The sequence below is a fragment of the Kogia breviceps genome, chromosome 6 (assembly GCF_026419965.1).
Source record: "Kogia breviceps isolate mKogBre1 chromosome 6, mKogBre1 haplotype 1, whole genome shotgun sequence".
Classification (NCBI taxonomy): domain Eukaryota; kingdom Metazoa; phylum Chordata; class Mammalia; order Artiodactyla; family Physeteridae; genus Kogia; species Kogia breviceps.
Genome location: NC_081315.1, coordinates 146763683 through 146888002, shown reverse-complemented (window position 1 = coordinate 146888002; position 124320 = coordinate 146763683). Strand labels below are relative to the sequence as shown.

Genomic DNA, 124320 nt, shown 5'->3' with positions numbered 1-124320 from the left:
AGCGTGCGGACGGATACGTGCGCAGCGCCAGTGAGCGAAGTCCCTTCTAGCCCAGCCGCTGTCGGGGGAGCTGGGCGTCGCGGCTCTGGTCGCCATCCCACTCTCCGCCGACGCGCGCGGGAAGGGGTTTCCCGGCGCGGCCGGTGACAGCGGTCCCGACCGGGCCGAGGGCCCCTGAGCGCTGTCTTGGCCCCCGACCCCCGCCGTTCCCGGGCCCCCCGCCCCGCTGGGCGTGAGAAGGGAGCCCCCAGACGCCAGAAAACCCATCCAACCGTTGGAGGAGAGCAGCCCGCAGACCGACCGGGACCTATTTTTCTGCGTAATAGAGTCGCAGAGATGGAGCCACGCCGTTTCATTTTAGTGGGACAGAGGCCGAGAGGCCCTCGCCCCCTCGGCCGGCGGCCCCACGCCGGGCAGGGACAAGCAGAGGTCACTGCGGACCGGCCGCTCCGCTCCGTGTCCCGCAGCCCCGCCCCCGCCGCGGCCGCCCCCTCCCCCGGGCCTCCGGGATTTCCCCTGCGGCGTTAACCGCGCTGCGGGGAGACAGAGGTCTCTGCAAGGTCGGCGGCTCGGCCTCCAGTCCCGCCCCCCTCCTGGGGTCGCAAGAGTGCTGTGGGAGGGGTCTGGGTCTCCGCTGGCCTCCTGGTTGGTGGGCGGACCCCCCTCCCCCCGTGGCCGCTGCATTAGCTTTCACCCTCCCCTCTCAGCTGAGGCATCAGGACTCCCTTGGCCTGGGTGGAAGGGGCAGACACTGGAAACCCCACCCCGGGGGGAGCACTCCTCACGCCGCTCCCCAAGGACAGTCCGCCTGAACTCCAGAGGGCGTGCCTGTTTCCCCCCATCGGCCTAGAGCCTGGGCTCCCAGGGCCCACCCCTCTCTGGCCGTCTGCAGGCCCAACTGTGCGCATCGGTGGCCCGCAGGGCCCCCCAGCCGGCAGGAGTGAGGAAGGGGAGGGGGTGGAGGAGGCCCACACAGCTTTCTGGGGGTTGGCAGGGGCACCGCCACTCTGCAGCTACTCTTGGCCAGCGAGGGCCCTGCTGGCCCTGGGCGAGGCTCACATCCCAGGACACACGGAGCTGCAGCCTCCCTGGACGCAAGGGCCGTGGGAGCTGGACTCAGCTCTGTCCATTCCTCCTGCCGATAGCTCCTGTCACCCGGATCTGGGCAAGGAGGTGCGAGGTGGGTGCAGTGGGGCTGCTCAGAAGGGTGGGCGTGGCGGCCGAACACGGTGCTAACGCTGAGGCTGCAGGGAGCGCCTCTTGCTAGCCTGCACTGGCTGACCCCTAGGTACGTGAGAAGCACATGTTCATTTCACCTCTACTGCCACCCTTCACGTGACGTGGGTCGAAGCCCCAGGCCTTTTGCAGGTCTGGGGACAGGTGCTGTGTGGAGGGAGTGGTTGCCTGTTTCCAGGTGTCTGGGGGTCTGAGGCTCCAGCCTGAGCCCTCAGGGTCTGCTCAGCCTGGCCCTTTCGTGTCCTCAGAACCTGGGTGTGGGCGCCGGAGGGAGAGTGTGGGTCCGGGAAAGAGAAGCCCCTTCTCCCCACTGGGGCCTCTGCCCTCCGCCCCTACCACACGTGGACCTAGGGGATGACCCACAGCTGAGTCCAGAGCAGCCCCACGACCCATGAGCCCAGCTGCCCTTACAAGCCACGGAGACACCCCGTTGACCTTGAGGCGTCCAGGCTGGTGCGTCTGGGTGTGCGCATCACCAAGACAGCAGTGTAGGGGTCCGCGTTCGGCCCACAGTTTCCATGACCCCACTGACCCTGTGACCCAGGCCTGTGCCATGTCGGAGGACAGAGGACAGAGGCCCTCCGCTGGCCCCGCTGCCTGGCCCTCCACCCCTCTTTCTCTTTCTCCTCTCCTCCTTCTCCCTCCCTGTGGGGTCAGGGGTCACCATTCAGAGGTCACCTGTGGGGTCATCACCTATCTTTCTGTCTCTGTCTCTGTTTTTACCCCTTTTAGAGCCACCACACACATAGCTGCCTCTTCAGTTCTCACATTTGCCCAGGCCCTGGGCTGGGGTTGGGGGACCCAGCAGGGTCTCAGACCCTCCTATGGGGAAATAGACAAGGTTGGTGACAGCCCCAGGTCAGGATGACCGGCGCTCGGGGAGAGGGAGGCCGGGCGGCTGTGGGACTTGAGGACTGGAGGCCGGGGGACATCTCTGGGCAGGCGATGAGGGGAATGGCCTGGAACCGCCCACCAGCCGGGCCAGCCCCCATGGCAGGGAGGCAGGGAGGCTCACGGCCTCCGCCTGGCCTCGGCGCCCCCCCCCAGGTGGGCGCTCACGGCCCCGTGAGCACCCAGAAGAGGACCTGGGTTCTGGTGACCAGTGCCCAAGCCTGCAGCGGCCAGAGAGGCAGGAGCTGAGCGGGAGACGTCTGTAACAGCAAGAAAGGCCAAGCCAAGGGCACCCGTCAGCGTCAGCGGGCTGAAGACCCAGGAGGGTGTCGGGGTGGAGGAGCTGGGCGGCAGGAGGCCAGGCTGGTCAGCAGGTGCAGGGAGCTAGAGAGGGGGAGGAGTCGCGACCAAGGGTTTAGCTTTGGGGTCGTGTGTGTTTGGCCACGGCCACGTCTGGCTATGGGACCCTGGCTGGCCGGCAGGACAGGGATAGAGCCCTGAGCTCAGTGCTCTGCGGGCTCTTCCAATGCAGAAACCAGCCCCTGAAGGCTAGGAACCCCTGACCCAAAGCAGGGTTATGCTCAAGACCAGGAGCACGTGGTGCTGGGTTTGAGACGCCACACCACCACCTAGAGTCCCCTCTGCAGCCCCCCACGGGGTCTCTCCAGGTGTCAGGAAGGGGAGGCGGCCGCCTTGCTCCAGCAACTCCCCCCCAACCACCCCCCAGCGTCCTGGAAGCCCCTGCCTGGCTCCCTGCACTCCCTCCAGGGGGGCCTGGTGCCTGCTGGTCCCCTCTGTCCCGGGAGGGCCCAGGGTCACTTGAAGTCCTTCCTCAATCCTGGCATGGGGTCTGGCAAGGGGATCGCAGACCCCGCAGCAAGGGCTGGGACGGGCTCTCGGCACACATGGGCTCACCAGCAACTTCAAACACAAACTTAATAATTTAACACGCTGAGTAATTCAGTCCCCAGCACCAGCACCATCTGTGTTGCCCTCTTCCTGCCGGATTTCATCATCACTTGCCAGGTAACATAACACGTGAAAAGCAGAAGCAAAGCAAGCTGGAACCATCATCACTGCTGTCGCTCAGAGCTGGGCCGGAACGTCTCGGCTGTGTGTGCAGGAGACCCTGCGTGCTCCTCGACTCCGAGGCCCCTCCCCTGGCCACACGGGCACCTGACGGGTGGAGCTGCAGGCGCTGGCCCGGCCTGGGGTGGCCTGCTTGTCCCTCGGGCTCCCGCCCCATCCCGGGTCAGGGTTGTGTGTCGAGATGCACTCTTCCTCATCCCCACAGACGCTGCTCCTCGAGTTCCAGAGACAAGGGGGCCCCTCGGTTACCAGCCGGGAGCCCTGAGGGCCCCCCACTTCCCGAGGAGCTGGCCCAGGATCTGGGCTCAGAGCACAGTGGTGGCTCCTGCCCCCTCAATTTGCCCCTGCTCACCCCAGACCCCAGGCGCCCGATCCTTCCACCCCTCCGCACGGGGAGAGAGTGTTGGAAAGGGGCAGCTGTGACTTCCAGAGATGCTCGGAGAAGGCGGCAGCCACGAGGGGCTGTGGCTCCCATGCCCCCCTCTCCTTCCTGGCTGCTGCCTGGAGCCCCGCCCCGTCCCGTGCTCCCAGAGTTCACAGGCCTGCAAGTGGGATTCTCCTTCTCACCACTCTGCTGGGGCGGCGGCAGCCATGGCGGTGCAGGGCTGCACAGAAGCACCAGGTGGCCCGAGCACGCGGAGGGCCTCGGTCACCAACAGGAGGCACAGGGGACGGACGACGCGGGAGAGGCCATGCTTCGGAAGGCCTCCGCCTGGTGGGAGCCCAGGCCACCGGATGCCCTTGCCCCAGCCCCGGGGTTGGCTCGCCCAAGCCTCCCATCGGGGTCTCCACAGGTGAAAGGAAAGGGGTGTCCAGCGGAATAAGCGTCCATACCCGGGCTCTGGGCCCCTGACTCTCTGTCCAGCCGTCACTCCCTCTAATGCGTCGTGTGACCCTCCGGGGGTGAGTTCCCTGAGCTGCAGACCGGGTGTCCCTGCTCTGTGAATGCCCCCCACCCATCAGCTCTGCCATCACCCCCATCCTACTCCAGAGGCCTCCTCCACCCGCCATGGGCTGCCCGGACCAGCCTCGGGGACCTTTCACGGGACACACTGTCAGAGGCCTGGCTCAGGGCCTGGACAGAGGGCGGCTGGCCTGTGCAGCTACAGGACCGAGGGAGGGTCTGGGGCCCCCGGGGTGTGCACAGGGCTCCTGCTCTGGCCGAGTGAGGTCTGGGCTGTGCCATCAGGCAGCTTCAGGTGGACGCAGTGCTCAGAGCTTCCTGCACCCTGTGTCCCTCGAGGCCCCGAGTTGGCTGCACTCTGTGTGGGTCAGGCCTGGACTCCCTCAGTCAGTGACCCGGATCCAGCAAGGACTGAGTTGGTGGACAACAGAGCTGGCCCTTGGGGGGAGTGGGCTTCAGGCTCAAGAAACCCTTCCCAGAAAGGCAGGCCATAGAGAGAAGCCACCACCCAGGAGCACCACGCCCCCCCGGCCCCCTCCTCCCTCCGGTGGCACGAAGAGCGAGGCCAGGCCTGTGCGGGTCCCGCTGGAGGGTTTCATACCCAGGAGGCACGGGGAGATGCCTGTCTGCTCAGGTGGGGAAGGGTCTTCCTTTGGTCCCGGCTCGTGGCCCTCTCTGGGCTGTGCTTGTGTCTGGGGGGCCTGGCAGCCCTGGTCAAGCATCGAGGGGTTGCGGGGAGGGGCGGGCGGCTGGATCCAGGCCCCGTTCCCAGGCCCGGCATAGGGTGGGGCCCCAGGCCTGCCCCAGGGGCAGGGAGGCCGCAGCAGCCAGGCCTGTGCAGGCCGGGGGACTGTCCAGCCGACGAGGGCAGCATCCAGTGACCACAGCAGCAGCCTGGAGTGTCAGAAGCACCCCATCGGGCTCTCTTTTCTCTCTCCTCAGGAAGCCTGCTGCTAGCTCACCAGCGCACCTGGAGCGGTCAGCCTGCAGCCCCGGGAGGGGAGACGAGCCCGGGCCCGGGCCGGCTTCTCTGGATCACGTCCACCACCTCGGAGGGGCCGACGAGGTGATGCGGGACGGCGACCCCTCATCCACTGCAGAGTCCGAGCCCCTGTTGCCCCCGCCACCCACCGGTCCACCGCCGGCCAGGGGCCTGTCCTGGCGCCGCGGGGGCTGCTGAGGAAGGCAGGCGAGGCGGCGCCTCTCAGAGCTTTTGCTCTCAGACGCCACTGGGTAAGCGCCACGCAGAGAATCAAAGAATCAAAACAGCGGGGCCGGAGAGACCTGCAGCCTGTTAGTGCGGGTGGCCACGCCGGGCCTCGGGCTGAGTGACCCAGTGTCCCACGCTCCAGGCAGCAGCCCTGCAGGCGGGAAGGGGGGCTCAAGCCAGGTGGGGGAGGGCTCGATCGCGCCTCCCAGGGCCAGGCTGCCCCCGACCCGGCTCCGTACCCAGGGCTTCAGAAGGGCCTGCGTCCCACGCCGCCTCTTGGGGGTGACAAAGCCCCGGAAGGCGTGATTTCCACACCTGTGCTATAGGTGCGGATGGCATGGCCCAGATGTAAGGTGGCCCTGTGTCCGCCTTACGCGGGCGGGAGCCCCGGAGGCCCCGGGGGCCTCCCCCTCAAGGCCCAGGAGAAGGAAGAGGCTGGGTAAAAGGTTCCATCCCCGAAGGACGAGGTAGCGCCAGGCACCACGTCGGAATTACAGCATCGCTGCAGAAAAGGAAAAATGAGAGAAATGGAAGGCGTCTCAGACCACAGGGAGGAGTTCCCCGCCCCCTGCCCCCAGAGGAGCCCAGGCAGTTGCTGAATAAAGACAACTGTCAGCCGGGGAGCCGGGCGGCGCCGTTCCAGGCTGGCGCTTCTCGGGCCAGAGAAGCAGGGGCACCGGGGCGGACCGCACATTCGGGGGTATGGGCTGCTCCCCCAGATGCCGTGGAAAAGGCGAAGTGGGGGGGGTCTCCCTTGACCCGGGTTGTGCCATAGATGGTCGGCGCCTTGTCTTGGCCAGTGGGATGGCTGGCAGCCTTGGGGCCGGCTCTGGTGCGGGCCGGGAGGCTCTCAAGGCCCTGGACCTGGTGCCCGGCCTGCTGTCTGCCCAGGCCTGGCTGAAGCTCTGGAACCACCTCCTCCCCTCCCCCAGGCATCAGGGAGCCAGCCCTCCTACCCCTTCTCTCTGTCCTGGAGGCCTGGGTGTGGGAGATTCTCTGACCCAGGCCCTGCCCGAACCCGAGGTGGCCAGTAGCCACAATCCCAGTTCAGGGCCAGGTGCCAGGTGCCCTCCATGAGAAGCAGGACCCTCCTCCAGTGGCCCTTTAGCTGCCCAGTGCCCTACCCTGTGTCCGGGCTCTGCCCTCCACACCTACGTACCCTCCTCCTGATGAGACTCCTGGAGGACCCCAGCCCAAGTCCCCCCAAATCTACCTGTCCCCCCCCACGCTCACCCACAAGCAACACACCTGCTGGCCTCATCACGCCACCCAAGGGCCCCTCCTGCCGTCCCCTTCCTGTCCCCCCCCCTGCCGTCCCCTTCCTGTCCCCCCCTCCTACCCCTCTCCTGATGTCGCTTTCTCCTCCTAACACTCCCCGCCAGGTTGCCCATGGGGGACCCCCAGGGGTGTCCCCAGACTCTGCTGGTTGGAGCACGTCTATAAATGTCCACAGCTGCATCCTTGCCCTCAGGCCAGCTGCTCCCCAGTCTGGCAGAGCCAGGCCCGCCTCTCCCTGGTAGCCGTGTTCTAAAGGCTCCTGGGAAAGTCAAGGCTGGCCCCCGGGAGCCGGGGGAGGTTCTGACCCCAAAATTGGCCCGTGGGGTCTGAGGAGCGCTTCCTGGTCCTGAAACGTCGCTCTCGGGGACGAGGGTGCGTCCTGGGGGCACGAGGGCAGGTGGGGGGGAGTGGGCAGCACATCCACGGCAGCCATAGAGACACAGATGTTTCTCCAAACTGTGGATGTCACCCAGCGAGTCCTGAGGCAGCTCTGCATGGATGAGCCTTGAAAACCTCCTGCCAAATGAAAGCAGCACCCGCCCCCCCCCCCGCAAACCTCTCCTTCCTCTAGGGACCCCGCACGCCCCGCCCAGTGGGTGCTGTCCTGCCCTCACACCAGGCCAGGAAGGGCCCTGCCCAGCGCGAGCAGGCAGGGCGACGTCAGGCCCCGGGGCTCCCTTCCCATGAGACACTGTGCCCAGGTCTCATCCACCGCCCGGCAGGTATTCCGGCTGGACGGGGCCATGTCTGTAACAGAGAGAACAGCGGATGTGCGTGTCTGTCTGTCTGTCCTCTCTGTGCCCTCCTGGCAGCCAAGGGCCCCCACTCCCACAGCCCGTCACTCTGGCACAGAAGCCGCCACACTGGGGAGGGATCTGTCACAGCGCCACAGCCCACACAGCCACCACCACCAAGACGGGCCCGGGCCGGACCACTGCGCACAGGGCGGGGCTTGGCTGGCTCCCAGCAGGGCCCAGAGCACCTGGGGGCCGGGGGTCTGCCCAACCCCTCTGGGGGTCTGAGCCGGCTTCATACCGGACAGAGGGTCTCTCTTGGGCCAGATTCCCACCCCCGCACTCCACCTTGGTCCCCCCTCCCCCCACCCCCATGGGCAGAGGCGCGTCTCCCAGGATCGTTCACAGGCCTGGTGACCCAGAGCTGGCCCGAGTCCCCTACACTCCCCCCAGGGTGCTGGGACGGGGTGATTCCTGAGGGTCCCTGTGGGACCTGCACCTGCCAGGCTGCCTGGGGCTTGGCCCCGAAGGGAGTGGGCTTGGCCCCAAACTGGGCAGGAAGGGAGGCCTGGCGGCGGAGCAAGGGTCCCACATCACGCCGGTGCCCCGCGGGGCCTGAGGGCGTCTAACCCTGGGTCCCCCCAGGCAGAGCCTGGACTAGGGCCCGGAGCAGCATTTGTTTCTAAGGACTCGGGAGGAGTGACCCGGGCCGGCGGGGAAGCCCGTGGGGGTTCGAGGCCAAGCTGGCTGCTCCCCGGGAGTCCTCCGGGGCCTGCTCTGGGCGCCGGGAAATACTCACTGAGCAGGTGGGTCCTTCCCACAAAGGGGCCTTTGCCGGGAACCCGGCGGGGGCGGGAGTCCAGTCCATCTCCAGTGCTGGAGCCAGGCGCACGGGCCTCCTGCGCTTCCCACACTGCCCGAGGACCCCCAGCCCACAAAGGGGCCCCTGTGGCAGGGAGACACGGAAGGTTCCTCAGACCCGCGCTGCCCTGGGGGGAGGGGACCGCCCCCGGGAGCGGCGAGAACCACGCGGCAGGAACACAGCAAGGACCCGCCATCCGAGTGCTTCCTGATCACAAGGACACGGCTGGATGGGCGAGGGCTCGTGGAGACACAGGACTCGATGCCCTGGCCAGGACTCCAGGGAGGGGCGCACCCACTGCCTCTGGGAGCAGGAGGGGATGGGCGGGGGTCCAAGGGAGGTGGGCTGGAGGGATGTACTGCTGGGGCCAGGGTCATGTCCCTTGGTGACACCAGTCACCCTGGCTGTCCGGCACGTGCTGGGTGGGGTCCTCTACAGAACAGGGGGCAGCCGGACTAGGGGGTCCTGGGGTAACTGATGGGGGGGCAGCACACCGGGAGGCACGTACTGTGCTGGGTCCCTGATCTGAGCCCGTCTCCAGACCCGACCTCTGCTGAGGAGCAGAGCCCCCGGCACCACGCCCGCTTCGGGTGGGGATGGGGCCAGCAGCTGCCCAGCGCGGGGTCAGGGTCAGGGTCATTCCCTGGGCCCCGAGGGGCTCACTGGAGGGGACACGCGTGGTCCTTAGAGCAGCTCTGCTTGGGGTCTGTGGCCACCGGGGCGATCAGCTCACCAAGACAGTAAATCAGAGGCGGCAGGGACGGCAGAGGGACTGCCACACCAGAAACCCAGGGGCGGGCGGGCCCTGCAGGACCTGAGGGGGCTTCTGGCCAGTGCCCCGGAGCCACCTGGCCCTGAGCCGGGATCCAGAGAAACTCTGATGTGCAATCTTGGGCCTATTTAGGTTGTTCGTTGTTTTGAAATAAGTTTATTTATTTATTTACTTTTGACTGCATTGGATCTAAGCTGCTGCGCGTGGGCTTTCTCTAGTTGCAGCGAGCAGGGGCTACTCTCTGTTGTGGTGCGCAGGCTTCTCATCGCAGTGGCTCCTCTTGTTGCGGAGCCCGGGCTCCAGGCGTGTGGGCTCAGCAGCTGCGGCACGCGGGCTCGGTAGTTGCGGCGCACGGGCCCAGATGCTCCGTGGCATGTGGGATCCTCCCGGACCAGGGCTCGAACCCGCGTCCCCTGCATTGGCAGGCGGATTCTTAACGACTGCGCCACCAGGGAAGTCCCACTGTTACTTAAAGGAGTGAGTACTCTTTTAAAAGAGGCCTCAGCCTGGAAAGAGCCGGATTTAACCCTCCCGCCCCCCCGCAGCAGCAGCCCCAACCCAGGTGGGTGGGTCACCTCAGTGAGGGGACAGCGCAGAGGTCCAGGCGGCCCTCGGCCTCCTCTCCTGCTCTCTGCTCAGACCCCCGGCTGGGGAGGGGTTGGAGAGCAGCCCTGGCTAGGGGCAGAGGCTGGAGGGTCCGGGGGCCTCAGGAAACAGAGCCAGAGCCCCTTCCTCCTCTGAAATGTCAGGAGGTGCAGGCCCACCCTCTGCCAGACCAACGAGGTCACCGGAGGTGGAAGGCGGGGCTCCGAGCTTCAGGTCAGAGTGTTCAGCTAACCTCGGCCCCGCCTCCCGGGCGAGGCCTTGATGCGTGGATGGGCGCCTAGGAGCCCGGCACAGGGAGGGTCCTGACGCGGGTGACCCAACTTGCAAGCCCACCTGGGGGGCAGCTGGCGCCCTCTTGGGTCCCCGACTTGGCGTCACATCTGACTCAATAACTCCCACTTCGGCTAAAGCAGAGACCGCACAGAGTCCTCAGAGGCCGGCCCACAGTGTGACTAGGCTGAGGGGCAGCTTCGGCCGGGCCTGGCCAAGCCTGCTGTCACCACGGGGGTGAGGGTCGAGGTCCGCCCCGTCTCCAGGGCCCGGCCAGCAGTGCCAGGCAGCCAGCAGTAGGACAAGCCCAGGGGACGGTGGACAGACCCGCAGGAGGCCGGGAACGTCACTTCCCACCAAAACCTCGAGTCACGTAACTGCTGTCGTTTGTCCTGACATGTTGTCCCCCAGAGCATGGGGTGGCTGGGGCTTCTCTAACAGGCCGTGACTCAAGGCCATTGCTTTTGCGTTGAATTCCCGGAACAAGAAAATCCAAAGCCCCCCACACCCTCCCGCTGTGAGGAGGAGGGACCCGGGGGACCCAGGGGGAGGGCCGTGGCCAGCACCCGACGAGGGCCAGCCCCCAGCCCCCAGCCCAAAGCCGCAGCTCATCGGATCACTCCCCACACCTCCCGGCCTTCCTGCCCTCCTGCCATGCCTGACCTGGGTGGTCAGCAGCTTGGGCTGCTGGCCGAGGCCAGACCGGGGGCCCGCAGGGGCTCAGACCAGCAGTGGTGAGGAGCCCAACTTCGCCGGGCGGGGGTCCCTGCGATTCATCTTCACGGTCAGAGCCAAGGTCAAGCAGGTGACGGCAAAAGTGCAGGGACGTGGTGTGCAGCCCCGGCGACGAGGGTCGTCAGAAAATAGTTTAATCGTGTACAGGCGGCCACCAGGCTGCTTACGAGGGGAGACGTGCACGTTCACGAACGGGTTCTGCAGGGCAGCTGGGCAACGCGATCTGCCCAGTGGACACGCCACGGATAAAACAAACCACAGACTGTGACACGTGTGGGAGGAGTGCAAATCGTCACCTTTCCTTCGCGACCAGAAGAGAGAAAGAAAGAACTCGGAGGCTTTGGAATGCTTTCTCTTCCTGCGAAGGGAGTGGCACTGGCCCTGGATCCGCCGAGCGCAGCGGGCGCGACGCGATGCCAGCTGCAGCCGCGCCAGCCCGTGCCGCCCCGGCCCCCGCGCAACCCTCCAGGCCAGCCAGCAGCTTCCAGCTCCACGAGCCGCACGTGCAGCCACGACCCGTGGGCTCAGAAGAGCGGCCGGGAGCCCTGGCTCTCGAACTCGGCCCAGGCGTCGTTGAGCTCCATGAAGATCATCCGCGCGTACTGCTCGTAGGGCTGCCCTCGGGCCTGCGGGCAGGCAGGACGGCGGTGGTGAGGGCCCGGCCCGCTCCCAGGACCGCGCCCCAACCCCGGCCCGGAGCCCACACCCCATGCCCACCTTGTCCGGGTGGACCACCAGCACGGCGCGGCGGTAGTGCTTCTTCACCTGCGTGGGTGTCACCAGGTCGGCCATGCCCACGGGTGTCCAGCGGCTCTCGTCGTCCCACAGCGCCGTGTGCAGCGTGGACAGCAGGGCGCGGATGTTCCTCTCCTTGCCCTCCGTCCAGTCCAGGAGCTGAAGGAGACGCCGTGCTGCTGGGGGCGTGCCAGGCCCCGGCCCCCACCCACCGAGCAGCCAGCGGTCGCCCCACGGAGCCGGGATCTGTGAGACGTGTGGCCCCGGCGTGGACCCCTACCCCGGTTTCTGCACTGACCCCACCCAGGCGTGGCCGATTCCATTCCCTAGGTCTGGCCGGACAGGACACAGACTAGATGGTGCGTGGAACCCAGGGACCCTTTCCTCAGCGGGACATTCACAGATGACCCGTCACAGCCTTGCCCTGTCCATCCCGGGGTCCAGGCACACGGATGTTCTTGCCACCCCCGGGGTCTCTGCGGCCCACGCCCCCCGACCGGGGTCACGCCTGGCTGGTCTCCAGAGGAGCAGAGAGCTTAACGAGCATGAAGCCATTGTCCCAGCCGCGTGGGGACAGTGGATCTTTCACCCCGAAGCTTTCAGCAGAGCAAATAAGCGCAGATGGAAGCCGCTGTCCCCGCAAGAATGTGGGCCAGAGGTCCTCGTGTGTGAGAGTCGGGGCCGCGTCGGCTGTGTCCCTCGCCCCCTGCCCCGGCCCAAGCGCCCTGCACCTTCAGCTTGAGCGGGTCTGAGTCCCGCGCCTGGTCCTGCCGCCTCATCTCGGCGATCGTCCTCGGCCCCTTCCTGTCGGCTCGGGAGGAGAAGCCCTGGTTGGACAAGAGGTCTTCGAAATCGTTCTCCGACACCCTTGGCTTTGGACCTGGAGGGGAGCGGAGGCTTCAGGGGCCGCGCCAAGTGCCCGCCCAACAGCCTGCCTGCTGCCCCTGTGCTGCACGGCCAGCTCGAGTACCCTCGGGGACGGCAGGACGGCCGAGAAGATGGGAAACGTCCAGAAGAGCTGCCCAAGGCATGAGCGCGCGAGTGCGGGCGGGGTCACGGCAGGTGTCGGGACCACCCCTCCCCCCACCCGCCGTGGCAAGCGAGGCAGCCGGGCCTGGGCTGACCACCCAGCTGCCCGGCCAGCAGAGGCCGAGAAGGTTCCCAGACAGTGTGGCCCGGCCCACTGGGGGCAAGAGGGTCACCCACAGACATGTATCTGAAATCATTAACTTCCATCCAAAGGAGCTCCCGCCGGGTGGAAACAGACTCTGGGTCTCTTTACACACCCTTTCTCGGGACTGGGCTCTGAGCCGAACAAGACAAAACGGGATTTCATGGTAACCACTTCACAGCAAGCTCGAAAAACCACACACGCGGCGAGAGAGGAAGGACTCACCAAAGCTGGGGGCACGGACCCCCCTCTCCTCCCGGCTGCCGATCACACTGAAGCTGGAGTTGTAGCTTGGCCGTGGCTGTACACTGGCTCTGGGGGTTGGCTTGGCCTGGGGGGGCCACGGGGTGCCCTGGGCTGGGGGCCGACTCATCTGCCAGGAGCCGCTGGCCTTGGGAGGGGGGACTGTTTTGGGACCGAAGCCCCCAGGAGCAGGTGCAGCGGGCGAGCCTGGGGAGACAGTTCGCGTGGGGAGTGTCACTGACGGCCTAAGGACTGGGGGCCGCCCCGGCGGGTACTCGGCCCTCGCAGGCAGAGGACACACCCTCGCAAAATGGACGCTTCAGGTCAGCCGCCAGGATGGGCGGCCTCCAGGTAGCCCCACAGCTGGCCCGTCTGCAGGGGCTGGGCCGGGTGGGCTCCCCCCGGCACTCGCTCATAGGCAGGGCTGAGTCCAGGAAGCTCAACGCCAGCACCGTGCGGGCTGCTGCTCCGCGAGCACAGGCGTGTGCTGTGTCACGTGTGCGTGGTTCCGTGCCACTTCACATGCGCACAGGTTCACGCGAGCACTGGGGCAAGACGCCCCCGTTCTCCGTCCTGTGACCTTCACCTCGACAACATCCTAGGCGTGGAATCACAGGGCAGGCGGCCTTTGCGATGGGCCCTTCTCACTCAGGACCCACCCACCTGCCCACCTGTCGCCAGCAGCCTGGCAGGCGGACGCGCCACAGAAGGACTCCGGTGGTTCCAGTCTGTGGCCATTACCAACAGGGTCGCCCTGAGCACAGCCGCGGAGACTCCCTGCTCAGCCCACGTGCGCCTCTGGGATGGACGGCGGCTGCGGGTTCAGTTTCGTGAGAACCGACGCCCGCCTCGAGCAGCCGTCCTGCACGCCCGCCAGCTCTGCGCCCAGCACTGCACCCCATCGAGGCCCCCCGCGCTCCGGGGCCGCCAGTGACACTAGACCTCTCCCCAGGCTGCCGTTCTCTTCACCGCTCAACCGTTTTCAAGTTGGATGTGTTCTGCTCTGTTTTTACTGTTCTTACATATCCTAGATAGTTGTCAGATACGTGGTTCAAAGATATTTTTCCCACCCTGTAGCTTTTCATCCTGTTGAGTCTTTAGCAGGGCAAAAGATTTCTTTCTGATCAAGTCCAATTTATCCATTTTTTGCTGACGGATCATGGTCCAGGCGACACTAAAGGCTACGTCCCCACAATTTTCTCTTTTCTTCCGAAGGCTTTATATATCTACGGCCGATTCTGAGTAATGGTCACCTACCTGCTGTTTAAGGTGTGAAGTTCAGGGTGAGGCCACTTTCTTGCTGCCCCAGCACAGTCATGAATGGCTTTGCACCTCTGGCAAAAGTCAGTTGGTCTTACTGGTGTGGGGTTACTTCCAGGTCGGTGATCTACGTGTCTGTCCTGCCCACAGCACTCAGGCACGGGGGAGGCCGGAGGCCTGGTGGGCTGAGTCTTAACCATCCCGCTTCCCCTGACTCTCCAAGTAAAGTCTACAATAAGCTCGTCTGTGTCTGCAGGAGCCCTCCCTGGCATTTCTGGTGAGGACTGACCACCGCAAGAGAGCTGGGTCACCGGGCTGTGAGCTCATCTGTCTACTGAGGTCTTCCCCGACTTCCTTCCCCATTTGGATTTGTAACTTCACGAGTCCTGTATGTGCTTTGTAAGAGTAAAATGTTATATGTTTCTTTTTTTCTTCTTTTGCAGGGATTGTAAACGGCGCTGTTCTAAATTTGGGGCTCCTTGTGTGTGTTGCCAGTAAACAGAAATACCCTTGTGGTGTCTGATTGTTGATCCTGTGTCCTGCGACGCTCCTGAACTCACTCTGGGACCTGAAATGCTTTCACAGACCCCCTGGGATTTCCCACACGGACAGCACGTCGTCCGCACACGACAACACTGCCTGTGTCCCTTCTGCCCCCTTCCTGCCTGCCTGCACCGCCTGGGCTGACCCTGGGGAGAGTGTGGGCTTCTGAATCCAGTGCAAGCCTGGCGGCAGGACTCTGCAGACACTCCCCATCAAGTCCACGGGCTTCGCATCACTGGTCTGTTGAGCGTTTATCACACATAGGTGTTGAACTTGGGGGAATGCCTCTTCTGCACCATCGATGTGATCACACGACTCCCCTTCCTAGGCCAGTTAACGCTGTGTATACGTATATATATATATACACATATATATACATGTAATTTAAAAAATATATATATTTATTTTGACTGCATCGTGTCTTAGTTGCAGCACGCAGAATCTTCTCTAGCTGTGGCGCGTGGGCTCCAGAGCACGTGCTGGCTCAGCAGTTGTGGTGAGCGGGCTTAGTTGCCCCACGGCACGTGGGATCTTAGTTCCCTGACCAGGGATTGAACCCACGTCCCCTGCATTGGAAGGCAGATTCTTAACCACTGGGCCACCAGGGAAGTCCCAATGTGTTGCATTCTGTTCATAGGTTTGGGGATGTTGAACCTTGCCTTGCTTCCTGGAATAAACCCTACTTGGTTGTGGTGTGTGATTTTTTTAATGATTTTTTTTTTGATGTGAACCATTTTTAAAGTCTCTATTGAAAATAAAAAAACAAAATAAAAAAAAAAGAAGATAAAAAAAAAAAAGTCTCTATTGAATATGTTACAATATTGCTTCTTTGGCCGCGAGGCCTGTGGGATCTTAGCTCCCTGATCAGGGATCGAACCCGCACCGCCTGCACTGGAAGGCAAAGTCTTAACCACTGGACCGCCAGGGAAGTCCCCTGTGTGATTCTTTTTATACACTGATGAGCTCTCTGTGCTGATGACTAGCTTTGATTTTTGTGTCTGTGTTCATGAGGGATGCTGCCCTGTGGTCTGTAGTTTCCTTTTGTATCGTCTCCATCTGGTTTTGGTATCAGAGTAATACCAGATTCATAAAATCAACTGGAAAATATTCCCTCCTCTTCCTACTTCTTGGAAAAAACCATGTGGAATTGGTATGAATTCTTTAAACATTTGGTAAAATTCTCCAGTGAACCCAGATGGGACTGGAGATTTCCTTTATGGGAGGTTTCTAACTATGAATTCATTTTCTTTATGATTACACACCCACTCAAATGCCCTACCTTACACGGGGCACACCTGAAGAACTTGTCCACCTCACCTCAGTCCCAGGACTGGTGCTGAAGCCGTAAGTCCATTTCCCTTCAGGGCCTCTGGGGTCTGTGGACATCTTGGGTTAACCTCTCTTTTTTAATCCATCTTAGCAGAGATTTGTCAACTTTACTGATCTTCTCAGAGAACTAACTTTTTGATCAACCCATTTTCTCTAGTTTTCATTTTCTATTTCATTGATTTGGGCTCTTTATCATTTCCTTCTATTTGCTTTGAGCTTATTTTGCTTTTCTTTTTAAATGTCTTCAGGTGATAACTCACAATACTGACGAGACGTTTCCTTTTTTCCAAACTACACGCTTAATGCTATGTGTTTGCCTCTTGGCACTGCTTTAGCTGCATAACCCAAGTTTAGATATGTCGTGTTTTCATTTTCATTCTCTTCAATACTCTGTTTTATTTTCCTTGAGACTTCCTAAATAACCTGGGTTATTTAAAACTGTGTCATTCAGGACTTCCCTGGTGGCCCAGTAGTTAAGAATCTGCCTGCCAATGCAGGGGACACGAGTTCAAGCCCTGGTCCAGGAAGATCCCACATGCCGCAGAGCAACTAAGCCCATGTGCCACAACTACTGAGCCTGTGCTCTAGAGCCCGCGTGCCACAACTACTGAAGTCCGTGCGCCTAGAGCCTGTGCTCCACAACAAGAGAAGCCACCTCAGTGAGAAGCCTGCGCACCGCAACGAAGGGTAGCCCCCGCTCGCCGCAACCAGAGAAAAGCCCATGTGCAGCCATGAAGACCTAATGCAGCCAAAAATAAATTTTTAAAAAAATTTAAAAACATAAAAAATAAAAGTGTATCAATTTCCACGAGTTTGAAGACTTTTCAGTTATCTCGCTGTTACCAATTTCTAGTATGATTCCATTTGGTCACGGAATGATATGGTCTGTATGATTTCAGTTCTTTTAAGTTTGTTGATGACCATTTATGGCCCAATACATGGCCTTTCTTGGTGGTTGCTTGGGTGCAGGAGGACGTGTGTCCTGCTGCTGTCAGGCACGGTGTCCTGTGAATGTCGCACAGCTTTGCTGACTTTCTGTCTGGTGGCTCTATCTTTGCTGACAGAGGGATGCTGAGGTCTCCAACTAGAATGTGAGTTTGTCTGTTTCTCCTTTCGGCTCCATCAGCTTCATGCAGGACTCTGTTTTCTGAGGGGATATGATGGAGGTCTGGGGTCACAGTGCAGAGCTGAGGGCTGGGCTCCATCCTGAGAACAGGCGCCCCAGATCCCGAGAATTCCTTTTCACCACAGGCAGTCCCCGAGAGGCTTCGAGTGACCCAGCCCTGTGCTCAGACAGCCCAAGATAGAGGCAGAAAGCCCAGGGCAAACCCAAACTTCCAGGAATGCTCTCAGGGAGACACCAAAACCTGAAATGCCAGGAAGCGTCTGGGGAGATGTTATTTTCACCTAAACTTCCACATGCCTCCCGACTGCCAAGGGACGAGAGACACTCCTGGCCTCCGAACAATTAACGTCCCTAAAAGTTTTCTCAGAAAAGTTACTGGCAGTGAATTCTGCTCCCTGGGGAGCGGGGCAGGCACTCTCCATGCTCTTGTGCTGAGACCGTTCCCAGATGGCCCCCCAAACACCGCTACACCCGTGGAAGGCCAGACCCCAGCATCAGTTTTGGCAATTCCTGGTGTTATCTCGGTAACAAGCTCCTGGGATGAAGCAGATTGGGCCTTTCCTGGTGTCGCTGTGCCCTGGGCCTTGGTGGACAGGGTGAGGCCCCACCTCGGGTAGGTGGACACGACACCCCAAAGCCTGGTGCTTTCCACGTGCCCGACACGGCCCTCAGGTTACCTTGGAGGCCGGAACTGAGGTCGCCGAGGTCCGCAAATGGGTCCTGGCTCTGAGACTTGGTCTGGCTGGCTGGGGGGCCAGGAGGGGCCGGCTGGCCTCCAGGAGAGACGAAGGGGCCTGGAGGAGGGCAGGGGCATTAGATCCAGCACGCTGGAGTAGATGCGGCCTCTGCCCTCCCATCTCACGCTCCTAAAGGCCTCGCTCAGCGTTGTCACTGCACCTGGGACATGGCCACACTTGCAGCCCGAGCTGCCCACATGGCTCCGTGTGGGAGGTCACCTGACAGCTTGTATAAACTGTCCTGGGTTTGTCCTACTACCTCCCGGAATCCATCTAAAGTGTGAGTGTGCTCTACGACATTCGTTCATTCTAAGTACAAGGTACTGAAACGTCTAAGTAAATCACTGTCCTGTTCCTAAGTCCCGTGTCGTTCAAGAGTCAACTGTGAGGTCATTACAAATGATGGCAACTCGTATATAAAGAACTCTTACGAGTTAATACAAAAAAACGTAAATTTCCCGTGCAAAAAAAAATGATTAGAAAATGTGAAACAGTTCTCAAAAGAAATATAACCGAAAACATACAAAATAATAAACAACCTCACGCATAATGAAGAAAAGCAAATTGAAAGAACTGACAGCCTATCAAACTGGCATAGTATGTTTACAGTTAGAGCCCATAAATGAACAAACAGGACTTAAGAGAGAAACATGTCACAGGCGTCACAAACACTACTGCCTTTGAAAACAACTCACTACCGGAAACTTCCCCACGGGACAGAATCCCGACGTACGGAAAGAAGGACAGACATGACGAAAGTGAGACGTCAGAAGCACTCTTGTCCCCACAGAGAGGGGACAGACCAGGATAGCCTGCAGCCTCTCAAGGGCCCTGCAGGACACAAGGAAGAGCTAAGGAACATTCTGGATGAAAACTTCAGAACAAGCTGAATGAGCGCCCACAGGAGCCGCACGGAGGGACTCGGGACAGTGGCAGGAGGCCCGGCCAGAGTGCCCCTGGGGCACTGCTCCTGCTTCCTCCTCTTCTGGGGCCGGGGTCACAGTTACGCCACGTGCCGTACCTTCTGCAGCTGACGCAGGGGCCGGGGCCTCAGCCCAGGCGTCCCATCCTCCCAGCAGGTCTGGGTGGCTGGTGGAGGCTGTCATCTTGCTGGGCTCCGCTGGCAGGTCACCTGGGAAGACAGCAGCGCTACCAGGTGTGTCCCCGGTGGGGGTGGGCACATGGCCTTCACATGGCCTCCTGGGGGCCCTTGGGGACAGGCTGGCCGCAAGCCCCATCTGCGGCAGCCTCGGGGACCGCCCTCCGTACCCCCCTCCACATGTGGGCAGGAGGCAGACCTGACGGCCGCCCGTGCTGGAGGTCGGGGGCCGAGGTGCTGGGCAGCAGCCCCTGCGGCGCTCCTGGCCGAGCGAGGCCCCAGGCAGGGCTGTGCTCACGCACCTCTGGGGCCTCCAACCGGCCTCCCTCCGCATGGGCGGAGGACACATCACACGGTCACCGCACTGACCAAGCGGATGCAGGGGGGCAGCAAGAGGAGAAGCCCACGGGGCGATGCTGAGACTAGCGTCCGCGGTCCCTCACCTGAAAGGGTCTTCCGAGGCCTCCTCCCGCCATGGCTGGCCACACGCTGGGGCCCCAGAGCCTGCCTTCCCACCCCCCCTGAAACCCAGCAGGGCATACAGAGTGGACAACGGCTGCGTCCCCTTTCTGGGGGAGGGAGGATCGCCCTGCTCATCTCCCCGTCCCCGGTGTGGAGATCGCACTTACCCAGATGCAGGAAGTCGGTGCCGCGGGCCAGGGGTGGAGCGCTGTGGGTGGCAGGGAAGGATGCAGGCAGGGCGGCTGGAGAGTCTGAATTAAGAAATTCGCCGAAGAGGTCGGGCTGGGAGTGGGGCTGGGCATCTGGGTCAGATGGCAGCAGGAGAGGGTCAAACGGGTCTGCTGTGGCAGGACACCAGGAAGCAGGTGGACGTGAGCGCGGGCACCCCAGAGCACGCCCTCAGCCCAGAGGATTGGCTCCGGGACGGCCGCCCACGACCCCATGGCCCCGAGAGGGAGGGTCAAGGCGCTGACCCCCGCCTGTCTCAGGGTCCTGTGGGGGCTCGCAGGCTCCCTGAACGGCAGACTGCTGTGACCTCTGGGCCCACTGCTGTCGGCGGCACCTACCAGCCGGGACCGTGGTCCGTGTGCTCGGGGCAGAGGCCGGGCTGGTGAAGAGCAGGGCCGCGTCCCCGCCAAGCAGACCGCCGGCAGCATCCTCTGGAGCAGCCGCCGGGGCCCCCAGGAGGCGGCTAAGCAAGTCCGCGTTGCTGGGGGGGCCCCCGCGGGCCTGCGTGGGGGGCACCGGCCCTGCCTCGGAGTGCAGCCCCAGGAGGTCCACGGCGTCCTCTTGCGGCAGGTCCGGGGCCGGCGTGTCCTCGTCGGCCACGTCCCCGCTCTCAGCCGAGAGCGTGGGGGCTTCCTCATCGGATGGCTCGCTCACACGTCTGTCCTCGGCCGCGGCAGACGGACCCTCCTCGGCAAGGTGACCCTCTGGGCCTGTCGCACAGTCCCCGTCCTCTGAAAAGGAGACACGGTGGGCCGGCTGCGGCTCAGTGCGAGCACCCGGCACCGGGAGGCCCACGGGGGCAGCGCCAGGCCCGCCTACCCACCCCGCCAGTCCAGCGTGTGCAGAAAGTGGTCGGTGTCCCCGCTGCTGTGCGGCGAGTCCAACTCCGGGGGCTCGGCTTCCGCAGGCGCGGCCTCGGCGTCATACTGCGCGGAGGAGCCCGGCTGCCTGGGGAGCTCTGGTTTTCCTGCGGGAAGGGGGATGTCAGGCCACCCGGCCCAGGGCAGCAGCCGGTGTGGGTGTGGGGCTCCGGGGCCCAGGCCCAGAGCCAGGAAGGGCTCACCACCACCAGAAACCCACACGACAACCAAACATCAGTGAATGGACCCCAGCGTCGCCCAGATGCTGCCCCAGGACACGTGTGCACATGCGTACACCGGAAAGCATACATGCACGCACACACGTGCACACACGCGATTTAGGGACACTCGGCTGTCCTCATGTAAGAAAACAGAAAAAAATGCAAACCAGGAACGTGAAGAAAATTGTTATGTGGCCAAGGAAGTCCCAAGTCCCACCCACCAGCACGCTTCTGAGGCTCCCCTCAGTAAATGCGACGAAAGAAGCTGACACAACCTGCGGAGTTGCGGGGGGCGGGGTGGGGTGGGGGTTTGGCCAGGAACAAACTCTGCTGTGGGGCAGCCCCGCCAGCCGGTCCCAATCGAAGCCTCGACTTCTTCCAGGTCACGTTCAAAGTTGACACGTGTACAGAAAACGCACCCCCGAGCCAAAACGGCAAGTGACTCAAACCTGACCCTCGCGGGGGTCCCCGCCCCACCCCATGGCAGCCCCGGCAGGGGCTCGGGATCCAACCACAGACCCTGGGCCGCCTGCAGGCGCGTCCAGACAACCAGGGCCTCACCGAATTTAGACAGAATGTCTTGCCGCTCCTCCCGGCTGGAGAACAGGATCTTGGGGTTCAGCCCCCGCCCGCTTGCACTCTCCCAGGGTGGGGCCTCGTGGCCCGGCCTGTCTCTGGGCTCCACCTCCACCTCCAGGTTCACTTGGAATAAATCGGGATATTTCTCCTGAATGTCACAAGCGTCCAGGTCATACCTGCATTCGGGGGGCGAGAAGCAGGTTAGGCTCGACCGTGGGCACGGCAGGTATCACCGCGACGTTCACCGGGAAACGCGTGTGGGGCAGGGCACCGCTCCACAGCCCCCCGGCCCCTGCACTTCACGCTCGGACGTTCAAGCCACCCCGAGCAAAGCGTCAGAGGGACGTGCAGGGGTCTGTGCGCAGTGGGGCCCGTCCACACCCGCAGAGCAGGACCCCCGCTCCTCTGTCAGGGGAGCGCTCAGCCCTCACTCCTCAGGCCCTGGAGTTCAACTCAGGTCCTCAGAGCTTAAATGCACGTTCCCATAAAAACAACGCCATCCACGCTGGCAAAATCCCCCAACTATTAACAGATGCCCATAAACCAGTGCCTCTGGAATCTGGCTGCAGGAGTGGAGATGCACCAAGCTGTTCCCACTGGGTGGGACGGGGAGGGAGGCTCCCTGGGGTGGCGGCCGGGGGGGCCCGGGCATGGGCGGGAGACTGGGAATAGGGCAGCCTGGCAGCGGTGACTGTGGCTGCCACGTCACTGAACCACCCTCGTCCTGTGGCTCCGCATCTTTTGAGGGAATTCCTAAGATCACCTCTGGTGACAATATTCATAAACCCGAGATCCTCAGCTAGACAACAGGCTCCCAACTGCTCTTATTTTACACTAACGTCTGTTTGCATTACTTACTGCTTTGTACCTATAAGAAAGGTAAAGCAACAAAAAGAGAAACACAAAAAAGAACGCGGGGTCCCTGAAGGTCTGAGGAGTCGAGGGAGGGGCCCTGCCGTCCTGTGCAATGTCCAAGAACGGCCTCTGGGCAGAGGAGGGGCCGCAGGAGAGGTCAGGGGTGGTGGTGAGGCCGCAGCAAATTTTAGTTCTTACTTCCCTGGACTCAACAAAATGGGACGAGCGAGCACGCGTGGCCCCAGATCCTTCCCACTCCTCATGGACACGGCCGCCTCTGCGCACGGAGGGGAATGCGGGGTCTCTGCAGGGGCGAGGCCGGGCCCGCGTGGGCGCGGGGACAGTGGCCGCACTGCCATGTGGCCCTCTCGGGCTCCCGGCCCAGAGGCCGCCACAGGCTTCCTTCCTGTCCAGGCCAGGCGCCCACAAGAAGAAGACCACAAGGCCGACGGCTCAGCCGGGCAGGAACAGCTGGCACGGGGACCGCAGATGGAAAGCCCGGGCAGCAATGTTGGCAAAGGGGATCCGGTGGCGAGCGAGGGCCCAGGGAGGGGCCCGTCCACGAGGAGCGGAGGCCAAGAAGCAAAGCAGGGAGAAGGTGTGCGGCCTCTACGAGCTCAGCTCCAGGGCAGGAGGGCCTCAGGGGCCACTCTGGGCACCATGCTGGTGGCTACCCACCCCCGCCTCCCTGCCCGGCCCAGCCCCAGAGACAGCCCCCCAGGCCGGGGTCTGCCCACCCGCCCAGCAGGCCAGCGAGGAAACAATGAGGTCTGTGAGCAGAGGCACAGCCCCGCTGCCCCCAAGGGCCTGGGGTCTCAGAGGGCAGAGGGCCAGGCCCCGCTGGACAGGCCCCGAAGGGGAGCCCGCCATGCTCGGCCAGGAAACAGATGCATCGGCTTTCGTCCTGGACTGCCACCCTGCCCACGCACACCCGCTCGGCACCCCCTCCGCACTCACAGGAGGCACCCGAGGAACTTCAGAATTCTTCTGCAAAGTGTCCTCTTTCAACCGCCCACGGGGCACCCCTTGCCTTTCTCCCGCTAAGCCGACGAGTCCACTTCTGGAGGCACGACGTGCACAGCCAAGCGCAAGCCCACGCACGCGCCTCAGTAGAGCTCGTCCTCGCGCCAAGAGTCCATTCAGAATAAAACACTGTCTCTTTCCAGACCCCACGACGGGCCACGCCCCCAGAGGTGGCCACTCCTCGGGCCTCCGGACGGGGCCCCGCGGGAGGCCCGAGCGGACGTTCACAGGGTCACGGACACGATCTCACGGCTCACCCTCCAACCGACTGCCGACGCCGCGGGGGCCTCTTCTCAGTCTGGAGTCATCAAGCCTGAGGCCCTGGGTACGTGGCTAATGACGCCACGTGCACGTGGGAAGCGCTGAGGCAGGAGATCTTCAAAGCTCTCATCACAGGAAAACATCTAAGTCCGCGTGGCTCCCAGGGGGCTCCCCCCCGCCCGCTTCCCTGCCCTCGCGGCTCTCATCTGCTTCCCTGGTGACGAGGGACGCGCCGACTGGCTCAGGCGCTTGCTGGCCGTGTGACTCCGCCAGTCAAGTCTCCTGCCTGCTTTTCATAGGTGTCTTTCTCGTTTCGTTCTGTGCTTCTCTATGTGTCCACGTCTGACACACACGCTGCAAACACCTTGTCTGCCTGAAAACGTCTTTGATTGGCTTTTGCTTCTGAAGGGTGACTTCACAGGAGACAGAATTTCAAGTTGGCCAACGTTCTCCTCAGGCACTTCCTGAAGACGCCCCCGATGCCGGCTCCCACCCCTTGGTTAAAAGGCAGCTGCCGATCTCCTTACTTTGGAGGTCCGTCCCCTGGGGGCTCTGAAATGGTCGTCTTTGCTTTTCAGCAATTTGCAACATGCTGAGGAAGGGGTTTCCTTCCTTCTTTTATACGAACTCCGGTTTGCTATTTTCAGAGTTTTTGATTCTATGGTTTGACGTTTCTCATCAGTGTAAGGAAATTTCTGGCCAGTGATTTTTCCAACATTGTTTCTGTTGTGTCCTCTTCTCCTTGGACTCCAAACGAAGGCACGCCTGACCGTTTCCCAGCCCCCATCACGCCTGCGGCCCCCCTGTATCCATCTCCTCTCTCACCATTGTCCCTGTGTCTACTCTGCTACCGGGCTCACGGCTCGATCCTCGGTTCCCGCCGTGATGCTTCTCCCTCCGGGAGTCGCACCTGCCTCCTTTTCACGCGTCCCAGCTCTGCGGTGGAAACCCCTTGTACCTCTCTGAACACGCGGCAGGCGTTAATGCCGTCTCCCAGCCCCGAGCGTCAGGTTCGCCTACGGGCCTCTCGCCCGGCCCTTCCACTGGGTCTTCAGTCATCTGGTCTCTGAAGAGAAATGTCTGAGGACACAAGGACGCCCGAGCTCTGGGACTGCCTTCCACCAAAGGAGGAAAAAACCCGGAACCTTAAAGTGCGGCCTTCCTCGTCTTTGCCACGCCGGCACGTTAAAAGAAAAGCATGAGGTGCCAACGTGGAAAACACACTAAAAGACAAGAACACGGAGACTCTTAAAGGAGCAACGACGGGCAGAAACACAGACGTGCCCACAGCCCACGACGCTGACGCTGACGCTGACGCTGGAGGGCGGCTGGGCGGCTCTCCCTGAGCCCTCGGCACGGGCGGCCCTGGCGCGGCACTGCCCTGAGCCCTCCCGGGCCCCGGGCGTCAGAGCTCAGCGCTCCCGGGACCCTTGCCGGTATCAATCACGCTGCACTTGTCTCCACACCAGCCACGGCCCCTCTCGTCCGCCCCCCTCAGTGTGACGCCAACATACTTTGCAAATTTCACAGTAGCTGCATTCCGAGGCACAAACCCTGTGTGGAACTGGATCTGGAACATCTTCATGGACGCCATCTGCAGGGAGAAAGCGAACAGGAGGCCCTCAGGCCGGGAGGGCGACGCCAGGCCCTTCACGGGTGACCAGCTGAGAGCCCCACGCGGGGCTACAGGGCCGGGGACACACAGAGGCGGGGGCAGCGCCCTGGCCAACAAGCGGCTCCTTGGGCCCGTGGGGAGGCCCCAGGGCCACAGCCGGGCAGGCTCAGGTTGCAGTCCCTTCTGCCTCTGCCACACTGGGGGGGACACAGAGCTCTCACTGCGCTTATTAGAGAACCAAGCTTGCCCACGAGCCAGCGGCCGCCCGGCGCCCGCTCACCTTAGCCTGCAGCCTTCCTCCCAGGGTGGACCTCGCGTGATAGATGACGATGAGCACGTCTCCCTGGACCGTTATGCCCAGGGGAATGACCGCTTTGCCATCCTCAATTTTAAAATCCCTGGAGAACAGAACCAAGAAAAGCAGTGCACTTAGGTACGAGGTGAACCGTCCTGGTGAACTGCGACCCACAGCACCAGTTTCTTCTTGCCTCGCGGGTTTTTCTGCCAAATTATGTCAGGCGTTGGGGGTGGACGGTCCAGGAGAGGACTTCCAAGGAGCCACGCGGCACGAAGACCCCGAGGACTCCCCCACAGGCCCCGCCGGCCCCGCCTCCACGCCCACCGCCCAGCCGCAGCCGCAGAGCACGACTCCCCCCTCGACAGCCCGCAGAGGCTGAGGCCGCGGGGCGGGGAAGGGCCTGAGCCCCGAGCCCACCTCATCTTGTCGTACTCCTGGGACGTGGTGGCCACGCGCTCGTCCCCCACGTAGACCTCGCAGAAGGGCCGGCAGCCGCTCCGCTGCTTGCCGAACTGGGGCACGGGCGTCATGACCACGGCCTTCACCAGGATGGGCTTGCTGTGGGGCGTGACGGGCTCCTCTGCCACCATGTCGCACACGTACTCGATGTACCTGGAGGGCAGGAGGCACAGCACGTCACACGCGTGTTCTGTGCAGGAAACGGGCCACGTCACACGCGTGCTCCGTGCTCAGCCCACGCACCGCGTCAAACACACGCTCCGTGCGGCCCCCACACCGCACGTGTGCTCCCGTGCCACTGTGCACCCGTGCTCCGTGTCTCTGGAGCCCATCAGGTCGTCAGTCTTTTCTCAGTCACACGTAAGCATCTCATGCTATAAATTTCACTAAAAGCAACGTTCCGGTGTCATCTCGTGAATCTTACGTTGCAATTTTCATTCAGTTCAAAATATCTTCAAATTTCCCTTGAGACTTCCTCTCTGACTCACGGGCTACTCATAGGGAATTGTTTTCACTTTGAAATATTTAAGGCTTTCCAAAGCCACCTTGCTGTCACTGATTTCTGGGTCAAGTCCACGATGGCCTGGGAACATATCTGGCATGATTTCTATTCTTCCCAATCTGTCGCGGTGTAAGAGCCCGGAACACGACCCTTCTTCCCAAGGGCTCTGCGTGCACGTTTCTGTCGTGGGCACGCTCCGTGGCTCTGAGCCGGCCTGCCGACTTGTTCCACTGGTCACTGAGAGGGCCGATGTAGCCATCCACATGCCACTCTGCGGACTTGGAATCCGCTCCTCCAGCTCCCTTCGGTGGTTCGCGGCTCCTCTTTGTGGCGCCGCCGCAGGGCGTCCGTCTCCTGCACTGGTCTAACCCGTCTCCCGGGGAGGGGCAGGAGCCGTGACTGGCTTCAAACTGACAGCAGGCGACACTCTGTCTCGCCACAGCGCTCTGGCCGCTCCCGAGGTCCGCGGTGGAGACGGCCGCGTGGCAGGAGACCCGGGTGCCTCTCGCCGACAGCAAGAAGGCCGGGACACCACAACCCACGTCCACAGCCCACAACCTGAGTGAGCTTGGAAGCAGGTTCAAAACCGAAGGAGAAGGAGACTGCCCCTGAGTCAAGGCTGAGCTGAGAAGGCAGCCAGCGCTGGACGCCTGACCGCAGGGACGGGTGTTTCAGCAGCGGAGCCTGGCGCACGTGCCCCGCACACAACCCTCCTCCGCCCCCGCCGCCAGTGCTATGGTGCCGGCCCGCGGCAGCGCGTGCTCGGCGAGGGGCCCGACCCACAGGTGACGCTGAACCGGCTTCCCAGCCAGCCGGCCGCCCGCCTGCCTCTCCAGCCTCGGCTTCTCCTTCCTCATCTCCTGGGCCACCGGAGCACGCCCCAGGCTGCCACTCGCATCCGCTGCTGACGTCGTGACGGCCCGTGAGAAGAACCTTCGCCTGTACCTCCACCCCGCCGCCCGCCTTCCAGAGCGCCTGTGCGTGGCTCTCGGCAGCGAGAACGCCGGAAGCCCAGGTGGGTTTTCCGCGTGCGTGTGTTGTTCTGCATCCCACTGGGTGTCCTCTGAGCTTCCTGGGTTCAACGTCTGCCGTCAGCTTGGGGACATCCTCAGCAGCGCCTCCTCCGCGCTCCCCCTTCCCGCGCCGTCCCCGAGGCCCCAGGGGTGCGTCTGTCACTCCGTCTGAGAAGGCCTGACGGGCGTCTCGGTGAATGACGCCCACAGACCCCGGAGGTCGCGGCCCCTCCCTTGGCCCCTCCCTGCTCCCTCCCACCCCACCCCCGTCAGCAGAGTCTAGAGCGCACAGACCGGCGACCAGCAACGCCTAACGTCCGTCACGGTTCCGAGTCTCATACGAAGGCTGCTTCGCCGTCTGTCCCCAGGAGACGACCTCGTGCCCCCTGAGCAGCGGCCTCCCTCTCTGACCTGTCCTGCGGGGCACAGACCACCCCCCGCCGAGCGCCCTGGGGCTGGGTGCCTGTCCTCCCTTGGACTGGGGGTGAGCCAACGGCTCCAGGATGGCTCTTCTCCAACAGGTTTGACAAAGTCATGCACCTGAAGCAGGCACCGCTCTCTTTTCAGCTGTTGGGCCGGGCGGGGGATTATGCTCTCTACATCTGCACGTCTCCAAGGAAGCAGCCTGGGGTCTGCTGGGGGCCCCGGGGCCAGGTTCACACTGGCAACAACGATACTCTGCTGGCTCTGACCCCCAACTCTGAGCGCTCCCCAAGCGGCACCCCAAGCTGCAGGCACAGTTCGGGAATCCCGGATGTGCCCAGATTACGGAAGGCGACACGCTGAAAGGGTCGGCAGCCTGTCACCCACGCTCGGCGGCGCAGCCCTTGCTCCGCCACACCTTCTGCACTATGGACAGGCCCACCCCGCCCACCCCGCCAAGCCACACGGAAGACACGAGCGCGTGCCGGCCATCTCGGGGTACGCCCTGGCCCCAGGCGGCGAGCCACTGGGCCGGGCCTCACAAGCAGGAGAGGTCAACCACCCCACGCCGCCAGCGAGGCAGTGAAGCCGCCCCGAGCGGCAGGAATGACCACAACGGCCCCTCACTGGCCTGGACGCCTTCCCGATCTCCCTGCCAGGGCAGGCGAGGGAAGCGGCAGGGCCCCGGGCGGCCCCGGCCCTCCCCACTCTGGGGCCCTGTGTTGTTCACGCCAAGGCCCGCCCCACAGAGGAAGGAGATGCTCCCCATGCACCCGAGGGGAGTGAGCAACCCTCAGGCCTGAGCGTGAGGCTCCCTTCTCGCTGCATGGCGGATGGAAGCGGGGAAGGCGGTCTGGGAGCAGCCAGTGGCCCCAGGGGGCAGGGGGCGGGCGGCGGCCAGCAGAAGCCCCGGGAAACCATCTCCTGTAAGTCGGCAGCAGAGGCAGCCTAGAAGCTGTGTGTCTCACGGACCCTGACGTGGAGGACGCACCGCGGGGGCGGTGCTGCCACACAGCTCCCAGATGCCACTTGCCCTGCCGAATGGAGCCACCGGGCCACGTGTGCAGAGGTGGCGGCTGCCCCATCGCCAGCGAGCAAGTGGCCTCTCGCGCTGGGAAAGCTGGCGCCCGGGCCCCGGGCAGAGGCGCAGCCCCGCTGCTCGGGAGCCCAGACAGGGCAGAGACGCGGCTGCCCCGAACGCGCACGCAGGCCCACGCCCCACCCAACACCGAGGTCCACGCTCGCGAGAAACCCTGCCATCTCCCAGCGCCCACAGCTACGACCTGGCCACGGCGACGCGGCACCCAGGCCCCACGGCGGATACCATACCTTTTGTGGGACGGCCAGATGCCCGGCGGGCAGCGCTTCATACTGAACATGTACACGGCGGCCTCTGCGGTGCTGAAGAGCCGGCAGAAGCACAGGAAGGCGCAGACAGCCACGGCCGACGCGGCCCCCCCGTCCTAGGACAGACGCACGGGCGGCTCAGGCGGCGCTCACTGCCCAGGGTGGCCCGGGCCCGCGCCGGCGCTCACCAGGGAGCTTAGGACGGCCCGCCTGACGGGGTGGGGGTTCAGGGAGCGGAGAGGATACAGGCTCCGCGGCAGAAGGCGCGAGGCGGCCGGGCATGCGCTGCGCTGTCAGGGTCCTCACCCGACCTCCGCGCTCGGCACGTCCACGCTCACCCTCGTGAGCCCTCTGCAGCACCACCCCTGGCGTGACGGTCACCCACACCCGGACGGCAGTACTGACCTTCGAGGGCGGGTTCTGGCAGGTGCCCCACTGGGTGTGATACCCACAAACCCTCAGCCCCAGGATGGGCTCACAGACGGGGTCCCAGGAGGCAGGCTGGCCTCCGTACGTGGGTGCTGCCACGAGGGAGCCCGCACCTTCCATAAAAGGGGTGGGGGGGACCCTCAGTGAGGGCAGTCTTCTGCCAGAAGTCCCTGCTGCCAGGGACCCGGCTGTGACCCACAGAAGGTGCCAGGAGCCGCCTGGGGGCACCGGGCCTGGGCAGCCAGCCACAGACCCCAGGGCAGAACTGCTGCTCCCGGGAGTGGTGGGCGCCGGCGTCACCACTTGGGACACCCGGCCGCCCCCGCCTGACCCTCTGGATGTCCCCTCTGTCCCTTGAGTGTCCCAGGGCGGGGCAGCTTGCTCACCACGCAGTGCACCACGCAGACGTTCCCGGGGTCCTGGCGCAGCCAGGCGTGCATGCTCCTGCAGAGGCTGTACAGGCTACGGAGGCTCGGGGCCCGTCGGGCTGCCCAGCCACACTCGGAGACCTGCAGGGAGGGCAGCTCGCCAGCCGGGGTGCAGACACACGGGCCCACCCAAAGCACCCCCCACACACACACATCAAGCGCCGCCCCCCAGCCCCAGGCGCGCCACAGGACTCGGGAGACAGGCTCTGGCGGATGTGGCAGAAGGAACGCAGCACCTGCCCCAGCTGCGCTCAGGGTCAGTATAAATACTGTAAAAAGTGTCCACGTCCCGAGCGTTTATCCGCCCAGAAGACTGCGTGGTCTCGTGTTCCCTCTGGAGGCACCTCAGGCTCGCAATCCTCGGGGACCCCTGAGAAGACCCCACCCCTTCCATGCAGCGTCAAGGGGGGACCAGCGCCACACTAGGCTGAGCGTCAGCCAGAGCCCGTGCTCACCCGGTTGTGGAACTTGGAGGCCCGGTACGTCCTCGGGGACACGTTGTAGACAGCGTAGCGGCCCGGATGCTTCGAGTCCAGAAACAACCGCACGTCTTCGATGTTGTTCTTGATGGCTGACTCCACGCCTTCCGCCGGGAATGACATCACTGCAAGAGAGGAGCCCCTGCCGCTTGGACAACCACAGGCCGGCCGGACGGCCGGGCACACACGGGGGCCTGCTCCTCGTGCCCGCTGACCCGAAGGTACGGCGAGTCCTGAGAAGGGGCGGAGCAGCATCCTACAAGCCCCGCCCCAGCGCCCGTCAGATCCTCCGGGATCCCCAGATGGTGTCCCGGGACCCTCCTGAGACGCAGCTTCTGCCATAGGGCCTGAAGCGCCACACGGTCTCCCCAAGCATCTGGATTGTGGTTTTTGCCTGGAGACCCACATTTTAATATGTGTGGCCTCGCATTATTTCACTCATGACCTCAGCGTTTCAGAAGGTTCCAGACCAGGGGGAGAAGCTGGGTTGACACTGGCATTATCCACCGCAAGGCCTAGAGGCACACTGGATGCAGGGATGGACACCCTAGGCCACATCTCAGGCAAGTGAGTGGCTGCCCGAGAGGCCAGAATCCCACATGCCATCCTCAGACAGGAAAGAACCAGAAGTTCATCCTTATGGTTAAAGCTGGCAAACGTACCCGCAATTCTGGATGTGATGTAAGAAATATCCAAATCTCCCTTTGCATAACTGGAATTAAAAAACAAAAAGGCACTTGGTTACTGTAGGAAATTTCTACGGTTAACTCACAAGAGCTTAAACTGAAGCAAGTCCCTGAGAGGCCGGGGTGGGTGGGGGTGGTCCTCACCGTTCAGGCTGCAGTTCCCGGGGACACTGTATGTGCACGTGTCAGTGTGCACGTGTGTACCCGGGTGATTGCATGCACGTGTGTGTGGGCATGTGTGGAGCTGACATCTACCTAAGAGGTGGATGAGAAATTATAAACTGCAAGGGGTGGAGAGGCGGGGGTCCTGACAGGAAGGGTCTTTAATTCCCTTACTAGCAGAAGATGGGACATAAGGAGCTGGTTTGGGAGAGAGCTGACAACAAAAATGGAAGACAGAGTTTTCTGACCCAGTACAAAATGTCTGGCTAATGAGAAAAAATGACAAGGCACATGGAATGGCAAAAAGCAGAATCTGAAGAGACCGAACACGCATCAGAACCAGACGCGTCGGGATGCTGGGATTCTCAGACCGAGACTTAAGACAACTGTGGTCAAAGTGCTGAGGGCTCTAATGGATAAAGTAGAGAACATGCAGGACATATGGGGAATGTGAGCAGAGAGGTGGAAAGCCTAAGGAAGAACCAAAATGAAATGCCAGAGATCAGAGCCCTGCAGCAGAAAGGAAGGTTGCCCTTGATGGGCTGATTAGACTGGACACGGCTGAGGAAGGAACCTCTGAGCGAGAGGACATCTCGACAGAGTCCCTGAAAAACCCAAAAGCAAAGAGAAAAGGCTGAAAAGAACAGAACATCTAACGCCTGTGGGGCGAAGGTGTAACATAATGGGGAATCCAAAAGGAAAAGGCAGAGAAGAACAGAAGAAATATGACACATTTTAACGGAGAATTTCCCCAAATCAATGTCAGACACCAAACCACAGATCCAGGAAGCCCAGAGAACACCCAGCAGGAAAAATACCGGAATAACTACACCTGGGCATGTTGGTTTCAACTTAGAGAAGATCAAAGATAAAGAAAAAAATCCCAAAGGAGCTGGGGGGGTAGGAGGGGAGAGGGACACTTTACCTACAGGGGAACTAAGATAAGAATTACATCTGACCTCTCCTTAGAAACCATGCAAGCAAAGAGTGAAGCGAGATATTTACAGCACTGAGAGAAAAACCAGCAGCCCAGGATTCCGTACGCTGAGAAATTATCCTCCAGAAGTGAGGAGAAGTAAAGACTTTCTCAGACAGAAATTGGGGGAACTTGTTGCCAGTAGATCTGCCTTCTAGAAATGTTAAAAAAAAAAAAGTTCCTTAGAAAGAAGGAAAGTGATAAAGGTCAGAAACTCAGATCTACTAAAGAAAGGAAGAGCATCGAAGAAGAAATAAGCGAAAGTAAAATAAAGCTGTTTACTCTTCTTATTTTTAATTTATCTGTCAAGTGTGTTCAAAATAATAATGGCAACAGTACACCCGACAGCTATGCCTATGTACATATTTCAAATATAGACACACATACTCAAACACGCCTGTGTACAAGTGAAACGAACAACAACGATGCAAGAGCCAGGAGGGAGGAGTTAGGATTTCTGTGGCATTATGAAGCACACCCACTGCCTGGGAAGTGATAATATGCTATCTGAAAGCAAACCTGGGTTAGCTGGTAAATGGGCACACTCTAGGGCGACCACTGAGAACAGCAGAAAAAAGAAGTATAACTGATAAGGTCGAAAGGAGAGAAAAGGGATCATGTAAAATGCTCAATTAAAACCACAGAAGATAGGAAAAGAGCGGAAGACAAAAAAGCACCCAAGAACAACAGCGAAGACTAGAAAACGGTAACAAATAGGGTGGCTATTAATCCAACCCCAGGTGCCATGGAGACACTGCGGGCTCGGCTGCAGCCCCATGCAGTGAAGCAAAGGGGCCACGCGGACGGACGTTTTGGTTCCCAGCGCGTCTAAACATTACGTTTAAGCAACAGTGTGGTCTATTAATGTGCAACAGTGTTAGGCCCAAAAGACAGTGCCCATCCCTCTAATTAAAAATGCTTTATTGCGAAGAAATGCTACCCATTGTCTGCGCCTTCAGTGAGTCTCAACAGTAACATCAAAGACCACTGATTACAGATACCGTAACAAATACAATAATGAGGAAATGTTAGAAGTACTTCAAGAATTACCGAAACGGGACACAGAGACCCAAAGCGAGCAGATGCTGTCGGAAAAAGGCGCCGACAGGCTCGCTTGACGCGGGGCGGCCACAGACCCTCACCGCGTTCCAAGGGCAGTGAAGTGGGCTTGGCCTGTGCACCAAGAAACACTTTCAACACCAATGGTCTAAATACACCAATCAACACGGAGCTTGTCGGAGTGGATCAAAATATATGACCCAACTACGCTACCTACAAAGTAACATGAAGCTGAGCATCTCCCTGTAGTTTATTCATAGTGTGTCCTCTGTTAATTTCCTTTACGCATTTTTTCATTTTCCTATTAATTTTCATGATCCACTGTAGATAATGGATACTATTCGTTTGTGAGTTACATAGTTTGAACGTACTTACTCCCAATCAGTGCCACATCTTTTTGTTAAAGAAATGTGTTTTTTCAAGGAGCAGAGAATTTTTAAGTTAGTTAAATTTATTAACCATTTTCTCCATGGCTTATACATTTTTTGTCACATTTAAGATATCTTCCTTACTCTGGTGTTATAAAAATGTTCCTCTACATTTTATTAGTTTTTTCTAAGAAATTGCTTTTCACAATTAGATCTTTTAACAAATCAGAACTAACCATATTTGGCTATTATTAGACGGGACCCAATTTTTTCTTCTTCTACACAGCTACCCATGGTCTCAGCAACATAGACCCATCATTCTGTTATTTTCTTTTAGACTCACTTTTCGTGTTTTATACTACCCCTACCTAAGAACATGTCAAGCGTGAGTCTAAACACTTGTAACAACACAACAGATGTTTGAAAAAAATTGACAAAGAACAGGGTTTCTCTCTTCTTATTTTTAAAAACACTGCCGGCCATTTTGGATAACTTACATGTGAATCTTGAGATTGAAATCTGTGGAAACGACATCAGGATTTTTATGTTTATCGCAAAGAACTTACAGATTAACTGAGGGGCAACACGACCTCTACGATACGAATTCTCCTAAATGTAAAGACGGCACACTTCCGCACTCCTGTCTGATGCTTCGGTCGTGCCAGCAGTGCCGTGCGGTGCCCTCCGCAGGCCAGGCCTGGGCAGGGGTCAGCCGCACTGCTGCGGGAACACCCCCCGCCCGCCCCACGCAGCCAGCAGGACAGTCAGCACCATGGAGACCGACTGTCCCCAAACTGATCATGAAGTAGCTGAAATGCTACACCCTCAATGGCCGTGCAGGCAACTTGACAGGTTTATTCCAGAATTCACATGAAAAAACAGATGAGTGAGAATGGCTAATGTTCTTGGGGGGAGGGGGAAGGCCTGTCGCCCAGACAACAGAGCATGGGGCCGCGGGGCCGAGGGTGGCACGCAGGACGACCCGAGACAGCGCCCGGCTGGCTTGGTCGTCAGCAGAGGGGCTGCTCCTGGCAGGGGGAGGTGAGCAAGAATGGAGAGAAGTCCCCAGAGGGAGGTCCAGGTGGTTAAAAAGCCAAATGTGCAACAATCAAGCTATTAAAAGGTACATTTACAATAAACTCAGACATTTAAAATGTGTGTGTTTTTCTTCCGCCACACCGCGTGGCTTGCGGGATCTTAGTTCCCTGACCAGGGATCGAACCCGGGCCCTTGGCAGTGAAAGCATGGAGTCCTAACCACTGGACCGCCAGGGAAGCCCCTAAGATGTGTTTTAAATCAGGTCTGATCTATTTACAACTTGAGGCACGAAAGGCTTCCTAAACAAGAAGACAAAATACGGAAAGGGAACTGTGAAAAACTTGTGTTTTAATTAAAACGAGCAACAGCCAAGAAGAAAGCATTTGCCGTGTTTACCCTGTATGAAAAAGCTAGTCTATAGGATGTAATGTAATATCAGTAAGAAAAACAAAAACCCAACGTGGAAAAGAGAAAAGCGTAAGAGCAGCAGTTCATCGGGACACGCGGCCAGAGGTTCGCATCCCCAGGCCCACGGGCCATAGGGCTCCACGTGGGATACCTAGTGCTGGGGAAGCTGGCGGGGCCCGGCCACCCACCCTGCTGTCCCCGAGGAGGGGCCGGGGCACCTGTGGCAGTGGGGGTCGGGGGGCAGCTCAACAATGAGAGTGCAGACACCGCCGGGCTGGGAACTCGGGGTGCCTGGTGGGGGCGTCTGTGAGGACCTGGCACGGGGGCTCTAGGACGTGTGGACGTGTAGGGTCTGACCTAAAACTGGTAAGAAACAAATGAGACCACAGACAGGTGAGGGCTCAGGGTCAGGCCCACAAGCCAGCCACGCCTCTTGGAGGCCACACGGGACAGGCTGCACACGCGGGGACAGTCCTCCTCCGGACAGACCCCAGGACTCCTGGGTCCACATACCGTGAGGTGAAGGTCCTGCCTGCGGCCGAGGGGCTGGCAGTGGCCCTGGAGGGTCTCCATCACCAGGCCCTAACTGGACCTTCCTGTGGCAGGCCTGAAGCCCAGCACACGGGGCTCTGCCTGGAGGACCCCCTCAGTGAGCTCAAGCACCGTGGTTGCTGAGCCTGTCTGACCCTGCAGGGTGAAGGCCGTTTCCGTGTGGATCTTCTGCTCGTTTGTGGGTTTGGTGAACAAAGAACCAGGAAGCGTTCGCTGCAAATGTACAAGCCTGTCACTGTTGGGAGGCTCCCCCGCTCTAGCCAGCATCCTTTGAGACCAGGTCCCCGTGTCTGGGTCCTTCCCTGTGATGGGGATGGCAGTGTGGGGTGGCCTCCCTGCTTTCAGGGAAGACCCAGGGTCCAGTCCACCCCCTCCTGGCCTCATGCAGGCCGCCCCTTCTGTGGGAAGGGCAGTTACAGGTCACAGTCCAGGCCCGGGGCTGTCACCGCTCCTGGGCCTTCTCAGTGGGGAGTCCCAAAACAGACGAGCTCACACTGGTATTTCTAAACCAACTTCACAAACACAGGGGCTCACAGACTTCTTTCACTTCTGGCAGGTGTCCTGGGCGAAAGGCGGTACCCAGCCTGACCCTGGTCCTCAGAGGGGCTGCAGGCAGCTAGCCCCGGCAGGCGTCCGGTGAGAGCAGGACGGCTCTCCCCGTTCTCACGACTGATCGGAGTGGCCGTGCGCCCCAAATGCCTGTAGAAAACGTGGTCCATGTGGAGACCTGCAGCTTGCGGAGCCTAGGGCTCAAGGGCCCCATGAGCAGCCCCACGGGCCCCGGTCTCCGGGGCCGGCCGCGCAGCTCAGCTGGGAATTCAGTGTGTCCGTCTGTCTGTCCATGACTCCACGGGGAGCTGAGCTGTGTCCCTTCTCTGAAACAACTCGCAGCTACAAGGACCGCTTGGCAGCGGGTCTCATGGGTCCTCCGGAGACTCGGGACCCTGGGGGTGGTCTTGGAACCCGACACACGCACCTTTCCTCTTACTCTAGGAAACCCCTGTTCCTACTCCTACGAGGACCTGCCCTCGGGTGTGTGCAGCACCATGCCACCGCGTGGCCTGGTGTGCCACCAGCCTGAGGCACGTCAGGCTCACTAACGTGGCTGTGAGTCGAGTCGGGCGTGAAGGCAGCTAAATCTGGGCAGAGCCCCGTCACCCCCACCCTCACAGGCAACTCTCAGGCCCGACCATTCACCCGAAACTCTGCTTTTCAGAACACGAGCAGGTACGTGATGCCCGGCGCACGCCCGCCTCCGCCGGTGCCCATCAGCATGGCTCCCGGGTGCAGAGGCCGGGGCAGCATCCATTCTCCTCCCAGCAGCCTCCCCGAGGCCGGGAACACTGGGCCCACGAGAGGCCCAGGGGGCGGGGAGACAGCGTCTCAGCTGCATGGTAGCGTGGTTTCCTTCCTCAGGCGGCCGTGGGGCCTCTCTCACGTCCGTTCGCTGCTGCCAGGTCTGCCACGCCAGCCGGGTCAGCCCGAGACCCCATGATGAACCCCGCTGCAAGATGGCAGGACGCGAGTGGGGCCGTGGGACCTGCCGCCCTGACGTCTCCCCAGTCAGCAGAAAGTACGGGGACGGCCGCGGGCCCGGGGACGGCCACACGCATGCAGAATAGCCTGCTCAGCGCCGTCACATGAGATCAGCCCGCCCTGGGAGTGCAGCTACTGCAACACCATGGGCAGGTGATAGGTAAGCACCGAGCAGTCACCTCCGCCCGTCCACGCCCCATCCGGGACCCTCTGGCCTTCGGACCCAGAGCCTCGGCCCACATGACCGCTCCCGTCTCTGTGGACAGGACTCCAGAGAGCCGGGCACCATAAATGCACAATCGTACATCTGACCCTTCCGCCAGCTCCGAGGTGCAGCCCGGGATGTTGCAAAGGGCCACAGAGGCAGGTGCGAGCAGGCCCCCTGCAATGCCGGACCCCTGAGCTCAGTGGGAACTTTCTTCTCGTCACGTAAGGTCACATCAGAGGCAAAGCACACGGGGGCCACGGAGCCCACTGGCAGCAGAACACACACGTGTGCACGTACACGCCAGCTCTCACACAATACACGTGTGCACACTCGTGCACAAACACGTGGGCTGTTGCCTGGGTCGCCAACAATGATCGCGGCACAAAGAAAATGAGGCCAAGGCCCACACGGGGCTCACAGACACGACAAACACACTGCCCCTGCTGCTGGACGAGGCAGGTGACACGCCAGAGGTAACCCCCAACGCTCCCGGAAACTCCCTGGTCAAAGCCGAGACCGCTCGAAGGACGGCACGAACAGGACACGTACTGTGGCCGCGGTCTCCGTGGATAGGGACCCCTCGGGGAAGGGGATGCGGCCCGGAGCTAGCACGTCTGCTTTCCCACCGTGCTCCCTCCACTGAGGGGGCAGAAGCGCTGGCGCTGAGCACGGGCCGCTCACCCACGGCCCCACGTGTGGGTTCGGCCAGGCTTGCAGGCAGGGCCGCACCCAGGGTTCCGAAAGCTCCCTGCAGAGAACCCACGAGCCTGTGCGCCCTCGACTCACTTGGCAACAGACTGGATGACCTTGGAGGAGGTGTCCTTGATGTTGGTGAAGAGGCGCTCAGTGCCGCCCCGCAGGATGTCCAGGAGCCCGCCATAGGGCTGGTCATACTCGGCGACCACCAGGCCTGCAAGCAGAGACAAGCCTTAGCATGCGGCAGGGCCTGCCAGAGCCACCAGCACCTGCAGCGGCCACACGTCCCCTGACCCAAGCACCAGCGCTCCGCATCCGGGCACAGCGCCCGTGGAGCATGCAGCCAGGCACCCCGGGCCCTCTCGTGAGGGCAGGACCTGGACACCATCAGCGGGCCGGAGCCTCTGGGCACACACGGGCGTCCCCGGCTCCAGGACGTTCACCCCACTCACACTCTGAGCGCTCGCTGGACACCAGCAGGGACCTCCCCACTGACAGACACGTGCCAGGGCCCAGCCAGGGCCACCAGCCCATCCCCGAGGTACGGACACGCCGGCATACACAGAGGCTGCAGGTGCACGGCGGAGGGAAGAGCGCGGGAGCGGGGACATGCGGGCGGCCCCGGCCGGGCACAGAAAGGCCACAGGAGCCGCAGCTCAGCGGGTCTGCAGGGGAGTGGCCTCCTGGCCGCCGCCCTAATGAGACCAGAGCGGTGGCCCACAAAGGCCCCGAGACCCCAGGGCCCTGGGGTGCGGGCTGCAGTGGTGGCTGTGGAGGGGCAGAGAGCGGGGGCGGTCTGCAGTCTCTCTGCCGCCCGGGCCCTGCCTGTGCGACACCTTCACCGGGCGCCCCATGCGCGTGTGCGGTGTGGTCTCATCTCGGCGCCTCGAGGTGGCCCCACAGCACTGGTGGGCAAGGGGCCAGGACACTGGCTGGCCAGCTGCCGAGTGACCCCCAGGGCCGAGAGCTGCGGGAGGACCTGGGAGGTGGGCTCCGTGCCCCAACGGCGAGGAGGGCAGCGGCCCCGGGGGCACAGGGCGGAGGCAGGTCCTGGCAGGACTCCCGGAAGCTTCCCGGGCCAGGGCGCTGAGCCCTGGCTGCAGTCCACCTCCCGGTACACACCGCATCACATCTGCACTGGGCGCCCAGACCCACCCAGCACACTGGACGATCAGAGCGTGAACCTCTCAGCAAACACGCCCGAGTGGTTAGAAACGCCCACCAGCCCCACTTCTCCTGCTGCCAGAACTGTCTCCCCATCTGAGCCCCTCTTCTCAACCAGTGGACTTGGACCCTCTGGGCCCCCGGCCCCCCACACGGCCGCTCTATTTCCTCACATACCCCCTCCCGATGTGCCCGCCCTCACGGTCACTGTGGGCTGGCCGTGGAAGGCGCACCCCCATCTACCTGGGCAGGGGCCGTGCTCACCAGTGACTTGTAGGGGCAGGTGGGCCCAAGGGGCCAGAGGCCACACAGGCAGGCACCCCATAGCCCTGTGGGCCAGGTGCCGGGGCTCGGAGGACCTGGGCTGCCCCGACAGCACAGGGAGGGGACAGCCAGCCCTCGGTCTCAGTCCTTCCTTGTTCTAAACCGCAGCCTGAGTGGCAGCCCTGCTGAGCTCTGGGGGTGCTAGGGAGCCCTGAACCTGAGACTGGTCCTGGGGACCCCAAGAGTGCGGCCTGCCTCTCGCTGCCGGGCCCCAAGCCTGCAAGAGCACGACTGGGTGCCCGGCGCGCGGCAGGCGCAAGGAGTACTCACCTCCGCCGCAGCTGCTGCCTGTGGAGCCCCCAGGAGGGGCCGCGTGCCCATAGCCTCCGTTCTGCTCCAGGAGCTGTAAGGATCCCAACGCAGGTCAGGCACAGCGCATGGCGCCACGCGTTTGGGGCACATCGCCCCCCAAGTACACCCTCCTCCACCTGATTTACTACAGAAGCCACGGAGGAACCTCCCAGAGTCTCGGCAAACCTTGGATCCCACGGCTGATCCTCCGGGTCGCCCGGGCGCACAGCCCCATCGCCTTAACAGAGGCGGCAGTCGCGAACGCCCCCACCCGCCAAGGCCGCAGGCTCTGCCGTCAACACAGGAGCCAGGTGGGATGCCGCCATGCAGCGGGGCCGCAGGCTGCACGGCGAGGCGCCATCTCCCACGGGCCAAGCCCAAGGCCAGCGCCGCCTGCTGCGATGACACCAAAACCTTTGCGGAGACTTGTGGCGCCCCTGGCGACGGGCTCGGCCGACCCTGGGACGTCGGTGCTGGGCTGAGCCCCACTCGAGCGCCGGCCTCGCACGCGTCCCACTTTAGGCATGTGTAGCTCCACAGCTGCCCTGTTCATAAGTTATACAGGAGTCGCGTTGCGGTTTCTTGTAGGGGTTTAAGAAACGTTCTTTTCAGCAGGCTAACGTTTTACCACGTTAGGCTCAGCAACAAGATATATGTGGTGTGGATTCTGTGCCCTGCGGAGGCGGCCAGCGTTAATGGGAACGTTCCACGGAGCCTTACAGGTAACACACACGCTGGCGTGAAGCAGGTGTGTCGCTAGGCCGACGGTGTCTTTTCCTCACAACCCCCCAGTTCTGTGGTTTCATCAGCTATGTGACAGCACACAGCCTCTCCCAAAGCGACTGCAGGCCGCCACACCTCCTCCGAAGGTCCAGGGAACGCGTCCCGAGGCTCGTCGGAGGACGTGCTGCTGCCTCAGGTTCTCCCGAGTCCTTCCCCACATGCCCGTTTCTGGCTTCAGCCCAATCTCCTATGCGGTGCTCTCCTGGTTTCAGAGTCTATCGGGGCCTGTGTGCCCGTGCTGCCCCGTGGGGGGCTGTCTTCTCTCCCCGCGAGGCCCCGGGCAGAAGAACCCTAGAGAAGGGGTTTAACGTCTGACCCACGGGCCCTGGGTTCTAGAAGCGCTCAGAGCACAACGTGCTCACGAGCCCCACTGCCCAGCGGCCGGCGTCGTTCCATGGGCATCTCCACCCACGCCACGGAGCAGGGCCAGCGGCACATGCACAGACTGGCTGCCCCCGGGTTATGGCCCCCGCTACACCACCCGAGCCTCTGCCACTGCCAGGGGCACACGTTTTCCGTAAAGGCCACTGGGCAGCCCAGGCTGACCTCTGACGGCTACTGGCCTCTATGAACTGCACCTACTGGACATCCGGGTCTGCTTCCATCCCCCGCCTGGCCCCCCGCTCTGCTTCGAACTCCGGAGACCCCACGTGGTGGCACACTTCTCCTCAGGCGACCCCGCTGCCTGGGGGCTCCTCCCTGCGCGAGGGCCGCGAGCCCCTGGGGAGCCGGGGTCACCTGGCTCTAAAGCGACGCCGAGACGGTGGTACCGCAAGCAGCACGCGGAGGCCTACCTCGGTGATGGGCGACTTGGGGTTCACGTTGCGGGCGGCCGCGATCTCCTGGAGCTGGCTCACCAGCTCTGTGATGGACAGCCGCTCCTCGGGGTTGACCCTGAGCATGGCACCTAGGGCAGAGGCAGCGTGTGCTTGTCCTGCGGGCGCCGAGGCCAGGGTCCTGGGCTGCAAGCACAACCTGCTCTGCAGGGGCTAGGGACCCCGGAGGCCCTGCGTTCTGCTTACGTTACTGATTTTAAAAGCAAGCGAGGGATGACAGCGTTTTGAGGAACAAAATCGCCGGAAGCAGCCACTCAGGACGTGTGTTCACAGGGATGCCGGGGACGCCGGCAGGTGTGACTTACGGATGAGGCCGTGGAACACGGAGTAGCGTGTGTCGTCGGCAGGGATCGCGTACTTCCCGTTGACAATGCGAAGCTTCGCCCCGTCCTCAAATGGGTGCTGCCCGAAGCAGAGCAGGTACAGGATGCAGCCCAGGGCCTGCGGGAGATGGGCAAGGCCTGCCGGCTCTGACCTGCGCCCCCACCCATCTGGCCGCGGTCCATGCTTGCCAGGCACGGAGACCATCCCGGTCAGAGCGGCCAGCAAACTCCAACCCTTCACGCTCTGATCAAAAGGTCCTTCCAAGGTGCAAAGTTCCTACAACCCTGTGTGGGGATCTACCAGCCAGCCGGCTGTGCAGAGGGGCACGTGGCCGGGCGACTGCAAGGAAGGTGCCCCCGCCATGCTTCTCTGGGCTAACGTGAGTGCCGGGGATGAACCTGGGGGCTGTCGCGGCTCCACGGGGTCGGCCCTGAACCCAAACGTCAGTGTCCCCGCCATGTTCCCACCACAGCACCAGCCACGGGAGCACGATGGGGAACAAACCCGACCAGTGTGTTGGGGGGGCAGCCCATCCCGGGCCCGGACCAGCCAAGCCCCGGCGCCGGCTCCAGACCCGCCTTCCAACTCCCGCGTGTGTGCGTGCACGTGGTTCTTGGGCTGGGACAGGCTGAGGGCGCCCACCTGGGGCTGACCGGCTCACGTGTGTCAAAGAGTCTCCACCTACCCCCAGGGACTCACATCCACGGCGGGGCTGAGGCCGGACTCGGGCCTGACGGCCTAGACCACGAGCCTCGAGGTGCGGGGTTCAGGGCCATCGGTCCCTGCTCTCAGGGACGCCAAGGAGGCCGCAGGACACCTCAGACAGGCAGGAACAGTGCCGTGAGCTCAGCGCTATGCTCCCCGAGCTCTGTACCTGACTCTGAGCCGAGGGGTCAGCAGATACCGCTCAGCCAGGCCCCACACTCACCGCATACAGGGACTGCCCTCCATCGATGGGAGACGTTCCAGGAGACACGAAGGGTCACCCCAGTGTGTGGCCTGACCTCACTCTGAGACCCCCTGCCAGGCGTCAGGCCCAGCCAGCGCTCCAGCCATCACCAGGTCAGCGTATAGCTGCACGGCCATCTGGGAGGTCCTCTTTCTGGCCGCGTGAACTGTGGCTTCACGAACCCCCGGCCCCGTGAAGGGGCTCCGACCAGGAGAGCTTAGGCCCAGCCTGTGCAGCACCTGCACCCACTCTGCTACCCACCCCCCGACCCCACCCACCCCCCGTCAGCACATCTCCGCTAACAGCATCACAAGGGCCATTGAAAAAAAGGAGTAACAAGCAAAGAGGAGAAGAGAAGGGAGGCTGAGGGACCAGCAGGCTGGAGCCTGCGCCCCGGGGCCCTGCGCCAGCTGCGGAGGGGCTGCCCACGCACTGCGGGGAGGCGGCCTTACCCAGATGTCCTGCTTCTCGCCAATCGGGAAGTTCGAGTACAAGTCCACGATCTCCGGTGTCCTGTACATGGGAGTCGTGTTCCTGGTGATCTAAAGAAAGGACACAAACGTATCAGAGGAAACGTCACAGGCAAGCGATAGCCGCTACGCTGCGCGGTGGTCCCTGCGCCGCGGCAGTTGGCGCCCATTGAGAGTCCTGGCCCAGGGCGGTACCACGAGCGGCTCTGTGGCTGGGCCTCGCCGGGCGGGGGTCAAGGAACACGGGGGCCGGCATGAAGCACGTCTGGGGCGTTTCAGCGCCACAGCAACATGGACACACAGCACCGTGACCGAACGGCACCCACGAGTCCTCGTCACAGCGAACAGGTGGGGGCTTGGGGCACCGGGGGCGGGGGCCTGGGAGACGCGACTCAGAGCCCCACCAGGCGGCTCAGCCCGGCCCCAGCCCACACGGCCAAGGCTTTCCTCCCCCTCAATTCTGCCCACCACCTGGCAGGGAACGCGTCCGCAGTCCCGAGACGTGGGTGTGCCACCGGGAGTGCAGGTCCCGAGGGACAGCAGGGTGCGGGCAGCCAGGAACGGACACCTGCCCGGCGGAGCCTCCACCCAGCGCTCCTCTTCAGAACCCGGCTCCATCTCGGATCGCTCTTTGCTTGTGCGGCCTCCGAGGGCTGCCTATGCGTGTGGGCTGACGGTGGCACGCCCCCTCCCCTGGACACGGCCGCGCGTGTCCGTGTCCGCGCCCACCCAGCGCTGCCCCCTGCTCACACGTGTTCGGAGCACACCCACCCGTCTCCCCTGCGACTCCTGTGGGAGTGCCCAATGTCCCTTGAAGGTCGGTTTTTACATGATTCTTTTAAACTGCTGCGTTTGGGATAATGACAAAGTCCTGGAGAGGACAGAGGTGCTGTGGAGACGTGAAAGCACTGAAGGCCACTGAACCATGTGCTTAAAAGTGGCTAAGGTGGTAAATTCCATGTTACATGTTTTGCTACAACAAGAAAAGGCAAGGAAGAAACAGCCAAGTGTGGGGTGCGGGGAGTGAGAGTGTTTCCCGGGCCTCCCGAGCCCCCCGCCCCCGGCCCACGCTCACCTCCTCCTCCACCAGGGCCCGGCGCTGGGCGCTCCAGCTGTAGTCCGGGTAGTGCGATATGGTCGTGGCACTGCCGAAGTCGCACAGTTTGATGGTCCCCTGGTTACTGAGCAGTAAATTTTCAACCTGCAAAGTTCCAAACACAGTCTTTATGAACTTGGGGTACAGGCTGGACCGTGGACAAGCATGGGGCGTGGCGCCCGGTGGGGAGAGGCTCTGAAGGCAGAGTGGCCAGGAGGCCTCCTGGGCCTGGGGACACTTCTCTTTGACCAAAGTCTGTGCATATACCTCAAAACGGGATGCTCAGAGTAGCAAACAAAGTTAAAATCCACCACAAATCAAAGATAACTTGACCTAGTAACGTAGGATATACAATGAAAGCCTTTAAAAGCCTCAGAAGATGAAACAAAAAGAACACACCATTTAAAAATAAACACATCAATAACTAAAGAAGAAATCTAACAAAAGATACACAAAAGACCTCTTATTCAGAAACTGAAAAAATGAGATGAATTTTAAAATCCCAAACGAACAGGGACACAGACTGCACTCGTAACAGGAAGGCAGACCCACCCACGGCTCCATAAGCCGGGTCCCACCACTAGCCCACAGGCTAAGCGTGGGCTTTACTTCTGAATGGTCAAAAAACGTCAGGAGATGGGGATTCCACGGCCCAGGTGAGGAGCAGCTTTACCGGGCCAGCCACACCTGCTCAACCCAGCGGCCAGGACGTCTGCAGTCTGCCAGCCCCACTCTGGGAGTCAAGGCAGTTTCAATCAGAAGCTGACAAACTGATTCAAAACTTTACAGGCCGAGCCCGCTTTACCGCACTTCTCACGCGGTGAGGGTCTGTGGCCGCCCCCCATCAAGCGAGTCTGTCGGCGCCTTTTCCCGACAGCATCTGCTCGCTTTGTGTTTGTGTCCTCTTCTGATAATTCTTGAAATACTTCAGACATTTCATCATTATTGCATTTGTTATGCTATCTGTAGTCAGGTGGTCTTGGATGTCACTACTGAGGCTCGCTGAAGGCTCAGACAATGGTTAGCGTTTCTTAACGTCAAAACATTTTTAATGAAAGGGACAGACGCTGTCTTTGGGCATAACTCTGTTGCACGTTAACAGACCACAGTGTCGCGTAAACGTAACGTTTAGATGCGCCAGGAACCAAAATGACCGAGTGGCCCCTTTGCTGCAGTCCCCGCTTCACTGCACAGGGCTGGAGCTGAGCCCGCAGTGTCTCCTTGGCACCTGGGTGTGGACACCAAGAGCTGACAAGAGTCTCACGGTCCCATGGGACCAGGCGCCTGCCCATCGTGAGCTCTGGTACAGAGGCCAAGGAGCACCAGGGCCAGGACCCACCGGCAGCCCCAAGCGAGGTGGCGCTGTGCGAAGGAGCCTTGGATGCCGCCCGGCCAGGGTGCTGAAGACCCCCACGACAAGCCCAGGACAACTCACCCCCAAACACACAGGAGGGTGAAGATGCAGCCGGAGGAGCGAGGTCTGCCTCACCTGCACTGACACGGGGCTGCACCGCAGGACAGCAGGTCCCCAGGAACAGGGTAAGACCGGACAAACCCCGTCATCAGAAAGAAAGCCCAGTGGAACCCACACATCTGCCGAGACCAAACACCAAGGGCCGACCAAGTGCGGGCATGGGGGCCGCCCTGAGCTGCAGGGGGACGTCCACGGCAAAGACACGCCCCCTTCACACCCAGGGACAACAGTGGCCTGGGACAAGGGCGACCCGGGGTGCAGAGCAGCGCTGCTCACCAGGAGCACGGACGCGGGGATGGCCAGGCACAGCGCCCTGGCCCTGCTCGGCGTGGGCTCCTGAGATGGACAAGCCTCAAAGTCCTGACGCCGGGCAAACGGACTGCGGGACTTCCTCCCACGACGCCCCAAAGAGCGAAAGGCGAGTCGCACTGAAGAGGACACAAGCGCACAACTGCTAGCGGCGAGCGACACGCAGCCCCGGGTGTGACACTCGTGTCCCGTCTGCCCCTCCACAGAGCGCCACTTGAGGACTCCCGTCCACGCGGAGCACGTGCAGGGCGTCCCCCAGCGGGGCTGGCTGCCGTGGACCCAGGCACTGAGAAGTCCAACCCAGGCTGGGCTCTCAGACACGGATTCTTTACTGTCAACCTTCTAGTTTTTCACTTTCCTGAGACAGAGAAGAAACACGGCTGCCCCGCCCCCACCTGAGGACGGCGCTGTTCCAGACCAGCAAGGAAACCGGGAAGGCTGGCTACAGACTGGACATGAGGGAAGTAGTACAGAAGTTTCTGGGAGGGAAATGGCATGTCTGGGGTCTGCTTTACAGTTTTTTTAGCAAGTAGGACTGGGGAGGGGTGGAGAAGGTGGGGAAGGGGGTTGGTGTGCTGCTACCCTGAGCCATGGCCAGAGTTGGGGCACTAGCTTTGTGGATGTTGGATTATTGTTAACATCAGGCCACGGACCAGAAGAAGATACTTGCAGCACATGTAACTTAAAAAAGACTGCTAAGAATGTACAAAAACCAACCGACAGGACTTCCCTGGTGACACAGTGGTTAAGAATTCGCCTGTCAATGCAGGGGACTCGGGTTCGAGCCCTGGTCCGAGAAGATCCCACATGCCGCAGAGCAACTAAGCCCGTGCACCACAACTACTGAGCCTGTGCTCTAGAGCCCGCAAACCACAACTACTGAAGCCCGCGCTCTGCAACAAGAGAAGCCACCGCAGTGAGAAGCCCACGCACCGCAACGAAGAGTAGCCCCCACTCGCCGCAACTAGAGAAAACCTGCACACAGCAACAACTAAGACCCAACGCAGCCAAACATAAATAAATAAAACCAACAGACGACAGAAAAACGGCAAAAAAACAGCCACTTAACTGAAGAATAAGGGGAATAAGGGCACTGATGACTATAAACACAGCAAAAGCATTCAACATCATTAATCAGAAAAAGGCAAAATCACTAAGAAGCCCCCCGACCAGGCGGCAAAATGACAAAGGGCAGCTCAACGCGCACACGGATCCCGCGTGTGCGTTGGGACGGGCACGCCAGCACCCCGGCAGGGAAGCACCCCTGCCCCTGCACCAGGGCTCCTGCCCCCAGGCGGGTGCGGGAAGGGAGGCGGTGAGCGCAGCCCAGGGGGGGAGCGGTCAGCTCCTCCTGGCTCCACACTGGGCCCCCGTGCCCATGACCACACCCACGCAGGCGACAACACCCAGCGGAGCAAGAGGGGCTTCATCTGGACAGAGTGCTCTTGTCCCGCAACGGGAGCGTGAAGGTGGTACCTTGAGGTCTCTATGGATGATGGGCGGCTTTTGTCTGTGCATGTGCTGCACCGCCCTGCACGTCTGATAGAATATCTTCAGGACGGTATCGCACGACAGCGGACCTTTAGATTCAATTTTCTTTAAAAATTCCACCAGCTGCCCTAAAAGAGACAATTAAATTCACATCACCACGGAGCTCTAAAGGCTACGCCCGCCCCAAGGCCGCTGCCCTCGTAAGCTCACTGAGGGGTGGCGGGGGGACGGGCCACCCGCCCTCCGGCGGTCACCAAGCCCCGCAGAGGAGTGTGCGACCTCCACCAGGGCCACAGTGAGTCACAGAGCCCTGCATGGGAGCACCTGCCCAGCCACCAGCAGAGGCCTCTTACCCAGGGAGCCCATCGTGACGCGGCAGCTACAAGAAAAACCACCACGAGTGCGTATGTCTTGCGAATGTCTCTAAAGAAATAATCACCGTGTTTCCTTAGGTAACAACGGCCCTCCACTGTTAAGGAGAAATCTCCACACTGAACGCGCAGACAACAGGGGGTGCGGCGTGGGAAGAGCACAGAAGTGGAGAGCGAGGCTCTGGGCCCCCATCCCAGGCCCCAGGACACCACCCTCAGGGCTCCCCACCTCCAGGCTGTTCCTCCTTCCTGTCTCTGAGGCCCAGGCCCCAGTCCTGCTGTAACTGGCCGCATCCCAGATCAGTGAAGCCGGCCAGCCCCCTCCGCAGCAGCTCCCTCCACGACTGTGTGCCGCGTGCCGTCTGTGCCGGGCCGGCCTCCACGGCCGCCCCCCTCCCTGGTCCAGGCCTCAGGCTGCCTCAGCTGCCACGCTCCACAGCTCAGCTCCGCACACTAGGGCCCGCGGTCCACTGGATGCAGCCAAGGGCGCCACCACACCTACAGGCCCCACAGCCAACCGGCACTCAGCCCCCCGCCCTACGACCCACCTCCTGCCGACCCGCCAGCTCCCAAGCCCTGGCCACACCCTCCTGCAACTCCCGGCACAAGTGCACAGCCCCTGCCCACCCCAGCTCTAGACTGGGGCTGCGCTCTGTCTGTGCCGGGCCCTAACCCTAACCCTCAGCGGGGGCAGGGGGCCCACAGTAGAGACAGAGCCCCAAGGAGCGACGGGGCCCTCAGGAACGGACGCAGACAGGGCATAGGCCCCACGGGGTGTCGCGAGGGGTCTAGAGCGGGGCTGACAGAGTGACCGCCAGGCCGTCTGGGGGAACGGGGACGAGCCGGCACACGCACGAGGTCAGGGTTCACTGGCCTCTGACGCTCAATGAGAATCAAGAGCGGTCTTTCTAAAGATAATTTTGTAGGTTGCACAGCGGCTGAGAGGGCACCACGGAGGACAAGGCGGGGGTCCCAGGAAGGGGCGGGGGCTCCTGGGGCGTATATCCAGGGTGGCCACCGCCAGACCAACCTTCAGCGGAACCGGTGCCCACGTGCCCCTCCCCCACCACTCCCAAAGACCCTGCGGCGCCTGGCGCTGGCACCGCCGTGCCTAGTGTTCAACCCGGACCTCACGCGCTGGCCCGGACGGGTGGTCCCGGCAGCACCGCCACGACTGGGGCACTCGCCGAGGTCGCTGCATCGGGGCCGCCCCCGCCTCAGGCGCCACCCACAGGCCTGCACCCGTGAAAGGCGCCCACGGCCTCCAAACCCAAGATCAAAGCGACGCCAAGGCGTGGCAAGCAGCTGAACAAGCGGGGAGCACTGTACCCGGACCCCGGCTCTCCGGAGACACCAAGGGCCCAGAGAGGGGGGCCCTGTGGCACCTGCGCGGCCCCCAGCGCCCCCGCCCACCGAGAGCCTTCCAGAGAGCGCGTGCGGACGTGTGGGGCATCAGCGCGGGCGCAGCAGGCTCGCAGCGAAGGACCCTGCTTCACAAGCTCCCACGTGACGTTGTGTTCAGTCAGCACGACGCCTCTTGCAGGTAAAACCCAGGGACGCCAACCGTCCGTTAAGTGGGAGAACCGGTGCCAGACCTGAGCCGGCAGGCTGGCATTCACCAGCGGTGGGACCCGAGGAGCCAGCTCGCGGCCGGAGCCTGGCGCTCCCACGCCACCCCGTCGGAAAGCGCCGTGAGCCCCACGCTCTGCCTTATCCGCTCGGGGTGGAGACCCCCGTCCCCCTCCACGCGCTCGGGGTGGGGGTCCTGTGCGCCTCCTCCCCTAGCAGTGCTGATGCCCTGTCTCTGCTCTTCTTCACGGCATGACTCCTGTGCTCACGGTCCCCCACCCCTCCTCCTGGGACACTCCTTGGGGGCAGTGACCCCTGGGGTTGCTTCCCCCCTGGGTAGCTGCCTGCCTCAGTCTCCCCCACTCTCCCCTGGCCTCATGGCGGCCCCACATGGGCTGCCTGTGACCGACGGACAAGCAGGACGTCTGGCAGCCCCTGCCCCGACTCCGGGCCCCACAGCCTGTCCTCCACGCCTGCCGGGCCTCACGAGTCCTGTCCTGCCCCTTCCATCCATGAGCCCCGGGACGGGCTCCGGCCACCTCACTCCCGCTCTCTTGCCCACACGGGTCCAGCACGGGGCAGGTGCTCAGTGCGGGGACGGGCCGAGCCCGACCCTCCAGGTGGGGGGCCTGCTTCCGCCACAGACAGAGGCTGAGCCCACTCACTCTCCCGCTCTGCCCCTGGAACTCTCTGGAAGGCATGGGCTCTCCGCTGCCGTCAGTGGACATGGGAGTCCTCCTTTCAGGACACAGCAAGTGCAAGTGTGACTGCCTCGACGCAGGTGAGGTCGCAGCCTCGGAGCCGGTGCAGCCACTCAAGCCCACCTCCCCGGCCTCACCTGACCGCTTCCCGACTGAGGCGGCTTCCTGTTGCCCAAGAGCCCTGAGAGCACGCCCCCACCCCTTTCTCAGACCCATCTCTGCCCCACGTCCAGCGCAGGGACGAGGGGGGATGCAGCCTCTCAAAGAGCTCCCACCAGACAGCGAGCCATGCTCTCTCCGTGACAGCCACCGTGTCTCCGGGAGGGAAGACCCCGGGAGCATCTCTCGACTGCTGGGTGGTCCCGAGCCACTGGAACCTCACCTCTGCAGAGCTCCATGAGCAGCAAGAACTCGGCCTGCCCGGTGTCTGACTCTTCTTTTCCTATTGACGCTGCAGAACAAAACTGGACAATATTTGCGTGGCCTGAAAGTTTTTTCTGCAGGTGTCTTGTTAAAGGAGAATGCGTAAGTCTGCACGTTTAAAAACAAATATATACATGATATTAAGACACTAAGGTCAGAACACTGAATGCAATCGGCTTACAATCTTACCGCGTCAGAGCCAGAAGAGGACAGGGAGCAGGTGGGGGGCAGCCAGGATGGCAGGAAGACGCAGGTAGGAGCGGGAACGGGGAGGGAAGGTGGGGACGAAGACCCCCACCACGCTGGCCACGCACCTGACCACAGGCCGGGCGGGACGGCAGGCGGAGGGCGTGGCACGTGTGAGGCTGCGAGAGGTGAACGAGGCTACTGGAAACCCAGCGAGGCGAGGACCCTTGGGCCCAGGAGGCGACAGAGCTTCGAGACGGAAGAGAACAGATTCTGAGAGCAAGGGGCAAGACCCCAGTTCCAGGAGAACACATGCGGGAGTGGCGAGCAGAGCAGCCCAGACCGGCGCCCCACGCACGGACACCCAGGGGCCGAGTGCTCCGGGCGGGGCGAGAGGCACTCGGGGGGCTGATCAGAACGGCACAGAAGTGCGTGGGAACCAGGCCTGGCGAGGGGCGGGGGCACAGCTACTGGCCGGGCGCCGCGGGCCACGTCAGGTCACGAAGGCCAGGCAGAAGGGCAGAGGCAGGGGGCTGCCCACCCCTGGCTTGGAGACCTCTCAGCAGGAAAGACAACGCTCCCAAGGCTACACATCTCTTGTCATCTCCCTGAGAGTGAAGAACAAGGAAGAAAACTCCTTCCTACTGGACACGCGCTACAGGTAAGTCCAGTGAAGCAAACACGGAGAGGGCATCACTGAGCAACCTCTCGGCCGCGGTCAACCACAGCTAGACGCAGGCCTCCCCACGTGACCAGGAAAAGGATACCATGAAACACACTTCCTGAATGATGGCTCTGTTCTTCTCCTCTTCGTTGGACAGTAATCTCTGTATCAGGAAATAACATACGAGGAAAGAGTAGAGGCTTTATCTTTGTGCTCTGTACCCACGAGAACAAACACAACACATCTAAGGGCTCCCCGCCTATGTTTTAACATCTGACCCGCGGAGAACCTTGACAGAAGGTTACAGACCCTTGGAAATGGTCCTTTATGATCCAAGGACATAAGAAAAACCAAAAACAGGAGGCTTTTCTCCAAACAGACTAGAGGAAAATGAGAGATGTGGGTCTTGTTCTGGATGCCAGAGTCCAAGTGCACACCGCCAGCTCGGCCGCACCCGAGACAGGCCACTGCCACCACCGCAGACAGGCCCTCTGTGAGTCTCAGGACAAGCTAGCACACGTGCCTAGCACCGCAAGTGGTCCGGATGCCCCCCCCACCCCACCCCCGTGACCCTTATTTATAGATATACTGTGAACGCTGTTTTATACAAGTGGTCTTCAACTCCTGGTATTCGTGGAACCCTTACTTTGGCAGTTCTGACTCCCCTCCCCCTGGCCGCCCGCTGAGTCCCTGCCCCAAAATTGGAAACCACAGCTTTACAGTCCTCTAAAACTGCTGAGGCTTCACCATCAGAAGAAACAAGTAAAACAAATAGATACAGACTGCAAAAAAGAAACAAACGAAAGAACAGGGATAAAGCTCTGAAAACACTGTCACTTAGAGACTTATTTCCTTTAAAATACACCAACACCCACAAAAACGTTTGTCACCCTTTATTACCTTCAATGCATACTCTCTGCCACTTCCCAGATCCTGAGCTTCATACACAAATGCAAACCCTCCTGAAAATTAGAAAAATATAGGTCAGTTCAGTGCTGTGATTTTATTTAACATTAAGCTTTAAAAATATCTTTACTAAGTAAAATACAAACTGGACTTGTGGCTAGCAGTCTGTTTTCTGCAACAATGATGGCCCCGATTTATATAATACTGCCTTAGAAATACCCTGCTTCACAGGAAGGAAGGGAATGAATACAGGAGGGAGATCAATGTGGGAAAATCAACACAACTGAGGCCAGGCCTATGAAAACAAATAAAAGACTAGTACCACACATGAATGTGGATGAAAGAATTCTTAACAAATCATTAATTCTAAATAAAATAAAATGTTAACAAATCAAACTCAACAACATATAAAAAAGGATAAATAATACATCACAACTAAGTAGAGTCGGTTTAATCAATGTAATTCAATTATTTTTAGTTTAATTTGCTTACTTTTTTCTAGCTTCCTACAGTGGAAAATTTCATCATGAAATTTAAAACTCTCAGCAAACTAGCAACAGAAGGAACCTTGCTCAACCTGATGAAGGGCATCTCTGAAAGACCCACAGCAAACATCACTCAGCGGTGGAAGACCAGATGCTTCCCTCTAAGATCAGGGACAGGCAAATGTGTCTGTTCTCACCACTGCCATTCAGTATCACACTGGAAGTGCTGGCCAGTGCAATCAGGTAAGAAAAGAAATAAAAGGCATCCAGATTGAAAAGAAGTAAAAATGTTTTTCTTTGCAGACAACATGATCGTCTATGTAGACAAGCTTATACCTATACCCCAAAAGCTACTATCAGTAATAAATGAGTATAGAAAGGTTGTGGGATGCAAGAGCAACATACAAAAAAATCAACTTTATTTCTACAAACCCTAAGTTAGGCAAAGACTTCTTAGATATTAAAAAAAAGTATGATCCATAAATGAAAAATATGATAAATGAACTTCATTAAATATGGTTTTACTGATTTCTGGAATACACTGTTGAGAGGGTGAAAAGACAAGCCCCTAACTGGACTCTGCATATCACACACCTGGCAAAGGACCTCTATCCAGAAATTATAAAGAAAATCCAAAGTTCAGTTCAACAACATTTTAATGAGCAAGATATATGAAAAGACACTCAACCAAGATAAACAGCTAGCAAGTAAGCATATGAAAAAATGTTGTGTCATTATCCACCAGGGAAACGCACATGTAAACAAGGATACTACTCTATGCCTATGAGAACATCTAAAAGTTCTTAAACCGACCTACCAAACAGTGATCAAGGTGTGGAGCAACTGCGTGCTTATACACCACTCATGGGAACGCAGAATGGCGTCATCACTTTGGAAAACAGTTGGGAGATTTCTCTAAAAGTTAAACATATGCCAACTCTACAGCCCTGTCATTACACTGCTAGTATTTACCCGGGAAAAACAAAAGCACACATCCACACAAGGACTTGTGCACGAATGTTCATAGCAGCCTCATCTGTAATTGCCCAAACTGGAAACAACCCACATGTCCACGAACAGTGAACGGATAAACCAATCATCCCTGCACAGAACACGACTCATCAACAAATAGGATGGAACTATTGCTAACATACCACAACAGGATGACTCTCAAAACAATTATGCTGAAGAACAAAAATCAGGAAAAAAGAGTATATGTATATGTACACACGATTTCCTTTATAGGAGGCCCTAGAAAATCCAGACTAATCTACAGTAACAAAAAGCAGATCAGCGGTGGCCTGGAGGTCAAGGATGGGAGGAGAGGATCTTAAGGGAAGGAGGAAAATTGTGGAGGTGATGGGTTTGTTCACCACCTTGATGACAGGGACAGCTATGTAGACATATATATACACACGGGACATATTTAAAGTGTTTTGACATATATGCAGAGTTACTGTATGTCACTTTTATCTCAACGTAGCAGTTAAAAAATTAAATAATAAATCAATATTAAAAATAGATGAAAGGAAATAAATGAAAATCCAGAAAACAGAAATAGAAAAACAGATGGCTTCACTGATGAATTCTATCAAACAGTTAAGTGAAGAAAGTACAACCACCTCGTACAAAATCCCTGCTAAGATAAGAGGAGAACGTAGTTCCCGGCATATTTTCTTAGGCAGAGAAGACAATAAACATACAATTACAGATCAAAATCACTCATGAACATAGAAATCAAAAATTATTAAAAAATACCAGCAGCGACTCTGGCAATACATGGTAAGGATAGTACATTATGACCACGTGGGATTTACCCCAGATATGGTTGGTTCACAGTAAAAAAGCAATCACTGTAGTATATACACTAGTAACAGACAGTGAGGGCAGATCACCTCAACAGACACAGAGAAAGTATTTGTCCACATGCAAAATCCATTCATGATTTTTAAAAATACTAAAATTTTTTTTAAAAAGTTCAGTAAACTAGGAATTGAAAAAAACTTCTTCAATCTGAGAAGCGGCAACTACAAAAAACTGACAGCTAACACGAGACTTAAAAGTGTTGTCTTGGGCTTCCCCGGTGGCGCAGTGGTTGAGAGTCCACCTGCCGATGCGGGGAACACGGGTTCGTGCCCCGGTCCGGGAAGATCCCACGTGCCGCGGAGCGGCTGGGCCCGTGAGCCATGGCCGCTGAGCCTGTGCTCCGCTACAGGAGAGGCCACAACAGTGAGAGGCCCGTGTACCGGAAAAAAAAGTTTTCTTTCTAAGACCAAGAACAACGCAAGGATGTCTGCTGCTCTCAGAGCATAATACAACATTTTATTGGAGAGCCTAATCAGTGAACGAAAGCTAGAAAAATAAAGAGCAGAAAGGTCAGAAAGGAAGAGCTAAAGCTGGCCTTGCTCGCAGACGCTAAGACCGCAAAGCAAACAATCTAAGGACACTACCCAAAACTCCAGGACCAAAGGGCCACCTCAGCAAGGCTACAGGTCCGCTGGAACATCTCCTGGCCTCTGCCCAGCCCCAGCACTGGTCCTCTCGGCTGCGGCCGCACCCACACTACTGTGCTTACTCCAGCACACCAAGCCCACTGCTACCCAGGGCCACTGCACTTGCCACAGCCCTGCACGGGCACGCCCGCCCCACGGGCAAGCTCGCCCCGGACGCTGGCCCACTCCCCCTCTTGCCACGGCGGCTCTGCTCGCATCACTTTCCTGGCTCAGTCCTGCCCCAGCCACGCCCTATCCCCAATGCTCTTCCTCCTTCCAGCACTCTCCAATACCTGACGCTCTGTTACACGTTCGTCTGGATACCCGTTTACTGTCTCTCCCACAGGATGCGAGCTAAGTAGGCAGAAATCTCATGCAGCTTGTTCGTGTCACCAGCACTTAGGACACAGTCTGACATATAGAGGGCAATCAGAAATGTGTGCTGAGCAAAGGAGATCACAACGACAAACCCGTCAGCTATTAAAACACAGTCACGGGCTTCCCTGGTGGCGCAGTGGTTAAGAATCTGCCTGCCAATGCAGGGGACACGGGTTCGAGCCCTGGTCCGAGAAGATCCCACGTGCTGCTGAGCAACTAAGCCCGTGCGCCACAACTACTGAGCCTGTGCTCTAGAGCCTGCGAGCCACAACTACTGAAGCCCGTGCACCTAGAGCCCGTGCTCCGCAACAACAGAAGCCACCGCGACGAGAAGCCCGCACACCGCAACAAAGAGTAGCCCCTGCTCACCACGACTAGAGAAAGCCCGCGCACAGCAACGAAGACCCAATGCAGCCATAAATTAAATAAATTTTAAAAAACAACGACAACACAGTCACTTGTATTATATTTAACACCCCCAAAAGCAGGACTATGCATTGTCTGTGAACACAGCACGTGCAGAGGAAACAAAAGATGAGTAGGAGGTACATGCACTAAACTCATGGTGGTGGCTGCCTCTGAAGAGAAACAGAGAAATGCAACCAGGGGGCAGGGGCTCAACAGAACCTTTAACAACATCTGTGATGCTTCACTGTTTAGAAGAAGTCTGGAACCAAATACGACATTAAAAAAAAAAAAGCTAACGTTTATTAATTCTGGATAGCAGGGACAAAGGTGTCTGTTCTGTCATTATTCTTTCTACTTTTCTGCATTTTTGAAATTTTTCCTATTAAAAAAAACCCCAATTTCAAATTCTGTTGTATAGCTACAGTAATCAAGACCTCGTGGCACTGGTGGAGCAACACAGCAACAGAACAAAAGAGGAAAACCTCAGAAATAGAGCCACACAAATATGCCCGAGGGACTTCTGACAAAGACGCAGAAGCAATTCCATGTTAGAAGCACTGTTTTTTCAATAAATGGTGCTGGAGCAATTGGACAGTTCCAGGCAAAACAAAGAACTTCAATCTAAACTTTACACCTTACACGACAATCAACTCAGAGCATATAAATGCAAAACCATGAGACAGCATAGGAGAGAAATCCTGGAGATGCAGAAGTTGGCAAAGAGTTCTCAGACTTGACAGCAAAAGCAGGATTCAGGAAGGAAAAGTGATAGAACAGACTTCCTGAAAGTTAAAACTTTGGATCCACAACAGACCCTGTTCAGAGGCTGGAAGACAAGCTGTAGCCTGAGAGAAAACACTTGCAAACCACATCTGACAGCGGACTCCTATCTACAACATACAACGAGCTCTCAAAACTCAGCAACGAAAGACGATTCAAAAATAGACAGAAGGCACAAAGAGACGTCTCCCCTACGAGGGTGGGCAGGTGGTAACCAGCACGGCGTTAGCCTTTAGGGAAACAAATGAAAGCCCCAACGAGCCATCACTACCCACCTGCTGAATGAGCAAATGAAAACACAACACAAAACGCTGGCAAAGACTCAGAGAAACTCATCACGCTTTGTAATGGACTCAGCTCTGTCCCCCCAGAAATCACGTGTTGAAGCTCTAACACCCCCCCAATGGGACTGTATCTGGAGAGAGGGCATTTAGGGAGATAGATAAAGTTAAAGCCCTGACCCAACAGGACTAGAGTCCTTAGAAGAAGAGACACCAGAACAGCTGAGGGAAAAGACCTCACCAGAGACCCTACCAGCACCTTGATCTCAGACTCCAAGCCTCCAAAATCATGAAAATGAATTTGTTGTTTACACCACCTTGTCTGCAGTTTGTACAGCAGCCCGAACAAACTAAGACACTCACCCACTGCTGATGGGAATGTGAAAATAGCGCAGCCGCTCTAGGAAACAGGTTGGTAGTTTTCTAAAAAACAAAACATGCAACTGCCATGTGACCCAGCACCTGGGCATTTATTCCAGAAAAATGAAAACACAGCCACACACAAAAGCCTGTACACGAATGTTTATAGCAGCTTTATTTCAAATAACAAAAAAACCTGGAACAACCCCGATGTCCTTCAGTGGGTGAATGGCTGAGCAAAATGTGGCACGTCCACACCACGGAGCGCTCTGCAGAAATACAAGCGAACTAGTTACACACACAACCACCGGGCTGGGTCCCCAGACAATCACGCGGAGTGAAAAAAGCCAATTCCAAGAGGCTACTCGATGTGTGATTTCGTTTATACAGCATTCTTCAAAGGACAGATTACAGAGGAGGACAGATTAGTGCTTTCCAGGGGCCCAGGAGGGGCATCTGGCTGTGAAAGGCACGAGGGACCCTTGTGGGGATGGACACGTCCAATCTGGTTGTGACGGCAACTCCAGTTTTTCAAGATGTTGCCACGGGGGAACGGGCAGTGTACGCAGACCTCTCTGCATCTTTTCTTACAACTGCACATAAGTCTACAACGACCTCAAAATTAAAAGTCTACGCAAAAATAGTAACACTAGCGTATAAACGCATGAAGGAATGCCAGGTTGGGCAGTGCTAAGACAGCGCCCTACACAGTCATTACCGTGTATGTTCTGGAATCGGGAAACGGCTGACCTCTTCCCCACATATGGGGGGGTGGGTGGGGGGTGGGGGGGTGTGCATGCGCGTGTATTATATAAAAACAGGACTCAGATTCAGAATAATAAGAAACTCCCACAACTCCCGCCCAATAAAAAATGGAAAAACGATTTTAACAAACATCTCACACACAGAAAAGACACACGACTGGCTAATAAGCGGGTGAAGAGGTGTCGGACAGCATCACGGGGAAAACGCAGATTCGACCGCTCCCTCTCGAGGACAGGCATAACGACACAACGGGCGCTCAGAGCTGGTGGCGCAGAAGCCCGTGCAGCCACGGTGGGGAGCGTTTGGCTGTTTCATCTGAAGCTAACCCTACATCCAACCTAAAAGCCCGCACTCCACTCCTGGGCATTTTACCCAAGAGAAAGGAAAACACACGAAAACCTCATAAAAAATGTGGTTGGCAGCTTTATTCACAATAGCCCCAACGGGAACAGCCACAGGTCCACGGCAGGGGAGGGACGGCAAACTGCAGCAGAAAGGGGAACCGGGCGCGACACCAGTGACACGCTGTCCCAGAAGAGGGGACCCAGAGCCAGCGAGCGCCTGGCCGGGAGGGTGACTGGGGCCCAGAGGCTTTCTGGGGTGACAACTTTCTGCGCAGGCACCTGCTACCCAGGCTGCGTGCATCTGTCAAAGCACCTGAAGTCTGCATCACACCCCAGGTGAATGACCCAATTCAAATTACTCTTAATAAAAGAAAATAGGCACAGCATGTGACCCTGCAATTTCTGAAGGGGAGCCAGAACGGCTGACAGGCACTGAAATAAGCTCAAACTCACCCATCAGAGAAGCGCAAACCAGCAGAACCAGACACCACTTTTATCCACTAAAATGATGAGGCTGTGGGGAGGCTGGAGTCTGGCAGGGCCTCCGAGGAGGCTGGAGACTGTCCCTCCCACCGCGCAGAGTCACAGACAGGGGCAGGGCGAGGTGGGGCATCGCTGGCAGGACAGCCGGCGCCAGGCCAGGCGGTGCAGCAGCCTGGGAAGCAGGTCGGGTGATCTTAACGTGCTTTCTCCCAGCGTTGCTGGTAAGCAGCAGACACTCCTATGGAGCGGGATATTCCAGGAGCTCCACCGCACACACGTGATCACTACCTACTCTACAGAGAGCGCCTGCTCATGCAGACGGCAGGTGCTGTCTCTGGAGACGAGCAGGCCTGGTAGAGGGAGGAAGGAGAGCGCCTCCCTGCAGGGAGATGTCCCCACTCCAGGACCCTCCCCGGAAGACACCCCCAAAGTGCCCGTCCCCAGGGCCACCGCCCCAGTGTCCCGCTCCAGGCACCCGTGCGCCGGCAGACAGACGTGCACTGGAGAAGTACCACAGGCGCCCAACGGGCAGGGCCAAAGCCAGTGGCAGCCTCCGCGCTCGGCTCCCACCCGGCCCCCCAGCGGCACCGCTCCAGCAGCTTCTTTTACCTTGATATCCTCTGGACACCTATCCCTCCGGGACACACCTAAGACGACCCAGGCCCTTCCTGGGACCAGAGCCTCCCCTGAGCTCCCGCACGACTCCACCATCACCCCCGGCAGCACTGGCAAGGTCCCGACAGCCCCGACCTCGGCACCACCACAATCACAACCCACGTGAAGCGCCAGGGACTGTGCCCCCCAAGTAGCCAGGACCCCACAAGTCTGCTATGGTGATTATTACTGCTTTATGCTGGGCACTAGCACCACGGTTAAAGGCTGACCTTAAAGCTGCCAACATGCCAGTGAAGGGTCAGGTGGGCCAGCTGAGAGGGCGATCACTCAGGTACAAGACGCGGGCCACCTCGTCCCGATGGCCACAACCAGCCACCGAGCCTAAGCCCCTGCTGCAAAGATCCTGGTTATCTGTGCTCTGCAGTGTCCGAAGAGGAAACGTCCCCTCGGAACCCTCCCTGGCAGAGAGGAGCCCACCTCACGGGAGCGAGTCCACAGAGCAAAGCAGCCCTACAGAGCCGGGCTGCCCGAGGGACCAAATGCTCCTAAGCAGTAGCGATCCATCCCCGTTATCCTTTCTGGCAGAAGGAAGCATGGGCACGCAGGATCCAAAGCAAGAAGTCACGCAGAACGTATCCTGAAGCCCACTTGGACTGGGCATCTCTGATGTTGTGGGAACTCCCAGTAATTTGCTTTTAAAAAGTGAACATTTAGAACAAATTTTGAAAAGATTAGAAAGCTATCTGGATCACCTGACCCACAGTTCTGCCCAACAACCCATTTCAGACAAGTGCAAATTCCAAAAATCTATGAAAACCAGTGTTTTTTCCCTAAATCATCTGATAGCAAAATCTGATCTATTATAAACTCATCTGGGGCAACACCTGACATGAACTGATGTGAAGCTATTTGAAGACTTAATTATCCCACAGTGAGGATGCTTACTTATTTAATTACAGATATAGTAACACACTTGATCACGAGACACTTTCCCAACTCCCGCGGCAGTATCCCAGGACACACAGGATACACACTATCTTTCTAAAACCTGAAGGATTCTGGAACTGTCAACATAGGTACCCAAGGGTTTTGGGTTTGGGACCTTCCCCATATTTATGCAAGACAGCCTGGTTTCCCACAGCCTATATTCTAAGGTTGCTATTTTATGTGAACGACTTCATACAGGTTTCTTACCATTTCAGTTCAGAAAAAGGCTTCACGAGCTTTAGAAGCTGTGAGCTGCCAGTTCAGTTTGAGGGGAGGAAATCTACAGTTCCTAAGAGCAGCGGTGACTTTCAGTTCCTGACACGCCCGGAGAGCAAAGGGATCAGGTGCTCTGCACAGCCACAGCAGCTGCTCCCCTTTTCTCATTCTTCACCCTGGGTGTGAAGCCACAGGCAAGAGCTTCCTTCTCTCCGTGACCCACCTCCCACCCCACCCCTCCTCCCCCTGGCCCTGCCACTGCACCCAGCAGGGGTGCATCCTCACCCTCCCACCTCAGCTGGGCCCACTGTCTATCCACCCAGAGGATCCCCTGCACTGCGTTGTCCTTTGGTCATCAAAGCCTGTGTCTTACTTGAACTTCCACAAGGCAGAAACCATGTGCCGTCCACTGTGAATTTCTTAAAAGAATCAAAATACTTGCCTGGTATTTTCAGAATAAATGAATTGATCTGGGGGAACTCTCATTACTAGAGAAACTGGCCCCTACCTCTGAAAGAAGAGCCTGAGGTTTTCTCACTAAATCACACCCAAAATCTCTTTGTTCCTGACAGTGGAGAAAAAGTGTGTTATGATGCTAAAGGCCAGCACATCAGCTCAGGCCTTAAGGAATGAGGGCACCAGAACAGTCAGCCCAGTTTCGCAACTCAAGTGGGCTACAAACAGAAGCAAGAGTGCTAGTGCAGGGGATACAGTTCTGCTTCAGCACCAGCCCCAAAGCCAACTGGGGCTTTGTTGAGCTGGTAAGCACCAAGGCTAGGGAAATCTGCCATGCCAGACAAAACAGAAAAACCCAGATGAGGAACTAGGACTGCGCCAACACTGCTGATAAATTCTGGGTGAAGAAGGGAGAGGACGTTCAGGAAGCCAGAAAGAGCACGCGGAAACACAGCCGACTAAAGATGGACCAGCCCAGCCGGCAAGATTCCGTCCCGATCACACCTGCTGGCTCAGCTTGCAGTAACTTCCGTGGGATCTCACACAGAGATCGGGGAGCGAGACGCTCAGGTGCTAAGAGAGAAAAGCCCGGCTACCGGACGCTGCGCTGTCCGTCCCAACACCCAAGCAGGGTCGGCCTGCTGTCACCCACGCCGGAGTTCCTGTCACCCGAGGAGGGCCAGTCCTATGTCCACTGCCCCACTACCGCCCTCCAGGCGAGGGAAGGACCACGACTTGGACCCACGCCGCCGCACCGCCCGCCTCCGGACTCCAGCCTTCGGCCGTGAGGGGCCCCCTCGCTCCGCATCTACTGTGGCCCCTCGCTCCAGGCCCCGCCTGCCCACCATTCCTTCCCGCCGCCACAGCCTCCGCTCCGGCCGCGGGTCAGCCCACACCTGCCGCCAAGACTACCTTGCCCCGGCCTGAGCCCAAGCCTCCGACAAGGAAGTGCCCAACCCTAGGCCGGCCTCACCCTCAGCAGTGGCCTCCCGGCCGGCCGTGACCCTCCCCGCCGCGGCCATCCTCCCCCGGCCCTGACTCTCCCCCAGCGGGGCCCATGCCACCGGCCCTGGCTTCACCTTCGGCCAGGACCCGCCGCACCCGCAGCCGCAGCTCGCCCATCTCCACCGTCTGCCCCACGAAATCAGTCTGGTCGCGGCCGGCAGCACCACCCAGGGAGCCCGGGCCGGCCAGGAAGTCGAGCGCAGACTGCAGCAGCGACATGCTGGCGGCCCGCGGAGGGCGCCGGACCGAGGGCTCAGCGTCCAGCCGCGTCCGGGTCCACTCAGCAACGGCCGGCCGCGAACCGCACCAGCTTCCGCCCGACGCCGCGACGCAGGGGCTGGAGCTCGTCGCCGCCCGGAAGACCGCCGGCGCCTCACTTCCGCCGCGCCAGCGGCCACGCATGCGCGGGGCGGGGCGGGGCGCGCGGGGGGGGGGATGGCTGCGCGTGCGCGGTGCCGCAGGCCTCGGAACGGATTTCGGGTGTCGCGCTAGCAGAGGGCTGGCGTCGGCGGCAGCGGCTGCCCCCGGGTGATCTGGACCCCGGCGCGGCGCTCAACCGTCCCTCCGTTTCCACGGAGGCTGGTGCTCGGGGGCTCACCGGGCTGGGCCGCACGGCGGGAGGAGCGGGTCGTGTGCTTGGAGCGCGGGGGGGCCCGCAGTGTCCGTCTTTTTAACGAGTTGGTTGCTACTGAAAGAAAGACTGAAGAGGTTAATTTTAGAAACCGAGTTTTGTAGCTTCTGTAGAAAAGTCATATCTGGCAGCATTGGACCCAGAATACCGCGTGTCACTCACCACCTAGAGCTGCCCCCTCAGGTAAGACACCACCACTCGCCTGATCCCTTGGCTCGTTTGTGTGCCCGGCTGCTTCCTGTAGGTCCTGGTGTGGAGCGTTCATCCGCAAACTCAGAACTGGAGCCGAAAGCCCCAGAGAGCCTCTTAACCCGCCTAGAATTTCATGCTACTTAAAAATCTCTTTCCAGACGGGCTAACGTGCATTATCCGTATAATAAAGCAGCTTCGTTCATGCAGTGCTTTACTGCTTACAGTATCCTTTTATAAGTTCGCCTTAATGATCCTAGATTATCTTGGAGAACGCACGGTATAGTTAATCCCGCACCCCACACCCCGCCTTTGGGTGCAAAATATGCTCAGCAGTGTCATTACCTGGCCAGGTGGCCAGGGTCTTGTTGATACAGCTGGTGGTACAGCTAGAAGTCCACGCAAGTTACGTGGCTTTTCCAGCAGGTGTGTTCGTCTGGTAAATGGAATACAAGGATTGGGGGCTCAGGAAAGAGCCCAGGCTGTATTTGGTTGTCCCTAGCATGTAGGTGGTAGTTGACTTGAAGAGCGCACCAAGGGGACATGGTAGTTAGAAAGAGGGTACAGTCTTCAGAGGGGAGGAGCAGCCAGGGACGCAGGAATAAAACTAAGAGAGCTTTATGTCACTGGGCCAAAGAAAGATGTGGGCGGGGGGGGGGGGCGGTAATTAAAAGTGTCAAATGTCATTTAAAAGTAGGAAAAGTAGTAAAAGATGTGTATTGGATTTAGCAACATTGAGATCTTTGGTGACCTTGCCAAGAATAAATTGTGTCATTGGAAACTCTCCATTACCCTGAGTAGAAGAATAAAGAAATGGAGAGAGAGATGGTAAGTGGAGGTAACTCAGTAAGTTTGGCTACGGAGAAGAAAGTGTGGGAGCTAGAGTTATGATGGATGTTGAGAGGTTGTAGGATAGGAGATTGCTGAGCAGCCTCCAGCTGATGGAAGGGGGCCAGTCAGTGTCTGCTGGGAAAGAAGGGACAGGTGCAAAGTGGTCCCCTAGAAGGTAGGAGGGAATGCCATCCAGAGCATAGGGAAGTGTTCACTTTGGATGTAAGAAAATCGCTTTTCATCGTAAAAGGAAGGGAGGAAGGTGGGTTGTAGTTGCAGTTAAATTTATGTGTTTATTGGACTGAAAGCAAAGGAATTCTCTGTTTTCTTCTGTTTTCACTATGAATAAGGAGAAGAAAACATCTCCCGAAAATGGGAAGGGAGGTAAGAAAGCTAAGATTTGAGCAGTGTGGAAAAGATCTAAAATAGCTTTTGTGGAAAACCTAGTGAATAACTCACTAGAAAGCATGATGTAGTCCAGGGCTCGTTTGAGTTTGGAGGCTGTGGATTTATTCTGGTATGACCTACATTTGGGTAGAGATTTTTTTTTTTTTTTTTTTTTGGTGGTACGCGGGCCTCTCACTGTTGTGGCCTCTCCCTTTGCGGAGCACAGGCTCTGGACGCGCAGGCTCAGCGGCCATGGCTCACGGGCCCAGCCGCTCCACGGCATGTGGGATCTTCCCAGACCGGGGCACGAACCCGTGTCCCCTGCATCCGCAGGCGGATTCTCAACCACTGCGCCACCAGGGAAGCCCAGGGTGGAGATTTTTAATAGTGTAATTACTTTGGAGACAAGAGTCTATTCAGACTTTGTATTTCATACTGATGAAGCACTTTCTGTACTGACACTGCACTAGGTGCTGTAGTAACACCATCTTAATCCAGATCTGTGTCTTCAGATCACACTTCCCTCCTGAACTCGCAGACATTTGTTCTCAGGTATCTCTCATATACGTGAGATAGCTCATGTATACATGTCATATATATATGTCTAAAACTGAATTTATAGTCTTCATCACCAAACCTGTCCCTTTGTAGTAAATTTCATAACAAAAGACTATAATCAGAAGTTAAGAAGATTATTTTATAATGATGAAAGGGTAAATTCATGAAAAGACATAACAATCCTAAACAGTTCTGCCCATGATAATAAAGCTTTTAAATACATGAAGCAAAAACTAGTAGTAGTGCAAGGAGAGATAGACAAACCCACAACTGTAGTTGGAGATTTCAATACTTCTTTCTCAGATAATGATAGAACAAATAACCCGAAAATGACCAAGCGTATGGTAGAGTTGAATGACACCAGCAACTTGATTTAATGGATATTTGTAAAATACATGTTTTCAAATATATAAACAGCATTTACCAAGATGGATCATATTCTGGGCAAATATGTCTTCTGACCACAGTGGAATTAAGCTAGATATCAATAGCATATATCTGGAAAATCATCCAAATATTTGAAAACTGACTGACTCACTTTTAAATTACCCATAGGTCAAAGGAGAAATCAAAAGGGAAATTAAAATTTTGAACTAAATGAAAATGCAGCAGTTCAAAATTTGTGGCTAAAACACGACTAGAAGATAGGTCTCAAATCAGTCATCTTGATAAACTAGAAAAATAAGAGCAAATGAAACTTAAAGTAAGTACAAAAAGGGAAATAATAAATATCAGCAGAAATCAATGAAGTAGAAGACAAAAACAATAGAGAAAATCAATGAAGCCAAAAGCTGAGTCTTTGAGAAGATAAATAAAATAGAGAAATTTCTGGCCAGGTTGAACAAGGAAAAAAAAGGTTAACAATATCATGAATGAAGGTGATGACATCATTGCTAAAAGGGTAATCAGAGAACGTGAACAACTTTATGCCAATAAATTTAACGACCTGTACTAAAGGAACAAATTCCTTGGAAGACAATACCAAAACTCACTCCAGAAGAAATAGATAACCTAGATAGCTCTATAACTATTAAAGCATTGAATTTGTAGTTAAAAACTTTTCCTAAAAGAAAATTCTATACCTGGATGGCTTTACTGGGAATTCTACCAAACTAAAGAAGAAATAATACCAATACTATATAGATTCTTAAAATTGAAAGAAGGAAATATGAATGCCATCTCATTCTGTAAGGATAGCATTATTCTAATGCCGAAGTTTGACACAGGCATTACAAGAAAAGAAAACTGCAGACTAATGTTCCTCATGACAAAGATATGAAAATTCTTTTAAAACATTTTTTAACAAACTGAATCCAATACTATATAAAAAGGATAATACAACATAACCAAGTGAGGTTCATCTTAGGAATGCAAAGTTGGCTTAGTATTAAAAAATGGATCAATGTAATTTACAGTATTACAGTGAAAAAGAAAACCAAATGGGTCATCTCAATAGACATAGAAAAAGCATTTGACGGGGACGTCCCTGGTGGTCCAGTGGTTGACTCCACACTACCACTCCAGGGAGCATGGGTTTGATCCCTGATGGGGGAACTGAGATCCCACGTGTTGCACGGCACAGACGAAAAAAAATTAAAAAAAAAATAAAAAGCATTTGACAAAATCCAGCATCCATTCCCTGATTAAAAAAAAAAAAACTGTCAGCAAACTAGGAATAAAATGAAACCTTCCTCAACATAATAAGGGCATCTATGAAAAAACTATAGCTGACCTATGGAATGATGAAAGACTGGATAAGTTTTTCTTCCCTCCAAGACTGGGAACAAGTCACTGGTCTCACCATTTCTATTCAACATTGTACTAGAAATTCCAGCCAATGTAATGAGGCAAGAAAAAGAAATTAGGGGCTTCCCTGGTGGCGCAGTGGTTGAGAATCTGCCTGCTAATGAAGGAGACACAGGTTCGAGCCCTGGTCTGGGAGGATCCCACATGCCGTGGAGCAACTAGGCCCATGAGCCACAGCTATTGAGCCTGCACGTCTGGATGCTCCGCAACAAGAGACTGCGACAGTGAGAGGCCCGCACACCACTATGAAGAGTGGTCCCCGCTCGCCGCAACTAGAGAAAGCCCTCGCATGGAAATGAAGACCCAACACAGCCAAAAATAAATTAATTAATTAATTCTTTAAAAAAAGGATGGACTAGTTAATTTCCATCCCACTACCTTCACTCACTGAGTCCTCTGCCGAAAAAAGAAAAAAGAAAAAAGAAAAGAAAAAAATTAAAAGCTTCCATATTGAAAAGGAATAAGGAAGATTGTTTATTTGAAGATCACATGATCATCCATGTCAGAGTTTCCCAACCTTGGCACTGTTGATATTGTGGACCAGATAATTCCTCATTGGGGTGGAGGGGTGATGTTTCCAGTGCACTGTAGGATGTTTAGCAGCACCTGTACCTCTGCCCGCTAGATACTAGTGCACACACCACTTGTCACAAACAAAAATGTCCTCAAGAGGGACTTCCCTGGTGGTCCAGTGGTTAAGATGTCGCCTTCCAATCAGGGGGTGCAGGTTCGATCCCTGGTCAGGGAGCTAAGATCCCACATGACTCACAGCCAAAACACCAAAACATAAAACAGAAGCAATATTGGAACAAATTTAATAAAGACTTTAAAAATGGTCCACATCAAAAAGAATCTTAGGAAATGTCTCCAGGCATTGCAAATGTCCCTTGCAGGGTAAAATTGCCCTCAGTTGAGAATCATTGTTCTAGGTTAAAAAATCCGTGGAAACTACAGAAAGAGCTACTAGAACTAGTGACTTTAGCAAGGTTGCAGGATACAAGGTTAATATGCAAAATAAAAAGTTATTGCATATTTCTAAATAACTAGCAACAAATATTGGAAGTTGGAATTAGAAAAAAGAACACTATTTACAAGAGCATCAAAAGATACCAAATCTTTGGGATAAATCTGAAATAGATGTGCAAGACTTACAACTGAAAACTAAAAAGGTTTGCTCAGAGATACTAAAGACCTTAATAAGTGGAAAGATACACAGCATTCATTAATTTAGAAAATTCAGGATCGTTAGGACATCAAATTAATCTATAGCTTCAATGCCATTCCAATGAAAATCCCAGCAGACTTTTTTTTAAATTGACACACTGATTTTAAAATTCATTTGGAACTGCAAAAAAGCTAGAATAGCCAAAGCAAGTTTGAACAAGGACAGATTTTTATGACTTATAGTATCTAATTTCAGTACTCCAAATAGTGCTCCAAATAGTGTGGTGTTGGTATAAAGATATATAAGTAGATCAATGGAACAGAATAAAAAGTCCAGAAATTGGCCCATGAGTATAAATATGTTCAATTGATTCTGAATAAGGAATAAAGGTAATTGGAGAAAGAATAGTCTTTTCAACAAATGATGCTGGAAGAATTGGCTATCCATATGTTTAAAAAAAGAATTTTAATCCATACATTGCATCATATATGAAAAAACCCATAGAACTTCTAGAAAACAATCTGCGAGAGTTTCTGATATGACACCAAAGTACAATCCTTAAAAAATAGATAAACAGGGCTTCCCTGGTGGCGCAGCGGTTGAGAGTCCGCCTGCCGATGCAGGGGACGCGGGTTCGTGCCCCAGTCCGGGAAGATGCCACATGCCGCGGAGCGCCTGGGCCCGTGAGCCATGGCCGCTGAGCCTGCGTGTCCGGAGCCTGTGCTCCGCAACGGGAGAGGCCACAGCAGTGAGAGGCACGCGTGCCGCAAAAAAAAAAAAAAAAAAAAGAAGCCAGACTCAAGAAGTTCTTTGGGGTACAAGTCCATTTATGGGACAATCTGGAAAAGGCAAAATGACAGTAACAGAAAACACAAGCGGTGGCCAGGGTTTGGGTGGAGGAAGGCCTGCCCACAAAGGGACTGCTTGGGGACAGAACTGCTTTGTGACTGGGGCCATGGTTACACACCTTGTGCATTTGTCTAAATCTCAGTGCTGGGCACCAGAAGGAGTGATTCTTCCTGTGTGCAAACTTGAAACAGTGAATGCAGTGAGAGAGAAATTAGAGATGCAGATGAGAGCCAGCGCCCCATCCGCACCCGTCCTCCACCCTCCCTGCCTGGGTCACCGCAGTGCTGTCCTGTTTGTGTCGCTGTGCTCTTTCTGGCGTGTGTGCACATCGGTGGTGTGACACGATGTGTGTCTTTCTGCACTTGATCTGCCCCTCTCGACGTTGTGCCTCTGAGTTTAGGCCTGTAGGTTGTTTCATCTGTTGTCATTTACTGTCTCAGCCCGCTCCGACTGCCACAACAGAATGCCACAGACTGGGACCTCAGACAACAGGACTTTGTTTCTCACAGTCCTGGAGGCTGCAAGTCCCAGATGAGGGTGGCAGCCAGCTCAGGTTCCCGGGAGGCCACGTCCTGGCCTGCAGACACACAGCAGAGGGAGGGAGCACGCTGGTCCCCTCCTATCAGGGCACCGATCCCGTCCTGGGAGCCACCCTCCTGGCCTCCTCTACCCCTGGTCGCCTCCAGAGGCCCCACCTTCTGTCCCATCCCCCGGGGTGGGGCTCGACACGCGACACGTGCATATTCGGGGCACAAACAGTCCACAGCCCTCGGTAGCAGCTCCCTTAGTGGTTAATAACGTGCCGCCTGTCAGTCAGATCGTGTGTGGCTTTCATTGTGAGATGAGCTGCTCCACGGGCGCAGTCCCCACCGCGTGTGCGCCCTGGAGCCGCCTGGGGGTGGGCGCCGCCGCCCTGCGCAGCTGCTAAGCGGTCTCCGGGTGGCTGAGGTGCCCCGCGCTCCGTGCCAGCCTGTGCGTCCCCTACGCCCTCGCATCCTCTGCTCCCGCACGCTGACTTGTGCAAAGCTGACTCCTCTCATCGGTTTCCTCTGCATTTCCCGGGCTGCTGAGTATCTTCTTGTACGTGTATCCGCACTTAGTCCTTCCTGTCCGGAAGCCCCCGTGGGCCTCCTTTCTCCACCCTGGGGGCGGGGTTCTGTTTTTGTCTTGTCCGGGAGGCTCCCCGCTGTTAGTTTGAACGTCCAGCCGCACCCGCACCTCGGGGCTCCGCCTCTCTCACTCTCCCTTGGGTTCCTGGCGCTTTGCCAGGATCAGCGGTGTTCTCTGCAGGCTGCAGACCAGGGCGCCGTCTCGCTTCCAGTCTTCCCTCTCCGGGGTGGGGGGGGTTTACCGCTCGGGCCTGCCGTCCTGAGGGAGCCCTGGCATCCTGCGCTCTGGACCCCCTCCTGCTCCTTCCCGGGCGCCTCGGCGCAGCGCTCCCCCAACGCCACCGCGGGGCGGCCCGTCCTCTCTGACAGCCTTTGCGGGTGACTCCAGCCCCGACCTCCTTCCCGACCTCTCGATGCTGTCCCTCAGCAGGCAAGCTCCGTGGCAGAGAGCACGCGCTGCCTTCAGCAAGGAGCCTGGTGCCTCACGGGGGCCGCGGCCTGCCCCCCCGGAGTTCCCGCTGCGGGGCCCCGACTCCGTTCCCAGGAGGCACTGGCATCTCTTCTGCCCGGAGCCCCATCAGCTGGCACCTCGCTTGTCTTCCCAGCCCACCTCTGATACTGAGCTGTCCAAGGAGCTCTGCCATGGGGGGTTCGCTGGCGGGTGCCCGACCCGTCCCCCAGGCCGCCTGCCAACAGGAGGAGTGAGAGCGCCCTCCAGTGGGGCGGCAGCCGGGGCAGCCGGGGCGGCTGGCTTTCCACGCAGGACCTTGATTCCCCCAAAGGTCGCATCACGGCTGTGACGCAGCGTGCAGTGGGTGCAGTGGGAGCAGGGACGCGGTGGTGGCTGGTTGCGGTCAAGGGTGCCACGCCACGCCCCGGAGCACCCGCCATATGTGCCCTGTGCCTTCGCTCGCCTCTCCTGTCCCTAGAGGGGACACAGTCACAGGGTGTGTCTCCCAGGTCACAGGCCCCTCTTCTAGAAGGCTGCCTGGGAGAGGAGAACGGGGAGGAAGCAGCGGCAGGGCCCCTCTGCCCAGCCCCGCCCAGCAGGGTGGCTCCTCCTGGGCCCCCCTGCCCTGTGTCACAGCCCCCAGGAGCACCCCACGGGCTCAGACCTGTGCTTCTTCCCAGGCTCCAGCATGTCTGGGCCCCAGACCCCGGAGCCGCTCCTGGATGGGCAGGGAGCCTCCCCTGCGGGCTCACAGGACGAGGACATGGCTGATGGGATCCAGCGCTCACATCGCATGCTCAGCTTCAGCGACGCGCTTCTGTCCATCATCGCCACCGTAATGGTCCGTGTGGGGCCCCGCGCAGCACGGGCCCTGACCCGGGGCCCCGAGGCCGCTGAGGGTGGGGAGAAGCCGCCCAGCACTGGCCTGAGCCCCCGGCACGTGGCATCCAGGGAGCAGTCAGTGCCCAGCCCAAGAAGTGTTCCTGGGTTCGTGTTGTGTCTGTTCTCCTAGATCCTGCCTGTGACCCACACGGAGATCTCCCCGGAACAGGTACTTGGGAGCAGTCTGCAGTGTCTGGTGTGCGGGCGAGGGTCCAGGAGGCTCAGGCCCTGAGCTCGAGGCCGGGCTCCACTCGGGCGTACCTGGCTGGGAGGGCCAGGCCGTCCGCCGCGTCCCCCGGCGATGCCATCCAGCCCCGGTGCCCTCGCGCTGAGCCCTGAGAACGGCAGGAGAGCCTGGAGGCTGGCGCGGACTGTGCCAGCAGGCGTCGCGGGGAAGCTCCCTGGGCTCTCTGTCTGTCACGCTGGCGTGCCCCTCAGAGCAGATGCTTGTGGAGCAGGGGGCGGCCGGCCCGCTGGGCGTGGGCCTGCGCCACGAGCAGGGAGGTGAGTGGGAAACGAGGTGTTTGTAAAGCAGAGTTTCCGTTGCTAGTCAATTTGGAATATTTCCATTTTATAAGTAAAATAGCCACACGTCGCAGCACCTCAGAAACCGGACGTGATTCCGGGAGACGTTCGGAGTTCGCAGGCGTGTGTGTGTATGAGCACGGCTCCCTGGGCCCCTCACGTCGAGTGGGTGTCACCTCTGGGCTCCAGGATGCACAGTGCTGGCCCAGGACGTGTGGCCGTGGTCTGGCTGCAGCCCAACCAGCACACTGAGCCGGGACACTGCCGGGAGTCATCTGCGGGAGGTGACATCGCTACTTCTCGTAGGGTTTGGATGAGAATTAAACAGAAATGATGGTCGAGCCTGACCTTGGCAACTGTCACCTGGCACGGTGAGCAAAGGGCCCCGTGCGAAGTCCTCTGCTCCAGGGCACCCCCTCCCCAAAGGGGGCCTGGGGGCTGCGCTCCGGCCAAGCTCAGGAAAGCCGTGTGCCCACGGGGGGCCTCGACGCTCTCCTGGCTGTGCCTGCTCCAGAACCTTCTGGGGACCTCGGTGCCACCAGTCTCAGAACAGGGTGGTTGGGTGTGCCCGTGAGATGTGGCAGGTGACGGGATGCCCGGGCCTGGAGCTCCTTGCCTCTCTGCGGTCGGGGTCGTGACCTCTGTTGACCCACGAGAGGGCTCTGAGCCAGAAGGTACTGCGGAGGCGGGGAGACACCTTCAGGGAAGGCGCTGAGGACCCTCCTGACACGAAGGAGAAGGTTCATCAAGGCCAGAGGACCCAGGGATCTGGAAACGGTGCTGCTCATGTGATCTCAGAGGACCAGCAGACACGGGCAAGGCACCGGTTTTGCATTTGGAGTTTTCGCTGACAAAACTTAAACCCTCTCCCGACCTGGGGGCCCAGCTTCCTATGCAGCCCGTCGTCACCTGGCGTCCAGACACCGCGGCCCTCTCGCCTGGCCTCGCAGTTGCTTCGGGATCACTTACCCGGCGACGCCGTGACTTCGTGTGGCTGCACGGCCTGTGGCCACCCTGCCAGGATCTTGGGAGAGGCTCGACGAAGCCTCTCTGCCTCCAGAGCTGGCACTTCGGGGGGCCTGCCATGTTGGGAAGATGGGGAGCCTCCGGAGGGCCTCAGGGACAGCCCGGGACTGAGGCTGAGCCTTGGTGGGGGGAGGTGAGGGCTCCCAGGTACCTCTCCGACCCCCCCAGGGCCTGGTGCCCAGGGGCGGGGCCCCCCGCTGCCATGGGTGAATCTGCGTCTGATGGTGATGCTCTTCTGTTCCAGGAGTTTGACAAGAGTGTCCAGAAACTTCTAGCGACGAGGATCGCTGTGTACCTGATGACCTTCCTCATCGTGACTGTAGCCTGGGCTGCACACACGAGGTACGGGCAGGCTGGGGCCTTTTCCGGGCTGGCAGCCACATCTTTGTGGCTGGCTGGGTGTGTGCCCAGCAGGTGTGGCCTCACCCTGGCCGAGGGTTGGGGTGGCAGTGGGGGTGCACTCAGTGCTGATGAGCTGTCCTCGGGGTGGATGGCGGCCCCGCCCTCTGGGGCTGAATCACAAGGGGTCACGTTACTGGGGCTGCCCCTCCTCCCCTCCCCCTCCTCCCCTCCCCCTCCTCCCCTCCCCCTCCTCCCCTCCCCCTCCTCCCCTCCCCCTCCTCCCCTCCCCCTCCTCCCCTCCCCCTCCTCCCCTCCCCCTCCTCCCCTCCCCCTCCCTCCCCCTCCCCTCCCTTCCCCCTCCCTCCCCTCTCCCCTCCCCTCTCCCCTCCCCTCCCCTCCCCTCCCCCTCCCCTCCCCCTCCCCTCCCCTCCCTTCCCCCTCCCCTCCCCTCCTTTCCCCCTCCTCCCCTCCCCTCCTTTCCCCCTCCTCCCCTCCCCTCCCCCTCCTCCCTTCCCCTCCCCCTCCTCCCCTCCCCCCTCCCTAACCCTAACCCTGCTGAGTCCTCGCTCAAGCCTCTGCTTTCTCCTCTGCACACTGCAGCAACAGGGCTTATACCCCAGGCCCGGGACAGTGAACGGGGTGCCGGGCGCAGCACTGCTCGGGCCGCCGTGAGCCCGGGCAGGGCAGGGGCAGGGCTGTGGGCTGACCACCTGTGGTGCACTGTGACACACATGGTGTGCACAGCCCCTCCGTCCTGGTCCCTGGACTCTGGTGAGGAGGGTGAGGCCTCGGGACACACGCTCCAGGGCCCGAGCTCTCTGTTAAGGAGGCAAATGTTCCTGAGGACCCAAGGGGGACAGGGCCCCAGAGTGTGGGCGTCACCTGAACCCCCGACGGGGCGGGAGGACCAGGAGGGCCCCCGGAGATGGGTGGGCATGGGCTGGGGTGCTGATGTCTCGGTTACAAAACGCTCCCCAGGGCTTCCCTGGTGGCGCAGTGGTTGAGAGTCCGCCTGCCGATGCAGGGGACGCGGGTTCGTGCCCCGGTCTGGGAAGATCCCACATACTGCGGAGCAGCTGGGCCCGTGAGCCGTGGCCGCTGAGCCTGTGCATCCGGAGCCTGTGCTCCGCAACGGGAGAGGCCACAACAGTGAGAGGCCCGCGTACCGCAAATAAAAAAAAAAAAAAAAAAAAAAAAAAAAAAAAACGCTCCCCAGCCGGTTGCTGGGGATGCAGGAAGCCAGGAGCCTACAAGGCAACGGCCCTCGGGTTAAAAGTGTCTCTTAACATTTATATACCGCATACTTGTTTTCAGCAAAGTGGCTGTTTCAGGCGGGGACACGTGACCCTCTTTAAAGGCTTTCCTCTCCTGCCTCCTTGTTCACAGAAAGCAAGAGGCCCAAGGGCTGGAGAGAGCCAGGGGGGCCACAGCCACCTCTGTCCAGTCCTGCTGGCGGCCGTGCAGGCCGCTGGCATGGCCGGCTCCCCGTCAGCCCCGGCTGCCCTGCAGCGTGGACGGGCCGCACGGGCCTCATTTGCGGGCTGTTCAGAGGAGCCCACCCCTCTCTGCTGAAGGTCCCATCTGCTGGGAGCGGCACAGACCCGCCCTGTGCCCGGGGCTTGGCTGCCATCTCGGGCCACGGCCCCTACCTCTAACTTTCAGAGACGTGCCCGGCCCCTGAGGCCGCCTCCCAGCCGCCCTTGCCTCCTGGCTGGGTGCAGACCTCCCCAGTGGGGGGAGAAGGCCACATGCTCGTGGGTCAGAACCCTGGGGGGACTGCGTGGGGGCCGGGGAGGGGCTGGGGCCTCGGGAGCTCTGCCTGCTTCCTGCCTCCGTTTTCAGGCTTCTGTCCACGCCTTCCTGTCTCGGTGTGAAACCGTCTCTGTTGTATGAGTGTCTGTATCTGATGCCGTTAGAACCGTGTTTACTGACAGCATGACTTTTCCTGTTTTCCTTAAATTGTCGAGGTTGTTCCAAGTTGTTGGGAAAATAGACGATACGCTTGCCCTGCTTAACCTGGTGAGTTTCTCCTTTGGTCTCTGCCTTGCTCAGCTCGCGGGCACCCCTGGGCGCGCGGGCTGGGACGCGCCCACTCCCGGGGCCCCGCGCGCGCCCTCAGCACCCCTCCCTCCCTCCCTCCCTCACTATCTCCCAGGCCTGCATGATGACCATCACGTTCCTGCCGTTCACGGTGAGTCACAGGGGTTTTAGCTCCCACTTCCACCTGGGAGTCCAGCCTGCCCTCCACTGGGCAGGAGGACTCCGACCCTAAGGTGTCCCCCTCTCAGAAACTTTCAGACCACTGGGGGCTCCAGGGCCTGGACCACGGGGTTGCAGAGGAGAGAAGGTTCCAGGGAAAGGGGTGGCCCTGGGTTTCCAGGCTGGATGGAGTGGGGAGTCTTCCAGGGCCCCAAGCGGGGCTCTCAGGGGCAGAGACCCCAGCCTGGCCTCCAAGAGTGCAGTGAGGGGCACCCTCTCCATGCTCCTTCAGGCTCTTGGCTCCTGCCTGAACCCCGGAGCCCACGGCCTCCTGGCCGACCTGGGCTCGTCTCCTCACCCCGCAGCCCCCTCTGATTCTGGCAGAGAGCGGCGCTCTGGGTACGTAGCACATCGCAGAGAATTGAGGTCCGGGGAGTCTTTGTGAACCTGATAAGCTTGCAGCTTTAAAGGCTTCAAGCATTGGGTGGAATGGCTCTTGTGAGAGAGACGCCTCCGGGGCTCAGGCAGAGCCCAGCTGATGCCGGGGGGCTCACGGGCCCTGGGGCCCTGTGGGTCCTGATTCTGTGGGTTTTTCTGGCTGCAGTTTTCCTTGATGGTGGCCTTCCCCGAGGCGCCTTTGGGCATCCTCCTGTTCTGTGTGTGTGTGATGGCCGTCGGGGCCGCGCAGGTAGGACACCGGCACCCCGCCCCCACACCCCATCCTCATGAAGCAGGAGTTGTAGCACGCGTGCCCGGGCCGCCCGCGGTGGGGGCCGCACAGACGCCACCCGCCATGCAGCGCCTGCCACGGGGCCCCCGCGTGGGCCGCGGCAGGACAGAGCCGGCGACGCTCGGGGCCTGGGCTTCCCGTGCCGAGGTGGAGAGAGAGGGAAATGGAGCCGCCGGCACCCTCAGGCGGGGCTCTCTGAGACCCACACCCGACCCCCAGGGCAGAGCGAGGGCTCCCGTCCACTCTGCACCCCCAGAACATCCTGCAGTGAGCCCCACCCGAGACCCCGCTCGCACCCTGCAGCCTGCCTCTCCCGCAGGCGCTGATCGTGGTCTACGCGTTCCACTTCCCCCACCTGCTGAGCCCGCAGATCGAGCGCTCGGCCCACCGGGCCCTCTACCGGCAGCACATCCTGGGTGTCATTCTCCGGGGCCCGGCACTGTGCTTGGCTGCGGCCGGCTTCTCCCTCTTCTTCTACCCAGTGGTGAGTTGGGGTGGGGGCGCCCACCGGGGGGCTGCTCTGCGGGGAGGAGCCCGCGTGGGCAAACATGGCACACACCCTGCGGGCCCAGGAGGCCGTGTGCCTTCTAGAGACGTGTGTGCGTAGGAACGTGAGCCGCCAGAAGAGAGAGAAAGTGGAGAACGAAATTCCAGAGCAGGAGAGACTGGAGTGGAGAAGAGGGAGGTGCAGGCGTGGGTGGAGCTGGAGAGGGCCGGGCGGACGCACCCCCAGCGTCCAGGGAGAGACGGCGGCCGCGCGGGCGGAGCCGTGTGGGACTCCGTCCACGGCGCCCTCGAGCCTGCAGGCTGTGCTTTTTAAACATTTGCTTATTTATGTATTTACTTCTTTTTATCGGAGTGTAGTTGCTTTGCACTGTTGTGTTAGATTCTGCTGGACAGCAACGTGAATCGGCTCTATGCACACATACACCCCCTCTTTCGTGGATTTCCTTCCCACTTAGGTCACTGCAGAGCACTGAGCAGGATTCCCTGTAGGTTCTCCTTAGTTACTTTATACGTGGTATCAAGAGTGTATACAGAGCGTAGGTCGTAGCCGAGCTGCCGGCGTTGAGCCGGCTGACACCCTGTGTTTAGCCCACAGCTGACTTGACAGGCATGTTGTTCTGGTGCAGCTTCCATCATCCAGGAAGGGAGGTAAACCCTAACGAGCCGCCGTCTCAGAGCTGGTTGTCGAAGCTTGATGCACAGCTCCTGCCTTCAGTTGAGCTCTAGTGAAGTAAAGTGAATCTTTACACCCAAAGCATCATAAGATGTGTGAAAAAATGAACGGTTAACGTTACTTTAAACATCTAGTAAGTGTTTTAAGAGAATTCCAAGTTTTTTTTTTTTTTTTTTTTTTTTTTTTTTTGGTGGTACGCGGGCCTCTCCCATTGCGGAGCACAGGCTCCAGACGCGCAGGCTCAGCCTGCGCCGGACGCACACGGCTCACGGGCCCAGCCGCTCCGCGGCACGTGGGATCTTCCCGGACCGGGGCACGAACCCGTGTCCCCTGCATCGGCAGGCGGACTCTCAACCACTGCGCCACCAGGGAAGCCCCCAAGTTGTTATTTTTGTTGTTGTTTTTTTGTGGTACGCGGGCCTCTCACTGTCGCGGCCCCTCCCACTGCGGAGCACAGGGTCCGGACGCGCAGGCTCAGCGGCCACGGCTCACGGGCCCAGCCGCTCCGCGGCACGTGGGATCCTCCCGGACCGGGGCACGAACCCGCGTCCCCTGCGTCGGCAGGCGGACTCTCAACCACTGCGCCACCAGAGAAGCCCGAGAATTCCAAGTTTAAAACCAACAGGATGGTGAGGCCTGCAGAGCCACACTCTGGAGGGTGGAGCTGGGGGCGGGGGTCCAGTGTCCAGGGCGTGCAGGTCAGGCCCCGGGTGGGTAAAGGGGAGGGTGGACGCTGGCACGTGAGGTGGGGGCGGCCTCGGGCTTCAGCTAGGTCCCCTTGCCGTACAGTGGCTGCGCCTCTCGGGTGGGAGGGCTGCTGCGGGGGCCCTCGGGGTCAGGCGGGGTGTCCCAGGGTGGGGCTGGCGAGGGGGCGGCACAGAGAGACAGCAGGGCAGGACTGAGGGGCCCACTGCTTCCAGGCTTCCGGTGGGACAGCCCCTCCTGGCTCTGGGGACGAGGTCGGGGCTCAGGGGCGGTAAGGGTCGTCGCACGGAGGACAGAGAGCACAGCTGGGTGTGGTGCGTGTGGCCTGGGTCAGGAGAAGCAGGCAGAGCTGAGGCCCACGGGGGCTGTGCCCCCGGCCGGCCTGGACACTGGCCCTGGCAAGGCAGGCCTGGAGCAGGCAGACAGGGCCCGGCGTGCCACCGGGGGCAGTGGTGAGCCCGGGCGGCGGCTGCAGCCTCACGGGGCGACAGGAGTGGAGGCGCGCGTTGGGCCGCCACGCCGGGGAGAGGAGGGTCCTAGCGGGGCGGGGGGTCTGCGGCCTCCGAGGGAGCGTTCGGTCGTTCTCTGTGCTGCGTGTTTGGCCCCTTCCTCTCCAGCCCTCCCGCCCCTTCTCCACAGTGGGGGTCTGAGCCCTCGTCCCGTGAGATGAGGCATGTCAGAGGCTCCTGGCCCCCAAGCCCACCCCCTGCAGCCTCCCCGCGAGCCCGCACCCGCGGCCATCCTTCCAGGTGTCCTCGCCAGCCGCTTCCCTCACGGGGGACGCTGTGCGGGGTCCGCTTTGCCGTGGCCCAGGCCGCGCCGACCTCCCTGTGGACCACCTTCCTCCACTGGTGGCGCTCGGGGCCCAGGGCTCCCATGCCAGCTTCCTGTGCCTGCTCCTCCCAGGCCTCGTGCTCCTCCAGACCTGGGCAGGCGCCCACGGCCGTGGAGATCTCCCCCCGGCCCGGGACTCAGGTTCCCCCTCGGGCCGTCTGTCCCCTCCTACCCCGCAGCGCACGTGCACGCACACGACACACGCCGATCCTGCGCGGCCCCCGTCGCCCCCCGTCGCCCCCCGGGGCCTCTGCACTCACCTGCCGGGCACCCGGGACACTCCCCGCCTCGGTGTGTGTGTGTGTTGAGTGATGTGTATGGCGTGGTCTTCTGACGCGTGGAGACTGGAGGTCGTAAGCAGAGCTGTGAGGCCAGCCGCCCCCGTCTGTCCCCGAGGTGCCCGTTGTCTCCCGAGTCCCCTCCCCAGGCCAGGTGCCAGGTGACCTTGAAGCGTGACTGTGAAGGCCGGGGTGGAAGCCCTTCACTGAGGGGGGCCACCGGCCGAGGCGACAGGGCCGGGCGAGGAGCCTTCTGCGGCCACCTCGGGCCCGGGAGCGCGCCCGGCCCGCCAGCCTCCCTGTTTAAAAGATTATTGAGTGTCTGTGTAGCAAAAAACTGACCATCGTGACCATTTTACCTGCGGCGTGCAGCTCGGCGGCACTGACCGCCGACGTCACCGTGCGTCACCTCCCTCTGGTTCTGGGACTTTCCATCCCCCCGAGACAGAAACCCTGAACCCATGAGCAGCCAGTCCCTGTCTCCCCACCCCTCAGTCCCGGGAAACTGCGAGTCTACTTTCTGTCCGTAGGGCTTTGCTTATTCTGGTCCCTTCATAGAAACGGCACCATGAAATGGGAGGCTTCCGCGTCTGGCTTCTCTCACTCGGCGCGTTTTCAAGGGGCACGCACGTCGCTGGTGTGACGGTCCCCTCCCTTTTCATTAGCCGGCAGTACCCCACTGTGTGGACGGGCCCCGTCACCCACCCACGGACACGCAGCGCCCGCTGTGAGCACGGGTGTGCCCAGGAGTGGGCTTGCCAGGTCCGGTGGCAGTTCCCCGCCGTTCGCCAGCAGCTGCGCTATTTACATTCCCACCGAGGGCGCTCAGGGCTCCAGCCCCGCCCCACCCCAGCACAGCTGCTTCCTGTTCCCGCCAGGAGCGTCCGGAGGTGCGCGCTGCTCTCCTCGTGGCTTGACTGGCGTTTCCCCGAGTGTCAGTGGTGCCGGGCTCCTGCCCACACGTGTCGGGGCTGCGTCTCTCTTCTTCGCGGAAGCGTCAGTTCAAGTCCGTGGCCCATCTCTCAGTTGCGTTATTTGTCTCTCCGTCGTGGAGCTGTCGGGGTTCCTTATGAAGCCTGGATAGTAACCCTTACCAGGAGTGTGGTCTGCAGACACTTCCCGTTCTGTGCAGTGTCTCTTCACCCCCTGGTAATGTTCTTCTATGCACAGAAGCTTTCTGGCTTGATGATGGATGATTCACCTGTTTCGTCTCCCGTTGCTCGAGCTGCAGTCCCTTCCGGGCGGGCGGCTTTGGGGTGGGATTCCTGGCTGGGCCCCTCGGCGCAGGCAGCACGCGCCCTGACGTGCCCTGTGCCCTGTCTCGTGCAGTCGTACCTGCTGATGGCGACAGTCATCTTCCTGCCCTACGTCAGCAAGGCCGCCGGCTGGTGCAGAGCCAGGCTTGTGGGTAGGTGCCAGGCGGGGCTGGAGTGTGGGGCGTTGGGGCTGCCGCCAGGGCCCACAGAACATGGGCCGGGCAGGCGGCGTCCCTGCGGGCCTCCTAGCAGGCCCGCCCGAGGCCCTGAGGGCTTGGCTGCCCCTCCCACAGGCCCCAGGGAGCCCCCGGCTCACAGCCTGGAGATCTTCACCTTCGACCAGCAGGAGCCGCTCAGCAAGGAGCGGGTGGAGGCCTTCAGCGACGGGGTCTATGCCATCGTGGCCACGCTGCTCATCCTGGACATCTGGTGAGGACCCGCCGGGCCGAGACTCCTCCGCCAGCCCCCCAAAGGCGCCGAGGTCTCCCGGCCCACCCTCCCCAAGGGTCTCCCACCGGAGAACCCACCTGAGAAGGGCCCGGTCCTCGCCCTCCCCAGAGCTGCACGCGCAGGGCGGGCGGCCCCCGACCCCCGCATCCATCTCCTGCCGCCCGCGAGCCCACCTCTTGCTCTACTCCTGCTCTGTGCTCGGCCAGGCAGCCTCCGCGTCTGCGCAGTTCCAACCTCGGTGGTTGTGGTTTTATTTCTAAGTGTTTTATCTGTTGCTTTCTCAAGTCTTCCATCTTTTTTTTAAAGCCTTTTATTCCTCGGTGATACTTCAGCACATTCTTATTTCGTTAACGTTAAAATGCTCTGATTTTATGTTCTGTGACTGATCACCTAAGGTCTTTTTTTAAAAAATATAAATTTACTTATTATTTATTTAGTTAGTTTTGGCCGCGTTGCGTCTTCGTTGCTGCACGCGGGCTTTCTCTAGTTGCAGCTAGCGGGGGCCACTCCTCGTTGCAGTGCGCGCGGGCTTCTCATCGCAGTGGCTTCTCTTGTTGTGGAGCATGGGCTCCAGGCGCACAGGCTTCAGTAGTTGCGGCACGTGGGCTCAGTAGTTGTGGCTCGCGGGCTCTAGAGCGCAGGTTCATTAGTTGTGGCACACGGGCTTAGTTGCTCTGCGGCATGTGGGATCTTCCCGGACCAGGGCTCGAACCCGTGTCCCCTGCATTGGCAGGCGGATTCTTAACCATTGCGCCACCAGGGAAGTCTCTCACCTAAGGTCTTGATGCTCCTAAATTTCTCTTAGTAGCTTTTTCTTACTGTAATTTGTGACTTTTTAAAAATAGGGAGCATATGTCCATTGGTACCAATCTCTGAGACGTAGACCTAAGGTTCTGGGGCGATCTGGCTTTGCTTCTGCCCTGCAGCCAGGGCCATGCTGGCTTGGGTCCCCTGCTGGGTGGCAGCAAAGAGCAGCTGTGGCTGGGAACACCTCCCCCGGGGGGAGGCGGCGGTCAGGGTTCTTTCCTCCACCCAGAGCCACAGCCCCAAGGACCCAGGTGGGGATCCCCAGGAAGCCCCCAGGCTCTGTCTCCTGCCCCCAGCCCCACCAGCACGCATGCAGCTGCCATCTTGGGCACAGAGGTGTGTCTGGGCTGCGTGGCTGCAGGACGGCAGCCCCATGACCTCGGTGGGGAGAAGCCTGGGCCGGATGTGCCCTAGAATCGCTCCTTACCATAAAGTTCTGCCCAGGAGTCTGAGGACCTCGGAGGCAAAGCCCTTCAGGTCTGGGGGACCGCTCCCGAAGTGGACGGGCCACTGCAGGACGGTGGGCAGACCTCAGGAGCCACCCACCCGTGGGCGCCAGAGGGGCTGTGGGCTCAGGGCCCAGGCCGCTCACCAGCCCGGGGTCCGGTGGGCCGGGCTGCGGTCAGCCAAGGGAACAGGCTGCAGTTGAATTTGAACTTCAGGTGAACGGCGCTGTGTGTGTGAACACAGATCTGCGCAATCTCAGTGTATGCCGTCCGTTCGTCTGAAGCTCAAGTGTGCGGGGGGCCGGCGGCCCACACGAGCTGGGATGGGGTGGGGGCGGGCAGCCCGAACGGACGCCCGAGGTGGGGCCGCTGCAGATGCTGTGTGTCTCACCCCTCAGTGAGGACAACGTCCCCGACTCCAAGGACGTGAAGGAGAAGTTCCACGGCAGTCTAGTGGCGGCGCTGGGCGCGTCTGGGCCGCACTTCCTGGCCTACTTCGGCTCCTTCGCCACGGTGGGCCTGCTCTGGTTCGCCCACCACTCGCTCTTCCTGCACATCCGCAAGGCCACGCAGCCCATGGGGCTGCTCAACACGCTCTCGCTGGCCTTCGTGGGCGGCCTGCCCCTGGCCTACCAGCAGACGTCGGCCTTCGCGAGGCGGCCCCACGACGAGCTGGAGAGCGTACGAGTCAGCTGCGCCATCATCTTCTTCGCCAGCATCTTCCAGTTCGCCATCTGGACCACGGCGCTGCTGCAGGAGGGGGAGACGCTGCAGCCCTCGGCGCGGTTCGGGGGCCGGGAGCACGCGTTCATGTTCGCCAAGCTCGGGCTGTACCCCTGTGCCAGCCTGCTGGCCTTCGCCTGCACCTGCGCGCTGGGCACGTTCAGCACAGCCATCTTCCACGCCATGCAGATCGCCGTGCCCTTTGCCTTCCTCCTGCTGCGGCTTCTGGTGCGCCTGGCGCTGGCCGGCCTGCGGGCCCTGCGGGGCCTGCGGGGTCCGGCGCGGCCCGCACACGCCCGGCCGGCGCCTGGGGCCCTGGACGACGCGCAGTCCCCGCTTCTCCCTGCTCCCTGCTAGCGCGGCCCCAGTCCCCCGCCTGAGGTCCAAGTGTCCGGCTGGCGGCCCGGCCTCAGGTTTTGTTTTCCTTGTGAAGTTTCATGCTCTCCTTCAGCCCCTCAGATTGTCTTCCACCGTTGCAGAGAAGAGTCTCGCAGGAGCGTCACTGTCCAACGTGCCTGTTGTCTGCCTCGACCAAGCGGAGATGAGCTGCGGGGGGGCCGCAGGCGGCGGGTGGTTCCCGGGCAGCTGGGGCCGCAGCCCCGTGGTGGGTGTGGGTGGGCGATGTGGCCCCGGGTCCCCGACAGGCAGCACATCCTGCAATTCAGCCCACGTCCCGCGGGCAGAGGGCCCTGGCAGCTGCTGGGCTGCCCAACCAGCCCCCACATCCCAGGCCTCCTCCCCCAAAACGCTGGCCTCGGGCGCAGATGCAGGAGACGGCAGCAGGACAGGATGCCCAGACTGTATTTGTCCCAGATATAAATTACAGGCGCCTTCAGGTGATAAGTTACACATGAGGGAGGGGGCACAGAGACTCGCTCACGCACAGAGGACACGTTCACCTGAACCACAATTTACAAGACAGTTCGTATCGACCAACGGGGCCCGCAAAGCAAAAGCTAATGCTGCCCCCGGGGACGCAAACCTGGGGGACACATGCCGGCTACTAGAGGCACGTGGTGAGGACGGGCCGCCACCCACAGCTGTTCCCAGTGCACGTGTCTGGGCAGTTTTGGCACAAGCTTGGCGGGTACAGGGCTGGGCGGGGCCGTGTCCGAGGTTGAGGCCGAATGTCAGGGCAAGGCCACCACCCAGGGTGCGAGGGCCCAGCGGCAAGACAGCGCCAAAGGCAAAGAGACCAGACAGGAGAGGGGCTTGTGGACCCTTCTCTGGGGCTTTGGGGGCTCCCAGGCAGCTGGGGTCGGGCTCTTCTGGGGGCCAAGTCGGGACTCCGGGCCAGCGAAACTCTGGGGCTCTGCGAGTGGCCCGCCAGACAGCCCCGTCTGCGTCCTGCGTTGCCGAGCCTCCACTGGAAGAAGCACGGAGACCACACGAGTCCCGTCTGCCCAGCAGCCGACACGGCACCCGTGTGCTACCGGCAAATGCGAGGCCGAGTGCCCGATGCCCATGTGCCGCGTCGACCTTGCCGATTAAAGCCGCTCCCGCTGCACGCTCTCCTCACTTCCTCTGGGCTCCCAGCCAGGCTCCTGCTGCCTCCTGGGCCCCACCTGGCCGCCTCGGGGCCCTCCCGTCCCAGCCCTGTCACCCCGGGGCCACCAGCCAGGTTCCGACTGGGCCGGCTGGACACCACCTGGGCCTGGAGAGGCATGTCCCCCAGGACAGCCCTCAGTGGAGAGGTGAGGCCAAAGAGCTAGTGGCCACGGTGTCCCAGTCTGTGCTGGGCAACCCTGGGGCCCAGAGAGCCAGTTGCCCTGTAGGAGCATCCAGGGGGACAGCCCAAGGGGCCTGAGGTGAGGTACACCACTGCCTGGCTCAAGGGGTCAGAGGTGGCAGAAGGACCTGGGGAGGAGTGTGTGCCCTCCAGGACAGCAGCCTGGGCCCCAGAGGGCCCCGTGCCCACCCACCCCTGGTACGAAGGCCAGAGGGAAAGCGCCCACTACCCACCCAGCAGTTTCTGTGTGGCACGGGGACGGGACAAGAGGGAAACACCCAAGGTCGGGGCTGTGGGCGAGGACATCCGCCAGCGAGCGCTGCTCCGGGACCCGCCTCTACTTGGAGTCCCCATCGGGGGCAGGCGCCCCATCTGCTCGCACGTCCTTGGCGGTCCCCGCCTTCCTGGGCTTCTGCTTGGCCCTCCTGAGCATGTGGACCTGTCCCGAGACAGGCAAGGTCTGAGGGCTGTGCAATACCGCAGGCCACCTGGTGCCGGGTCCTAGAACCGCCGCTGCCATCCCAGCCCGTCTCACAGAAGGGGAAAGGGCGGGGCATGCTGTGACCGCGGCCTGTGGGGAGGGGCCCCCCTAAGGGCTGGCCGGCCTCATCCAGCCGGCAGCAAGCCCCCCACCCACCCCACGCCTGGCGTACCTTCGGGCCTGCGGCCGAGATGATCATGTGCCCGGGAGCCTGGACCCAGGGCTCGCCGTCCACCTGCACAGGTGTGGCCTTGAGGAGGGTGACGCGGAAGTAGGAGCCCTGGGCGATGCGGATGCCGGAGCGCAGCCCACCCTGGACCTGACCCTGGTGGGGGAGAGGGGCGGCCATGCTCAGCGGGCCGCAGCGCCACGGCCCAGCGCCCCGGTCCCCCGCCCCCGCGCTCACCATGTGCACGACGCCCGTCACCCCCACCACCTCCAGCAGCCCGTCATCCATGCGCGGCTTCTCGAATCTCGAGTCGCTGTCGGAGCCCCACAGGTCGGCCCCCGAGCCCCAGCTGCACCGAGAGGGGGGGCACACAGGTCAGAGGGAGGCTGGGCGGGAGGCTGGAGGGGGCCGGAGCCCCGGGAGCCCCGCGTGCGGGCACCTGGGGATGTTGAGGAAGATGAGCCCCTCGATGCTGGGCAGCTCCACCTCCTGCCGTTCCGCCTGCAGCCGGAGGGCCCTGTGCAGGCCGCGAGGGTGGCTGATCTTCTGCAGCCCGACCCGCACGTACACGCCCTTGTTGTGGAACCTGGCGGGGGACCCAGAGTCACGGGGGCGCCCCAGCCCCCGGTCACTGCTGGTGAACCCCCAGGAAGTACATGGTCGCCAGGGGCAGCCCCGTGCCCGCCCCTGCCCCGTGGCACCTGCTCGTGAACTTGCCGGGCTCCTCCTCTCGTGCCTGGTGGAAGTCCAGGCTTAGCTCCGCGTCGATGCCAATCCCACAGTAGTTACTCATGTGCACAATCTGAGAACGAGACGCGTCTCTCCCTTGGCCCCGGTCGGCCCCCACCAGGTGCTCCCCGCTGCCCCCGCGGTGGGCCAGGCCTCCTGTCACAGAGCTGCTCTGTCCAGTGACTACGCCACCCTCTCAGGTTCTGAGCCGGCCATCCCCAGGCCCAGCACCCGTGTCCACGAGGGGACAGCGCTGGCGCCAACGCCAAGGCACGGCTGGGACGAGGACGAACGCCTGGACAGACGTGGTAGAGAGACGCCCACCGGGTGCCACACCCCCGCCCGGGCACACCAGTACCTTGGGGGGCTCTGCGTCTGCCACGCTGTTCTCCCCACCGCTGGCCTCATGCGCGTCCAGCAGGATGGTCCAGCGGTCCACAAGCACGGCGTCCGCCTCGTCCACCGACACCAGCACGGAGAACGGGTCCTCTCCACTGTAGCCCGACCCCCAGCGGAGGACCCGGCCAAGGTCATTCCCTGGACGCCGGCAAGACGCACGCTGACTCTCCACACCCACCCCTCGCCCCGCCCAGCCCGGGACCCCATCCCCCAACGTGCCAGCTGACCCCACCTGTGCCCAGGGGCAGGATGGCCACGGCGGGCTCTGGGCAGGCCAGGCGGTGCCGCAGCTCCTCCAGGGCGGCGAGCACCCAGCCCACGGTGCCGTCCCCGCCGCACACCAGCACCCGGAAGCAGGGCACCTGGGAGAACACGTGGAACCTGGCGGCAGGGAGACAGGACGTGTCCCGGCACAGGCCACGGGCGCGGACAAGCAGGGACAGGAGGCCACCCCCAGGGCAGAAGGGGCCGCAGCTCATCCCCACCCAGGGTGCCCTCGAGGGTTCCGACCCACCGAACCCCAACCTGATCCTGCTGGCCGGGGGGCGGGCACGGGCAGGCACCCCTTCTGGCAGGCTCACCCGGGCAGCGGCCCCCCGTTGGTCAGCTCAAAGACCTGGTGGGGGTTGAGCAGCTTCCGGAAACTGCAGAGCAGGTCGCGGCCCTTGAGGCCTCCGCTTCTGGGGTTCACAAACACCAGCAGGGGGCAGCAGTCCGGGGGCAGCTTCAGGTGCTGACAGATGGGGCTGCGTTAGGGCGGGCTGGCCGGGCCCCCGGAGACAGAGCCGGGCCTCCCCCGGCACGTGGCCACCCCACCTCACCACTGCCTGCTCGGGCTGCATCCCACAGCAGAAGGGGCGCCCACAGAGCCCTGGCCGGTGGGGCGGGAAGACACTGGCCAGCCTGGAGCTCTGAGCACATGGGCCACGCCACAGCTGCCACGCCACGTGTCCTCGGGCCACGCCCGCCGCCAGACCCACGTGGCCCACGAGCCTAGGCCAGAAGCCCACGCAGGACCCGCCTGCCCCTCTCCGGGCCAGCCCGCTGCCAGGCCCCCGCCCACCCACACGGCAGTCAGGACGAGCAGCCCGGCTTGCAGGCGGCCCCACGCCTCCCCTGGGCCACGGGACAAGGCCCGCCCCCAAACACGATGGCAGGAACAGCGCCCGCGAGAGTGGGCAGGAGCAGGGGCCCCCGCGTGGTGAGGGCGGAGGCTGGGGTCCCCACGGCGGGGGTTGCTGGGCAACAGGAGACAAGCAGGCACAGACAGCGGGCAGCGGCCGCACACGGGCTCGGCCGTGGCTCGAGGCCAAGGACACACCGGGGTGACGTGTGAGCCACCGGGCCGAGCTGCCTGCGGTCACCACTTACCTGCTCAGCCCAGGGCAGGCAGCTGCCGGGAGAGAGAAAGTGCGTGTCGGCCTCACCCACCCATCTCTGCCCGTGGAGCCGGCGGAGGGGGACCCTGCCCTGCACGGCCGCCTCCTGGTCTGGATGGTAGGACAGGGCAGCAGCAACCTAAGACGTGGCCCGCTCAGTCACAGACCCTGAACTCGTTCCGCTCTGATTCTTCTTGGCCTGAACCGGGGTCCGGCCACCTCGGGGGGCCTTGGGGGCCAGCAGGGCCAAGGACCAGAAGCTACCACTAGGGCACACGGCGCAGGGCAGGGTCTGGGGCACTTCTGGGGCTTTGGGACAGCCTCCAGGGTCAGGGAGCATCACCTACTGGCCAGAGGAGGCCCAGGGTGCGAGCAGGGCTCCAGAGGCCTCCAGGGCAGGAAAAGCGGGGCCAGGGCCCACGACCCTGCGAGGGCCACGCACACAGTCACAAACACAGGCCAGCCCTTGAGAGGCGGCCACTGCAGGGCCAGTCAACGGGCGTGCAGGCCTCTCACCATCGGACCTCGGGCCCCTCCCTCGATGTGGATCAGCCGTGCACACAGGCTCGGACTTTGCTCCAACAGACCAGGTGTTAGACAAACTGGCTGTGGAGGCTATGGCCCCAGGCCCCGCCCCGGCGCCACTCACCAGCACGTCTGGGAGCACTAGGGCGGTCAGCGGCCGGCCGTGCACAGCTGTGTCCCTGACCAGCATGTAGAGCCGCTCGGCCTCCGCAAAGCAGGCCACGTCCAGCACCACGGCACCTGTGGCAGGTGGGCCGTGAACTCGGTTACCTATCCTGCCCCCACCCACACGCTGTCTGGGCTGGGGCCTCGCCTCCTCCCGCGGCCGAATGGCCCCAGTGCTGGCCACGGCCCACCTCAGGCCAGCCGGTCCCAAGGCATCCCCGCAGCGCGTGACTCCCTCCCCTGGGGGGGAGCCTCCAAGGACAGCCGGGCTCAGAGACAGGAGATGCTGGGTGGACAGAGCAAGAGCAAGGCCACCTGGAGGCAGGGTGGAGCAGACACGCCGCCCCCACCCCCACCCTGGGACCCGCGAGAGGCATGGAGGACGCTGCTAACTGCTCCGGACCCACAGAAGGGAGACGGGCCTCACGGTGTTGCTCTCCCACCGGGGAGATCTGAAGTTTCCCGCCATAAAAGATGGAACCCGTGAGCACAAGAGGTTGTGGAGAAAACATTCTCTGCACCTCAGTCACATTGTAGCAAAAGCGTCACAGCCGTGAGCCAAGAAACGAAACACCCCCACCGTTTCCCCGGCCCACGGGTCCTAAACAAGGTGAAGCAAGAGGGCGAGGCTGCCTGCCCCACCCACTCCATGGAGTGACCTTGGACCCAACCTGACCACAACCGGTGGGCAGCTCACCTTGTGCGGAGTAGACGTGGCTCACGGACACCAGACCAGCTGCAAAGACGGGGGTGGGGGGGGTGGGGGTGGCAGGCTGCGGTCGGACGCCAGGCACCTGCCCCCCAGGTCCCCGACCCAGGGCCACCACCCCAGGCAGCCCACCCCACCCGGCCTCCCAGGCCAGTAATAAGTTCGCACCACCCAACAGCACAGCTCTCCCAGGAAGTGCCCCCCCTACTCCAGGCACAGGGCACCCCCCAGGGCCCAGAGCAGGAGGCTCAGAACCTCCTCAGAGGAGGTGATGGGGTCTGGGCCCCAGAGGTGCGGACAGAGACCCTCCGGGCCAGGAACCAGCTCGGCAAAGGCTCAGCCAGTGCTGGGGGGGAGCGGGGGAGCAGGAGGGCGCGGCCTTGGCACGGCAGCCCGCACACCTGCCCTCAGGACTCCCGCCCTGCCCCCCACGTGGCCAGGCGCCCCGGACCAGCCCAGGCAGTCGCACCTTTGCTGGCCACAGCCTCGTCCAGCAGGCTGCTGTACTCCTGGGGGGACCGGCCAGGGGGCAGACCACCCACGAACAGAGAGACACGCGGGGCCACCACTCTGCTCTCAGCCACGTAGAACCGCGTCTGGCTCATCTGCCACAGGGACGTCTGCGGGGAGGGTGGGACGCTGAGCAGAGCACCAGGGGACGGGCCTCCCCACCCCCCGCCCACAAAGGGGGACCGAAGGGAAGACGCCCCAGGCTGAACGCCACCAAGACGGGAAAGGAGAGGAGAGAAAGGACACACGGAGAACTTGCGAAGGGGAGGCACTGCTGGCCAGGACGCTTAGCTGCCCGCCAGCATGGCCTTGTGTCCTAAGGGCAGACAGACTCCCTCTCTACGAGGCAGAAGCCACGGCCAAAGGCCAGCCGTTCCCCGGGGGCCGGTGTCCACACCCACTGACCTGCCGGATCTCACGAAGCCGGTCAAGCAAGGGCTCCTCGTCCGCCAGCACCACGCGCTGGACTGCAGGGTTGAGAGACGCCACCGTCAGCCCCAGGCCCTGCGGCCACCTCCCACACCCCCTGCCCTGGGACCTGGACGCCTAGGGGTAGGACTGGTCGGGGCTTTGACTACAGGCTGCCCGCTCACCCTGTCTGCTGCCCATGAGTACCTCCACCAGCTGGAAGCTCTTCAACCCCTCGGCCTGTTGGGGTGGAGTGCAGGGCATCAGGCCTTGACCAGCCCTAACGCCCCCCCCACCCCGCCTCCCGAAGACCCACATGGGGCCACCACACCAGGCAGGGCCCAGCACACACACACCTGGCGTCCAAGCAGCGGGAGGGCCTCCAGCACCACAGTCCGGGCAGTGCTCTGCGGGGTCACACGCATGGACACGTAGGCCACACCCACCCTGCAGGGGACAAGCTCAGGAGCTGGGGTCGCACAGCCCCCACTCCTCCCTCCCTCCGCGGACCCTACCGGGAGCCTGGGTCTCACTTGAGCCAGGCAGGGTAGATCTTCAGGACCTCCTGGCTGCGGGGCAGAGCGCGAATAATCCAGGCCTCGGGAATGCGAATGATGCTGGGAACGTCTCGGGCCCCTGGGCCTCTACTGCCTTCCTCCTCGGTGGTCCCACCACTCCAGACCTTTCCCGAGGCCCTGGTGTTGCCAGCCAGAGCGCGTGCAGGGAGCGCCTGCAGCTGGAAGCCCTGAGGGTCCTCCGTGATGTAGTAGGCCCGCAGCGCCACCTCCTGGGAGGGGTGTGTGTGTGAGCGGAGCCAGGCCACGCTGGGTCCCCGCAGCCCCCCAGGGACGGGCCTGCGAGGCGGCTGCGCGGTCCCTCTTACCAGCACCTCCTGACTCTTGGCCAGGCGGGGGACGGTGATGGCACGAAAGTGGTTTCGCTGCACCGCGTCGTTGCCGTCAAAGATCTTCAGAGTCTGCTTGCCTGGGCCACAGGAAAGTGGGTGCAAATCCGTGGAATCAGGCACGGGGTGGGGGAACGGGGCATGGGATGGGGGGCTGGGCACAGCTAAGGGGCACTTACTGGACTCTAGTGCCATCGCCTCTCTCCCTGGGCCGGCGGGGGCGCCTCCGTCCACGCTGTCGTCTCCCTCCCCTGCGGGACGGTCACAGCGGGCCTCAGTCCAGGCCCGGTCCCCACCCCAGACGCCCGCTTCCCGCCGCCCCGCTCACCCGGCTCCGGGGCCGTGCTCTCGGAGATTCGAAAGCAGTGCATCTTGCTGAAGTTGCGGGACAGCAGGCGCACGCACGCCGGCGGCAGGACCATGGTGCGCAGGCGCCCGAAAGTGCACTCGGGGGCGAGGGCCGCGGAGCAGACCGAGTGGGCCTGGGGGAGAGGGCACGGGCTCGAGCCTGGAGTCCTGGTACAGGAGAGGGCCTGGGTCCAGGCCGGCCCTCAGTGACTCCCCGGGGGCCCACATTGAGCTCCCACGGGCCGGCGGCGCCACTCCCAACCAGAGAGAGCCCTGCGTCTCCCCTGCACAACCGATCCCCCACCCCCAAAGCCGGAAACCACCCCGATCCAAACGAGCTGTCCCCAGGACCCCCGCCCCCCATCCTGCTTTGCCACTGGACGATGCAGGCCGCTCCACAGGTCTTGGCCCCGACCTCCATCCCGCGCCGCCCTCAGGACCCCCGCCCCCGCTCCCGCCTCTCGCGGACCCGCGCCTCTCCCGCCCCGCCCCCAGGGCCTCCGCCCCGCCCCACCTGGACGCCGCACCACTCGCAGCGCACGCCGGCCAGCACGTCGGACGAGCCGCAAGCCTTTCGGCAGACCTCGCAGCGCGCGCCCGAGGGCAGGTTTCCCTCGCGCCAGTGGTGGAGTTGCGTGTCCTGCGGAGAGGGCTGTCAGCAGGCTCGGGCGGAGCCTCCCCCACCTCCCCGGCCCTCCGGCCCCGGCCCCGCGCACTCACGTGGTCTCGGTGCCCGTCCTGGTGGCACTGGCGGCAGTCGCTGCAGGCGAAGGGCACACAGTCGGGGTGAACGTGCAGCTCACACACTGCGGGGCGGGCAGGGTTAGGGCCTCTCGCCGCTGCCCACCGACCCTGCCAGGCCCCTTCTCGCCGGCCTCTCTGCTCCCGTCTGGGGCCGCCCCTCCCCCTGACCACACGTTCTTTAACCTTTTGGGGTCCGACGTGCTAGACAGAAGCAGGGCCACCTTCTCCCCTTCTCTCCCCTCCAGGCCCACCTCAACACGCAGCCTGAGCTCCTGCGGTCCCCTGCACCCGCCTCCCCGCCTCCCCGCGCGGGCAGCTCCAGAATCCCCGAACCCCACCCTAGAGCTACCGCCTGACCGCAGGGAGGCCAGGTCCCTGGTGAGGAAGGAGTTAGACCTCAGAGGAGCCAGGCAGGCTCCTGGCGGTACCTTCGCAGCGAACCCCGGGTGCCTCCAGGCCCTTTCGGCACACGGCGCAGAACCTGCGCTTGTAGAGCCCCCGGGGGCCGAAGCAGTGGGCCACCGGGACCTGGAAGGAGTAGAGCTCGGCCTCAGCCTGGGCCCTAAGGCCTGGCAACCTGGTCCCCAAGCCCGCTTCCTCTCTGTCCCAGGGAGCTCCCATCACCAGCACCGGCCACCTGCCTGACCGCTATACACCCCCAGTCCTCCCGAGCATGATTTACAGGATTCTGTGTGCGCCTCTCGGCCCTCGGTGCTCCCAGGGGGTCCTGCTGGGGACTGCCCTGCGTGCTGACCTCCCCATTCCCTGTGCACGACCAACTCAGGGCTGCCCAGGCCTGGTCCAGCTGCACAGGTGCGGACCGCTCCCCCAGGCCTGTTCCCCCCCGTGATACATCTCGGGCCACCCGGATAAAGTACAGGTGGAGGAGGCCCACCAACAGGCAGGAGGGGCAGTGCTGAGTGTCAGGGGCCCTGGAGAAGACGGGGTCAGAACCATCGGGAAGTGAGGCCCAGCTGCTGCCCTGGGAGGGGCTCACGGGCAGGGACGTGGTCTGCAGCTCAGGGACCCAGACCAGCACGAGGGAACACCCCCACCCCAGCCCCCCAGTGCTTGGGCCACTGTCCATCCCATCCGACATGCCGGCCTGACTCCCCACCACAAAAGCTGGCCTCCCTGACCCTCCGCACCCTCCCCCCGAGGGCGCAGTAGCCCATGCTCCGTACGCACGCGGACCAGGCTGGGTGCCACGCTCGTACACGGGGTCTTCACGTGCTTCAGGCACTTCTCGTGGGACATGAAGTTGCAGACTATGGGAATGAGAGCCCCGTGAGTTGGCCCCTGCCCTGCCCGGGAATCAAAAGACCCCAGGTCTTGGCACGCGGGAGGGAGGCCGCAGCCAGTGGGACCGCCAAGGGCCGTGGTAGGGTGCCAGCATTCTGTGATGGGGCAGATGGCCTATCACAGTGGGCCCACCGTCCCCAAACTTCCTAACCCTAACCCTAGTCATAGGGGTAGGGAGAGGGCATGGAGACAACCTGATCCTCTGTCCCACCCCAGAGAGCCCAGAGCGGGGAGCAGGGCCCTGGTGGCTCTGACCGTCCTGGATGACGGTGTCCCGAGAGTCCCCCCGTCCAGCGCCCTATACACACACGCACACACAGGCCCAGTTCTTTCAAGTCTCTGCTGGGGGTGGGTGGGCAAGCGGGCACTTGGCCAGCTCCTGCACCTCTACCTACCCCCTATACCAGCTTCACCAGGGACACCCTTCCCTCACTCCCCACAACTGCATACAACCCTAATCACCCCTCCCACGCACGATGTGCCTGCCCAGACCACAGCCAGTCTGTGATAGACCAGGATCCCCCCAGCCCCCCGAAGCAGGCAGGGTGACTGGCCCAATGAGGGCTGCCCCTGCCCCTGCCCAGGGAGTAGACAGCCCAGAGGCTGTCTACAGTGGTGAGCTATGCTCACAAGGCCCACAGGGGCAGCAAGGGGACACCCTACCCATCCTGGGGAGGCACGGGGCCGGGTGAGGCACTCAGCCTGGCTTGGCTGCAGGCAGGCGGCACCCAGCCTCCTCCTCTGGCCCATGCAGATAGTCCCTGCTCCCCCCACAGGCTGGACGCTCCCTGGCAGGGGAAGGGGCTCTTCCTCCCATACCCTTGTCAGGCCCCTCTGCTTGCGGAGGTCACCAGCTCGTTCTCCCGAGCTGGGGAGAATGTCCACACAGCTGCCCGCTGAAGGCCTCCACATCACCCCCATTTCCCTTCCATGAGCTTCTTCGCCCCTCAGACCTAGTGCCCACCTTCAGGAGGCCATACCCGCGAGGGGGGCCTGCCACTTCCCCTGGCAGAAGGCATCCTGTGTGAGGCGCCCAGTCTCCTCTGCAGGCTGCAGCCTGAGTGCTCCCTCCGTCCCCAGAGCCAAAGGCCTGTCTCCCTGAGCAGGGCAGAGGCTCCCCGCCCCGTCCCCTGCGGAAATGAGTAGGGCCAGAAGAGCCGACCCTGGAAGCACACGTGTCAGCTGCCCAGGAACCAGAGGAGGGAGGGCCTCCTCAGCCAGCCAGGCCGGCTTGGCAGCGGGGTGTGAGCCCTGTTGGGGCATGTCACACTCGGGGTGGCAGGCCTGGCCCAGCTCTCCGGGAGTCTCAGCCTGGGCAGCGCCGGCACCCAGGCCCTGTGGGCAGCAGTGGGCACCCAGGAGAATGGACCGGCCCCAGCCCAGGGGAGCCAGTGGCCCAGGCCGGCCCTGCCTGGCCACACTGCTGCCTCTTGCACCTGCTCAGGGTTGGCTGGCCTCATCCCCAGTCACTGCACCTGCCCTGCGCAGCCGCGACGTTCTTTCCCCACTGGATCCCAAGCCAGGTGAGGGCGCCTCGGGAGCAGATCTTTCCACCGTCCTGGGGGAGGGGCCGTGGCCACTGAACGCCCCCAGACCCCCGCAGGAGCTGGTCCTCATCACCTCCGGGGGGAGGTCTGGGCCTGGCACACTCCTGCCCCGAGGGGCAAGGGGCTCTATCCTGGGGAGGCCACTGCTGGAAGTGCAGAGGCCAGAGGTGAGGTGCCCGTTCTGGCCCAGGTACTGGGGTCTGCGATGGGGTCGCGGGCGCTCACCGTCACACAGGATGCCGGCCAGCCCCCAGATGAAATCGGAGCAGAGGTGGCAGAAGGTGGGCTTGGTGAGCGTCACCTTCCTGAAGCTGTGACCCGGCGCGGCGGGGCCCAGGGGCCTAGCGCCCGCCCGCTCCGGCCCCGACCCCGGCCCGGACCCCGGACCCGACCCCGGTCTCGACCGCGAGCGGCTTCCGGCGCCCAGCTCCGGGCTGGAGGTCGGGCTGCCCTGGCGCGGGGAGACGCCGCCAAGCCAGGCGCGGGCCCCGGGCTCAGCCGCCGCCGCCATCCCCGGCCAGGGCGGCCCGAGCCCCAGCGGAGGACGACTGCGGGGTCAGCGCTGCGGGCAAGAGGGGCAACCGTCCCCAGCTGTGGCCCGCGGTCCGCGCCGTGCTTCCGACTGCGCCTGCCGTCACTGCGCAGGCGCGCACCCGCGGGGCGGGGTCTGGGGCGGGGTCCCGGCCCTTGGGCGGGGCCGGGGTGGGGCCTGCAGGATGGGGGCGGGGCACGAGCGGGGCGGGCCTGCGGAGCAGTGGGTGGGCCCGAGGTCCGAGCTCCGCGGCCTCCCGGGCAGGTGGATGGGTCTGGTGGCCCGACGAGGTCCGGTGGCCAGACGAGACCGGCACACGACCTGCAGACACCGACGCGAGGTGTTTGCACCTGCGGCGCCCGGGCACGCGTCTGCGCAGACGGGCGCCTCCCACGCGGCACCGGGATCCCGCTCGCGGCTCGCGGTTGCTCAGGGCGACCCGGCAAACGTGCGGCACTGCCCCAGGTCCCAGAGTGGGGTCTGAGGCCAGGCCCCGCCTTAGAGGGCCCCCGTCTGGAGTCAGAGGGGCGGGGAAGGGTTTGGGGTCTCGGGGTGGGGGGGTCCCAGGGTGAGGTCCGGGGAGGAGCCAGGCCCTCTGGGCCCCAGTTTGGGCGTCCACGGTGGAGGAGGAAGGAGATAGATTTGGCTCGGGGGCTGGGACGGCCTGTCTGCCCTGTGTGCTCCCACCAGCCGTGCATGGGCGGCTCAGTCTGCGGGGCTTCGGACGCGTGGACCCTGCCCCGCCGCGAGCAACCCCAGGCGCCCGGCCCCTGACCTCATCACAGACGGGGTGGTTCCTTTCAGGAGGAGATTCCTCCCATTATCTCTCACTTGGGAAGCCCGAGGGGCTGGCATCCTTCCCTCCGGACCCCGACCTCGTGGGCGACCTAAAGCGACCCCACCCCGGGCCTCCCGGACCCTTCCCCACTGTGAAAGACCCGCCCCCACGGCACTCGCAGGGAAGGCAGTGAATCCAGCCCTTGCCCTGCCCGCCAGCGTTGTCTTGAGGACGTGTGGGGGTCGCGTCCACGAGGGTCACCCTGCCCCATCGCCTGACCAGCGCTCCGAGGTCCCCGCCCCTGTGGGCCTGACGGCGGATTGCAATGCGCGTCGCCGACCCGGGCGTCGTGGGCCAAGGCGTTTCCGGGGGACCTGCCTGATCCCTGCTGCGTCGTTGTGGGCTGCCCTCCCTCGAGACAGGCCCCGGCGCGGCGGGGTGAGCAGGGGCTGCAGGGCCCCAGAGGAGGAGGAGAACCGGGCAGGAGACACAACCAGGGGAGGATAATGTCCGGGGGAGGGCGTAGTAGGGAGGAAATGCCTGGAAGTGTGTTAGGCCTGATGGGAGGGGCTGCGGAGGCAGGAGAGAGGGAGGGCGGGGCCAGGGACGGGCCCAAAGACCGGAGCCAACCCCTGAGGGTGGAGGGGACTCGGCTCCCAATCCTGTTGGAGCAGCGGCTGTGCACCGGGGCGCTGGACTGGCACCCGTGCCCACCCTGGGGCTGAGTTCTGGGGCAGACAGACAAGAGCAAACTGAAAGATAAGGCGGGAAACGCCACTTGGTATCTCAGTGCCTGGCCGTGGACGGGAGGAGCCAGGACTGAGCTACCAGGAGGACAAACATCCAAACAGGGAAAATGGGGTGCAAAGCCCTGGGGCAGTTATGTTGAAAAGGCAAGGACGTCCCTTGTCCTTTCGCCTGGGGCTCCCCAGACGGGCCCCTGCGCCCTGGAGCATTTAGCTCATGGCCAGCCCCCTCCCTCCCCCCACGCCCTGAGGCCACAGAGCCCTGACTGCCCGCACTCCTCCTCCCCTCCTCAGCAACCCCCAACCAGCCCCAGGCCAACCTGCTTCTTGGCCCCGGGAGGGTTGGGACCCAGCCATGGTGCCTGTAAGAAGCAGAGGTTTCTATTGAAGCCCACTCCCCATAATCCAAACCAGCTGACTTCTAAGGACACAGGATTTCAGGACATATCTTTCTCCATTTGTGAGAAGGTGAAGTACAGGAAAAACATCTTGAAAAGAAAAATCCACGTCTGACCATTTCCGCAGATTTTAACTGCTTTCTGATCCAGCATAGTAACTAAAATGGCAAACATACTTCCACCAAACTGTCCCCTGACCTCCTTGGAATACCTTCCAAAATAATTAGCAGCTTCTAGATGAAGCTTAAATCTAAACCTCTGCTTGGGACACATAACAAAATTCCAGACAGGCAGCTTAAACAACAGACATTTATTTATCTTGGTTCTGGAGGCTGGAAGTTGGAGATCAGGGTGCTAGTGTGGTTGGTTCTGGTGAGGGCCCGCTTGCTGGCCTGCAGACACCATCTTTTGGCTGTGCTGGCACATGGGGGTGGGGACACTAATCCCATCATGGGGCCCCACCCTCATGACCTCATCCAACCCTAATCATCCTCAAAGGCCCACCTCCAAATACCATTACATGGGGGCTAGAGTTTCAGCATATTAATCGGTGGGAGAATCAATGTTGTTTAAGCCACCCAGCTTGTGGTGCTTTGTGTGGGAACCCAGGCAAACTAATGTACACACAGACCCGCCAGCCTGCCTGGAAGGCCCAGAAACAGCCAGTCCTGCATTGTTTGGTGACTGGCCTGTGTCACCCATTGTTTTCTCTTGAGTTCCACTGAGGGTCTTTTCGTTGCTGCTCACGTCGCGGGCAAATGAGGGTCTGGTCCACCGTTGGGGTCCTGCCTCTCAGTCCGTCTGCACCAGCGGGCTTGAGTGTTGGTGCCAGACTTTGGCTGTTAAGGACAATGCTTCTGGGAACATTCTCGTCGATGTGTTTGGATACCACACATACATGTCCTTGTGTCTGCTGAAGTAGGATGTGCTATGTTCACTTGCAGAAAATAATGCCAAACAGCTTTCCAAGAATCCACACAAAAATAAAAGTTCATACTTCCACCAGCAATGTGGGAGACTTTTGCCAACCCTGGACACTAACAGTGTCACCCTTTCAGCCTTTCTGGTAAGGGTGCAGAGGTGTCTGTGTGGCTTTGGCTCTTGTCGGGTGGCGGTGGTGGGAGGGGCCTGCAGCTCGTCCTGGATCTGTCTGTCATCTGCAGCTCTTCCTGTGAGGCTTGCTTACATGTCTTGGTCACCTTTCTGTTGAGTGCCTTTTTCTTTTTGATTTGCAGGAGTTTTTTCTATATTCTGGAGGTGATTCTTTAATTGGTTACCGTCAATTGTCAGTATTCTCAAAGTCACGCTCCAGGTGGTGCCCGCAAACGCTCACCCGCCGCTGCCGGGACACACGGGGCTGCTTCCTGCCAGCCTCTGGGCACGGCGTTTTCCCCGATGAGTCAACGCAAACAGACCACTTAGTGAACAGACACCGTCCTCGGCTCGTCGAGCACCGACCCGGCCGGCAGCGCTGCCCCTCGGGCTGGACGGAGCTTGCCCGGCACACGGGTTCCTCCGCGGGGCACGTCCCGGCCTCCCGCACTCAGGACTCTGGATGCGAAGAGCCCTCGGCCGGGGGCCAGGGGAGCCGCAGAATCCCCACCGGAAGCGCAAGAGCGGACGGCAGCGCGGCACCGAAGGGGCGGGAAGAGGGCTCGCTCACGGGCGAGCAGAAGCGAGAAGGCGGGGCCCGTGGCCGCTGCTCCGCGCACGTCCGCCCGCGGACAGCCTCGAAGGCGCCGCGAGCGTGCACGACGGGGGGCCGAGCGGGTCTTCGCGAGCAGGCGGCCTCGCAGAGACAGGCTCCGCGAATATTGGGAGGGACCGCGTCTGCATCCGCCCGCACCTGGCTGGTCCTGCCACCCGCTCAGTGGTGGCTCTTAGTGAAGGCCCTCTTTGTTTCCTCTCGGCCAGCTGGGCACCTTTTCCCTTCTGGGGAGGGCCTTTAAGTCCTGCCCCCACGAGCACCTGCCCGCCCTGAGATGGCGAAGATGCCCGAGTCTCAGGAAGAGGGCAGTGTGGCGTGCGGCCTCGGGCGCGTCTCCACTTGGCTGATGTACCACCAGGTAAATGTGGGGCTGGGCCTGCCCAGGTGTGGGGCAGCCTGAAGTCAATGGGACTCTCTTTCAGAAAAAATGCAGAATTGTTTTGATAAAATTAGAAACACACTTACTCAGAATGAGAGAAAAAAATCACAACGAATTAAACATGAAAAATATCGATAAATGGCACAAACATCACAAAGTCTAGAAAAAGCCCACACCTTTTATCCACAACTGCCTGCTACTCCACTGTGATTCTTTTTTCATCCACGTTTCTTACAAATTTTTTTGTCCCTGCTGCATGGCTTGTGGGATCTTAGTTCCCCAACCAAGAATTGAACCCGGGCCCTCGGCAGTGAAAGCCCAGAGTCCTAACCACTGGACCGCCAGGGAATTCCCTCATCTACATTTTTAATTGTCTCTTTTTATAACAATTTGGCAATATCATTGTCCAGGGAGAAGAGAAAAAGATAATTTAGTCCCTCCAGCATCAGTGATTGAAAACAATTGTCCCTCCTATTTTACAAGACTTTCCGCTTGACGACATTGTTAGGGCTGCTGTCACGGCTGCGGAGAACTTTGTCAAGTGTCTTCCATAAGCTGGCAAGCCTCAGGGTCGCGTGCTTTTCCTGGGCCATGACGAATCTAAAATGTCCCTGCTGATCTGACGAAACTTCTTACATCATGTCCTTGTCATTGGCTGTTAGGGTCCACGTTATCTTGTCAGTGTCAGCGTTTCCTGTTAAATCAGCGGATGTTTAATCCTTTTCCAAAAGTTAGGGTGATTCACTACTTCCTCCTGGGTAGCTGCCACAGGTGTTCCTGGAAGCTGTTTACTACGTATGCCAGGATGCCTGGCAGTAACTTCCTAACCAAGTGGCTGGGGAGGACGTGTGTGTTCCCCACTGACCCCCAGCCCATGTTCCCACAACTCAACTTCCCTTGGCCAGACCCCGAGAGTGGCACCCCCAGCGCCACTCCAGCCAGAGGGGAAGTGTGACGGGGCCCTGAGAGAGTGTGGGAACTGCTGTGGTCACGTTGTCCTCATGTAGCAAACGTTGCAAAACCTTCTGGGCATATGAAGGCCCTGTGTGAGCCCAGGCGGCTGCACGGACCCACGGCCCCCCTGTGGTGCCCATGGCCGTCTGTGCCCAGGGCCCCACTGTCCCCACCGCCCTGGCGTCATGGCCCCTGTCTCCATAGCAGAAGCCCCTGCGTGTGTTCAAGGTGTGGGTGGGACCACATTTCTTCCAACACAGGCTGCTGGCCTCCAGCTTCTAGAGCCACGTTCCTGGCATTCCTGAGCAGCACTGCACCTTTGTTCTAAAATCTGTGCCCAGGGGGCTTCCCTGGTGGCGCAGCGGTTGAGAGTCCGCCTGCCGATGCAGGGGACGCGGGTTCGTGCCCCGGTCCGGGAGGATCCCACGTGCCGCGGAGCGGCTGGGCCCGTGAGCCATGGCCGCTGGGCCTGCGCGTCCAGAGCCTGCGCTCCACAACGGGAGAGGCCACGGCAGTGAGAGGCCCGCGTACCAAAAAAGAATCCGCCTGCCAATGCAGGGGACACGAGTTTGAGCTCTGGTCCAGGAAGATCCCACGTGCCGTGGAGCAACTAAGCCCTTACGTCACAACTACTGAGCCTGTGCTGTAGGGCCCGCGTGCCACAACTACTGAAGCCCGTGCGCCTAGAGCCCGTGCTCCGCAACAAGAGAAGCCACCGCGATGAGAAGCCCGTGCACCGCGACGAAGGGTAGCCCCCACTCACCGCAACTAGAGAAAGCCCACGCGCGGCAACAAAGACCCAATGCAGCCAAAACTAAACAAATAAATTTATAAAAAATAAATTAATTAATTAAATAAAATAAAATTTGTGCCCAGGATTTGTTTTAATCAGATATGGTAAGGCGACAGAGACGGAGACAACTGCCTTTGAAGGAAGAACTTTCTTTTTAAAGTTTTTATTGATTTATTTTTACATCTTTATTGGAGTATAATTGCTCTACAGTGGTGTGTTAGTTTCTGCTGTATAACAAAGTGAATCAGCTGTACGTATACATATATCCCCATATCCCCTCCCTCTTGCGTCTCCCTCCCTCCCATCCTCCCTATCCCACCCCTCTAGGTGGTCCACAGAGCACCGGGCTGATCTCCCTGTGCTATGGGCTGCTTTCCACTTGCCATCTCTTTTACGTTTGGTCGTGTGTACATGTCCCTGCCACTCTCTCACTTCGTCACAGCTTCCCCTTCCCCCTCCCCGTGTCCTCAAGCCCATTCTCTACGGCTGCCTTGAAGGAAGAATTTATTATTCATATTTCTCAAGAGAAGGGGCCGCCACATCAGGAGCATAGGTTTGGGTCAGGAGGCAGAAGCAGAAGTGAAGAGAACGCGGCCCAGAGCCTTACCTGGGGTTTTTCACGGGAAGGAACGGGTGAGGCAGCACAGGTACACGCGGCAAGTTTAGGACTGGACGGTTTGCATAATTCTGGCAGGCCTGAGCGCTAGGGGCACTGCTGCTCGTCCAGTGCCCAGCCCTGGGGGGTCCGGGGCAGGGGGCATGTCGGCGCGCTGGGTGAGAGTGGCTGAGGGGCCGGTTCACCGTGGGGAGGCCCAGCACCGGGAGGGCTGTCTCCCCGGGACCAAGGCCCCAAATGCCAGAGCACCAAGAATACAGAGAATCAGCGAATATAGCCAATACAGTCAAAGACAGATATGGGGTGGGGGGCGGAGAGAAGGAAACCGTTCTTCCCTGCTTAGAGATACAGGCCAGGTTTTATTTGAGAAAAACCAGGCTTTTGTTTAAGAGAAGGAAGAGGAAGAAAGATTGATGGTGCTGCCAGCAGGGCCCCCGGTCCTCTTACCAGTCAGAGACAGGGACGAAAAGCCTAACAGAAAAATAAATGAAGAAATAAATGAAGAGGGAGAAAAGGATGAAAGAAAAGGCAATATAAGGGCATAGAGGGGAGAAAATAAGGCTTAGTTCTGCCCGTTCTTTTCCCTGCAAAAGTTAAGGGTCCCTCACGGTGGAAAACCACAGCGTGCAGCTGTGGTCCCACTGTTAGGGCCCCACACCGGAAATCCAACACTGCTAACACCACGGCCTCCACCGACCAGCGACCAGACACTCTGCTCAGTGGGTGCCTCTCCCCACCGTTGGCTCCACCCCGAAGGGACGGCCACGCCTCTCCAGGCCATCCAGCACGCACCGTCCTGGCAGGCGAGCCCTTGACCAACCTCGACCAACGGCAGACGCCTTTCTCCTGTGCTCTCCGGAGCACAGGTGTGACCTCACCGTGATGACGTCCTCCTCCAAGGACAGCCACTGGACACACAGGTCCAACATCTTCTAGTCCTTGTTGAGTTCTGGTGGCCACATATTCCTCCCCCAGGCCCCCTGGCTACCTGGGGAGCCCCTTGGGATGACCTGAGTAGCAGTGGCGGGAGTCTGCGGAGTGTGTGAACACCACTGCCAGCTACCCCACGAGACGGGGCTCCTCCCGTGCCTCAGCCCTGAGGACGGGCGGACCCAGAGCTCAGCGCACCGGCTGGGCTTCACGCAGCTGTCTTAGCAGCGGGTGCCCTGAAGAAGCGGCCATACACTGTCCAACCGTCACCTCAAAGTCGCCCCCTTCAGAGGTGAGAACTCTAGGAATCTCTTGTGTCACAGACTCCCCCAAATATATATTAAAATCACACGTTTCCAAGTGTGCTAAGGCCACGACGTGAGGTGTGGCCAGGACATGCTACACATGTCACTTGTCAAAGTACAGTCCCTGAGGGCTCCCAGAGGGCCTGTGTGACTCAGACAAAGACTGGTCTCCTCAAACACCGCTTTTCAAATTCCAGTCCGGCGAGTGGAATCCTAGATGGGCCTCTGTCTTGTCCCAGGCCTTAACCTCTCTTAATTCAAGGACCTTGGCTAACTCACACCTCACGCCAAGTTTCAAAGCTTTTCCACTGCCCTTTCCTCTGTTAAAGGGGACGTGTCCTGCCTTTGGGCACTAAAGACCTTTGCACATGATGATACTTTAATAATGCCCATCCCCTCCCCCTGCCTCCCCATGTGGTCCTCCACAGACACACGGATCTGTGTCCGTCTGTCTAGGCACTCATGATTAAAACAAGTCCTGAGTGCAAATTTTAGGACGGTCTTCAGATGGCTTTCTTGCTTCTGAAGTCACCACGCAGCCTCTTTCGTGTCAAACCCCCCTCTGCCTCCCCCTTACAAGGACACTCAGAACCCGCTCAGATGATCCAGGGTCATCTCCCTATCTCAAGACCCTTAACTTAGTCCTACCTGCAAAGTCCCTTCACGGTAGAAGCTCCCACTCAGAGGACGTGGGGGGCCAGCCGCCCACACACCGTGTGTCCCTCACAATCCCTGGGCTACTCCTGTTGTCATATGTTCCAGTCTCTGGATATATTTCGAGCCCCACGAGATGTTATTATTGCTGTGTTACGCGTCACTTTTCATTAGACTTATACACAATAGACCTCTCTGCTGCGTTTCCTTCCTTCCTGCCCCTCTGGGCTGCAAGGATCACTGTTCTTCTGGAAGAACACCAGTTACCGTTTCCATAAAGGAGGGTCAGCGGTGACAAGTGTTCTCAGAGTTGGATTCTCCGAAGCGTCTTTATGTGACCTCCATTTCAAAGCACGCTTTTTGCTGGATCGAGATGCCCTGGCTAACAGTGGTTTAGTTTGACGTTTTCCTTCCCTTGGCTGCTGGTTCTGGCCGCTTCTGTCGGAAAGTCAGTGTTCTTTCTTGCTGTTTTGCACTTTGAGGGGAACGGGTCCTTTCCCCCTCAAGCTGCTCTGAAGGCTTTCCCTTCAGCTTTGGTTTCAGCATTTCACTAGGACGCGCCTGGGTTCTGCTGCCTTTGTACTTTTTTCCTCGGGCTACGGAGCACATCTTCATTCTGTGACTGGATGTTGTCCATCACCTTTAGAGCTCCTCTCTCTTCAGCCCAAGGGACTGGTGACACTGGTTGACTCTGGGGCGGGGTTCTGCTGTGCGAGGGAGGACAGTGCAAGGACAGAGGCTCTTCCCCGAGTCCTGAGACGTTTGATTGGTGGAGGATGTGATGCTGTACGACCTACAGTATGTGTAGGTATACACACACGTGGTACATGTGCAGTCTGAAGCTTAAACATTCACCGCTGACCCCACTTCCCCCAACACCCAGGCCGCGCTGCCCATCTGCCCGTAGAAATGTCCACTTGGCTTCTCAAAGGCAGCTTAGCCCCCTGACCACCCCCGTTCCTTTACAACAGCCCTCCTCTCAGAAAACGTCACATCCGCACGCTGCTCCAGCCAAATTCCTAAGAGCCGCCAGCCCACCTTCCAAATGTGTCCCACGTCTGACCACCTTCCACTGAGCAGCCGCCTGGCCCGCGCGTTAGGATACTTGCCGGCCCGCGAGCAGACCTGCCGAAGCATTAACGGACGACGGTTTTCACTCGAGCGGCTGAAGGCCGAGCGCTTTCCGAGCGCCGCGCAGTCCCCGCAGTCCGATCGGCGCGGGAGGGAACGGAGGAGAGCAAACTGCCGGGAAGGGGCTCCAGATTGGGGCGGGGGGAGGGCACCCTGAGGGCAGCTGGGCAGAGCCCACTGTCTGGGGAAGCGCTCCAGATTCCGGGGCTGCGGGAGCTCCCCGCCCCGCCACCCAGCCCCACGCCCACCGCCCCCGGGCCCGCCTCCACGGCCACTTCCCGCCAGACCCCGCCCACGCCTCCTGCTTTCCCCTCCCGGCCACGCCCCTCCCACAGCCCCGCTCCAAGCCCACCCCTCCGGCCCCTCCCGCCCCGCCCGCCTCCGCTGCCCGCCAGACCCCCGCCCGGCCCGCTCCTGCCGAGGCCCCGCCCCGTGCCGGCGGTCACGTGGCGCGCGACCCGGAGGCGGAACCGGCGGGCGGGGCGCGGAGCTCGGCTCCCGGAGCGCGGAGAGCCGGGTGGGTCTCCCGGGGTTGGTTGGGGTGCTTCCGCGCCCGGGGCTTGCGTCCCCCGCGCCCCCGCCATGCGCCCACCTCGCCCCCGCGCCGCGCTGCTCGCGCTCCTGGCCGCGTCCCTTGCGGCCGCCGAGGCTCCGCACCTGGTGCGCGTGGACGCGGCCCGCGCGCTGCGTCCCCTGCAGCCCTTCTGGAGGAGCACCGGCTTCTGGTGAGCGCTCCGCGGGGGACACTGAGGTCGGAGCGGCCCAGCCCGCCCCTGCTCGCTGCGCGCTCTTCCCAAACCGCGGCCTCGCACCCCGCCCTGGGCCTCCGGGACCCCCGTGTCGCCCCTGGAGAGACCTGCACTAGGCTCTCCGGAGTGAGGAGGGCCGCGGCTCTCTCCTTCCTGTCGGGTCCAGCCTCAGAGTGGGGATCTCCTCTCTGTCCGCTGGCTCTATGCGATGTCTCCGGTGCTGCGGAGGTTTTCTAGCTGAGCGGCTGCCCCGTGCGGTGGGGGCCTGTAGCCAGGCCCCGAGTGTGCCTGGCCACCCACCAGAGGCTGAAGAGCCTGGTGGCCAGCCGCGGGAGCCCAGGCTGCGGGAGGGGCTGTGGCCCAGGACACTACTCTTTGGCGCAGACCGGGACCCCGTCGAGGGGGCAACCCCAGAACGTTCGACGTCCCTGCAGTGGGACCTGTCCCGGTCCCTGGTGTCCCCGATTGCCTCTGTCAGGCTTGGAGCTGATATCTCCCGGCCGGTGGGGCAGGGAGCAGGGTGGGAATGTGATCTCTCTGGGAGCCCCCGACCCCCATAAACCTGAGACTTCATCACGGTCCTGGCACTAGGGGGCGGTTTATTACATCAGGGACAGTAAAATTCACCAGCAGACACACCCCGGTGCTTGCCCTGAGTTTGTAGGTGTGGGGCCCGTGCGGAGGCCCCTCCGCTAGCCCCACTCAATGGGACTAATGCCTCCGCTCCCCCTTGTTTTGTGCCCAGTCCCCCACTGCCGCACAGCCGGGCTGACTGGTATGACCTCAGCTGGGACCAGCAGCTCAACCTGGCCTACGTGGGTGCCGTCCCTCATGGTGGCATCGAACAGGTTCGGACCCACTGGCTGCTGGACCTCATCACGGCCAGGTGGGTGACGGAGGGGATGGGCAGCCAGGCAGAGCCCGGTGTATGGAGATGCAGACGGAGACTTAGAGGTGGCGGCGTCTGGGTGTGGAGGACAGTGCGGGGCCGGGCCATGGCGGGGCCACGGGGTGGGGGACTCCTGCTCCGAGAAGCCGTTGCCCCTGTGCTTCTCGGCCAAGCACGCTGGGGGCAGGGGAGAATGGAGGGCACCCTTCTGGCGGCACAGGCGCTGTGGGCGCTGGGGCAGCCCCTGGATCGGGCACAGCTGGACCCTGCAGCGGCGAGTGGGCACCCTCGCTCTGTGCTCAGGCTGTGTGGGGATGCCACGCGGGGGGGCGGGCTGAGGTCGTGTTGGTCACATCTGCCTTTGGCCCTGCCAACCCCAGTGGGGGCTGAGGCACAGGGTGTAAGAGACACTTGGGTGTGTGCGTCGCGGGGTTTCCTAGACACAGAGACCCTCACGCCCCTGGCCAGAGCTGCCAGCTCTCACTTGGGGTGGGGGGGAGCGGGCCAAGGGACCAACGTCCTTTTGGCGCCTTGGAGGCCCCATGACTGCCTCAGGGTCCTTGTTCAAGTAAGACAGGACACCAACTGTCAGACCGGCTCCACGGACCACACATGCACAGCACTGGGCCCAGGTTGGCACCGAGGCAGCGTTTGTCTCCAAGGCGCAGTTGAGGCTTCTCAAGTGTCTGGGTCCTTGTGTGTGTTCACTGCCACCCTCCATCCCATTTGGGGTTCCCTGGGTCCTCTAGATTGGAGGCACCAGGCGACAGCAAGATTGCAGCGATGGATGGTGGGAGTGGAGGCTGGCGGCAGGTGCCGGCTCAGTTAGAGGGTGTAGTTGGCGGCTACCAGCTCCTGGCAGCGGGCTCGGGCCGCCTGCACGGCACAGTGCACGCTGGGGAACAGCTGCCCCTCCTCGGCCGCGTCCCCCTGGTCCTCCCCGAGGAAGCCGCCTCTCCTCAGGGTGTCCCTTACCGAGGGGCTGCAGCAGGCCAGGAGCAGGGTGATGCCCAAGGACCCGTAGTCTCGGCGCAGGTCCTGCAGTGTGGCCAGGCCGGCTGCGTCCACGAACAGCAGCGGGGCACAGTCAATGACCACCGCGTGGAAGCAGGTCGCCGAGGGCACCAGCGCAGCGGTGCTGCGCCCGGGACCCAGGTCCCTGCCTTCGACAGGCTCTCCCTCGCCAGCCCCCGCCCCCAGGCCCCGCTCCTTCCTCCTGGCGGCTGCGTATCCCGCGTTCAGCCCGGTGAGGCTGTAGAGGGACCGCAGGAAGAAGTCCTTATTGGCGTAGTAGAGGGGCCCGGTGAAGCGGAACACCTGCACGCCGGGCTCGGGGACCAGGCCCTCAAATTCTTCTGGGTCCCCGTAGAAGCTGGAATCCCCGGCGCGGGCGAGCAGGGCAGCGCTTGGGTGCCGTGTGCGGCTGGCCAGGCTGAGCAGTGAGAGGAGAATGCCGGCCAGGAGCCCGGCCTCGGTGCTGACCAGCACGCAGGTGGCCGCCGTGGCCACCCAGACCAGAGCGTCGGCAGGGCTGAGCCGCCATAGCCGCGGGACGTCCCGCACCTTGCGCAGGGCCCCACGCAGGCTGACGATGATGACGCAGGCCAGCACGCTCCGCTGCAGGTCCCGGAACAGGGGCGCTAGCGCCAGCACCACCAGCAGCACCACGGCGGCGCTGACCGCGCTGGACAGCTGCGTGCGGCAGCCGGTGGCTGTCTTCACCAGGCTCTTGGCCAGGGCGGCGCTGGTGGCAAAACAGTGGAAGAAGGCAGGCAGCACATTGCAGCAGCCCACAGCCAGCAGCTCCTGGTTGGCGCGCACAGAGTAGCCGTGGCTGCGGGCGAACATCTCCGCCAGCGAGATGGAGAAGGCGGAGCCCACGAGGGCCAGAGACGCGGCGTCCAGCGCCACGCGCCACACCAGCGCCGGGTCTGGCACATGCGGGGGCGTGAAGCCAGTGGGGATGTCGCCAGCCACGCTGGAGCCGAAGCGCTCGTGGAACTGCCCGAAGTGGGACACGAGCGTGGCCGCCCCGATGACCAGCAGTTCTGTCGGCAGCGGCACCTTCAAGTGGTGCCGGTAGCGGTCCGAGAGCTCCTGGGCCGCCAGCAGCACGGCCAGGCATGCGGCGCTGGTGAGCACGTCGCACAGGTTGGCCTGCCCGGCACCGCGCAGCAGGCTCAGCCACGTGCTGACCACCAGGCCCGGCCCCTGGTGCCGCGGGAGCCGCACGCCCAGCAGGTGTCGGAGCTGGGAGGTCAGGATGGTCACTGAGGCCCCCATGGCGAAGCCGTCCAGCAGCGGCTGTGAGAGGTAGGCGGACACGAAGCCCAGCCCAAGGATGCCCATGAGGACCTGCAGACAGAGCGTGGTCAGGGCTGCCGGGCGTGGGCACAGCACAGAGCCGGACCTCTCTCCCTCGCATTGCGCATTTCCCCCGTGGACCCCCTCTGCGGCCGCCTGCGCGTGCGTGTGCGCGCACAGGCACGGCAGAGGCCAGAGTGCACGCTGTGGCCACGACGCTCACCGTGGTGTCACACACGTGGGCTCTGGGCATCGGAAGGCAGCTCCTTTCTCTGCCCCGTCCACAGCGCCGCCCCCTCCCGGGGGACCTGGAGCTGAGGGGAAGGACCTGAGGCGGCCCTTGGGAGGGGGCAGCGTTGGGGTGGACGGCCCTGGTCCAGGGAGGGCTGGGTGCGGGGAGGCCGTGGGAAGGCAGGCGGGCAGGCGGTTCCCAGGATCCCACTTGGGACAGGAAGCTGGGGAGGATGGCAGACCAAGTGGGGGCACACTTGGGCCCGAGGCCACACTCTGCAGCTGGCCAGGCAGGCCCCCCACCCCGGGCACCCCGGCCCGGGGTGCTGTCACACACCCGCTTCTGCCTATGCCCTGTTCTCTCCTCGCCTTGTGGGTTAAGCCACCACCCTGACCTCCTGTCTCCCCCGGGCTTGGCCCTTGCAGGGGGCCGACCAGTACCTGAAGGGGCTGCTCCGAGTGGCTGGGCAGCCTGGCTAGGCCCAGGCCCAGCTCCTCACCTGGTAAACCCCGGCCAGCAGCGTGAGGGCAGTGGCCACGCGGATGGCGTAGCAGTCCCGGCCGCAGTCCTGTGGCCCAAGCGCCAGCACGGTGGCCGAGGCGTTGAGGGCGCTGCGGTTGGCCCCGGGCCCCAGGCCGTCCTGGGCGGGGTCGAAGCCGGCCAGCAGGAGCTCGCGGTCTACCACCTGGCCCACCATGAGGCAGAGCAGGCTGAAGATACCCACGGAGACGTGGCGCGAGGTGCCCATGAGGAAGTAGATGAGGTTCGCAAAGAAGGACGTGTAGAGGCTGTAGATGGGCTGCAGCCCGGCCAGCAGTGAGTAGGCGATGGCCTGAGGCACCAGGATGATGCCGATGACCAGCCCAGATATGACGTCACCCGCCAGGTCCTCCCGAGGCTGGTACTGGCGGAGCCAACGCGTGGCGGGGAGCAGGTCCTGCAGCAGCGCCCAGGCCCGCTGCGCGCTGCACGCACAGCTCCGCCGCAGCCGGGCCTTCAGAGCCTCTCGCAGGCCCGGGGGTGTGGGGGACCGCCGGCGAAGCAGCACCAGCCCCCTGCCCTGCTGTGTGCACTCAGGGGACACTTCCATCGTGGGGCACCAGCCCGCCCCCCGAGAAAACCTGCAAAGTGGGTAGAAGTGGGTGTCATTGCTGGGGTGGCGAGACGTGTCAGTCTGAGGGTGCCACAGAGACCCAGACTCGCGTGGCCGGAACAAGCTCCGCTGCTCTCCGTGCATGCCAGGGGCCCCTCCGCTCCGCCGTCCAGACCACCACATTCCCCTCCGGTCGACCCTCCATCACCTCTGCACTGCGGCTCCGCCAGCAGGAAGAGCCTTGCAGATGCCAGGACCCCAGATCTGTGCTGCGGCAGCGCCTGCCACGGCCCGGTCCTTGCGGCAGAATTCCCGGAACGTGCTTTGAGGGGCCAGCTGGGAGGGGAGCGGGGTGACTGGTGTCCATCGCCTGCAGGGTGTCCGGGGACAGCAGGCCCCCTTCGCGGTGCGTGTTAGCGCTTCTGGGTGTTGGCTGGCGCTCAGCACGGGCGCGCCGCGGAACACACGTGCCCACCGTCCCTGCTGTCCAGAGGGCAGCCTGCCACCTGGCCCAGGCCGACCTTGCCTCTGTGCTCAGCGACGCCAGGGCGTCCCGATCTCAGCCGTGCTGAGGCCCGCCCGGACGTCAGCCCTTGCTGTCCCCCTCGTGGTGACACGAAGCAGATGGTCTCTGCTTCCTCAGAGCCTGGTCACCCCGGCGCCGTGTGTGCACTGGCTGGGGCCGCGGGGCCCGGGGTGTCCCTGGGTGTGGAGGGTGGGTGCTCGTCCTGGCCTGGTGTGAGATGGGGGCAGGCGGATGCTGCCCCCAGGGCTCGAGTGGCAGGCCTGCGCTTTGGGGCATGCTAGGGGAGCTGTCTCTTTCCTCCGAAGACCTCACCACACAGGGGTCCCTGGACACCTTGAGCTCAGCCAGCCCCCGAGGTCCAGGTGTGTCGACTGAGTGACTGTCTAAACGGGGAGTCCACAAAAGAAACACTGGAATCGGGCCTTTCCACTCACAGCATCCTGCCCCTCCGCTCCAGCCAGGGAGCCGGCCTCTGCTGTGGCCGAGCTGTCTGGAGCCCTCGCTGTCCTGCCGCAGCGTCCCAGGGGGACTCTTACCTGAGGGGGCCCCTCACAGGCTCGGCGGGTCGTGCGGGCCTAGCTTGTCTGTCCCCGGGGCCTCCGGCTCAGCGGGTTGGGCATATGCAGGTGGCGGGCTCAGGCACAGAGCTGGCCTGGCACTGGCCGGAGGGCAGTGCTCTGTGCTTAGCCGCCGACTGCTCAGCTGTGCTGGGCTTGCAGTTAAATCATTTACTCCAAAGATTGCTGAGTCATAGGCTCCCCCAGAGGAGCATTACCTGAGCGGCTAATACAGGGAGTTGTACTGTAATCAGAGGCTCACAGATACTTAAAATTGTGTGGGACTCTTAACAAGCTTGCAGCCTCCCAGGAGCAGGGCTCCAGGTGCGGGACAGGTGGGCTGGGCACTGAGTGGCTGGAGCAGAAAGCTTGGATTCCGGGCCCCCGGGGGAGGCAGAACGCTCGGGCGCCTGGCCAGGTGTGTTGGGGGAGGGGGCGGGGGACCCCCAGCCTCTGGGACCCCGTGCCGCGGCACCCAGGAGCCCGGAGTGTGGGCAGGGATGGGGCTCCGAGGGAGGGGCCGGTCTCCGGGTCCCATCCCTGGACATCCTGTCTGCCGGGAGATGGGTCTGGTCCACGCGGGAGCCAGCTGGGCGCAGAGCGGCCACGTCTTGGCTTCTGCTCTGTGTCCTTGCGTGGAAAGCAGGCACGAGGCCTCTGGGGGGGTGTGTGTGCGTGGCCTAAGACTGGAGGGCTGCCAGGCATCAAGGTACAATCAGCAGCCAGGTGTGCCCTTCCCGCCGCAGGGGCAGGGGTCCTGGTTCTGTCCCCTGGAGCCCCACCACCTGGATCCCAGCCAGGTGCTGGCCCGGCGCAGTGGGTGGCCGCCTGGCCTCGCCACGCCTCCATCCACTCCTCCAGGGCCAGTGGGACCTGCCTCATAGGGCCGGTGTGAAGGTAAACGGTCCCTTTAGATGACCGCCCTCGTGTCCCGCGTACAGTTAACTGAGAGCGCGCTGCTGTTTTTAAAATTACTCAGAACCTCAGTTCTCCCGTCTTTAAAATGAACAAGTGGGTGCCTGAGAGGCCACGTGGGGAAAGAGCACCACAGCCCCGAGTGTTCTCCATCCTGGAGGCGAGGCCTGAGAGGCTGCGAGGGGTCCCTCTGAGGGGCTGCAAGGCTGAGCTGGCCTGGGCCTGCTGTCTCCCGAAGCCCGGGCAGGGGGGCGGGGGGAGCTCCATCCAGGCACCTCCCACATTCAGCCTCCCTTTGGGACCTCCCTCCAGAGCCTCCGTGAAAGCTCTGCCACAGCCGTGGCCTGGATGGGGAAGACCAGAGGCCCCATTTGGGGGCAGAGGTGGGAGTGGAACTCCAGGGCGGCCGGGGGGATAGCCAGAGAGTGGGAGGGTCTCCGCACACCTGCGTCAAGGGGGGGGAGTGGTCAGGGCCGAGGCCCCACTGTGATGCTGCGTCCATCTCCAGATCTGACTCCTTGTTCCTGAAGAGTCTGTGTCGGGCCCCAAGATCTCGCCCTGCCCTCAAGAGTCTGAACCCAACCACCCAGGGCAGAGCCCGGGGCCTCCCGGCACGGCCCCTCCCCGCCCCCCACCCCCGAGTCCCGCGCAGTACCCACTTAGTCCTGGGGGTGGAGCTGCGTGTCCAAGGGTGTGGTTTACAGGAGCCACCGCCCAGAGGGTGGGCGGGGCAAGTCGCTGCAGTTCAGGGGCAGATAAGACTCCTCTCAGGGCTGGAGTGGAGGGGCCCCCGAGGGATCCGAACACGCTTCTCTTCCGACCCAGCTACCGGCGGAGCGGCGGTGTGGAAACTCTCTGCCTGGCACGTGTAGGCAGAGGTGGCTGCTGGGCCCACCTCGGGGAGGGAGGGGTGAATGGGAGGCGGCGGCCCCTCCGCCCTCGGCAGGTGGGGACAGGGCTTCGGGGGCCGCCGAGGTTTGGAGCGCCTGTGGTGGGATTTTAGGCACGTGGAGATACTGATATTTCAGGGAGGGGCTCTTCTCAGCGCTGCAGCACCCATGTCCCCCATCCAGCTGCACCGCAGGGGCCTGGCCTTGGCTGCCTTGCCTCTACTCCCCCAGCCCCTGCCCAGGCTGGGTGTCGAAGCAGGTGAAGAGACACAACTGAGAGAGAACTGCAGGACCCCGGGGCCTAGGCACCCCCCCAACCCCGCCTGTCCCTCTGTGCTTTGAGCACTGCGGTCTTCACGCTGCCTCTGACGAGGCTCACAGGCGAGCGTCTTGGGTCCTGGGGCCTCGCTGGCCGAGGCCCACTGTCCCCCTTCACCCCTGCAGTGGGCCCACTACAGACCTCTGCACCGGGGCGGGGGGGCAGCAGGACCCTGGCACGGGTTAACCAGCGTGGGGCGTGGGGTCTCCAGCACCTCCGCCTGCTGGAGCTGCCCTCCTCTCGCCTCCTGCCCAATCTCTAATACTGGTCTTTAAGTCACCCTTTTAAGCCACTGAGAACACTTATTTGGAAAGGAGCCATGTACCCCACAAGCGAAAAGAGGCTGGGCTGCAAGCCCTTCTCACCGCCAGGGCCCCGAGACCCAGACCCAGCACTCCCAGTTCCAGAAGAGCGGCTCTCCTGCCTCGCCGGCGGGTCTGTGTCTCCCCCTCTGAGCACCCTCGCCCTGCCCCGTGTATTTCCCCACCCCGGCCCCGCGCCCCCCCATCCCTGCCGACCATGAGCGCCCTGGATTCCCACCCTGTGCATTTCCACACGTACCCCCGCTCTGCGCCTCCTCCCACGAGCGCGCCCCCCCAAGCCAAGCACGCGCGGCCCGGGCCCCACCCAGCACATTTCCATCCACCCTGCGCCCCCTCCCGTGAGCGCGTCCCTTCCCCTTGCCAGATGAGCAAGCGCGGCCCCATCTGCACCCGCCCGATCCCCACCCTGTGTTCCCCAGATTCCACACCCGAGCACGCGAGGCCTGGGGCCCCGCCCCGCGCACCCGAGCACTCACCGGGCCTGGGTGCTGCTGGGTCCTCGCGGCGCACGCGCTCAGGCCCAGGGATGGGGGGGGGCGGTTCCTGGTGCAGCCTGACGGCCGCCGGCGTGCAATAAATAAAGTCGTTGTGCAGCCTCCGCTGCCCCGGCCCAAGTGCCGGGCCAGGAGCGGGAGGCGACGCCGCCTGTGCCTCGCGCCCAGGTTCGGCACCCTGCGTGGCTGGAGGATGGAGAGGCTCTCGGGCTGGACTGCGTCTGTGACCCAGGCCTCTGCAGGGGGAGTGCAGGGGTGGGCTGCACACTACACCTTCTGGCTCAGCCCCCTCACTAGCTTCGATCTTTCAAATTCCCCTCCCAACGGAGGCTGAGACGGATGGAGACCTAGGCACCGACAGTGGGGCCGGAGGACTGCTCCCCGGGGTTTCTGGGCCTGGGATCACTCCAAGGTTGGGTCTTCTGGTCCCCGGGGGCAGGTTACTGAGTCCTAGGGCATTTCTGGGTGCCGACGCTGGATGGGTCAGCGGACACTCAAGTCCACTCAGAGTGACAGGCTGAGATCGGCTCCGCGGCTGGGGCTCCCCTGGTGACACCCCGCTGGCGCAGGACACTGAGCACCTGAACAGCATTTACCCGAGGCCTGATGTGCTCCCGCCCCAACTCGGCCCGGCGCTGCCAGGATCTGCAGAGAAAGCCTGGCACCCGTGCCGGGGCCTCCACTGTACATGCGTCGCCCATCGCCCACGCCTGCTCCCCCACCCCCATCTGTGGGACTTTGGAACCCGTCCGCTGCCACGCATTTAATTTTTACCCGAGTGCTTAAGTTTTTTTTTTTTTCCTTTGCTACCGGTTGTGACCTTTGGAGGGGGGAGGGGCGGGCCCCCGCTGCGCACGTGCTGTGGGTCTGGGCTCCGGAGGTGGGAAGATGCGGCCTGGTGAGAGCTGGATCGCTCGGCCTTGACCTTGTGCAGTGACGAGTGGGGCAGAGGAGCCCCGGAAGGGAGGTGCTGACTTGTCCAGACCCTCGCTGTCCCTCAGGGGGACAGCGCTGGGCTGGCCGGACTGGCGTGGACTGACTGGGAGCCTGAGACCCAGAGCGGGTCAGGGCCAGATTCCACCTTGATCTGCCGCCGCCGCCGCCGCGCAGGCGGGACGCACCTGGCTGCCACTAGAGGGCGCAGCTGCAGCCCTCTGGCACGTGTCCGCCCTCCCCCTCAGATCTGGGGATGGACCCGGCGCGCCCGCAGGGGAAGCCCTCAGACCCTCTGCCTGTCCACCCGTGTGGGCCACCCCGGGCTGCCGCCTCAGCCCCAGGCTCAGTGCTCTCCTCCGCCTGCCTTGGCCTGACGGCTGAGCACCAGTTTCCTCACCCCGCCCCCCGCCCCAGGTGCAGCACCTGCATGCCAGCGCATTCGAGACCTATCTTACTCCCGGGCCTGCCTCTGCCAACGGCACGCACCCCTAGGTGCTCAAGCGAAGTCCACGGTTGTGCTGAACTGCCCCTTCCCAGCTCCCCTCCAGTCCGGCAGTGTACGCTGGCCCCTCTGCCTCCTAAATCTATCCGCTGCGCCTCCCTCTTAGAGCTGCTGCCGCCGACGCCACCCAGTCCGGGCATCATACCTCCCCCCGGGAACCGTCTTCCAGCTCCCACTCTGGCTCCAGTGGGCCGATGAAGGGATCCTTGCAAAACGTGGCAAAGGCAAAACTACGGAGACCGTAAACACATCAGGGGTTTGGGGTGGGGGGAGGATGAGAGGTGAGGCATAGAGGATTTTTAGGGCAGTAAAAATACTTTGTGTGATACTGCAGTGGTAGATACCTGCCATTATACATTTTTCCAAACCCATAGAATGCACATCAGCAGGTGAGCCCTAATGTGGACTGTGGATTCGGGGTGACTATGACGTTAGTGTCGGTCCATCAGTTGTAACAAAAGTCTCACTGTGGGATGCTGGTCACGGGGGAGGCTGTGCACGTGGGGAGGGAGTGTGGCGGGGGGTAAATGGGAAATCTCAGTACCTCCGTCTCAATTTTGCTGTGAATCCAAAACTGTTCTAAAAAAATTCTCTTACAGATAAACAAAAAGAGTCATGGTACTGCCCTGCTCCGATCCCTGAGAGGACTCCCCATGTCACCCCGAGTCAGGGTCCCATCCTCACCATCGCCACAAGGCCTCGTGTGACTGCTTCTCTCACAACCCACGCCCTTCTGCTGCCCCAGGCCCACTGGCTGCTTTCCTGCTGCTTGACTATCCTGAGTTCATTTCTACCTCAAGGATGAGTGCAGGGCGGGGAGGCTGCCCTCTCCCCGCTGCCTGTCCACGTTGCCTCCCAGAGTGTGGGAGGGGGGGCAGGGTAGCGCCGAGCCAAGTGTGGGGCCCTGGCCTCCAGGAGGTGCAGGGCAGCGGGATACGGCATCACAGCGTCCGGCCAGGCTCATCCCACAGCCTCCCGGCTTCGCTGTCAGCTGTCTTTGGGATGCCTGTTCTCCCTCCTGCATCCTGCTGTGCCTTTCCCAGAAGGCCTGCCTGCCCCTCCCCCAGGCTGTTCAGAACCCCTGAAGGCCCGAGGGTGGGGTTCCAGTGCAGACACCCTAGTTCATACTAGGCTGTGACTCACGGGCTTACACAGTTACGTTTTCTGAGGAGAGGGGCCAGTTGAGCCTGGAGCCCAGTCCCGCGTGGCACCTCGCAGGTTTCTTAGCTGCTTGGATGTGGCCAGACTTCCAGTCCCGGACCCAGCCTCCCCCATCCTGACACTGAGTGTCCTTCTACAGGGGCTCAGCCAGGCAGGGCCTGAGCTACAACTTCACCCACCTGGACCGGTACCTGGACCTTCTCGGGGAGAACCAGCTCGTCCCAGGTAGGCCGCCAGCCTCGCCCTTGTACTGCAGCCCCCCCCTCCCCCTGGCCTGGCCCTTGTGGGTCCTGCTGGTTGCCCACTCAGGTTCCGCCTCAGTGCGGGCCCGGTGGGGACGGGCCGGCAAGCAGTGGCAGAGCCGCCCTCGTGTGCCGCAGGCTTCGAGCTGATGGGCAGCCCCTCCGGGCGCTTCACTGACTTTGAGGACCAGCGGCAGGTGTTCGAGTGGAAGAGCCTGGTCTCGCTCCTGGCCGGGAGATACATCGGTGGGCGGGGCGCGCGCCCTGCGGGGACGGGGTGGGCACTCCTGGCGGGCTCTCCGCCCACACCCACCCAGGCCACCCCCTGGTCTTCTCACCGTGGACCCCCTGAACCAGGGCCTCCCGGTGCGGGGGTGGGGGCAAGTCGCGGGGGGCCGAGCTCATAGGAAATCAGACACTCCGCTCACATCCAAACCCCCCACCGGGGTTGCCCCTCCCTGGGGATCCCCATGAGCCCATGACCCTGCCCCAGGGGAGGGGCCCTCTCGCCACAGTAGGGACCCTCTGCAGGTAGGTACGGCCTCAAGCACGTATCCAAGTGGAATTTCGAGACGTGGAACGAGCCGGACCACCACGACTTTGACAACGTGTCCATGACCCTGCAAGGTGGGCAGGCCGGCCTCCTGGGGTCCTGAGGATCTGAGAGGGGGTGGCAGCCGCCCCTCCGGCGCGGGGGTGTGGACTCTTGTGTCCCACCCGCCCAGGCTTCTTGAACTACTACGACGCCTGCTCCGAGGGTCTGCGAGCCGCCAGCTCGGCTCTGCGCCTGGGCGGCCCCGGAGACTCCTTCCACCCGCTGCCGCGCTCCCCGCTCAGCTGGGGCCTCCTGGAGCACTGCCACAACGGCACCAACTTCTTCACCGGGGAGGTGGGCGTGAGGCTGGACTACATCGCCCTCCACAAGAAGGTCCAGCCCGGGATCCCCGCCCTTCCGTCTGTCCCCGCCCCCAACCCAGCGCCCACGCGGGGCTCCCCCCGCACGCGGCAGCCCCGGAATCCCCGCCTGCTGCCTGCAGCCCCGGCGCCCCTCCGCGGCGGTCTCGGGGGCTGCTGAGATGGGGCCTCTGCGCAGGGCGCGGGCAGCTCCATCTACATCCTGGAGCAGGAGGCGGCGGTCGTGCGGCAGATACAGCGGCTCTTCCCCAAGTTCGCGGACACCCCCGTTTACAACGACGAGGCCGACCCGCTGGTGGGCTGGTCCCTGCCGCAGCCCTGGAGGGCCGACGTGACCTACGCTGCCATGGTTGTGAAGGTGGGGCCGCCGCCAGGCCCGCCCCCGGGGGAGGCCTTTCTCCCGGGTGGGAGGGGCGGGCAGGCGGCCCCCGCGGCCGTGTTCCCAGCCACCCCGATCCTATGCCCGCAGGTCATCGCACAGCACCAGAACCTGCTGGTGGCCAACACCAGCTCCCCTGTCCGCTACGCGCTCCTAAGCAACGACAACGCCTTCCTGAGCTACCACCCGCACCCCTTCTCTCAGCGCACGCTCACCGCGCGCTTCCAGGTCAACGACACGCGCCCGCCGCACGTGCAGCTGCTGCGCAAGCCGGTGCTCACGGCGATGGCCCTGCTGGCCCTGCTGGGTGAGCCCGTGCCGGGTTCCGCGTCGCTTCCTGCGGGGGCGGGGCCAGGGCCAGGACGAGGCCCCAGCTGGACGGGGATGTCGTTCGAGGCCAGGCATAGCTTGTGCAAAGGCCCGCGGAAGGATGTGCCCTTTTGGGGAGCCGGGAGCATGTTTCTGGTCCCTCCCCACCCTTCCCCAGCTCAGTGGGCCACAGAGCTTGCGGCGTGGCCGGGGACCTCCAGTGGAGGAGGGCAAATGGTGGGAAGCCGGGCCCTGGGAGGGTCGGCGACTCCGCGTGGTGGCCCCTCCACCCCCCGCAGATGGCGAGCAGCTCTGGGCTGAGGTGTCGCGGGGCGGGACGGTGTTGGACAGCAACCACACGGTGGGCGTCCTGGCCAGCACCCACCACCCCACTGGCCCCGCCGACGCCTGGCGCGCCACGGTGCTGGTCTACGCGAGCGACGACACCCGCGCCCACGCCAACCGCAGCGTACCCTTGACTCTGAGCCTGCGCGGGGTGCCCCCGGGCCCGGGTAAGCAGGACTCCCAGAGAGGGGGCTCCGGCCCCTGGGGTGGGGGTAGCTCTGGCGGGGCGGGGCCCGGAGGAGGCGAGGCCTGGCCCTAGCGTCCCGCTCCGCAGAGGTCGTCTTTGTGCAGCTCTATATGGACAACTGGCTCTGCAGCCCCTACGGCGAGTGGCGGCGCCTGGGCAGGCCCGTCTACCCCTCTGCTGAGCAGTTCCGGCGCATGCGCGCGGCCGAGGTCCGCGGGGAGCGTGGGGGAAGGGGCGGGGCGGCTCCCGGGGTCCGCGGGCCCTGAGCCCCCGACTCCGTCCCCAGGACCCGGCGGCCGAGATGCCGCTCCCTTTTCCCAGCAGCGGCCGCCTGACGCTGCGCCCTGAGCTTCCTCTGCCCTCGCTCTGGCTGGTGCACGTGTGCGCGCGCCCGGAGGAGCCGCCGGGGCAGGCAAGTGGCAGTTCCCTTCCCCGCCAACGCCCCGGTAGCCCCCGCCCCCAACCAGTCTCGGTGCCCCTCTCCCCCAGGTGACCCGGCTCCGTGCTCTGCCCTTGACCCGCGGGCAGCTGCTTTTGGTCTGGTCAGACGAGCGTGTGGGCTCCAAGTGCGTGAGTGCGGCCACCACCCCTGCACCTGCCTCCTGCCCCGCGCCCCCGGCCCCCAGATCCTCCGGGCTGTAGCGCCCATGTGGCCGCCCTCTGGGGCCCTTTGGCCACCCCACGCGGACGGCGCTCTTTGCTGCCCGTTCAGCTGCCCCCGCCGCTGGTGTAAATGGCCCAGGACTTTGTACCTCTGTGATGTAGGGCGGGGGCACCTACACAGGCCGTTTGCTCCTGGCACGTGTGCTGCAGAGCCCTCCTCTCAGCCAGGGTGGCCCTTTGTCATTTCAGGAAGAGGGTCCTGGGCGCCGGGGAGGAGCCAGGAAGGGGGCTGGAGGTGGGTAGGGTTCTGGGCGCCCCCTGCCTGCCCGCCCCCCTGGACCCCAGCCCTGGTCCTGCCTGACCTTCCCCAGGTGCCTGTGGACCTATGAGATCCAGTTCTCCCCGGAGGGCGCGGCATACCTGCCCATCAGCAGGAAGCCTTCGACCTTTAACCTCTTCGTGTTCAGCCCAGGTGCGCCTGCTGCGTCAGCACAGCCCTCGTGGGGAGGGGTCCAGGGCCTTTGGGCACCTGGAGTTTGGGGGCATCAGAGGGGTCCAGGTTCAAGAGCAGGCACGTACCTTTGTGTCCTCAGACACGGCTGTCGTCTCCGGCTCCTACCGGGTTCGTGCTGTGGACTACTGGGCCCGACCAGGCCCCTTCTCGAGCCCCGTGTGGTACCTGGGGGCCCCTGCCCCGTGAGGGCCACTGCTGCCCCGCCACCGGACTTGTGCTGACCGTGAGCCTGGGCGGCCAGAAGCCATGCCGGGCCGGACTGCCATCAGCCTCTCAGCCAGGCACCCCCTCTGTCTGTCCCCTCCTGCCTCTCATTCACCCCCTTAAAGCGCCTTTGCACACACAGTAACGGGGACGGCCTTCGTGGTGAGCACTGAGCAGACGTGAGGCCACCCCCACCTGTGGGAGCCGGGTTGGGACTCGGGTCGAGCGCCGACAGGTGTGAGTTGCCACTGGGGTGCCCGACCTGCGCGCCTGGGGTCTCCGGTGTCACCGCCGGGTGCGGCGGGCCCCATTCCCAGCTCCTGCGCCAGGAGGGCCCAGAGGGTTCCCACTTCCTGAGGCCCAGCCAGGCCGCCCCCTGCACCCTGCCTGGCCCAGACTGTCCCCAGTGGCAGGGAAGGCCGGCAGGGTCCACGCCCACGGTCATCTGGGCTCCTTATCTGGGCCCAGGAGGAAAGAGCACGCCCAGACGAGGGCGACTTGGGGACTGTGGATGGACATGTGGACAGGGGCCAGGGAAGCCACAGGGGTGGTGCGGAGCCCTGGGGCTCCACCCAACCCCCCACGCCCACCCCAGGGCAGGTGGAACTGACAGAGAACGGTGTGAAGAGACCACCTGGTGAGGCCACGTGGCGAGGGGCAGGGGTGCAGCCAGTCTGGGGTGATGCAAGCGGGAGTGGGGGCCCCGGCCCGCCCCTCATCTCTCCGCTGCCCTCCGAGCTGCCTGGGCTCGGGGATCGGGAGACAGGCTTGGCAGGGCACACGGAAGGCAAGGCCCAGTCACCCCCGGCTCCTGTCCGCATGGGAAGGGCGGGGCACCGGGGACCACCAGCTGCCTCGCCCTGCGCTGGGGATGTCAGTGAGCGCGTTCTCCACCTGAACCCCAGAGCCGGCACCTGGCCCCACTGCCCTTGGCCGCTGGCGGAGGCTTCAGGGCTTGGTGCCTGGGGCCCCGTCGTGCCCATACGAGGGGTGCTGGGGTGCCCGGTGGGCCCCCGGTTTCTGGGCGTTGTCTTCCTGCCTCGTCAGGAAGCTCTGCCTGGATGTGGCTGCGTGGCCAAGCGGCACAGCACGGTGAGCAGGCGGCCCGTGCAGCAGACACTCGCTCTCTCTCGTCCTGGGGACCGCAGCCTGAGGGCAGGGGTTCCTCCCAAGGGCGCCCTCCTTGCCTCGCAGACGGCCACCTCCTCCCCGTGTCCTCACACGGCCGTCCCTTTGTGTGTGTCTGTGTCCTCATTTTCTCTTTTTATGAGGACACCAGCCATGTGGGATTCAGGCCCACCCATATGACCTCATTTTAATCACCTCTTTAAAGGCTCCCTCTCCAAATACAGTCACATTCTCAGGTAGGGTGAGAACGTCAGTGTATGAACCGGGGGGACCCAGTTCAGTCGGTAACGAGCGCCAGCCCTGTCTCTCTGTGGTGGTGGGAACGCATCACCCCAGCCTTAAAGCACCCTTTTCTTTTGGGGATACAGGCTGCTATATAGAAAATATAAACAATAGGTCCTCCTGTACAGCACAGAGAACTGTATTCAGTATCTCGTAATAAACCGTAATAGAAAAGAATGTGAAAAGGAATATATGTATTGGGTTGGCCAAAAAGTTCATTTGGATTTTTCCCGTTACGTCTTATGGAAAAACCCGAACGAACTTTCTGGCCAACCCCGTGTATCCATATATACAACTGAATCACTTTGCGGTACACCCGGAACCAACGGAACATTGTAAATTACCTCTACTTCAATTAAAGCCATTTTTTTAAAGCAGTCTTTTCTCTACCTGCTGGTTCGGTAGCCTGAGGACCCCTGATGGTCAGGGGCCATCTCAGCTCGCAGCTTACTGGGAGGGGTACTGGGTTCCCGGGTACTTCCTTGGACACTGCACGTTCCACCGCACACCCCACTGAGCAGAGATCTCAGATGGGCCCCTCCTTCGGAAACAGGTGTGGCTCCAGGGCAGTCAGTGGGGATTTGGCCCCGGCACCTGCGTCTTGGCCAGGACAGCAAAGCCACAACTGTCTCCAGGGGTGAGTCACCGTCTCCACTTCTGTCGTGGCTTGTGTATTGTCAGGCGGCCACCGGGTTGCCGGCGTGTCCCCGCCCTCCGACTGTGTTCCGGTCTCTGCTGGTTTGGGCTTGGGCTGGGATGTGGTGAGAGTTCCGGAAGCCCACGGAGTCGGCCCGTGCACGCCCTCCGTCCCTGCGGTCGTGGCCACTTTGCACCTGGGCGCGTGGAGTGGTCACGGATGGAAGAAGGAGGCTGACATCGACACGACCCGTTTCTGCGCCCCTGCTGTAGGGGACACTTGCGGATCAGTGTAGCTTTTCTGCAGGACGCGGCACCCTCCCCGCCCCTCTCCCCGGACCTCTCGGCCCCCAAGCGTCTTGCCTTCCTCGCTCTGAGTCTGGCCCACCGGCTGACCTGCCGGGTGCTGCCTGCTCGAGCCAGACGCGCACCTTGGTTCTGCCGGGGGACGCCGGTGCGCGTGCCCAGGCGCCCGCGAACCACATCCCTCACGCGGCTGGCAGGAAGCTCTTCGTGCAGCCCCGGGTGTGGGTTGAGGGAGAGGCGGCAAGCAGCTCAGGAGGAGCTGGGGGCTCCAGCCCGGACAGACAGACGGCCGTATGACTGGCTTTCAGATGCGCGCTTGGGACCAGGCTCTGATATTTAAATTTGGGAAAGAATGCTGCGTGCACCGCCTTCTACTGGGCCCTTGGGTCACGTGGCCACTCGGTAAATGGAGTTGGACCTGCCCCAGAGCTCAGTGGCAGACCCGGAGCTGCTTTTCAAGTGGGGAGGTGTTTGACCCAGGAGGAGGTGGACTTGCTCCAGGATGCCGGGGCTCTGGGCTGGAGGCGTCTGCCCCAGGCGCTCCAGGCTGCACGAGGTCTGATGGGCTACCCACCCAAGGGCCGAGTGGCCTGGGGCCCAGGAGAAGGGTGAGGACAGCATGTGCAGATGCGGCTGCGCTGCCGCCCCCCCACCCAGAGCCCCGCTGAGCGCTGTGCCCGCACACACCCGCGTTGCCAGACCGTCGGACCCCCAAACTCTCCTGGACTTTCAGCGGGTTTACCTCTCAGCCTGCGGGAGGCATGGGCTTTAGCGAGGCCTCTGGGGCGCTTGTCATCTCTTGGCCACCCTGTCTAATCGGCATAATGTCATCAAGGGAACCGAGATCCCTGGACCGTGTTAAGATGGCGGGAGCACGGGTGCCATCAGGCAGACCCTGAAGGTGTGCGGCCGAGCCTGCTGCTCTCCTTCCTCGGAGGGGATAGAAAAGCCAGCTGCGCTGCCTCCTGGCGCCGTGGACTGTGGGATTTTGTCCAGTAGAGGTACACATCCAGGCCTCAGCTGGTTGGTGTCGCCCTGGGCTATGCTGGGATCATCTGTCACTCAGCAGCCATCTGGCAAGTGATAAGGAGAACAGAGAAGGAATCCCCACCCTCACATCCCCCGGGTCCTGATGTTGGGCCTAATCCCCAGAAACATGGTGTTATTTTCGGTTTAGCGTGGAGGGCAGGTCGGGGGGCTTCCACGACAGCCCCCCATGCAGCAGCCGGGGGCCAGTGTTGGGCTGTGGCTGCTCGCTGAGTATGAATGGCCCCCTCTACGTTCTGTGGAGATGGAAACACCTACGGGAAGAGTCTGCAAACCCGTGGGCTCACAGACTCAGGCCCAGGCCCCACGTGACCAGCGACGGTGGCTCGGTGGTGCGTGAGGATTGGCCTCGCTCCAGAGCCATCATCTCGGAGTCCCCTCCATAGGGAGTCACTGAGGGGGCCTCAGGTGCCCCCTATGTAACTGGGGCCGTAGGCTAGTGACTGTACAGGCAGTTCTTTGTCAGGTACACCAGCCTCCCCTCCATCAAGGGCTCTGGGTCCTGCGCGTGAGGCCCTAGCCTCGCTGCGACAAGGGGCTTCAGAGACCTGCCGGCGGACCCACAATTTTCTGCCTGTATGTGCCTCAGCAGCACCTCAGAAGCCGCCCGCCTGT

General features: G+C 61.3%; 5 protein-coding genes and 1 long non-coding RNA gene across 29 annotated transcripts; 2 read left to right on the top strand and 4 right to left on the bottom strand.

The window, feature by feature from the left end:
* Positions 1-10685: 10685 nt before the first annotated feature.
* On the bottom strand, positions 10686-62759 carry GAK (cyclin G associated kinase). 6 transcript variants are annotated; one of them, XM_067036869.1, is made up of 28 exons: positions 62462-62759; positions 52327-52388; positions 51530-51589; positions 50536-50650; positions 47498-47640; positions 44218-44343; positions 43125-43214; positions 41705-41840; positions 41358-41470; positions 39760-39832; positions 38092-38215; positions 30975-31024; positions 30289-30437; positions 29792-29914; positions 28959-29092; positions 25650-25844; positions 25215-25332; positions 24834-24913; positions 21163-21356; positions 20344-20487; positions 19859-20251; positions 19460-19630; positions 18753-18863; positions 17672-17788; positions 12719-12943; positions 12054-12202; positions 11305-11481; positions 10686-11213 (listed from the first exon to the last, which is right to left on the bottom strand). In XM_067036869.1, the coding sequence occupies exons 1-28, from the start codon at positions 62604-62606 to the stop codon at positions 11112-11114; spliced, it is 3819 nt and encodes a 1272-aa protein (XP_066892970.1). In that variant the 5' UTR covers positions 62607-62759; the 3' UTR covers positions 10686-11111. The 6 variants fall into 6 exon arrangements, with proteins under 6 accessions (XP_066892970.1, XP_066892971.1, XP_058923364.1 ...); XM_067036870.1 differs by having other exon boundaries at positions 19460-19543; XM_059067381.2 differs by having other exon boundaries at positions 19460-19633; positions 62462-62730.
* Positions 62760-62778: 19 nt separating this feature from the next.
* TMEM175 (transmembrane protein 175) lies at positions 62779-84253 on the top strand. Of its 4 annotated transcripts, XM_059067409.2 has the most exons (11): positions 62779-63201; positions 71044-71204; positions 71376-71414; positions 73041-73138; positions 75106-75157; positions 75294-75329; positions 75942-76025; positions 76387-76551; positions 80394-80472; positions 80614-80749; positions 82422-84253. In XM_059067409.2, the coding sequence occupies exons 2-11, from the start codon at positions 71052-71054 to the stop codon at positions 83101-83103; spliced, it is 1524 nt and encodes a 507-aa protein (XP_058923392.1). In that variant the 5' UTR covers positions 62779-63201; positions 71044-71051; the 3' UTR covers positions 83104-84253. The 4 variants fall into 4 exon arrangements, with proteins under 4 accessions (XP_058923392.1, XP_058923393.1, XP_058923394.1 ...); XM_059067410.2 differs by lacking the exon at positions 75294-75329; XM_059067411.2 differs by lacking the exons at positions 71044-71204; positions 71376-71414 and having other exon boundaries at positions 63127-63201.
* DGKQ (diacylglycerol kinase theta) lies at positions 83532-95391 on the bottom strand. Of its 4 annotated transcripts, none has more exons than XM_067036866.1 (24): positions 95020-95391; positions 93134-93213; positions 92374-92473; positions 91922-92007; positions 91716-91841; positions 91182-91386; positions 91033-91104; positions 90833-90933; positions 90483-90736; positions 90306-90396; positions 90135-90189; positions 89947-90008; positions 89501-89651; positions 89020-89058; positions 88282-88397; positions 87625-87771; positions 86835-86986; positions 86486-86634; positions 86213-86391; positions 85827-85927; positions 85565-85711; positions 85363-85474; positions 85129-85281; positions 83532-84914 (listed from the first exon to the last, which is right to left on the bottom strand). In XM_067036866.1, exons 1-24 carry the CDS (start codon positions 95303-95305, stop codon positions 84813-84815), a joined length of 3066 nt encoding a protein of 1021 aa, XP_066892967.1. In that variant the 5' UTR covers positions 95306-95391; the 3' UTR covers positions 83532-84812. The 4 variants fall into 4 exon arrangements, with proteins under 4 accessions (XP_066892967.1, XP_066892968.1, XP_058923379.1 ...); XM_067036867.1 differs by having other exon boundaries at positions 91182-91335; XM_059067396.2 differs by lacking the exon at positions 87625-87771.
* Positions 95392-97543: 2152 nt separating this feature from the next.
* On the bottom strand, positions 97544-104927 carry LOC136794409 (uncharacterized). Its single transcript, XR_010841174.1, has 2 exons — positions 104626-104927; positions 97544-99371 (listed from the first exon to the last, which is right to left on the bottom strand). It is a non-coding gene; the product is annotated as an uncharacterized lncRNA (long non-coding RNA).
* A 253-nt stretch (positions 104928-105180) lies between these two features.
* Positions 105181-122093, top strand: IDUA (alpha-L-iduronidase). 12 transcript variants are annotated; one of them, XR_010841172.1, is made up of 14 exons: positions 105181-105443; positions 106213-106353; positions 116748-116833; positions 116989-117096; positions 117382-117477; positions 117576-117778; positions 117944-118123; positions 118235-118451; positions 118753-118965; positions 119073-119194; positions 119272-119397; positions 119475-119555; positions 119960-120060; positions 120182-122093. XR_010841172.1 is itself a non-coding variant. In XM_059067404.2 (14 exons), the coding sequence occupies exons 1-14, from the start codon at positions 105301-105303 to the stop codon at positions 120286-120288; spliced, it is 1896 nt and encodes a 631-aa protein (XP_058923387.1). In that variant the 5' UTR covers positions 105181-105300; the 3' UTR covers positions 120289-122093. The 12 variants fall into 12 exon arrangements, 9 of the variants coding, with proteins under 9 accessions (XP_058923387.1, XP_058923386.1, XP_058923385.1 ...); XR_009336311.2 differs by having other exon boundaries at positions 119058-119194; XM_059067404.2 differs by having other exon boundaries at positions 117576-117739; positions 119058-119194; positions 119475-119551.
* SLC26A1 (solute carrier family 26 member 1) lies at positions 107115-114071 on the bottom strand. Of its 2 annotated transcripts, XM_067036858.1 has the most exons (3): positions 113992-114071; positions 109392-110013; positions 107115-108711 (listed from the first exon to the last, which is right to left on the bottom strand). In XM_067036858.1, exons 2-3 carry the CDS (start codon positions 109980-109982, stop codon positions 107182-107184), a joined length of 2121 nt encoding a protein of 706 aa, XP_066892959.1. In that variant the 5' UTR covers positions 109983-110013; positions 113992-114071; the 3' UTR covers positions 107115-107181. The 2 variants fall into 2 exon arrangements, with proteins under 2 accessions (XP_066892959.1, XP_058923384.2); XM_059067401.2 differs by lacking the exon at positions 113992-114071 and having other exon boundaries at positions 109392-110241.
* Positions 122094-124320: the final 2227 nt, after the last annotated feature.

Coding starts and splice junctions, on each gene's coding strand:
- GAK (XM_059067381.2), bottom strand. CDS start 62,606: ATGTCGCTGCTGCAGTCTGCGCTCGACTTCCTGGCCGGCCCGGGCTCC. Junction 30,438..30,974: donor CATCACATCCAGAATTGCGG/GTACGTTTGCCA, acceptor CCTCTCTTGCAG/TGATGTCATTCCCGGCGGAA. Junction 24,914..25,214: donor GAGGAAGGCTGCAGGCTAAG/GTGAGCGGGCGC, acceptor TTCTCCCTGCAG/ATGGCGTCCATGAAGATGTT.
- TMEM175 (XM_059067409.2), top strand. CDS start 71,052: ATGTCTGGGCCCCAGACCCCGGAGCCGCTCCTGGATGGGCAGGGAGCC. Junction 71,205..71,375: donor CCATCATCGCCACCGTAATG/GTCCGTGTGGGG, acceptor CTGTTCTCCTAG/ATCCTGCCTGTGACCCACAC. Junction 80,473..80,613: donor GTGCAGAGCCAGGCTTGTGG/GTAGGTGCCAGG, acceptor CCCCTCCCACAG/GCCCCAGGGAGCCCCCGGCT.
- DGKQ (XM_067036866.1), bottom strand. CDS start 95,305: ATGGCGGCGGCGGCTGAGCCCGGGGCCCGCGCCTGGCTTGGCGGCGTC. Junction 90,737..90,832: donor CCAAGAGTCAGGAGGTGCTG/GTAAGAGGGACC, acceptor CACCCCTCCCAG/GAGGTGGCGCTGCGGGCCTA. Junction 90,190..90,305: donor TCCCGCTGCTTGGACGCCAG/GTGTGTGTGTGC, acceptor CCACCCCAACAG/GCCGAGGGGTTGAAGAGCTT.
- IDUA (XM_059067402.2), top strand. CDS start 105,301: ATGCGCCCACCTCGCCCCCGCGCCGCGCTGCTCGCGCTCCTGGCCGCG. Junction 106,354..116,747: donor CTGGACCTCATCACGGCCAG/GTGGGTGACGGA, acceptor GTCCTTCTACAG/GGGCTCAGCCAGGCAGGGCC. Junction 119,398..119,474: donor CGGAGGAGCCGCCGGGGCAG/GCAAGTGGCAGT, acceptor CCTCTCCCCCAG/GTGACCCGGCTCCGTGCTCT.
- SLC26A1 (XM_059067401.2), bottom strand. CDS start 110,168: ATGTGGTGGTCTGGACGGCGGAGCGGAGGGGCCCCTGGCATGCACGGA. Junction 108,712..109,391: donor TGCTGGCCGGGGTTTACCAG/GTGAGGAGCTGG, acceptor CTCTGTCTGCAG/GTCCTCATGGGCATCCTTGG.